General features: G+C 37.5%; 1 protein-coding gene and 1 long non-coding RNA gene across 14 annotated transcripts in view; one reads left to right on the forward strand and one right to left on the reverse strand.

Annotated features, from left to right (window-relative positions):
- Positions 1-22,113: 22,113 nt before the first annotated feature.
- TANK (TRAF family member associated NFKB activator) lies at positions 22,114-109,983 on the reverse strand. 13 transcript variants are annotated; one of them, XM_067741756.1, is made up of 10 exons: positions 76,070-76,203; positions 65,219-65,426; positions 59,413-59,530; positions 58,004-58,108; positions 54,783-54,891; positions 53,550-53,668; positions 33,187-33,263; positions 32,426-32,541; positions 26,357-26,937; positions 22,114-22,917 (listed from the first exon to the last, which is right to left on the reverse strand). In XM_067741756.1, the coding sequence occupies exons 4-10, from the start codon at positions 58,004-58,006 to the stop codon at positions 22,741-22,743; spliced, it is 1,182 nt and encodes a 393-aa protein (XP_067597857.1). In that variant the 5' UTR covers positions 58,007-58,108; positions 59,413-59,530; positions 65,219-65,426; positions 76,070-76,203; the 3' UTR covers positions 22,114-22,740. The 13 variants fall into 13 exon arrangements, 10 of the variants coding, with proteins under 10 accessions (XP_067597857.1, XP_067597852.1, XP_067597853.1 ...); XM_067741751.1 differs by having other exon boundaries at positions 54,783-54,894; XM_067741752.1 differs by having other exon boundaries at positions 54,783-54,894; positions 65,219-65,349; positions 76,070-76,200.
- Positions 109,984-143,716: 33,733 nt separating this feature from the next.
- LOC137225861 (uncharacterized) overlaps positions 143,717-144,179 on the forward strand; it is a 5,269-nt gene continuing 4,806 nt past the window's right edge. The window contains exons 1-2 of the long non-coding RNA XR_010944059.1: positions 143,717-143,871; positions 143,988-144,086. This is a non-coding gene — a long non-coding RNA (uncharacterized lncRNA). The remainder of the gene's footprint in view (positions 143,872-143,987; positions 144,087-144,179) is intronic.

Here is a 144,179-nt window from a genome sequence, read left to right on the forward strand (position 1 = left end):
TCTGTAGTGTTTCCTTGACCTAATAAACAATACTTCCTTATAAAAGTTACATAAAACTGTCTGTTTTAATAAACATCTTTTTCTTATTTAGACATGAAGAACCCCTGCTCAGCATCTTTTCTCTGAAAATAAATCTTACAGTTGAATACCAAGCAAGTCACACCTTAGCCTTTTAAGACTGACTAATGGCAATTCCTTAGCTTTCCTGAAGGACCTGAATTAGATCTTCAGCTATTTTTGTTGTTGTTATTCTTTCGACTCTCATAAATTTCCCCACATCCTTTAAAAATGTGATCGAGGGCTTCCCTGGTGGTGCAGTGGTTGAGAGTCCACCTGCCGATTCAGGGGACATGGGTTCGTGTCCCGGTCCGGGAAGATCCCACATGCCGCGGAGCGGTTGGGTCCGTGAGCCATGGCCGCTGAGCCTGCGCGTCCCGAGCCTGTGCTCCGCAACGGGAGAGGCCACAACAGTGAGAGGCCCGCGTACCACACACACACAAAAAAAATGTGATCTAAAACAGGAAGTAATTTTCAAACAAAAGTATAACTAATACTTGACAATAGGAGAAACTGTCCCTTGCCTATTTAAGATTATTTAGGAAATCATAAAAATTACGTTTGTTTTATCCCACATTGTTGACTATTTGTACTTTGTCGATTAACATTAAAGTTTTTTTTTCTGTCCTTTTTGCCTAGACACTGTTGTAAATCATATACTGCACTGAACATTTATGGCCATTTGCTTCTTCTGAGCATCATTTGTTATATGATTATTATCCTAAATTCAATTTTATTTTTTCAGGATACTAACCACCACAATTAATTTAATATCATTTGAAAATTTGTGCAGTATAGTTTTGACTTTTTAGAATAAACAGAAAATATGTTGATTATTATGGGTCCCAAGAATAACCCCTCAGCCCTCTCTTGGTAAGGACTTGAAACAACTTGCTCATCATTCTAAACGTAGCATGATTGAGAAGATATTTTCCTCAGTTATTAATGAGATGAATATATGTGATGGAATCAAAAGTCTGTTTATTCATTTGGAAAACAATGGTAGAGAATAGTCAAAAAAATCCTGTAAAAGAAAGAGTGATGAGATAGGAGCTATTATGCTTTTCCACATATTAAAGTATCTTGCAGAGCTATAGTAAGTATACTGTGAAGAAGCAGATATACATTTTTTGAATTAGCGATTGCCAGGTGCAATGTGTTTGACATTTATCATCTATATCATTGAATCTTCACATTAACCACATTTTAACAGTGAGGAACCAGAGACTTAAAAAACATAACTAGCCCAATCTGGTAGATAGTATCATTTGTTTACAAGTCATCAATTTCCCCCAAGTCCTTGAGCTGTGAAGGCAATATACTTTCCTTTTCTACTCACTTAGAGCTTGGCCAGGTGATTTTTCTCAGACCAATGGAGTGTGGATGGAAAAGAGAATGTGCTGAGTTGAGATTTAAGAAGTGTGGCTAAGTTTTCACCAGCCTTCTTGAACTCCTGCCACTTAATCATGAGAAGAAAATGTTCTAGTGAGCTGTTGTTACTTCAGCTCAAAAAAAGTGGCACGTGAATGTCATAAACCTGACCTGGAGCCAAGCAAAGTCCATTTGTGTCCAGCAGAACCCTGCAATGTCACAGTTGGCCCAGATACCCATGAGAGAGGAATAAATGTTTGTTGTAAGCCATAGAGATTTGGGGGAGTGTTTGTTACACAGCACTATTGCAGCAAAACCTGAACAACATTCTCAGAATCTCACTAATACAGACCATGCTAATACAGATGAATAAAACAGAAGATAAAATCTGGACCTAGATTACAATATATCCAAGAACTTCGTGGAGAAAATGTAGGTTGCTCAAAAATGGTGTGGAGGGCTTCCCTGGTGGCGCAGTGGTTAAGAATCCGCCTGCCAATGCAGGGGACACAGGTTCGAGCCCTGGTCCGGGAAGATCCCACATGCCGCGGAGCAACTAAGCCTGTGCGTCACAACTACTGAGCCTGCACTCTAGAGCCCATGAGCCACAACTACTGAAGCCTGTGTGCCACAACTACTGAAGCCCGCACGCCTAGAGCCTGTGCTCTGCAACAGGAGAAGCCACCACAATGAGAAGCCTGCGCCCCACAACAAGGAGTAGCCCCTGCTCACTGCAACTAGAGAAAGCCTGCGTGCAGCAGCGAAGACCCAATGCAGCCAAAAATTAAATAAATGAATAAATAAATAAATTTTAAAAAATGAGAGGTAAGAGAAATTATTTAAAAAATGGTGTGGAAATATTAACTAACCATTTGGGAAAAAATATGGTTAGATCTCTACTTACATCTTGGAGAAGAAAGTCTAGATATGTTAAAGATACAAGTGCAAAATATGAAAACATAAATACAGTTAGAGTAAAACACAGGAGAATTTTTTCTTACTAATGTTGTCATAGGAAATGTCTTTGATACCAAAGACATTGAATTCAGTGATACCTTGTAAATTTGATTACTTAAAAAAACTTCGACAAAAATGACACAAACAAGATAAAAAGACTAAAGACATACTGAAAGAAATACATATCACAAACAAAAGATTAATATTTTCATTCTTTAAGGAACTACTTACAGGTCAAAACAGTGAGATATGGGTTTCCCTGGTGGCGCAGTGGCTGAGAGTCCGCCTGCCGATGCAGGGGACACGGGTTCGTGCCCCGGTCTGGGAAAATCCCACATGCGGCGGAGCGGCTGGGCCCGTGAGCCATGGCCGCTGAGCCTGCGCGTCCGTAGCCTGTGCTCCGTAACGGGAGAGGCCACAACAGTAATAGGCCTGCGTACCTCAAACAAACAAACAAACAAAAAAAAAAAACAGTGAGATATATATACTCCAGAAGAAAAAGAGGAATCAGGATAGTTAATTCACAAATATAGAAATAATAATAGACCATAAAACATATGAAAACATGATAAAATAGACCATAAATATATGAGAAAATGATAAACCTCATTGCTAATCAAATTCTGGAAATTAAAAGAACAATGAAATACCATTCCCCAGCTATCAGATTATAAAAGATATTTTAAATAATATTAACACTCAGTATTGGGAAGGCTTGAGATAAAATCACTATGACTTTCTGGAGGAAACAGAGGCAGGATGAAATCAAAAGTCTTAAAATTATGCATACTCGTTGATCTAGCATTTCTGTTTCTTAAGGAAATAATGTGTCAAATGTAAAAAGATGTTTTAGAATGTTCATTGTAAAATACTGAAAACTAAACGTTGCTCAATAGAGGATTGATCAAGTAAATTATGGAACGTCATGAAATAAAATATACATTTCAATGGTAACCACTAAGAATTATGAAGATCTGCATTTATGGACATTAAAAGGCAGCAGTGATTATACATTAAAAGAAAAAAAGAGGCTATAATACAGTAGGTATAGTGTGGTCTCATTTATAAATATATGAAATATATATGAATAGAATTAAGTCTTGAAGAGTAGGCAAAATATATATATATTTTAATTAATTAATTAATTTTTGGCTGCATTGGGTCTTTGTTGCTGCGTGCAGGCTTTCTGTAGTTGCGGCGAGTGGGGGCTACTCTTCGTTGGGGTGCGCGGGCTTCTTATTGCGGTGGCCTCTCTTGTTGTGGAGCACAGACTCTAGAGCACAGCTTCAGTAGTTGTGGCACACAGGCCCAGTTGCTCCGAGGCATGTGGGATCTTCCCGGACCAGGGCTCGAACCCACATCCCCTGCGTTGGCAGGTGGATTCTTAACCACTGCGCCACCGGGGAAGTCCCTAGGGAAAATATTGACAGTAGTTTTTTTCTGGATGATAGGGTTATGGTTGATCTTCAAAAAAAGAAAGTATTTTTTCTATGATATTTGAATGCTTTTTACAATGAGAATATTAAATATTTATAGTTAGTAATAACGAATAAAATACTGTACTTTTGAAAAGAAAATATATGAAAAATAGCAGTATCTTCTACTACAAATAGGGCAAAAAGTCTACAGGACTCAAAATAGGTCATACCTATAGTTTCTTCCTTGTCTAGGTTCTCATAAATTATTCATAGAAATCCTATCTATACTCTAATAATCATTTTTGTTCATTACTTCTTTGCATTTCTTTTCAGAAAATGACAGGTATTATATTCTGCAGTCGTTTATATTTCAAGGGATTCTTCATAATTGGTATTTTCTCAAGCCATGTTTCTATGACTCAAAAAATCATATAAATGAAAACAATTATATTAAGTAAAATTAGAATATTTCTACCTAAACCAATAATTTTAGCCTGAACTTGAACTGACCCATTACTTTAGGATTATTTTTAAAGTCAAGAAAATTTAAAATCAACCATTTCTTTCATTTAAAGAAAAAACAATTAGAAAATAGTCTTCCATGAGACAAATTAACTTTACAAATAATGGCAATTATGCAATATTATTTATGAAACATATCTTTATATTTCTATATATCAATCAATAGTTATAGATACATAATTTACATATAGTTATAGATATATAACTAATAAACTACAGGGCTAAACTAATAAACTACAGGGCTTGTGTAGTACCCATCTGAAGAAAATTACAAAACTTTTACTGAGGAACATAAAATTTTTTGAAAAGTGTTCTTATATGGGAAAATGACGATATAAGGATGTCCCACTTCATTTATAAATTTAATGTATTATAATTCTGTTTAGAATTTCAGGTAAATTTTTGAATACAAACTGCTTAAAAAAGACTACTTTATAGTAAAAAACAAAAGTTCTGCTTTCCCACAATGTCCATTACCATTCGTCAAAGGTAATCACTGTTAACAATTTTTTTGTCTATTCTTCCAGAAATTTTGTACATATCTATAAGGCATGTACTCACATACACATGAGCATGCAGACACACTTCTATGCTCTTTCTTATTTTTTTTTTAATTCTAGGAGGGATAATACTATATACACTGTTTTACAACTTGCTTTTTTCACTTAATATATCCTGAGCATTTTTCCATAGCAAAACATATGTTCTCAAGTGAATTTTTAAACTTAATAAAGTAATTATGAAGGATATAAAGAATAAATAGGCAAGGATGACAAAGAAAACTTTCAGGAAAAAAAAAAACTACTTAAGAGGGACCTGCAATTCCAGATGTAAAAATGTATAAAATATTATGGGAATTCCCTGGCGGTCCAGTGGTTAAGGATCTGCGCTTTCACTGTCAGAGGCGTGGGTTCCATCCCTGGTCGGGGAACTAAGATCCCACAAGCTGCGCGGCTTGGCTAAAAAAAATAAAGAAAGAAAGAAACATACTATTAAATACATCCACAGCACAATGTGGTCCCTCAGATAAAATAATCAAACAATACATACACACACACACACACATACACAAACAGTATGGTAAATTAAAAAAATAAACAAAATAAAATATTGTGATAAAAGTGGAAGATAATCAGTGGAGCAGAAATTAATCTAAGGATTGGACCCTGGAACATAAAAGTTTTCATCTTGATTCAAAAAGTCTTTTTAAATCAGTAGGAAAGAAGTATTATTCAATAGATATCCAGAGACAATTGCTTAACAACTGGAAAAAATGATCAAATCCTAACTTTACATGATAAACTAAAATAAATTGCAGATTGATTAAAGCATTAAATGCATGAAATGAAAGCAAATAACAAAACATATGTAAAACAAAGTAATCAAATGTATCAGAGAAAAATATAAGTGAATAATCTTTGTGAGGAATATTATTTAAAGGTAATAAGCAAGGATAGAAATTTTAATAAAAACATTTGAATGAGAATTTTAAAATAAAGTCAGTAACAAAATATGATATTAGCTTAGAAAACTACTTGTAAAATGTATGGAACAGGGTCAGTGTATCCTTATTATATGAAGAACTATCATAAATTAATTTAAAAATATAAACATACCAAGAGAAAAAAAAATGGGTGAGGTTTAGGAAAAAGCAAGCCCTAATGAAACAATATAAATGGCAAATAAACATATGAAATATATTAAATTTTTCAAGTAACCAAAGTAACAAAAACTAAAAGAACAAAATGTTTTTCAAACATCGAATTAAAGAAGATTAAAAACCTGGTAACATTTAGTGTTGGTGAAGGTATGGATGAGTAGACACTCTCATACATTTCCATTTTGAAGGACACTTTGAACGTAAGTATCAAAACTTGTAAACAAAAACAACAACAACAAACTTTTAGACCCTGAAATTCTTCTTTAGGAAATTTATCTGTAGGAAATAATTATAGATGTATGCAAATATTGTCTACAGAGATGTTCATCATAGCATTGTTTATAATGCAGGAAAATTAGAAACCACCAAGTACAGTGTCTGAGAACTTAGATAAATTATGGTGCACTAGTTAGGCATGCAAAATAACTCTGTTGACAAATATTTAATGACGTGGGAAAATATTTATGATATATTTTAAGTGAAAAGTGTACCTCATGTACCCTAGTTATTTTAAACATATGTTAGTGCATAGGAAAATATGCTGTAAGGATATACTCTAAAAAGTTAACAGTGGTTCTCTCTCTAACTGGCTAAGTTATGGGTGATTTTCATTATATTAATTTTCCATAATTGCCAAAATAAACACTTACTAGTTTTATAATCAGAAGCAATGTTACACAAATAAGATACATTAAACAATTATTGAAGATGTAGACATTGAAATTTATGTTTTTCCTCAAGAGACTGGTGGTTTTGGGTTGCTTTGTGTTGTTTAGGCATGATCTGACGCCAGCTTCTAGGCATTTCATTGAAAAAAAATCAAATAAATCATTATAATAAAATTATATGCTGATTTTGTAAAAAATAGGAATCTTTTTTTCAGAGGTAAAATATATTTTCAAATTAGTATAATTAAAAGAATTCAATTAGCATTATATGCCTTTAAATAAAGATTAAATGGTTCTCCCTCAAATTATATTATGTAATTCAGCTTCATTTTTTAACTAATGAGAACACAAATAAGTATAATTTTATAATTTGACAGTAGCAGATCATTATTTAAATTAAAAATTTCTAAATATTTTTCCATTACTATCGCTAGAGAACAAGTCACACCATAAAATATGGCAAATAACTTCCAGGAAAAGTCTTCATTTGTTCTTTCTAGAAACTGCTGACAACTGATTTTGTGACAAGCATATGTACATATATTATACTGAAAATAAAATTAATGTAAACTTAATGAAATATTGAAATTATGAAGGGCAAAGCACTTGATAGTTAAAACTTCATAGTTAAAACGACCCATTCTTGCTCATATACACTTTCATTTTCTATTTATGTTAATAAAACAAACTTTGCACAATCCTCAAATGACAAATTAATATAGACTCCCAAATAGCAAATACTGTGCATGATCTTCTTTTAGGCTCTGATTTTTAGGTATGACTAATTTGGCTGGCAGTACGATAAGCAACAACCTGAATGACAGGTAAATAGGAGGGGGTAAATTCCAAGCACTGTCTGAATGAGAAGTGCAACTCATTTTCCATAACCCAGACGCCTTTTTAACACATCAATGCATTCTCCATCTGAAAACTGGTGTTGGTCCCAAAGGAGAAAACACTGCCCTCCAGTGGTCTTCACTGGAAAAATGGAAATAGTTTCAGGTACCATGACTGCAGCATGTATGTAAAACATTGTGAATATTTATCCAGTCTCATCTCTGGCTATATTTCTTAAGCTGAAGCCTATGTCTACAACCGAGCATAAGGACAAAACCTCCAAAGTAAATTCTAATATATAGGTAGTTACTGTAGTTAAATAGAAATAATAACTAGGATGAATGATTGTGGCATATGATCGCCAAAGCTGACCATTTATTTGACTATCACAATTGGATTATGTTAGCCACCTATAGCTTCTCACTTCCCAGATAAGGGAGAAGAGATTTCATCTCTATGTTTCCCTTGTTGGCCAATTTTTTAGCTAAAAGACATTTAAAATTGTACAGCAGGCAGAACCCCAGGGGACCGAACAGTGTTCCAACATCCTTAAAGGCTTCCCATCACTTGAAAAACCAAATTCTTCCTCCTGTTTCTTAAACTAACCAAAGTAGGCAAAAGCAATTTTAAAAAGTCTTTGTGTCTAGCATTGGAACTTTCTCGTATTTCACACCATTATATAAATGTCACTCTAACCTATATGTATCACAAATGCTACGCTAAATTAGGGCCAAATTTGCAACCTAGTTTAACTGGGTTTCCTCTTTTTGCAAATGCAGTTTTTGTGTCTGCATTTAGCAATGCATACAAAACTGTCCGTGTAGCTAACTGCTTCGAATTGCTAAATTTGAGGATGGATGTGTAGATCGCCTGAGTCTTTATGCATGTGCCAAAGCAATCCTGTTCCTAGTCATATAAAGACTTCCCAATCAGATGGACCTTGACTACACTGCTAAATTCTTGAACTACTTCATTGACTTTCTTTGATTTAGTAAAGGAAAAATGGAATTTTAAGAGGGGAGAGATGGTTTTCTACCCTCCATGCCTCTATCTTTCAGACATCAGAATGGAAGTGCCTTACATGATGAGAGTGCAGACTTGAGGGTTCCACGGCCATAGGGGCTCATCCACTACTAGCTATCTGATTTAAACTTAGTCTCATTTTCCTCATCAGTAAAATAATAATGCTTGTCTCATAAGGTGGTTATTATGATTGAATGAGGAAATGTATGTGAAGTACCTAGCACAGAGAACCAAGAAATTATTATTATTCTATCACCATAATTTCCTAGACTATTAATCCAATGGCCAAGTAGATTACCTAGAGGCATGATTTTCTAAAAATATTATTCTTTTAGCACATTGAGTAAAGTCTCCTCATTCAGTTTATTATATAGAGTCCTCCAGATAGATTCTTCAAAACAAATACCCTGTGCTAAGATAAAATATTTTAGCATCATAGTGTTCAAATATAGCACCTTTAAATATGAATCAAGTTTTTCTTCCTTTCACTCCCACAGAAGGTGGTGTCTCTTATATATTCACCCGGATTCACAAAGTGCTTTAGAGTTAAAAAAAAAGTCAAACATAAAACATAATTATTATGAAGGTGGTATAGGAATTAGACATATCTGGGTATATTGTAGTAAATTATAAAGTTTCTGGGCTTGAGAATATAGAATTCCACAACCATGCCCATTCTGGTTATTTAACTCAACTGAGAAAATATACACTTCAGAAAGAAATATTGCTTTCTTTCAGAGATTAATGCACTTTCCTTTAGGATGAAGAAAAACCTACAGACACATTTTAATAAGACTTCTCACTGGCTGTTGTGAAGAGTTTTTACTGAGCCGTGGTCCCACATCTCCATCTCCTCCCACTGTGCACACCTGAAGCATTAGAAAACAGGATTTCTATCTGGAGAAATTAATTGAGAGCTGTCTTCACTGTACATGACATCTCACCAATCATCTCATGATGCTCTGTCAACATAGAATTTTGATTAATAAATATAGCTCTTATAATGCAAATTGTTTATGATTTAAAATAGTAGGATATATTGAATGGAGAATACAGTGACTTAATAAGTATTTTATATTTATCAAACTCAGAAAATTTTGAGATGAAGTTTCGTTTAAAGATGCAGCAAAGTAAGTACAGCTAGATATTGCAATTGTGTATATGTGTTACACTGAAGCCCATATATAAGCTTGATCTGTATATCAATAAATGCAAAGAAAATAAACTTTGGTTAAAACAGTTATAGCTAATCTAAATTAATCTCAAAATTTGACAATGAAACATGAATTTGTGACAAACATCCTGAATTTTTAAAAATCCATCATATTTGTAACAGTATGAAAATAATCTAAAGTCAGAACACTTTTTCTGGGTATAATTATATAATTATTATAATTCTCTACCTTAACAGATGACAATTTTAGAAAACTCTAAGTACAGTTTCTAGTATATGTACTAAAATAAAATGTAACAGATAGACAACTCATCATAGTAAAAGTAACACATTCAAATTTAGTAATTTATTTTCCAGGTGGAAACCAGGCTTCTTGGAAGACTTCAAACTATGCCAAATGGTCTGATTTACCATAGAGGTACGCACTAGAGGACTAAATTTACTTCTGTGTAATTTTTGTTAACTACATTTTACATGCAAATGTCTATACAACCATGTTAATGAAGTTATGGAGAAGGAAAGAAAGTTGGCATTCCCATTGTTCTGTTTTATTCAAAAGCAACTTGTCAATTGACTATATATCATTTTAAACTAGTTTTCATTTAGTCATAAGAAAACAGAAAAGTCTAAGAATGCATTCTAATTGGATCACAAGTCAAGAAAAATAATACTTATGAATAGAATTTAGACTTGATAATTTTTCTCCTATACCTTATAATCTTCAGAACACAGGATACTTTTATTGGAATCAGACCAAAAAAGTTCTGTTAATCATGAACATTTAGAAAAGTGCAATCTACCGACCCAGAGGAAAGGAGTTGTGTGCTTCTTATTAAGGGCTAAAAATGTTCTGTACCCGAAATGGGATTGGTTGTTTAATTGACTGTTATCCAAAAATTGTATCCAAGTAGTATAAACAAACATATTTAAATTCCACATGAGTGAAGTTCCTATTAAAAATTTGATATTCACACTTCCAAGAGTTAATAATCCAAAACTTGCCTCAGATTATAAAAGAAGTGTTTCCAGGGTGTAAGAAAAAGAGTGTTTTTAAGCTAAAGGCACACTTGATTGGCAGTAAAACTGAAAGTACTAATGCCAGAAGCATAGGTGATAGGAGAAAAAGGCAGAAATAATGGTCGCAATTCTGCATTTATGGTACATGTTACAGTTAGGACTGTATCTCCAACTGAGACATCTTGAAAATAAAGCAAAATAAAACCTACTTCACCCTTACACACTGAAGGGAATCAGGATCCTGACCCAAATTTCAAACTCCCAGAACTTGGAAATATCGGTAAAACCCCCAACACCAACATTTCTGAAACCTGCCACATCCCAGAAAGAGGCAGATCTTCAACCATGGAAATATGACTATTAAGAATTCACAGATTATCTGAAACATTTGCTAATCACCCCACCCCCGTGCTAGAGAGAAAGGCTCAAAGCACTGGGAAAAGCCTGCTGTGAAAACGTCAGGCCCTTCTTGGGGTTTAGGTTGTCAACCTATTCCCAGCCACAGCTATTGTATGACTGTATCAGGGGAAACAGAGTACTTGTGTGTGAGAATTGGGGTGCAGTGGGGGGACCAGAATGTTAAGAAATTTAACAAATTCATACGATTTTTTTTTCTTTAAACATTTGAGAGTGTTGTGTTTATACATGCTGGGCAACATAAACCATAAATCTTGCTGGATTTCTGCAAACTGCTGCGTGAAGCCCACAAACGGCATTCCTGTCAATGGGAGGAAGAGACAGACAGAAATCAAGACACAGACAGGCAGCACCCCCAGGATGTGAAGCCTGCTCCTACTGCAAGCTGTAGTGGAAAGGGATGATGACATGCAGAACAAAATGTCTTTTCCACGAGGATGCTAAAGCTCTTGCTTTGTGTTCTCTGTGCAGAGAAAGAATGATCAGTGGAAAGGGCTTCCTTTCCACCCTTTTCTGGAATCACAATATAAGGGGTTTTAGTTATTTTTAAACTTCTTCCTTTAGAGTCTATTGTTATGTTCCATAAAACAGACAAAACTCAGCAAGACAACAAAGACTTGATCTGTAGGAGAAAAAGTAATACAGAGCAAGTCCTCTCCAGAGGGTAATTAAACCTTAGTCATTCATCCTAGAAGTCCCAGTTACAGTTAAGGTTAATGTTCAGGTAGCTTCTTTCCATTTTCTTAAAAAAATTTTTTTAAACATTTTTTTTTTTTTTTTTTTGCAGAATGTTATACTATTAATTGCCAATTTGCATATGTGTGCAGCTGCTGTTTTGGCTCTGAACTCAATCCGATAAGCTTGCTGGAGGTATCGCAGAGCACTTGGCAGCTTTCCTATTTGAAAAGAAAGCCTCTCTCCACTACAGAACAGCTGATCGTCTATCAGCGATAGACCCTGATGGCGTGAATTACAATTACACTACTTTTCACACTAAATCTGGGTGATAGCTACTTGGAAAGAAGTTTCATCATTTTTTACCACAAACTGGAAAAAGAATTACATGGTCATGCTGTGCTTTTAAAGGCAGTTTGGTTCACTTTTGTCTATTTAACACCTAATTCCAAGAAGTCCATAGGCATCCAGATATCTGAATGGCGCGTAATGAATTCACTGTTTAGATGGAAGATTTAAAAAATCTACCTCAAATTACATTTATTAACAGGGCGACCAGGAAGTGTTAAAGTTGTTAGACGCTTCATTTATTAAATAATTTGTGGGTATTTTCAGTTGTCATATCTAGAGTCATGGGGTTTGCTTATTTTTTTTTAATTAGCAATCCAAAACAATGCTACTGCAATTTAACAATTCATCACATAATCTTGGGCTCTTCAGTTCTGCTGTTAATGTTAGATAATTCAGATGGTTATTTTGATCTGTTTATAAATGATTTGGGTTGCACTGTGCTGTGAGGGGGCTGCAGCCAGGCAAGTCTTTCTCATCTTCCTTGCATTGCTCAGGGTAGCTGAGGGGCCTTCTCAAAATGCATTTGGGGAGTTTAGCGTCTAGCAGGAGGAAACCAGGAATGGGGGCAGAGGACACTAAAATAACTGGATTTATTATCATTACTAAACTTCTTTATTAATTTACATTCCCTGTCTGCCTGGAAAACTGAGGAAAGACCTCTTTGCCAAAGTGCGTCTTATCAGATGCAAAGTGCGTGTCTCTCGTTTTCCTGGGAGGTTAGAAAGTCCCTTCTTCCCTCTTGCCAGAAGAACCCAATCATCAGAAAATGTAAGAAGCCCCCAAACATCCCTCTTCTTCTCAGTCTCCCCTCAAATCTCTTCCCCTCCCATCTGACATTTAACTCCATTTGTTTAAAGCAAACGCCCGCCCGCCCCCCAAAAAATGGAGTTAAACCCACCTCAAGCAGCAGAAGTGGAACACACTCATCCTGACGTAGTGAACCTAAGAGAAAAATAGATTTTGTTTTCCTTTTCTAGTCGCTAGCTTTATTAGATTTCTCACTCTCACAGATTATCCGAAGACTACCCATTGATTGATCGCCCGTAGAGCTGCATTTGGTGTAAAGAAAAAACTCACAGCTTTATTGGCTCCCAGGAGACAAAACAAACAGAACAAGATATTCATATTAATGCAAACAATGCAACAAATGAGGGGAAGAAACGCCCGGCTGAAGCGAGGCGTCGAGCGGCCGACCGGGCCGGGAAGCGCGGGGCTGGGGGGCCGAGGGTTCCGGGCGCCCCCAGCCGTCGGTGCCCGCGTCGCCCGCCGCCCACAGGGGCCACGGGGCCAGGCGCCCGGCTCCAGGCCTCGCGGGCCCGGGCAGGCCCCGGGCGGCGAGAGAAGGCCTCCAGGCCGGGCCTCCGGAAGGGCCTGCTCGGGCCCTCACCGCTTCCCGGGGCGGGCCTGGAAGGACCTAGCGCTCCTGGCTCCTCTCCCTTCCCTTCTTCCCAACGCTTCTAGGGGCCCAATTCCCGAGTCTCAGTTTCCCTTGGCACCTGGGTCAGAGGTTGAAGTGAAGAATTCCCGCTGCGCCTCCTCGCCCACCTGGGCAGCCTGGAAGGAGAGGTTAGCAAGACTCCAGAGAACCCAGGAGTTAGGGAGGAAGCCAAGCAATACGCGCCCTCTCTCCCTTTGAAAAGCTCACATTATGCTGGAGGAGACTAGATCAACACACACGTTTCGACACAACGCAAAACATTGTATAATCAAAAGCGAGGAGAGCAGTGTGTACAGCAAAGCCTGAGAGCTATTTAAGAGGCACCGAGACTCTCCTTGTGGAATGAGAAAGGAAGAAAGAAAATTCCGGGCACAATAGGGGTATTTGCTCTACCCCTAATTCCCTACCCCCAACCATGCACAGAAAAGCGAAAAAGTACGGGAAAATCTGTTAGGTAAGACTTGACTTCACATCTTTTTAGTCAACAAGATATTACAAATAGGGGTGCATAGGGCATACTTACAGTAAAAAAATTATTTGTTGTTTATCTAAAATTCAGATTTAACTGGGCATCCTGTATTTTTATTTGCTAAACCGGGCAATCTTAACTAAGAATACTTTATTGAGGAAAACTGTATGAGAAGCAAGGCTCTTTCTCCGATGTATATTAATCAGGATATTCGGGACATTTTTAATGGGACTTTGCCTTGGAGAGGAAATGAGTCATCCCCACAGCACACTTTCCCAAGCACATGGTGGGGTGGAAGAGGATGAAATGACTGAAACACTTGGAAACGTCCTTATTTTTGGAGGAAGTGGCAGAGTTTTTTACTCTTGTTGACTCTTATCTGGACAATGGACCAGTGTCCTTTCCCTGAGGCTGGCTCCTTTCCAGGCCAGTCCAAGGTACCATAGCATCACCTAGAAGTGGAGTGTCACTTACAATGGCACTCCCATATTGGGATCGTGTATTTTTTTCTAACTCTTACTGGAGAGCCACATTACTCCTTGGTATTAATTGTACTTCGAAAGAAACTAAGTTGGGACTTGACAACTTTAAAGATGTGAGGGTGGAGCAAAATCTGCTTTGAAATTTATCAAGCATTCTAACCTACAAGTAGATCTTATCCAGGCCTTGCCCCGTAGATGCTGAAGGAAAAGACTTTCAAAATGCCAGTGGTAAAACCTCAGGATACTGGAGTGAGTGTGTGTGTGTGTGTGTGAGAGAGAGAGAGAGAGAGAGAGAAAGTGTGTGTTTAAGTGTGTCACAAAGCTGCTTAGCAGAGGAAGCCTGCTGCTTGCATTTCTTCCTCAGTCCTGGTTGGAGAGAGCTTTTTCAAGGAAGCTGTATCACCCTTACTGATACTTCGAATTCCTAGTGAGCTTGCCTTCCTTTCAAGCCAGTTGCTTGAAGTTGTATGAATACACCCACACAGGATGCCCCTTTCTTGCTAGCAATTAGTGCTATTTAACAACTGCAAACGGAGAAACTATTTGTCTAATGAGAGCTGTTTTCAGTGTTGATTCACCAACACTCTAGGGAAGACAGTGTAAAGCTGAGACCTCCTGGTGAGTCTCGGGTCCATCAAGACAAGTGAAGGCCACCTCTTGAAGAAAATGAAGTCTCTGCTTCAGAGAATGTTTTAGTTCCAGATTAATAGTTTTAGAAAATATATAGGCTCGCTTCCAGTTCATACTGGTTTATTTTTTTTTCTTTCCCATACAAACTATAACCTTTGATTTAGAATTTGGATTATTAAATGGTTAGCCTTGTGGTTTGGGTGTCACGGTGAGGTTTTAACCCCATGCTTTAGAGGTACAAATCCTTTTTACCTTCTCTCCTACCTCAGATTGTGTCTCACGCTGCAAAATACATTCCAACACTTGCTGTTTGTTCATTGGAGCAGGCATGAGGTATCTCAACACTCAGTTCGCTAAGATGCTTCTTCTCCCAGCAGACACGTTCTGGGGCCCTGCGTTAGGGTGATGATAAATTGATAATCCCCCTATAGTACACTCCATCCCATTGTCAGGGAACCTACTGTCTCTGTGGTTTAGCATAATGGGTAGTATCTTTGTGTACAAAAGATTCCAGATATAAGGTAATTTAAGCATCCTATGAAGTCAAGTACGAAGCCAATGAAAAAGTATATCTTTTTTGAGGTAAAGTATTATTATGGGAAAAAGTGGATTGAAATGCAGGAGAGCTTGAGCTGGGTTCTAGCTTTCTGAGTGGGTTTGAAGGACTCATTCATTCTCTCTAGACACAGCTTTGTTTTGCTGTTTTCTGGCTTGTTTTTTTTTCTTTTGGTCCACACAAAAAGAAAGTTGGATTAGGCAATCTATAAGATTTTATTTCTAAAATAATTATTCCTTGAATTAATAAGCAATAACTCATCTTTTGTACACTGTTTCCAAAAGATATAAGCAAGGTATTTTTAAAATTTATTCATGATATAGCCCTAAACAACAAAGAAAGCATGGGCAGACTCCAGGTTATCCGGGCATTCCAGATCCCAAGGGGATATTCAAATGAGGGAGACCAGTTCAACATCAAGGGCTTGCATAATCAGGTGCAAATACTCTGGAAAAGTGTGAGTGACTTAAAGACAAACAACCCTGTACAGACAGGACAAAGGGATAACATGTTTGAGAACTTATACTTCAGTCCTATTTGGGAACCTTGACCTCAGAAAGAAGAGAACTGCAATAAAGCAAAAGCTAAAGTTATTTAATAAATATACGCAGCATCCTCATTCCGAATATTCTAGTGCTCACTGCGCTTTAAGTGTATGAATTCACTCTGAGACAGGAGGAAATTAGCAGTCTAATTGTAACTGGTTCTAGAAATGACCTATAAGACTTGCTTCCTTATATATTATCAGTGTCATTAGGTGAAGTGTCTTTTAATTTGAGGCCCTCCTTGAACTGTAAGCTCCAACAAGCTTTCGCTAAACAGACTTCATTCACATTCTGAATCAGGTTTTTGTCTCACACATATTAACTTTTACAAAACAGAAAGAAACAATAGAGCTTATTAGGAAAAACTTGTTTTGAATAGTAAATTAAGCATAATGGAAATAGGCACATGTTTTAGCACGGTTCCCCCCCCTCCCTTTATACCAATTGAACATTTACATCTTTTTCAAAGTGCTGTGATTTTCCCCTTAAGTCTTAAGCTGGCATCACACACTTTCAATAAATGAAACTTAACATCACTTGTATTTACTGAGAGTAATCATACTGTGGATTCCAAATGCACAGCCTTCCCTAAAAAGAGTTTTAAGTAGTCACCCCTAAACTGTATTAATCAAGTCATTGTGGCATTCTAAGAATACAAAGAACTACCTAATTTCAAAGACAGTGTAAAATCAACTGTCAGTTTTGACTAGATTCAAATGATGCCCTGTTCTTGAGACTGGACACCTGTACATTCAGAGGTACACCTGACTACATGGTTTGTTATTGAGAGATATGTCCCAGGTGGAGGCACTTTCAAAGCCAATATATTTTCTTTATAACTGGTGTCAAATTGATGTATATATTAAAAAATCTTGGAAAATGATCTCAAAAAGGAAGTAACAGCCCAATGAGCCATATGTTCAGGGAACCTAACAGGTTTCCATTGGGACCAAATTTCACTTCACCTTTTTGTCCTTATGTGCAAATAAAAACTTATCTGTAAATACACCATTAAAACAATCATGCAAATTTGTGAAGTCTATAGACTGAGAAGAAATTACACTAAATCCATAATAACCAAGTTGTTGGAAGGTAAAGGATTTGATTATATATTAGAAATATATAACACAACATGGAATTGAACTAAATTTATTTGTACTTTATAGGTTTACCACATCAGAGAGAGACACTTTGCTTACACAGAATTGGTTAATGGAGAAAAGGCTGATGAATAGTTAATAAATTGCTTAATTTTGATGCTGATGGAGCATCTGAATCTCCAAGTTTACATTAAGAAATGTAAAGTTAATTTTTTTTTCTGTTAGATAGGTTGATATTTTAACAGACTGAGATGCCAGGGAATTTTCCAAATGCCAGCTAATACTCTAGCACTAAAAAGTCTGTGATGTACTAAGTGCAGAGAGGCCTACTTAGTGGTTTTCCCAAGAGTGGAAACCAAAAAGCATTAACATTTATTTACACACAATTCTTTATACAACACTTTTTAAGAATTTTCAGTTTTAAAACTTTTAAACATTCTGTATGATTTCAGTAGATCCTAACAATTTTGCATTCAGCTATTGTATTGGTATGCCTGGGCATATTCTAAAAGGAAAAATTATTCACTCTGTGTGTTTGTGTAGTTTTTCATAGGACTAGGTCAGGGATGAAGATAGAAAATACCAAAATTTACTCAGGTCATTTTATTTTTTGTGTTGTACTTTTGTTATGAAACATTTCAAACAGAGAAGGGTAGAGAGAGTAATATAAATGAAACCGTCATATATATATGACAGTTTTATCAAACTTTCACATTTTATATTGATTTTTTTAAAGAAACAATTGTGTGTGAAGTTATGCAATGGTAAAGGTCAGCAGAACAAAAATTATACTGCATGGATTACCTTTCAACTGCTTTCTTTTCCATGTCTGGCTTGAGGGAAGGAAGTTTTATTATGTTAATTTAGGCACCTGGTTAACTAAATAGTACGGAACAAGTTAGAAGAAATTACATTCTCCTTCAGTCCAAATTCCTACCAGTTCTCTGTAGCTGTGTTTCACTTAACCTACGTAAGCCATAAGAACGTCAATGTTTCAATGATTTTTATTCTCTAAGGGTAGTTTATGTAAATCTGTAGTAGTAAAAACGTACGAACAAAAGTGTATTTTAAGCAAAAGCTCAACAATCAGCTTTTAAATTCAAAAAGTAGACAGAACCTCAGGTTCTGGGCCTGCCTCAACAGGTATAAAGAGACCTTTTCCAGCAGAGACTCAGGTTCTGGTGGATTATCTGTACAGGGGCAGCCACGGCCCTGCGGTTTTGACCAGCTTTCCCAAGGCAAGAACGCGGAGCGGAACGTTCAGGCGGGGAGCTGGGCTGCCAGAGATGCCCCGGCCCGGTCCTGCCTCTGGTCACCGCGGCGGAGGGCGCGGGTGGCCGGTTTCTGAAAGGCTTTCTTTCCCCCGCAACGACTGAATGGTATGATCTCCGGGGGTCCGGAAGCCCCTTAGTCTAGTCTTAGGGTCAGGAGGTCAAGCCTTGGAAGCACAACGAACGCTCAGGCCCTGTATTTGTGTTCCTCTCGGTGCTTACTAAACCGTGTAAGTCCAGTTGGGGCCTGGCTGGCGAGGGGAGGTTGCTGGGGTCTGCGGGGCTCGACCCGGGAGACTCTGCCGGCGGTGACCTCGCCCGCGGCCGGCGACGCTGCTCGGGGCGGCGGCGGCGCTGGGGCTGAGTCGGGGGGCCTGCCGTCGGTCCGGGGGACCTTTTCCGCCTTCCTGGCTCCGACTCTCTTCCCACCCCTCGCCCTTCCTGACTTCGCCTGGCTTCCCAACTCGCTGCCCACCGCGTTCAATTCACCAGCTGAAAGCGGTGGGTGCGAGAATGCAGGCTCCCCGGCCTCTCCTCCAAGACCCACTCTCAAGAGGCGCGCGGGGAGCGGGCCGGCCCTCGGAGCACCGCGCGGGGCAGCGCTCGCCAGCGGCTCGCGAGCGGCCCGGACCCCGGAGGGCGCCCGCGGTGGGCAGCGCAGGGGCTCCCGGGCCGTGGTGGACGCGGTGGCCCGGCCCAGGTTCCACTTGCCAGCGGCGGGAAGGACGCGCGGGAAAGAGAGGGAGCAGGAAGCGGGTGGCGGCGGCGACGGCGGCGAGCCCGCTGGAAAGGAGGGAGCGCCGCAGGCGGGAGGGGGAGCGCGGAGGAGGGAGGCCGGGAGAAAGGAGGGAGCGCGGCAGGCAGGCGGAGGGAGGGCTGATTAGCATGCAGCAGCGCTCGCGCGCCCGGCTCCATTGTTTTAACACCTCCCCTCTCCTCCGCGCCAATCTGTCACCGTTCAGCAGGCGAACGCTGCTGCCTCAAATGCTGCTCTTCTCAAATGAGACGGATAATTAGTTGCCCCGCACGAATGCCGCACTCTTCTCACCCCTGATTGCTATCACCTTCTTGCTCCTGGCAGTTTTGACACCTCGTAATCAGCCTGCTGCTTTTCTCTTTTCTTCCCGACTTCTGCTTCCCTCCCCCCTTTCCGTCCTAGTTTATTTATTTATTTATTTATTTATTATTTTAAATGCAATCCTGGTTCCTATTTGGACGAGGCCTCTGCCGAGTTAACCTTCTGCGTATACATGTGTGCATATAGATGTATATATAAAATAGTGTGCGTGTGCGTGAGTCGGGGGCGGGCTTGCAGTTTTGCGGGAAACACTGCTTCCACGCGGAGAGAATTCTCTTCCCCTAAAGATATTTTTGGGAAGGGAGGAGTTGGGGAGAGGAGAGGGACGGGGGGGGGGAGAGTTAGGGAGACCTCAATTAATGCTTTAAAGATCTCTTAGAAATTAACAAACTGGGGAGTCTCGGAATCTGCTGTCATAAGCGTGTTTCCCCCCTCTCCTCTAACAAGCACTGACAGTCTAATTACTGTAGCTACAAGCAGCTGTCGAGGCAGCAGCCCGGGAGAAAAGGCGCCACCGGCTGAGCGCACCCGGCCTGCCCCTGCGCCCGGCGAAACCACCGAAACCCGGGCCGCCTCCGGGGAGGCTGGAGAGGAGGGCAAGGCCCCGCACCCGAGAGCCCCGCGAGCAGGAGGCGGGCCTGGGAGCCAGCGGACACGCTTATCGTTTCATATTTATAGTCTTTACTTTGAAGGTTAAAAGATGTGAAGAAAAAAGGAGGGGACGTGGGGGAGTGGGAAGAACATCTCCCGAGCTTCCATCCACCCCTTCTCTACCTCCTCGAGCTCTCCCTCCCCCCGTGTTGGTAAAATAACCACGCAACCCGGGGCTGAGGGGGCGGGGTGAGCCAGGCTGGAGAGTAAGAAAGCAGATGTCCCCGCTGGCAGCAGCCTCAGCCTCCGGGGAAAGCTGCTCCGGGGGGGCCCTCCCGAGGACATTCACCTCCCACTTCTCAGGCATCCCGCTCACAACTGCCTCGCCTCGGCGGGGGTGGTTTTTTCAGACTCAGCGTTTCGCGTGTGCAGCTTTTTTACCTGGAAACTGTTCTTACCCGGCCACGCGTAGCAGATGCCAAGATGCAGCCCCTACACGACTCGGAACTAAGAGCCAGAGGGGAGACCCAGCGGGTGCCCAACTCCACTTTCCAAGCTGCAGCCAGCACCACCTCTGCAGTGCGGGCCCGGAGCCTGTTCTCCAGGCTGCCTGTCCCTTGGCCCGAGAGGGCCTCTGTCCCTCGGAAGCCGGAGCTTGGGGTAGCACTGGAACCCAATAGAAAACAAGAGTTCCCCGCTTACTAAAAGTGGTGGAGGTGTCAAAAGGGTGGACTGGAGAAGAGGAGTCAGTGATCCACTTCGAGTCACTTTCTGGGCCACAACTTCCTTTGGTTGTCAGCAGGCTAGTAGATGTCAACTGTGTGAGAGGAACTCTTCCTCACCTAGAAAAGAGAAGGAAAAAGAATCCCCTTTCATGAGATAGGTACAGTGGTATATTCTGGCTGGAACACGCTGGGAAGTTTTTATGTTTAATTTTGCGTGTGTGTGGGAGGAGTGAGCGAGAGGGGAGGCTGGCTGGGCGGGAGGTAGGGGGGAAGGGAAGAGACTTGGATAATTGTCTAGGCATTTCCATTCAGCCCCAGCGGCAATGAAAGAAAGATGTACATGCCTCAGAACCCTTCACAGTGAATGCCTAATAATGGCTATGTCACCTTGGTGAGGAAGATGTCAGTGTGATGTGCTTGGCACCCTGAGAAGTCGAAGCACCACTCTCATTCTTCCACAAGTTAAGGCTCTTCACTGTGGCACAGGTGATACCTGAACAAATTGTTCCAATCCCTTACCTGAAACCCTCCAGCTTTCTACAACACTCGTTCCCAAGAAGGCTTAAATTTCTGTTTTGAGAGTTGCAAATCAGTGTTTACTTCATAAAATGGAAGCCATGCCTCGACCATTTTTAAAAATTAAGTGTGGGGTGGGGGAGGGAAGAGAAACCTAAAAGACAAGAATCATAGGGAAGAAAAATGAAAGGGAAGTCTCATTTTAAAATTCTGCAACCCTCTGAATTTGGTATCCTCTTTCTTAAATATCTTCCTCTCGTCATCAGGCAGGATGCTACCAATGAATTAACAAATTTCTCAAGAATGTGAACATTTCTAATATAAATTAATTAATATGGATAATCCTTACAGGGTTTTAGATTTGCTCCCATTAAAGACAAATGTGTTTCTTTAGTAAGTTTAGTTTGAAAAATAATTTTAAAATTCAAAGTGATCTACTAGTTATAATAAAATGTCACCAGATCTGGTATCACCCTTCTATCAGATTACTGGAAAGAAACATGAATTTTATGAATTTCCCCCAAATGTGATTTATTTATTTATTTAAGAACAAAGAACACATTAATTATCACAATATAAGTAACTCTTTTAATATTTAATTTCATCATGTTGCTATACGTATAGTAAAAATTAAAACCATGTCTATTATTTAAAAAAAATAATAAAGTGTTTAAATAATCCTACCAGTGATCTTATCACTGAGCAACAAATGTCTTAGGTTTGGTATTTACTCAGATGTTTATCTTGTCTGCTATTCTCTATTATTGGTTTATTCAAAAAGAACACCCACAGCATAAATAATCTAAACTTTTAAATGAAAACAAGTGAAAAAAACCCTATAAACATTTGACATCACCAAATTCAATAGATCTAACTAGAAATCCAAGCAATAAGCTTAGACATTTGAAAAAAACATAAATTATTGTTATACAATTCCATAAGTCACATACATAATTTTGAATTATGGCAATAAACACTGTAAACATGAATACAATGAATTACAGTTTTGTACAGAATGATCTTTTAAAAGGTAATAAAAGAAAGTTACAACATAAGTTTAGAAAAAAATTCAAATAGCTGTGACACTGGATTTTTCAATAAATGATTTTGAGCTAAGTTTGCAATCAAGTACATAATATTACAAACCCAGAATCATCACATAGAACTTGATATGTCTGTTTTCAAATGCGTCTTAAGTCTCCCCATTAAAGTGTGAATTAAGATGCCGGAGGAAATCCCCCCTGGATGTAATGGATGGTGGGAAAACTGCTTGACAGAATTCACATACTCGAGGTATATGCAGTTCTGAGCCTGTGCCACTTAGTACCGATAAGTCACTGTCTTGATTAGGAAAGGGCTTCCAAACGGGCTGCAGGAAACAAATAAAAACATCTTCTGTTATTTGTATTTAAAATCAACTTGCACTGAATTTCAAATTCAAATTTTTTGAACGGGTTATGTGCGTATATATGAAATTCCCTAATATGAAAGCGAATTACCTTTCCTTTAGAATTGGCATGAGGACATGACTCAATTCTCTTTTTCATAAAGGGCATAATTTAACTTTAGGAATCACTTAAAATACACATTCATGCACTTTATCTTCACACATTAAAACATCTTTCAGCTTTAACACCAGCATGTTTTAATACCCGTTATCCCAACGGGTTTTGGAGTTTTGGAACAATAGTCAATAATTGAGACTTTAAAAAAATTAAATTCTATCTCTTCTATTTTATATTGGAACTTTAAGTTATAGGACCTTTATTAATACACAGCATACTAGACATGATGTGTGTGTACATGCATTTTGATCAAGAGCAATGTAATTTCGCTACTATTTATAAGCAAATACACAATGAATAAATCATATAGAAATAAGTTCTAATTTTTGAAAATATTTTTTTTAAAGTATGAAACAAATTCTATTGATCAGTTGTTTTTTGAAACCTCAAATATTTAATCGTTCAACAAAGTCCAACGTTGGATGCATTCTTTTGACTTCTTATTTTGCTCCTGTTACAAGCGCATACTTTGGCCTTCTTACCCTTTCTTGTGGCTAACTAAAGTGAAGCCTGTCAACAGTTGCCAGTTAAAGGATTATGGGAAGCATAATTCTACAGAGCTACCTCCATTACTATAAGCAACACCTACATACTCTTAACTGTACTTATTAAAAAATATCTAGAAGGGCCAGAAAAAGCATTTAGTTCAAGAGTAGGTGCTCAATATATGTTTGTTGGCTGGAATATCTTATTTTCCTGAAATGTTGTAAACCAAATTACTTCTAAAATTTGCTTTCTTATCTTGACATATCTAAATTCTGGCACTTTGAGGAAAATCACCTCGAAATGCCAACTGAAAGAGACCCCTTTGTATTCCTGTTACTAATATGCTTTTAAAATAACAACCTAGTTCAACTCCTGACATAGTGTTAGTTTTCATTCCCTTAACCAATCTCTTTCATCCTAGTTAACCAATCATTACATAAACAGTATATTACTAATTGAAGCATTTGGGTTTCACTACATCACTGTCTTCTTATAAACATTTTAGTGGACAGCTGTGTACGGTTGATGTAAATATACAAAGTCTGTCTAAGCACCAAGATAACATTCAAATATCAGTACAGAGGGTGTATAATAACACTGACTCAAATACTTTTGTGAGAAGTGGCAATTTTATTACAAAAAACAGTAATATTAAAATACATATTTGAAATCTGGAGTAAAATAATTTCCTCTCTTCCATGATAAAAGAAAAGCAGTAATAATTATGAGTATATAACAGAGTTAACTAGATTTAAATTTTAGTGTTGGCAGTTTAAACAAAAAGTACAATTGATTAATAAGCACCACTCTAATGGGAAATTGATACGGATATAAATAAAAGATTGTTATGTTAAAGATACTTTAAATTAAGATCTATAAAATAGTAATAGACTCAGAAGCAATTTAGCTTCTAAATTGGATGAGCCAATCTTCTACTGCCAATTTATTTTCAAAGTCCATACTTATCCTTCTCTATTAGGAGCTATTAGTTCGGATTTGAGCTTTTCATAGAATTCAGTTGGGACCCCAATCACTGACTCAGCAAAAGTAGGAAAAAAAGAAAATCACATAGAGCAAAAATAAGCAGGTATATTTTAGACTTTATTATGATAGCTGAATGTATAAAAAAAGGTGCTAAGTAGTAATGATTGAGATAAAAGTAAAAATTTGAAATATGCAACCAAAATTTCACTTCCCTTTGTTATTACTGACAACTCAAGAATTTTGTATTTCTCATAGCTTTATTAAAACAAATAAAACAACAAAATGTTTTAAAAAACCCATTTTAAGAAATATCCTTTGAATCCTAAACTGTAACATGGCCTTCAAAACAAACAAATTTCTTTGCCTTTCTGCCAAAATATCAATTATCTAACCTTATGCCCCACGTCTTGTGACAGCTCAACACCAATTCTCCTGCATTTTTTAAGCTGAATACTTTTCCATCAAGTTGTAATCACATACCAGCTGTTTCCCTTGCTGTAGCCTAGAAAGCAAATGCACAATGCAGGGTGCCATCTACTGAAACATGAATGCACAGACTAGTAAAAGAACAAGCAAGAGATGTAATGGAGAAAAAAATAACAAGCATTAGAACTGATGCACTTCACAGCTCCACAGGAATTCTACTTGAAATAAATAAAATTGTTTAATCTGTTTCATTAAGTAGTAACTATAACTGTGACTATGATGTGAAATAAGGTACAATGTAGAACATAAGTGAGTTTACAATTAAAGCTTATTGTCAGAGATGCCTAGTTTTCTCCACTACTAAAATATACCACAGCTTGACTACTGCCTTCTTTGTATGCTGATTTAAAAGTCTATAACCTATAAAAGTACTTATAAAGCCAAAGGGTATTAATCAAGTTGTTGGTGTTTTTTGGTTTTTGGTAAATTAAGTATCTCAAGGCAAAGAGAAATCAAACAAATGTCTGCAAGTTATATTAGACACTTTTACCAATCTGCATTTTTATGAGCTTGTTTATTGTAACAATTACATATTTTCATTTGCCTTTAGGCATTAAACACCTTTTTTTTTTTAAACTTAAAGAATCATTTTGTAATAGAACCTGAATAAAAGGGAGGGTAGGAGTGGATTGGGGTGGGGGGCTGTAAGTAGTCTGCAAGCTTTAGAAACATGAAAGTATTTGATTAGAATCATACATATGTAGAGACTGTTTAAAAAATGTATTAGGCTGCAGATTAGAAACCAAAACCAAAACCAAACCCTACAGATCTACGTACTGTATAACTGAGAATGTAACAGAAGTATTATTTGAAAGACAGTTCGCTTATTTTCAGAAATAGAAACATACAATGTGATTATTTACTTATTAAAAAAATCATGCATTCTTGTAAAGATAAGTATGATACACACAAACTTTTTGATAAAAAAATGCCACCTGCTTCACAGAATGAAATTTAATAAAGAATCCTATTATAACAATGATCCCGAGTTAAAAGCTTTGAATAAGGGACTAAGTAAGAAAATGACACACACTAGATATGGATAAGGTTTACATGTATTTTAAAATGTGCCGTAAATTTTAAGGTACTTTATACTAGAGCTTCACCATATTCATCTTTTAAATTTCATGTCATTTATTACAGGACTTGGAGATTTTTATTAAAAGCTTAACTTCGGCTAGTCATTAGTTTAAAAAAGGTGTCTGATAATCTGAAAGCTACATATCTGTGCGTGCATGGCAAAATGTGTGTTCACACTTAATATATTTGTTAATGCAAAACAGTTACCTGCTGTGGTCCTCGGATAGCTTTTCCTGGGTAATCGAGTGAACGAAAAGGTGCATCAGATGGGTCCTGAAGTGGGAATGTATTTACATATAATGCATTATGGTCTCCAGGTGGCAAACACGGAGCTCTATCCAGAGTTGTCCTGATACAAGTATTTACAAGATTTGAGGGTTTTGTTTTGTCAGTTGTTTTAAGGTTTTGTATAGCTGAAGCTATGGGGTCAATTCCCTGAATTTCAAATAAAGTTTCTTCTGTTTTGACAAAGTTTCCCGGGTTGTCTCTGGGCTCCATATTAAATTTATCCTGGCACATAGCCTCACATGAGGCAGGACCAAGGACACTGGGTCTTTCTGGACTGCTATGTAAGAAAGTACAGTCACTGTCCGTAGGTGGAAACTTGACATTGAATTTAGAAAGTGATTCAAAAGAGGTGTCTTCCTCATCTTGGCCCAATCCTCTTGGTGCGACAGATGTGATGCATGGTGCACCTCTATTTATATCATCTTTTGCCTGAGGCTTAAATAGCACTTCTTGTTTATCTGTTTTATCCGTACACTGTATAGGCACAGAGCACTGTGTCTCTGCAGGGGAAAAAAAACAAAAGGAAAACAGTCGCGTTTCAATCCTTCTTAAAAATCTGAACGTTCAATTAGCTTTGGATAGATGAGTATTATTTTTTCTACTGGCTTTTACAGCAACTGAAGACAACTGGGATTTTTTTACATTTGCTACCACCTTACACAGAAATATTAGCAGTCTCCAGTGGGTGAATTGGAACGTAGCTTATTAGTCACAGTTTAACTACTTTGTCTTTTCCTAGGTCCTTGTGCTGTAAGCCTTGCATCTTGTTCACAGTTATACTGCTCTATACTTAAAAAACATTTGCTTGTAGTGTATACATCTAAACATTTTATCAGTAATGGAAGCTGCAACTGTGAGCTTGCTTAGACAAGTAAGTTATTAAAAGGAAAAACCCTTACCAGGCACATATATAGTATACAGGTTATGATTCTATATGAATTAGGTCATTTACTCCCCCTAATATCTCTGTGTGACAAAGTGTATCACCAATCAGCTTAGCCATTGTCTACTCTTAATACTATGTGAGGGCGTGGTGGTGGCGGGTGCTGGGAGAGAGAAGACTGGAGGCAAAAGAAGGATGAAATTTTAGGATGCATGTTCAGAAAGCTCTATGTGAATATATGATTTTCTCATCTTATTAGAAAAAGGCCTCTGTAGATAACAGGCAGATATCAGGTAGATACCAGGGCCTCTGTAGCTCATTTATCTAGAAGCCACTTATCCAACAAATTCAGCTCTCTAGGACATAGGCAAAAGCTAGAAAGTAAATAGTGCTTTTCAGGAGTCAGGCTAAGAGCCACAAGGCCCACAGATGAATTTTGCTCTTATTCTCATTTTAGATTTATTCTAACAAGCTTGATGATGTCTCCCTAGTTCATAGCTGGTAACAAGCAACAAACTACAAGGTATGGATATGAATTGTTGAAAGCAGATATAGATATCAGTAAGAGCTGAAAGCACGAGAGGAGACGAGAAACAAAAAAGCAGATATAAGAACTCAGAAAACACTACAGTCTAGTGTAGAGCGAACAAGGGCTACATTTTTCAATGCAAAAAAATCAATGATCAAAGCACTCTCCATGTTGATGATACCGAGACATTAGAAAAAGCTAGATTATATTCCACAATGTTACTTCAAGAAGACAGTGAGGGACTTCCCTGGTGTTGCAGTGGTTAAGAATCCACCTGCCAATGCAGGGGACATGGGTTCGAGCCCTGGTCCAGGAAGATCCCACATCTGTGGAGCAACTAAGCCCGTGCACCACAACTACTAAGCCTGTGCTCTAGAGCCCTCGAGCCACATCTACTGAGCCCGCGTGCCCTAGAGCCTGTGTGCTGCAACTACTGAAGCCCACGCACTCTAGGGCCCACGTGCCGCAATGACTGAGCCCGCGTGCCACAACTACTGAAGCCCACGTGCCTAGTGCTCTGCAACAAGAGAAGCCACTGCAATAAGAAGCCTGCGCACTGCAACAAAGGGTAGCCCCCTCTCACCGCAACTAGAGAAAGCCTGCAGGCAGCAACGAAGACCCAACACAGCCAAAAAAAAAGAAAAAAAAAAAAGAAGACAGGTTGGAGGTTGGTAATGTTTATATTTTCATTAAATGGACAAAGGGTAAACATTTTATTTTAAACTAGCACTTTAAAAAAGTAGTCATCAGTGAAGTTATACATTAACCAACGATGCCTATTTGAGCAGACGGGGTATACAGAGCACTGCGCACAGTGTCTGTCCAGATTCGTAGGCACTTAACAAATGTCAGTTCTTTTCCCTTCCTTTGGTCTTTGCAGACTTGTGACACTTTTCTCTCTTTTGCCACAGCACATTTCAACACAGATGTTTTCTGTTTGGACATGATTGTAGTACAATACTTCTTGGTTCACCCTGTTATATGCCTACTAACCTCTCTTTAGTATGTACCATCTTCTCTTACTGGATTACAGCAGCCTTTGAACCACTTCCTTGCCTCTAAATTTTTCTCATATCCACTCTATTGTTTACACTGCTTTCCCAACCCTCTCTTAGTTTTTCTAAAATACAAATCTGGTCATGTTACCTTCTTAATAAAACCTTTTCATGGTTCTCCAAGACCTTCAGCCCTAAAACTCACATAAAGCTGTGCATGATTGGCCCTTTGTCACCTCTCCATGCTGTCATCTTTCACCACATCTGCTCTACTCCGTACTCCAGCTATAATGAACTTTGGTACAGTTGTCCAAACAGCCATGCTCTCTTGTCTTTGGGCCTTTGCACATGCTGTGCAGACTGCCTGAACTTCCCCCTTCCATTACTCTTTGCCTGACTCTTATTTGTCCTTCATGTCTTGGCTTAGGCATTAATTTCTCTGGATGGTTCTCTCTGGTTTCCCAAGACTGGTTTAGTCATGACTCTTGGGTGCTCTGAGGACTACACACTGCATTGTATTTGCAAATATACCTCTTTCTCCCATTGAAGTAGGTTTCTTGAGGTCCTAAACTATGTTTTGTTTCCCACTTATCTCCAGTACCCTGCCCAGTGCCTGCACATAGTATGCCTTCAATAAATGCCTTCTGAATGAATCTGTGTTCTCTTTCCCACAGAGCCTAGCATAATAATGTACATTTACTAGATAATCTGTCTGTAACTAGGAGTGGTACAGTAATTGAGACCAAGCTCAATTGCTGTCATTTTTCCTGGTAGTAGACATAAGAGTGGCAGGAAATTCTAGGAAACAGTATTTTCTTTGTAGATTACAACACCTGAGAAGGAGGAAACACTTATCAAAATGTTCTTCAGTAGAACAGGAGAATAAAGAATCTGCTGCTGCTGCTAATGACAACTATTAACATATACAGTACTTCTATGTGCCACACACTTATAACCATTGTTTGTGCATTAATTTAGGGGTTACACAGGGCTACACAGCTAATGAATGAGTGACAGATCTGGAACTGGAACCCAGGCAGCCTAGAGCCTGTGCTCTGAACCATTATGATAAATTGAACATGCTGGTTTCTAAATTATAGAGAAGAGTCTCCAAAATGACAGAAATGTGCTTTGAATTTCTTTTCCAGTAGTAGATATCCCCTTTGTGAACAAAACATGGAAAACCCAAACAGGTGTAATTAAGCATATATTTTCTTTTAGTATAGCTAGCTGGCATACCTCAGCACATTAAAGTAATCTTTTGAATTAATCTGTTCAAGCAATGAGCGTTACTATTCACACACACAAAATTTTTTTTTAAACGTTAAGATTTCTAAGGTTACTAGAAATCCAAGCTTAGAAAACTTAAAAATCAAACAAGGTGCATGAAAGCACTTGTCATTCTGACACTATACTAAGAAACATGATCAGGTGAGCTAATTGTCTTTCTATTTTGTTTTGTTTTGTCAAGACGTGTATTCCTGCAAGGAAAAAAAAGTAAAATGAGAAAATTTTTTCGGTTTCTAAATTTTAAGTATAGGCTGTCCATTTGGATGACTTTTCAGTTTAATTACCTTGTATACTGACAAAAGAAAGAGATCTGAGGGTTGTTTTAACCTCTAGTCCTATATCCTTGTCTCCTGATCGCCACTGAAATATGATCCTACTTCATGCACCAAACAGTACTTTTTTTTGAAGCCACAATTACTTAAACATACATTTTACCTTTGTCCTTTCTCAAGGCTACTGTCATGTGGATGAGAAGCAAAAAAATAAAAAGTACAATTCTACTAACTCAGCAATTTATGAATTATATCTGTTTACTTAAAAGTAAAAATCAAATTTTAACAAAAAAATAACACAGGGGCCAATAATGTCAAATAAACTCTTTCCAGCTGTATTATGCAAATCACATTTAAAATAGTTCCTTTCCATTTGTATTCAATGCAGTGTTCACTCTTAAAAAACCTGAATAGGCATCTTTTTCCAAAACATTTCTTTTTCTTTCTTTCCCCCTTTGATCTACTACTGTCAGAAGCATAATATTTGATATTGTGGTTTGTTTGGAGCCAGCAAAACTCCACTGGAGTCTGTAGCACAAAAGACCTAAAACATTTCAAGAATAATGTTGTATTTATTATTTGTGACACAGTTAATATAAAACATAAGAATAATGTTAGGAAGCAGTTTTAGTGGGAAGGAAATTGAAGTTAAACACTCAGTATTCTAGTTGACAAATACATACTCAGATTTAGACTTGTGCAATTTAAAAATGGTCAAAGTATTAAGCCATTGATAACGGGGTAGGTTCTTTGTGTAACAATGAATACGTCACCATTACAATGTTTTGATACTACGCTGATGTTCAAAAAAGCATGATTAATTGTAGGTACTACATCTCTATAGCTAGTAGATTTTAAATAAAGATAATTCTTTTATTGGTACTTCAGAAGTACCTAGTGTCTTCAGTCTGCACAAAAGATCAAATTCTCAAGAAAATGACAAAAACTAAGGTGGAAACATTAGAGTTCCTTTTGGGGAAGCAGAGGGAAGGGAGGGGAAGAAGTAAATTATGTTTGTCTACAAAGATTGTTTTGCTTCTCCAACAGCATACTGTGTACCTTTTCTGAAAATAAAACAGTAGTAGTAAGCAAAAAGTGAATTTACCCTATAAAATGATTTTTTAAATAGCCTAGCTATAAGAGCTGTAAGAAATGGAAAGTGATCTTTAATTAAAGGAGTGTTAGCACTGCTGCAACATCTTTCAGAGTAAAAACTGTAAATCACAGCTCTTGGGAACTGTAGGTAGAATATCTCAAATCACAAGGGTAAAGGAGAATTTATCATTATAAACCATCAGTTTACCTTCCTTTTGTGTACAGGGGTACATGGTAGCCAGATTCAATCCCTGGTATTTTGCTATTCATATCGAACTACTGAGGCAAATACCAGGAAGCCGGTCTGGGGTTTTAGGGAAGGGTGGAGCTTCTAAAAAACACACTGCAATATATCTGTAAAACAGATATTCCTTTTAAGTTATATTTTATACTTAATTTGTACTTTGTACGTCCAACAGAACTGGGCTCATGAAATGTGAAATGTTTATTTCTTCAATCAAATTACAAGAATCTATCCATGGTGTCCAATTAACTTTTAAGCAGAAGTTAAAAACAAACCTAATACTATAATTTTACTTAGCTCATATGTGATAGTGTAGCTTCAAGGTTGCTTACTAATATATCAATTAATGTTTAATAAGACCCCTAAATAGCAACTGAAGACTTTGAGAGATATACTCTATATTTATTTTTCCAAGGTGGGACTTCTCATTAAGATGATTAGTAATTATGTCATTCAGTTCAATCTACATAGTGCCACATAAAATAGAGAGGGAAAAGGCCAATAATTATATAATGCAATACATTACAGAATTTAAACAGTACTTACCCATTATAAGTGGTGAGAAGCGCAAGTTATAGATCCTCAGCACTTAATAAGGATTTAGAAATATTTTCACAATCAAAAATAAATCAGTTTCAACCAATAAAATTAATATTACTGTACATTACATCAAACCTTACCAGTTACAGTGGCTGGTACATTAAGTTTGCTTAAGTGGTCTTTTTGTGCTTTGGCTAGCATGCATATTCTATGAAATTCTTCTTTCAGATCCCGGAAAGTCTTCTCTATATAACCTCTAAAAATAAATCAACATTTTAAAATGTAAGGCTATATCTTCAAATTTTAAAAATCATGATTGAATTTACATAGTACTTTTTAATGTACCACAAAATAATTACTGAAAGGTTAAAGTTAAAGAAAAATCATTTAAAATTCCTAGAAAATGTTTCCTAAAACAACTTTAATATTTGGAGAGCCAGGTACAAAGTAAGTGATAAATTAAAGTTCTAATACATAAATGTAGCAAAGACTAGCATACCTACTTATTCATATATCACACTTATGCTGGCTGTCTCATTCTTACATTAGAAATTTCAGTGTATTGACTTTTTGTCCTCTGTGAACATCTTAAATAGAAAAAATTAAATATTCCTCACTTTGATAAGGTTAACATTAAGAGCCATCCATATAAAACAATGTGGCCATAGTACTTGTTCTATTGAAATAGGAGAACTTCAGAGAATTCAGTTTTTAGACCCATCTTTGCTATTAACTGTATGACTTATTTAGGTCATTTTAACATGGAGGAGCCTTGAGTTGGTCTCTTCTAGTTTTGAAAGGCTGCTTTTTCTTACAATTGCTAAAAATTTAAAATATGTACATAAAAATATATTTCAATATTTATAATTTGTAGGGTTGGCAAAAAAGGATATAGAACTACCTTTCATGGAATAAAGGAATGCCAAGACTCCTTGGTGAAGTTTCTTTTCTTGGAGAAGAAAACTCTTGTCTTCTTACCTTAAAGATATAAAATGATTACCACTTTAAATTGCTTCTAAACTCAAATGAAAATGGGTTACCAGAAAACACAATAGAAAATTTATCTTCCTCAATGAAAAATAAGTTTTGTTAGCTTACAGATATATATATGTATGGTACAATAGATTTTTTTTTTCCAACGAGAACATTCAGGGAAAAAGGAAAATGAAAGTAGAAAAATAAGATGAAGACATGAAGTATTTCTGGTAACTTCTTCAATTACTATTTCCAGTATTGCTAATTCAAGAAATTTCCTCAAATTCATATCTTGATGAAATTGCTACTCTGATCACCAAGCATCTGACATGACTAGAAACTTTAAGAAAAAATATCCGTGTGAGTTTACTTTTTTTTCCATTGTTGGCCTATACATTTAAATCAATGTCTTTGTATTTTGTTATAGATTCTTTGCTGAGAAATGCGGCTGTATTAGAGGAATAAAGAAAACCCAGCTACAGCTCCTTAGCATTTAACAAACATTTTAAAGATAGTGCATTTATGTATTTAAGCTCCTTTAACACAAGTTCCTGCCACCACCCTGTGGCTTCTACTGGTATTACATTCATCATGACACAAAAGTCAACATTTAGATTTTTAAAAAATCTTCAGTCATACCTAGAGAACTTTGTGTACCTTTTAAAACTACAAATTGATAAATCCAAATATTTGAAGAAGTCCTAATATTATTCAATCATTTATAATTCGGCCAAAACTGTGTAGGGTCTTATTTAAGTTCAAATTCAAACCAGTGTTTTTTATATTAGGTGACTTTTTAGATTTTATTCAGTTAAGGTCATTAAGCTCTTACTAAAATGGATGATTTTACTTCATTGTTTCTTATCATCTGAGTACAACTCCCTTATAATCTTGCTTTTTAAAAGGTTCTTTCAATTTCTTAAGAGTCTTATTTGTTCTTTAGGGAAAAAACCTGATTCTAGTTTGTTTCTCTTAAAATTAGTATCTTCTCCAATTTCTTCAGTTTATTGCTCTACTTTTTCAGCTTTTTCTAAATGCTAGTGTTTGCTTACCATTTCTAAAATAGTGTATTACTTTACAGTAATTAGTAAAATATAATCTTAGCAACCCAAACAATTATTTTTATATATTATGTCATTAGACTTAGGTAAAATAAAGATCATTTGCTGCTGCATACTTTCTGTCTGACAAATATTTAAGCCATGTCTTCTTCTGGATTAAAAGAGCTTTATTGAGCTTTATAAAGCAGTCATATCAAAAGACATTTTCACATTCACAGTTTGTTTTTAAAAGTGGTAGACAAGGCTTTTCTTTAGCGTTATGTGCAATTAGAACACTCAATGGATTTTAGTGTGGACTAGGAAAAAAGGCAACATTTTAAAGCTAACCAATCATTCAGGATGCTACAAGTATAAAAACAAACTCTTAAAAGGTTATATTATATTAAATCTATAGCAACAAAATCAGAGAAGAAGTAATATTAAGAGAACAGAAACATTTGACAATTTAAGATATTAAATAAATAATAAAACAAGTGATTAATAGAGTAATTAATCTCCTTTTAAAATTTACTATTTGAAATTCTCAACATGAAATAAAAATATTCTATTAGGAGCTAGAAAGAACCAAAAAGAAGTGCTTCTGTAATTTTAGTCTGAAAATGAAGATAGTTACAGAAAACAGTAATGAAGACTACTCCGATTTTCAAAGTACTGATTTTGACATAAAGTAGGAATGATTGCTTCTGAAGTTAAAGAAGCCTAAAAACTAAGGGGTGGGGGGGGGTGGTGGGAAAGAGGTGAAGGAAAAGGCAGGAGAAGAATGATAACTTTTAGCTGGCTCGCCAAATAACGTATTGACTTACTTCTGCGATGTTAAGATTTGATAACCGGTGTGGGTGAATTTATCTGGAAAAGATTTCTTTCTTGTGTTGGCAGGGGGTAAAAGGAGGACTGACTTATTGAGGAATTTCTATGAAGTATCTAAACTAAGGACTTCAAGCTTCTTTGGGGTTAGGAACAGTTCTGCTTACTATCATTTTTGTTATCATTATTGAAGAGACATATTACTGATTGTACTGAGCAATGCATTGCACCTTCTATCATTTGCACCAAATAAGTCTATTGATATATTTCAAATGAAAGTTTTATGTCCCCACAACCTAAGAAAAAATTTCGAAAGAGATCATAACATGTTAGTTCAAGAAAAAGCAAAGCAGTTCTCTGACATTTTGAAGTAGGGTTTATCTAAAATGGGTATAGAATGTTAATATTATTTTCCACTGTAGCGATCGAACACAACTTTCTGAAAAAGATCATTTATTTTTTCAAAGGATTTAGGATTAGTATAGCTAACAGCAACTCCAACATTTTCCCCAGAAACTCAGACTTTCTTTTAAATGCTAAATGATCTTACCTAATGAAGACTACTCAGTTTGCTGAGCATCCCAGAGAGTAAGTAAACGTTAAAAGAGATAATTTGTATTTTTCTATTTTCAAATATTATCCAGGTGGACCCCGCACTGCAGGAAGTTGAAGTTATTACAACTTCAAATAAGAAAGCAAGAGAATTCTGAACATTATATTTTAGGAGATTTTAACATTAAATCATTCAACAAATGAATTTATTTTGAGGTACTAAAACTTAAAATACTTAACATTATAAACTGTTCCAAGTACTAGTTTGGAAATGGCGAACTTGTGGAATGAATACTGAAATAAGAGTTTTACACGTCGTACTTTTCATTTACACTTCCAGTATGGCACTGGATAAGTCATTCAACTAAATCATTAAGATAAACCCATTTGAAGCAGTTGGAAGACGTTGTGAAATGATTCCTTAAATTTCCTCTTATGTAAATTGGGAGAATTTGTTTTAGTGTAAATCAATTTAAGCTCCCCATAGATGTGTATTATATATAAAAAAGGTTCTGTTCAAGACTTAGTTGAATATGCAATGATATTTAAGAAGGAGAAAAAACAAAAAGTGGCTAATATTTAATTAGTCCAAAACCTTCTTATTCTTAATGCAGCGATAATGGGAAATGTTTTTGTGTTGGAATCCAAGATCTGTTAGATACCAACATTTCTAAGAAAGAAATGTATATTTCCCCCCAATGCCTGCCTTTTTAATATTTGGTACTAAAAGTGAAAGTTTTTTTTTTTTAAATAAATCAATGTGAAAAATACAGAGATGATTCACAATAGCCAAGATATGAATTCAATCTAAGGGTCAGTTGATGATGGATGAGTAGATAAAGAAAACGTGGTATATATACAATAGAATATTGTGTGTGTATACACACACACACACACACACACACACACACATATTTTAAGGCCGAACACATCAGCTTTAAAAAAGAAGGAAATCCTGTCATTCGAGACAATATGGATGAACCTGAAGGACATTATGTTATGTAAAATAAGATAAGGCAGGCACAGAAAAACAAATATAGCATGATCTCACTTATATGTGGAACCTAAAGAAGTCAAACTCATAGAAGCAAAGTAGAACGGTGGTTGCCAGGGTTTGGGGGGTAGGGCAAGTGGGAAGATGTTGAGTACAAAGTTTCAGTCATGCAGATGGATAAATTCTGGAGATCTAGTGCATAGCATGGCAACTACAGTTAATACTACTGTATTGTATACTTGAAATTTGCTAAGAGTATAAATCTTAAATGTTTTTACCACAATAAAAAAGAAAAATAACCATGTGAAGTGATGGATATGCTAATTAGATTGACTGTGGTAATCATTTCATAATGTATACATACATCAAAACATCATGCTATACATTGTAAATATATAATATTTTTATTTGTCAATTTATAGCTCCAAAAAGCTAGGGGAGAAGAAGAAATGCAATAAAAATTTTTAATCAGAATCATGTTTTTTCTTAAAAATTTTAAGCAACTAAAGTCAGCAAAATTAAATTGAGTTATGGAACTTTTAAAGATGATTCAATTCAAATTCATTAATACCTCTCATATGGAAGGAATCTAAACTTTATTTATTTATTTATTTTGACATTGTACCAATTTATTTGATTGCCTGAAGCCATATACTTCAAAAGGAAATTAAAAACAGAAACGTTCTCTTCTTTATGGTATATAAGATAAAACAACCTCTTAGTTATTTTTTCCATTTTTTTTTCCAGAATCTAAACTTTAAAAGGCTAATACTGAATAAAGGTGGTAAGTCTTCAATGATACATATTTAACCTATAGCAATGACTATCGCTTTATTCCAGGGTTCACATCAAAGATTCTCTCTAAAATTTAGTTGAGATCCTTTCATGCAAAAGGAATATTTATTTTCAGGTGGCTCAGGCAACTGAGTGTAGCCAATATTTGATTTCATTTCTGAGATTACGCTTTTAAAACAGAAAAGAGCTATGTTCTTACTTGGAACAATGTCAACCAAGAAGTTAGCCCAGGTGAGATGGCATGGATTAGTAAAGGTAATATAAACTGTGGAATAGTTATAAATACTAACTTAATAAAATTTATTACAGAAAAAGAAAAAATGAGTAGTGGAAAAAGAAAGTGAAAATAAGGTATCACTTAGATTTTTGAAACTAAGAATGAAATGTTAAAGGAGAAACTGAGGTTGAATTTACCAGTTTTAGATATATTGAAACAAAATGTTACAGTGAAGTCAAGCATTGAATATGGCTGAATTAGGGAGAAAGTGAAAAAAGGGCTGAGAAAGTGAAGAGCTTAAGGTAGAAAATAGGAACAGAAAAAAGTTACAAGAGATTTGATAAGAATATAAAAGCATATTAAAAAAGAAGTTTGAGGACAAAAGGTAATTTAAAAAAATACACAGAAATTGTATTTATACGAACTTATGGCCATGTGAAATCTGTGGTTCTGTCACCCTCAATAATATTACTGAAAATCTAGAAAAGCAAGAGGAACACAAATCCTAGGAGCCTTGTCTGTTCCGCATGACACAGTGTGCTAGGCAAATCCACTGCCAGTGCGGGAACAATTCCAGGGCAAAATGGGATCCATCCCAGAGTTCTGAAGGAAGAGGCAAGAAAATAAACAATATAAAAATAAAATTAAATATCCCAATTACTTCCAAGTTCTTTACAAGGTTTTGGTTTAACGTAAATCCCCCAAAACTTCTATCAATTCAATGTTACAATAAAACATTAAAAAAAAAGTTATCTTTCTGATTAATTTTCTTAATAGGAAGAAGTATCTAATTGTGGGAATGCCTTTTCATGCAAAATAGAGAAATAACGTGACTAATTTTAAAAAGTAAGGTTTCCCATACTTCCTTCACCCCTTCTCTGAACACTACTTTAAAATGAAATGATTTGGGAAAATCCTTTTCATTAACTACTACTTTTTTGTCATACCACTACCATGGTGAACAGAAAATATCTTCATGAAAATAGTTATTTAAGCAATTTGCACATATTAATTATTTAACTAAATCCACATAATCTTGTGAATTAAGTACTTTAATTTGATTTTAAAGTTCACTATAGTTACTAAGGGTCTGGAGAGATCAAATATTTGTCTACAGTCTAGTAGGTGGAGTAGCTGCCACTGGAACCCAAGCCTTACTGCCTCAGGCTCTTAACCTCTCAGTTTACAGGTCCCGACTGCTAGAGAAGTGAAGTAGTAGGGTTACCTAGCATGGTGAGGAAGATACAGAAGGGTAACATTTACACATTGCACCAATGCAAACTACTTTTAAGACTCTAAAACCTGTCTGTAATACAACAAATATATTTCTCAGTGAGGCATAGTTATAAGCCAAGTTTTGATGTTTAAATACTGCCTGGGGAATGGCCTTTGGTATGGCCCTTTTTGTGCTCAAGAATGTCCAAGAAGAAATTTACACCCCAAAATCACCCTAGATAGACTTACTCAAGTTCTGCCAAACCAGTTTACGTGTTAACAGAGGCAATTTGGCAATAGCTTCTTAACCAGAATTTCACAGTTTAAGTATTTCTCAGACTTGTCATTAAAAGTTAACCATTTGACAAAGCATGACAGTGGAGTACCTTACTGTTAATGCTATCCTCTCGAAACCTTAATTCTCTTCCTGCCTTCCTAACTACCTCCTAATAGATGACTGGGCATAGTTATAGTAGCTGACTTAAAATCTTTGTCTGATAATCTCAATAACTGCATCATCTCAGGGTTGGTATCTGTTCCCTTGAAACTGGGTCATATTTTCTTGACTCGCCATATGTTGAATAATTTTGGACTGTACCCAGAACATTGTGAATATTATGTTGGGGAGATATTCGGTTATATGGTGCCAAAGAGTGTTGATGTTTTTGTTTTTGCAGGAAATTAAGTTGGTTAGACTCAGACTCCAAACTGTCACTCCTCTGAAGAGCAGCAGCTCAGATCTCAGTTCATTCCTTTATGCTTCAGCTGCAAACTGCTTTCAGTTTGCCCACACATCCTTGGTTTTAGGGAGAACCAGAGATGGGCTGAGTTTAAACACAGAACTTCAGGTTTACTTTCTCTGGCTCTCTCCTTTATGGGGCTCCTTCCTTCTCTGGTGACTGTGGTTATTCTGGGACCATTTTCCTTTCTGCTTCTTCCAGCCAGAATGGTGGTGGGCTTTCAATTGGAATTTTAGCCACTGGAATTGTGGCCACCCTCAGGACAAAACCACAGAAAACTCGGAATCTCCCATTAGTGACAGTACTTCACAGTAGTGAGCAGCTCCTCCTTCTTGATACCTTTTTGGCTACCAGTATAATATTTAGGTTTTCTTTTTGAGTTTTGGTGTTTTCATTGGTCCCTGTTCTTCTTAGACTAAAAATGTAGGCATTCTCTAAGGTTCACACATGGGTACACTGTTCTTCCCTCATTATACACCTTTCTCTTATTGTTCATTCTCGTGTTAAGTCTATTGAGTATTCATTTCCTAAAGTCTGTATCTTCAGGCCCACCCTCTCTCTTGATAGCCACTCTCAATTCTCTTTCAATCCAATATATTTTCACTTGTTCTGCTGTCTATAGTAGAGCACCACATTTTAAAATATAACATAATCAGGGGCTTCCCGGGTGGTCCAGTGGTAAAGAATCCGCCTTACAATGCAGGGGACATGGGTTTGATCCCTGGTCAGGGAACTAAGATCCCACATGCCGCGGGGCAACTATCCCACGTACCACAACTACTAAGCTCATGCGCCTCAACTAGAGAGCCTGCGTGACGAAAACTATGGAGCCCATGCGCCCTGGAGCCTGCGTGCCACAACTACAGGGCCCACGCACCCTGGAACCTGCGCGCCACAACTAGACAGAAGCCCACGCGCCGCAACAAAGAGCCCGCGCCACAATGAAGACCCGATGCAGCCATAAATAAATAAATAAATAAAAATAAATATTAAAAAAAATTAAAAATAAACCCAATCACCTCTTCCTCAAATCTGGTTCACACTTCTAATCTTCATTTTCCTTTGTTAATGCAAGGCCATTCTCCTTAAAATAAAAAAATCTTAGGGAAAGATAAAACCTTCAAGAAACTGAGATTAAGCATTCCTAGAATAGCAAAATTCAAAACAAAACTAGGGGTCTGATAAAGGGCTACCAACTTTTTACTTTGCCAAGAAAAAACTTAGTAAAAACAACTAACTATAAAGATCTATTATCTTCTTCATGTAAAAGAGAAATGGACATTTATCAAAAAAGTAGAAGGGAGAGTTTTTGTTGTTTTTTTTTTTTGCGGTACGCGGGCCTCTCACTGTTGTGGCCTCTCCCGTTGCGGAGCACAGGCTCCGGACGCGCAGGCTCAGCGGCCATGGCTCACGGGCCCAGCCGCTCCACGGCATGTGGGATCTTCCCGGACCGGGGCACGAACCCGTGTCCCCTGCATCGGCAGGCGGACTCTCAACCACTGCGCCACCAGGGAAGTCCCGAAGGGAGAGTTTTAGATTCAGCTTTATTAAAAAGTTTTCACTCTGTCCTCAGGACAAGATGAGAAACAAGAGCCGGGGACAAGAACAGGGATTCTGTGGCTGCAGCATGGGGAAAGAGGAGGAAGAGAAAATGTTCAAATCAGCAGGAGCAAGAAGGAAAGCAACATTTACTGTGGCCACTGGCCATCCAGCAGGAATACATTCTAGGTGACACTTTCAGGGAATCTGGACAAGTCAGTGACCTCCTGCACATCATTATTTGGATGAAATGTAGAGGGAAACATGCTGCCTTAATGTTAAATAGTTAAGAGCAATTAGAGGTCGTAATAACGGTGGGTAAACCCATCCAATAAGGAATATAAAAATCACACCACTATTGATAAGCATAACAGGAGAGAGAAAATAAAAGATACCCATCTTGGAATTATTTGGTTTTCCAAAAGGAACTTACCAGAGAAGAAAAAAAAAATCATAGTTTAATGACTTACAGAATGCCTGGGAACTACTTTACAATAATTTTATCAGGATTCTAGGATCTATCTATTTATCTTAGAGCCGAGTATCAAGTGTATGGAAAGATGTCTAATTGGCAAAGCAAAAAAATCTTTCAGGTAAAAAAGCTTTCATAACATGGCAAGAGTGCCTTAAGGAAGCAACAAAGACACTGAAAGAACACAGCATATTACGTGCAAATGATAAATTAGGTGTGACCTCCCCATCTCTCCCCCATCAAATTCTAGCAATATCTTAAAGGGGACTACAAATTCAATAAGAGTTGTTAAAATACAATATTGGGAAAAGTGCTAGCTAGAGATTCTATGGTAAAATGAAGCTAAGTAGTTTTTTTTTTTTTTTTTCTTTTTGGCCACGTTACGTAGCTTGCGGTATCTTAGTTCCCCAACCAGGATTGAACCTGGGCCCTCAGCAGTGAAAGTGTGGAGTCCTAACCACTGGACCAGCAGGGAATTCCCGCTAAGTAGTTTTCTTACTGTTGATTTTGGATCCTATAATACATTCTTGTGCCTTTAAAAATTACCACGAAGAATACATACTATGCAACATTTCACAAGTCTAGGTTTCTGTGGAATAGCTCAAGAAATGCATCAGGCACCACACCAGCTTTTAACAGCATAATGCAACCCTTTGCATGCACAGGCATCCATTTGGGTCCACCCTGTGTCCCCCACCATGAGACCAATGCAAATATAATGCTCTAGCTGCTTGCTGTTCTATAAATAACAGAGATCTTTTTTACTCTGATCCAGGAGCCTCATGTCTTATTCCACCATCCATGAAGTTATAACTTATTAGCTTGTAGGTAGGGTAAAATCAAACCCCAGACCCTGAAACTCATGGGGTCAACAACGGTCACAGTAGTATTAAATATTATTTGCCTTTTTTTTTTTTTTTTACTGTGTTGGCATTTATACTGATGATACAAAAGCAATGGTGAGTAAAACTGCTGGTGCCTGAGTATGACCAAGGCCATGTTACCAAACTGTACTCATTGTATTCTTCAATGCCGTATACTCGATCAAAAAGGAAGCCAGTTTCACCTAAGAATATCCTTGATGATGACATAGTAAAAACTATTAACTTTATTGAATTTTGATCCCAAGCTAACATTTTTTAGTATTCTGTGTGACAAAATGTGAAATATACACAAAGGACTTCTATTTCATACTGAAGTACAGGGGGAAAAACACTTGTGCAAGTGTTCGAGCTGCAAGTTGAACTAGCCACTTTTTTAATGGAATGCCATTTTCACTTGAAAGCATGATTATCATGCAAGCTATGGTTATTCAGACATTTTCTCAAAAGCAAATGAAGCTAGCTTCCCACTTTAAGGAAAACAACTGAAAAGATTTGTTGTTTACGAAAAAATTTAAGTTTTCAAGTGCAAATTTTGGAAAACTTCTGTTATAATAATCTTGACAGCTGCCCAGTATAAAGACTTTTCTGATGAGATCAGTGATGATGTTAAATGTGAGTTAAAATATTATATCATGAAATAAGTCAATATTTGGAAGTTGTGCATAGCTCCCTGAACTGGTATTTTCCAAATGACCAATTCATGATGCTACAAAATCATACATAAGTAAAAGACACATTCGAAGTACAAGACAGACCAATGGCTTTTAATGTACCAGAAGAGTTCACTGGTTTCAGCTTTCATACTGCAGCTAACATTAAGAAATTACCACTTGCCAAGTTTTGGTATAGTATCAAAGGAAAATATCTACAATTTCTAAAAAGGTTATTAAAATACTCTTCCCTTTCCCAACTACGTATCTGTGTGAAGCTGGATTTTCTTCATGTAATTCCACCAACCAAACAAACAAAAAAAACCCCCCACAACCCGCCCCCCTCCAAACCACCCACCACAACATATCACAACAGATCAAATGCAAAAAGCATTTCTAACCAAAAAACAAATATCTTTTTTTTTTTTTGGCCACGCCATGCGGCATGTGGGATCTTAGTTTCCTGACCAGGGATCAAAACTTCACCCCCTGCATTGGAAGCGCAGAGTCTTAACCACTGGACCGCCAGGGAAGTATGAAGAAACAAATATCTTTAAAACAGATTTTGAGAACTTTTAGGATGACAGATTATAATATATTAATAAGAGAAACTAGATTGATTTGGAGGGCTAGCCCCAACCTACTGAGGTTGAAAAAACAGCCTTTCAGGCCTTGGTCAAGATAAATCACGGAAGAACAGAATACAGTAACTCTGTTTAGTGGGCTCTGGAGAAGAGTAGAAAAAAGAAAAATGGGAAATGTGAGAAAGGGTACAGAAAGGGGAAATAAGGGGAGAAATACCATATTAGAGCTATTTAAATCTTCTTAGAAGCCAGGGAAGAGGATTTAAAAAGTGATATGCCACTTCTCGTTTTCTTCTCCCCTCAAAAATTATTTCTAGTGTAATAACAAAGCAAAAAATAAAATTATGTATTAAATTAAAAAACAGAGACTCACCAAGATTAACATACAGAAATCTGTTGCATTTCTTTACACTAACAATGAAGTATCAGAAATGGAAAGTAAAAGAACAATCCCTTTTAAAATCCCATCAAGGGGACTTGCCTGGTGGCGCAGTGGTTAAGAATCTGCCTGCCAATGCAGGGGACACGGGTTCAAGCCCTGGTCCAGGAAGATCCCACATGCCATGGAGCAACTAAGCCCGTGTGCCACAATTACTGAGCCTGCGCTCTAGAGCCCACGAGCCACAACTACTGAGCCCGCGTGTCACAACTACTGCAGCCCGTGTGCCTAGAGACTGTGCTCTGCAGCAAAGAGAAGCCACTGAAATAAGAAGCCCACACACCGCAACAAAGAGTAGCCCCTGCTCGCCGCAACTAGAGAAAGCCCGCGCACAGCAACGAAGACCCAACACAGCCAATAAATAAATAAATTTATTAAAAAAAAAATTGCATCCAAAAATAAATAAAATACTTAGAAATAAATCTGAGCAAGGAGGTGAAAAGACTTATAGCTGAGAACTACAAAACACTGATAAAGGACACTGTAGATGATTCAAGGAAATGGAAGGATATTCCATGCTCTTGGATTAGAAAAATTAATATTGTTAAAGTGGCCATACTACTCAAAGCAATCTACAGATTTAATGTGATCCCTATCAAATTACCCACGATATTTTTCACAGAACTAGAACAAACAATCCTAAAATTTATATGGAAACATAAAAGACCCAAAATTGCCAACACTATCCTGAGGAAAAAGACCAAACCTGGAGGTATAACCCTCCCAGACTTCAGACAATACTACAAAGCTACAGTAATTAAAACAGCATGGTATTGGCACAAAAACAGACATATGGAACAGAATAGAGAGCCCATAAATAAACCCACACACTACGGTCAATTTATCTTTGACAAAGGAGGCAAGAATATAAAATGGAGAAGAGACAGTTTCTTCAGCAAGTGGTTCTGGGAAAGCTAGATAGAAATCAATGAAGTTAGAGCACACCCTCACACCATACACAAAAATAAACTCAAAATGGCTTAAAGACTTAAATATAAGACATGACACCATAAAACTCCTAGAAGAGAACATAGGTAAAACATTCTCCAACATAAATCATACCAATGTTTTCTTAGGTCAGTCTCCCAAGGAAATAGAAATAAGAGCAAAAATAAACAAATGGGGCCTAATCAAACTTATAAGCTTTTGCAAAGCAAAGGAAAGCATTAAAAAAATGAAAAGACAACCTACAGACTGGGAGAAAATCTTTGCAAATGATGCGACCAACAAGGGCTTAATTTCCAAAATATACGAATAGCTCATACAACTCAGTAACAGAAAAAAAAAAAAAACCCAATCAAAATATGGGCAGAAGACCTAAATAGACATTTAACCAAAGAAGAGGTAAGATGGCCACCAGGCACATGAAAAGATGCTCAACATTGCTAATTATTAGAGAAATGCAATTCAGAACTACAGTGAGGTACCACCTCAAACTGATAAGAATGGCCATCATTAAAAAGTCTACAAGTAACAAATGCTAGAGAGGGTGTGGAGAAAAGGGAACCCTTTTACACTGTTGGTGGGAATGTAAATTGCTGCAGCCACTACGGAAAACAGTATGGAGGTTACTTAAAAAGCTAAAAGAGAGAGAGATGCCATATGATCCAGCAATCCCACTCCTGGGCATATATCCAGAGAGAACCATAATTCAAAAAGATACATGCACCCCAAAGTTCACTGTGGCACTATTTACAATAGCCAAGACATGGAAGCAACCTAAATGTCCATCAACAGATGAATGGATAAAGAAAATGTGGTACATGTACATAATGGAATATTACTCAGCCATAAAAACGAATGAAATAATGTCATTTGCAGCAACATGGATGGACCTAGAGATTATCATACTAAGTGAAGTAAGTCTGAAAGAGAAAGACAAATACCATATAACATTTATATGTGGAATCTAAAATATGACACAAATGAATTTATTTATGAAACAGACTCACAGACATAGAAAACAAACTTATGGTTACCAAAGGGGAGAGGGGGTGGGGGAGGGATAAATTAGGTATTTGGGAATAACAGATACAAATTACTATATAAAAAATAGATAAATAACAAAGTTCTACTGTATAGGACAGGGAACTATATTCAAAATCCTGTAATAAACCATAATGGAAAAGAACATGAAAAAGAATATGTATATATACCTGAATCACTTTGCTATGCACCAGAAACTAACACAACATTGTAAATCAACAATACTTCAATAAAAAAAAAACAAAAACAAAACCAGAGACTCAAAATAGGAAAGAGTTAGGATGAATTAATAATTCAGATTTGGAAACAATTTCTACAACAGAAGCTTCAATGTAAACATTAAAATGATTTGGATATCAATTTTCTTAGAGTTTGTGATATATTTATTATGACACCTTGGGGAAAACTATGAATTTTAATGAATAAACTTGTTGAATAACTTTTTTCCTTCTAATTATTATTCTACTAGAGAGTCTATAAACAAAGACTAATCTCTAGAGAAAAGTAATATAGAAGTGTTACATATAAAAAGAAGGTATATTTGATCCAATCTCTAAAAACAAAACCAGGGGGAATGGGACATTTGCTCTGACCAAGAAGGTAAGTTGCTACATACACACGTTTTCTCCAATCCTCTGTAATCCCCAGGCTAGGCTGTCATGTGTCATTGTATAATGGGCATTTCTATCTAATAAGAGATGATGAAAAGAAAGAATCGAGCCTTAAAGGAATATAAGGATAAATTTTTTTTGTTGTTTTTTACAAAGGTGAGTAATACAAAGGTGAGAACATAAGCAGTCATATTTTTTTTAAAGTTCCTCTCTCAGGAAAGGTACTATGTGTTTTGGTAATGTAAACCATATTTTACCTTGCCAAGGAAATCACTTGATAGTTACATATCTTGACTAATAATATAATTTCTAACTTCTGTTCAAATAATAAAAACATATTTAAAAACAGGTGTTTTTATCATATACCTGTATACGATACTCTATTTTAAAGCATTTACAATGTATATAAAACCAGGTACCTGACAATAAACCTAACCTATAAATAAATATAGTTTAAGAGACTTGCAATAGAGAAAGTATCTAGATGTTGAAAGAAGCTATGGGGGCCTGAAACTCAGATGGCGATCCCCACCTAAGTGGGTGCTGCTCCTGAAGTCCAAAGTATATGAGATATGAACAGTTCATGGATGGAGATGTCATCCAAGACCTAGATTTGTGAGGCTAGGATTTTATAAGCTACAGAAGGCCAGACAGCAGAACAACTTAAAGTTCATACAGTGTCTGCCAAAACTGTCATATATAATAACTGGAGGAATACACCATGGGCAAATGCCTTTCACTGAAGAACCGTCTACAGAATAAAGAAACAAAAATAAAGAATAAGGAAACAAAAAGAAGCACTCTCTCCTCTGAAGTCATGATTATGTAATTTTAAAAAGTTATAGTAAATGAAATTGCTCTTTCAAAACCCTCAGTTTTATTCTTATTTTTTTGCCGTACACGGGCCTCTCACTGTTGTGGCCTCTCCCGTTGCGGAGCACAGGCTCCGGACGCGCAGGCTCAGCGGCTATGGCTCACGGGCCCAGCTGCCCCGTGGCATGTGGGATCTTCCCGGACCAGGGCACGAACCCGTGTCCCCTGCATTGGCAGGCGGACTCTCAACCACTGTGCCACCAGGGAAGCCCCCAAAACCCTCAGTTGTAGCTTTCAGTTTATTTAATGTTCTCCAAAGTAGCCTGGAATAATATGGGTTCTTGCCTAGAGATTATTCTTTTTCTATTAAAATGCTGCACAAAATTTAAGTTTACATATCTATGCACATACTACCACATAAGCAAGTTAAGAATTTGTTTTCTTTCCCCTACTTAAACTAAATGTTGAGTGCCTGATCAAGCCTACCTTCAGCTCACTGGGAATTTTTATTTTTAAATTAAGGTCCTATATGTTTTATCTGTACCATAAAATGATAATTAGGATTTCATTTTGTCAGTAATTAGGACTTCACATTGTCTTTTAATTTGCTTGCTAATTGCTTTGGGTCTCCAAATTTTGTTTCCCCAACCAGATTGTAGCTCCTTAAAGGGGAAAGATCTTACTCTTTTTTTTTTTTTTTTTTTTTGGTATTCCTATCAAGGACTAGCAAGACTGGGAAAATAGAAGGAGTTCAATAAATACTTCTTGTCCACTCAGCCATAAAAAGAAATGAAATTGAGTAATTTGTAATGAGGTGGATGGACCTAGAGTCTGTCATACAGAGTGAAGCCAGAAAAAGAAAAACAAATACCACATGCTAACACATATATATGGAATCTAAAAAAACAAACAAACAAAAAATGGTTCTGAAGAACCTAGGGGCAGGACAGGAATAAAGACGCAGATGTAGAGAATGGACTTGAGGACACGGGGAGCGGGAAAGGTAAGCTGGGACGAAGTGAGAGAGTGGCATGGACTTATATATACTACCAAATGTAAAACAGATAGCTAGTGGGAAGCAGCCGCATAGCACAGGGAGATCAGTTCTGTGTTTTGTGACCACCTAGAGGGGTGGGACAGGGAGGGTGGGAGGGAGGTGCAAGAGGGAGGGGATATGGGGATATATGTATATGCACAGCTGATTCACTTTGTTATAAAGCAGAAACTAACACACCATTGTAAAGCAGTTATACTCCAATAAAGATGTTAAAAAAAAACCCAAAAACTTCTTGTCTAACTGATTGACAAGCGAATTTTTAGACATCAGCTTTCTTCAAACATATCAGAGCTTCTATGTTTACTTGCAATTGACAGGTACAGCACATCCTACTTCCTTAATGTTAGCACTGATGGCAGCTCCACAGCTCCATTACTGTTTTACTATTCTAAACCTATAAAATCTTTCCTGCTCCTCAAAGCTACCATGTATCTGCTGATCTAATCACAATGATAGCTACATTAGAAATTTGCCAACTGTCTAACTGGCATCTTTCAGTAACAACTGCATTCTTTGTTTTTTTTTTTTTTTTTTTTTTGCGGTACGCGGGCCTCTCACTGTTGTGGCCTCTCCCATTGCGGAGCACAGGCTCCGGATGCGCAGGCTCAGCAACCATGGCTAACGGGCTCAGCCGCTCCGCGGCATGTGGGATCTTCCCGGACCAGGGCACGAACCTGTGTCCCCTGCATCGGCAGGCGGACTCTCAACCACTGTGCCACCAGGGAAGCCCCATTCTTTGTACTTTTAAACTTTTGTTTAAAGCGTATAACTCAGATGAAAAAAGATGTATAAAGAATAAATTATATATAGAAAATCAGAAATAAAGCATAAAAACATCTCTATACACATGAACACATGGTCTCTAAATAATTAAAAGTTCAAATAAACTCATATAATATATACTTTGTATCTCGGATCCTAGAATCTGAAAAAACTTTATAACATTCAATAACGTCTATATTGGTTATTAAATCAGAGGGCAGTTTAGAGTTATTGAATGAATGAGTGAAGAAAATTTACCAACATCACTAAATTCTTTTATGTATTCTACATTTTTGCTCTCTATATTTTCTTGTGTCAAAACACTCTAGGACTTTTGTATAACTTCCACACAAAAAAAGGGATAGAAAGATGACAAAATCTTTTGTCACACCCTACACACCTAGGGTAGCATTTAGTTTGCAACTGAAGTGGTTCCCAGAGCCGTATTATAAAAAAATCTCATTTCCAAGATCATAAAAATGATCCAGGGGAACTCCCTGGCGTTCCAGTGGTTAGGAGTCTGCGCTTCCACTGCAGGGGGGCCTGGGTTCGATCCCTTCTCAGAATTTGTATTTATATTAAAATATAAAATTTGCTAAATAATAACTGCTATCATGACATATGTTACTATGTCTGACAATGGTGTCCTGCAAACAAGATAGTAGTCTTTGCCAAGAATAAGTGTATGCATTTTTGTGTTATTTGATTTCTTACAATTTTTAACTTTTAAAGTAATAACATGCGACAGTTTCTTGGTGCTCTAAAGCACTGCTCAGCTAATCTCCTCTGGAAAGTCTATATTCATATTAGAATTTTTGAAATTATTCTCAAGATAATAAGCTATGATTATTTCTTTCCTCTGAGATGAATAACAATAGGATTCAGGTGAGTCAAATTCATTATTAAATTCTGCCAGGTTCCTTTAACTCTCATCAATATTTATCATATGGTAAATGATGTACTATGCTGCCCCCACGCACACCCTTGATCTTTTGGTACCCTCTTCTGTATACCACAATCAACAATCCCTGTGATGCTTTTATTTTTATTTTTAAAAATATTTATTTATTTAGGCTGTGCTGGGTCTTAGTTGTGGCATGCGGGCTCTTTTAGTTGTGGCATGTGGGATCTAGTTCCCTGATCAGGAATCAAACCCGGGCCCGCTGCATTGGGAGCACGGAGTCTTAACCACTGGACCACCAGGGAAGTCCCCCTGTGATGCTTTTAAATACAGTAGGTCTACAAAATCTTTGATAATCTTTTTTTTTTTTTTAAAGAAGAACTTATTTTATCTCTGGAGCACTTAGTGACTTGTTTCTAATGAACAGAATAAAGTGGAAGCAAAGGTGTGATTTTAGAGACTAGCTTGTAGAAAGCACTGTGGCTTCCTCCTTGCTCTCTTGGATCTCTTTCTTTGTTACTCTGAGGAAGATAGCTGGCACACTGTGATGAGAGGCCCATGTGGTGAGGTATCTTGCCAAAAGCCATCTTGGAGTAAGCCATCTTGGAAGTGGATCCTCCAACCACCGTTAAGCTTTCAGGTGACTGGAAGCCCTTGGCCACATTCTGACTTCAATCACATAAGATCCTGAATCAGAACTACCCAGCTAAGTCACTTCTGAATTTCTGACCCACAAAAAGTGATTAATAAATAGTTGTTGCTATATATTGGGGTAAATTTGGGGTACTTTGTTTTGTTTTTTTGTTTTTGCGGTATGCGGGCCTCTCACTGTTGTGGCCTCTCCCGTTGCGGAGCACAGGCTCCGGACGCGCAGGCTCAGCAGCCATGGCTCACGGGCCTAGCCGCTCTGCGGCATGTGGGATCTTCCCGGACCGGGGCACGAACCCGTTTCCCCTGCATCGGCAGGCGGACTCTCAGCTACTGCACCACCAGGGAAGCCCGGTACTTTGTTATATGATAGATAATACAATGAATCCTATCTCAACAAGAAATACTGTACAAACTACAGTGGTGTACAAGAGGTGAAACTCAAGTTTTCCATTAAACTGAGTACTTCTCCTCTAATGTCACTAAACTACAAGCAGAATACTAAGGGTCATCCAATGACACAGGTTCTGCGACCTTGACTTTTTTATGTCCTTTTAGAAATCAAAGGACTCTTGCATGCTCTTTGTGTAGGATTTCTATGAACAGACTAAACTATACGTTTCATGTTTCTCAAATACAATTTTCTAAAAGGTCCTCTTTTCCCTCAACATATTCCTTTCTCCTCCACTCTATGTGTCTCATTTTCCAAGGCAGCCATAGTTGCCATTTGCCATAATGTCTGGGGGTCTTTCCCTTTTCAAATAACCTATCCAAGTCCCAAACAAGGTAAACAGTCCTCAAACTACCCACCAAATAGGAGGAGGAAAGGACTGTGAGTGGTTAGCAGCAGCCTCCTTCTGTTGTTGGTTCAAAACGTTTCTATTAACTCACTAATTCATTACAGAGGCTAGGCCAACTGATTGGGAATGTAATTTCTAAAATCAGTTAAGTTTTTCATGACACAGAGAACTATATTCAGTATGATAAACCATAATGGAAAAGAATATATATATATGTATAACTGAGTCACTTTGCTGTACAGCAGAAATTAACATAATGTTGTAAATTAACTATACTTCAGTAAAAATAATAAAATCAATTCGTTTTTGAGAAGGCTAATAAAAGCATATTGAAAACAGAAAATTGTGCCATTATCTTAGCCATTTCTGCATACTACCTTCTAGGTTTTGTCTTGTGTATACATGCATACTTTGACAAAATTGCAAGCAACCAATATGGAATTTTTTCATTTTGGAAAAACCTTAATGATATCCATGCCAATCAAACTCCTTCAGGAAAGGATTTCAATTGTATTACCTAAAAGTGTATTTAATTATAACTTAATTAGCTCAGATCAACATATATGCCAATGGAAAAGATTTTAATTTCAATTGGCCAGTATTTTTCTAAATTAGGACTAATTTTTGTAACGCATATATAGCCAGCTCTTAAATACTCAATAAATCCAATTTATCCATTCTTTTAGAATATATTTCTTCCCTTTAATCCTTTATATGTTTAGTGCTCATTAGCACTTTGGCTCTAGATACATAAAGGAAGATTAGAAAACTGAAATATAAAACTGCTAATTTTTATTATAATACAAAAAGATTGAGTTGATGAGCTATTCAAAGAGTTAAATACGTAGCTGTCAAATAAATCTTTCCCCTGTTAGTAAAGATAATTAAGAGAACTCACTGAATTTAGATTTATTTCCTACTTGGAGCTTTATATTTTTCCCTCTTGTGGTCTGTCAACAAATAAGGTTATAATTGATGCAACATTATTAATTTTTTGGAAATAAGCTACCTTTGACATCATTTCTGTTACTTACACTTAATTTCAGCCCAGCTGTTCAGATATATATATATTTGAGACATAAAGACATCTTACAAAATTAAAACAAACATAATTTAAAAAAGAAATCTGTTTGAAGGTTCTCTTTGAACACTAACTGACAAACTCTAAAACTTTCATAATAACAAATTATCCAAATTCAAAATAAACTAAATTATTAATATATCTTAGAGCCTTTCACATTATCCCCTTTGTTCTAATCAAGACTGCTACTTTCAAAAATACTTTCTATGTACTTGAACTGCAGATATTTTATTATTTTCAGAGAAATGTTATAATTGGAATAAATATAAGAATTTTGACTAAAAATTGATGATAAATCATGACATTTAGAAGTCTCTGAAACAGGAAAATGGTCTGCAAATATTATTTACTTAAGCACTAAATTTATGTCAGCATTTTATAGTAGTTCAATGATTTTAAAATGTACTATAACAGGCTCTATCACAAAATTGTATTCTAAAGCTCAGAATCACTGTTTCTGAATTTTGTCTTTTGCAAAATAAACCTGAACATGTTCCAGTGGCACAGTTTCTTGTGTTTACTAGCAGTTTTAGATAAACGGAAATTGGAGTGGGGGTGAAGAGAGCTGAATGATTCTCCACCATTCCTGCCCATCCCAAATGTGACAGAATACTGACTAAATAATTCAAGAAGCCCGATTTCTCATTTATTTCCTTTAGGGAATAAACTGGCAGCGCAGTCTACCTTTGATTCTTTTTCTTTTGGTATTCGTGATTTTACATTATCATGTGGCTGATCCAGAGTGAAATTATTCCTCCTTGCTTCACTGTCTTCAAGCAGGGGAACACAGCCATAACTGTTATCTGTAAGACAAAAACCTCTTAGACATAAGTGGGAAATCCTTGTTTTTGGTACCACCTGGAAAAGTAAAAAGAATACAAACCCAAATCCCTAATTTTAAAGAGTAGAGATTTTAAACTATGAATTTAAAAAATTCTTTAGATAATAGCTACTTTGACAATTTGCCCATTTAGATTTTGGCATATTTGATTCATATTTTTTTACTTTCATTCCCACTAAACGCACAAAACCCCTACTCTTCCAATATCAGTAGTATATAAAATATGTAGAATTTAGAAAACTAGAAGTATGTTCTTTGTATCTTATCATCAGCAATGTAATTAAACTTTTATTTAAGTCATATTTTCAGGTATGCATTTCTTGTTTATGATAATTATTTGCATAATACTCTATGCTTATTATTAAAAAATGAGAAAATGCAGACATGCTGAAAAGAATAAAAAAAATAAAAGCTACCCACAGTTTTTATTATCTGTGAATTATTCCTATTAACATTTTGGTTTATATTTTATCAGAATTTTTCTTTTCCAATACATATAAATTCACAAAAGAATCTTTTTTTTTTGCATAGATAAAATTACATTTATTTTTTATCTTGCTTTGCTCAGTTTGCCATATGTCATGAATATGTCTCATGTTTGTAACTGAACACCTATTATCACTTTTCTTGGCTACATAGCTGTTCACTACACAAATGACTGTAATTTAACTGCTGAACATTTATTTCTAGTTTTCCATTATTAGAAATTATACTGTGATGAGCATCCTTGCATATATACCTTGAGTACTTAAAGAAATATCTTCTTATGATATATTCTTAGGACTTGAATTTTTGGTTTAAAAGGCACAGACATTTTAAAAGCTTTTGCTATTTATTGACAAATTGTCTTCTAGGAAGTTTTATCAACTTAAGAGTTCCACCAGATAATATATGTGAATGTCCATTTTCCCATTTCCTGCAACTGTTCATTTCTTAAATAAATGTAACTGTACCACAGTTATTAAAATATCAGAACTACTGTAAAACAATGGAGAAATAAAATAGAAAAACTTAACTTCCATCTTTCTTTTCTCCCAGAGGTTTAAGAAATAAATAAAAATTTAACATGAACATACCTCGACTGGAATTCACAAGAAGTAACTGTGATTTTAGCTTGTCAATAATAGTTTGTTGAAGTGACAGCTGTTCCTGTTGCTCACGTATTCTCTGCTCATAGTTCTCAGTCTGCTGACATAAAAACCAGTTAGCCTGATATTTACTGACAGACATGTACATACATTTACTGCCCCTTAATAATTACATATAGATATGAGTTACCCATATTGCCATTTCCCAGGTACTGGAGCATTTATTTATGAGCTAAAAATAGGATCCAATAATGCATTTATAATCATTACACATAAGTGATTTAAAATGCTTTAAACACTGTAAAATTTTAAAAATCTTCTTAAAGAAATTTCAGTTAGGAGTTCAACGTATAGTTTCTTGGATAAAAATTATAATTTAGAATTTAATCCTTAATAATAACAAAAAAAGCATGAATGACAAAATGGATATTAAAGTTATTCTATAAAAATACCCACTAACTTTAAAAAGTGAAGATTTCATGTCTTTTAAATAAACACACTTTTGAATTTACTTTTAGAGTACAAAAACACAAAGGAAGTAGCTATAGCTAAAACACTATGAAAATCAAAGGGACATGTACAAATTATAAAATATATTGATCAGAAACTTCTAAGATTAAGTTTTAAGAAGTCAAGAGAACACATGGTTAATCTCTAGTGGATATCTTAAATACCACAATTTCCCTTATATTTTTAATCCATTCACCTTACTATTTCATTGCAGTGGCTGTGAGAATTAAGCAATGAAAGAAGAACAGGAGTTTGCATTAGAGAATACAAATGTTGCAAACCCGAAATTTGAAAACGTTCCATTACAATTATCAAATTAACACGAAGTCTGAAAAATATATGACCAAAGAATAATAGAGAATTCTTTAACAATTTCTATCACTAGAAGAACATATAAATGACTAAATTGTAAATTCCTTGAAATATGAAATGGGGTTCTAATAATCTTGGACTGTCCTTCAATAGATACTAAATATACTATTTTGAATTGATACTTAATCAAAGTTCAAAATTAATGAAGCTCTATTATTTTCAGAGATCTATAAACCTAAAGTTCTTTATATACACAGCTGTTCCTAGATTCCCAAAGTAAATTAGCTTAAGAAATGAAAGCAAAATACCACATTTTCCCAAATAAAAGGTGAAATTTTATAAGTATTACACTTCACACATGAGTAACTGACAAAGCTGGTAAATAACCCAACTGGTGTGTTGTCTTTGCATGTTGCCTGAGGGTGGTATCATATAACTTGATACTCCCATAGAACTCTGCAAAGTAACTTACACATAGGAGGAATTCAGTACATGCTTATTGAAAAAATAAAATAAAAGAAATAAAGAATCCAATTAAAAGAAAATCCAAGTAAATTTTATTATAATGAATAAAAGAATGAGTCTTTTGAATCTGTCTGAACCATATGTCCTATGACTAGGAGTCTGAGAACAGAACCTTGGATACCAAATTCCAGTCGAGGGCCAGGCTTCCCCAAATAAGACTTCTTATTCCTACATAAACTTACATCCAAGCCCCTAGGAAGAGTGGGTAGGTTGACTGTAAGAAGGGTTTCAACCTCTAATGCAAATTCTGTAATACTTTAAATTTACCTGGCTACACAGAGCCACCAGGGCTGAGGAATCAGCAAACACGCTGATATTACAGTCTGTACTACCTACTTCTGTGTATTTAGAACTTTCTCTAAAGAACTCAAAACTTTTCATAATTATCAACGAAAAATTACCCATTCTTTCACTATTCTTTGAGAGCTATATATATTCTACTATCCAGCATTAAGTAACCAGTACAAAAAACTTAGTAAGTTAGAGACGGGCCCAGAATAAATGTATAAGTAATTCAAGCCTCAGTCCATTCTCCATGTACTATATATTTTCCCCCAACCTTAATGAAAAAACAAATGACTTGTATTTTCTTTTGGAACCAACTCAGAAAGCCTCTGCCAGGTAATTTTCATCTTCTAGTTTCTGGCTTAAAAATATACTTTAGCACATCTGCATATAACATATTACAATAAATGAATAATGCTGAAAATGTTTTCATTAGCTGGAAAAAAAATCTATAGATCAACAATAATTTCAAGTTGAAGTTTCGAACTATTTCTTAAACAACTTAACAAAGTACTTTATAAACTTAAGCAAATTCTGTAATAATTTAAAAACCAATACTCTGGAAGTATAGCAGGGGAAATAGAACAGCAATGACCCATGTTCTTTTACTGTTCTTTCCACATACTTACATTATATCAATTACAGTAGTCTAGCCTAAATGTTTATATGTATGATTTCCCTTTAGACTATGACCTCCTCAAGGGCAGAGACTATTTTCTCCTGAGTACCCCATCTCCAGAGTACAGCAGAGTACCTAGCACACACTGAGATGCTCAATAAATATTAGTCGAATAAATAAACTAAGTTTTATAAGGAAATATAAGAGAAATAGATATGCCTTCAGAAGTAACCTGAAGGAATGGAGATAAGGTTTTGCTTACATTTCTATAAGGAAAATAGGAAAAATAGAGACAGTAGGTCAGTAGGTAAATAAGACAAAAGGAAATTAAGTTTCAGAAGATGGATGCAAAAAAATAGGCCATGTCTGAAGATTTTCTTTTTCTGGAAAGAAAGGGAAGCTTATACTATCAGAAAAAAACGTACTAATTTGAGAAGAGAAAATACATATTTAGAAAATAGTATAAAGCTTCTGACCACAAGGCTATGAGAGGGGAAGTCCAGAAGAGGATACTGTATCAAACTGGGAAATAACCAGCAGAATTCAGTTTACTTGCTATGTTTGGAAACTAACAGGAACAAGAAGTTTGGTTTTTTTTTCTTTTTAGTAAATGCTTTTGTTCACTGAACAGATGTTAACAAACTTACTATCTGAAAAGTCTTTTTAAAAGGTCAGATAATTGTTGCACTGTCACAGTATTTTTTTTAAAAAAACAGTACAATTAAAAAGCAAGTACATTCCAGCACTACCAAAGACCCAACAAAACAGAAAAATCACTAACAACCACATTGAAAACGTACAACAGCAATGTCTTGTCAACACTTCTGTACAGAGCACAGACATGACAGCTAAAACAGACAGAAGAGAAGATGCTTTTGACAGCCAGTGTGTGTGAATGATTCTTTGAGTCAGATGGCAGCAACAAGTTACCAACTAGGAGATCTGCATGACAACTAACCATCCATCTGTATCAAACACCATCTGGCCGAGATGACTCTGGCTTCTGTGTATTTGACACTCCTTCCAGTTCCAAAGACTAGCAAAACAAGTGGTCTATCAGCATCTAAAGAGGTAAACAGGTACTTAGGTACTTGGTGCCAGAATGTACTTTGTATTCTTTCTCAGTGTTCAAAAGCAAAACTTAAAACAATGGTGATTAAATACAGTACACATCTTGAATTTACTAAAAATGGTTGTCCATACATACTCTCGACTATCATAAATAAAGCAAAAAGCTTATCTTAAGAAATGTCCCTTTATCCAGGCAAAATTTCAATCCATCTTCAAAACTAAGGCAGCATATTCTCTATAATTTTGGACATACAGCTGCTCAAGTTTTCATGGGTTTCATAAATATTAATATAGAGTTCTATAAATTGAATTTTTTCCTACTGCTGATACTGAAAATTCTCATTTTTCATAGTTTCCAAAGCACGTATTTCCTAAATGGGAAAAAAAGTTCAAGTGTCCTTAAGTCATCCATAATTCTCTAAATAGGTCAAACATTATCTCTTCTCATCCTCAAGAACTAATCCCAATATTCTGAGACATACCATTCTTTTCCTCTAAGTATAGAAAGAATAAAAATTTTAGTAAATATTGAATGGATTAAAAGAAAAAGCCTTGGTTTAAAAACCTTTCAAACTGTTCCAAGATTAACAAAGAGGACAAAAGCTTTATTGAAGGATTTGCTTGGCTACCACAAAAGCTCTCAATAGGGAGCTCCACAGTTCATGAAGGAAGATAATTAAATATTAATTATTCCAATACATAACACTTCAGACACAAACTAATTGTCTTATCTTGAAACTTTGGTAAACTAAAAACCAACTTCAATTTTAGGTTAAAAAAAAAAGAGACGGTATAGGATTAAAAACTCGGAGATATGGTTTACACGGCTCATTGCTAAACCATTCTCTGCTATATTCTCCTATAACTAAGAAGTTATAAACCCTGCCCTCTCCCACCTTCCTGATACCAAGACTCACCTGGGAGATCTGCAATTTGACAGATCAGATTATCAATCTGATTATCTACTATTAAGTGACAGTGCTGTCACCAATTTCTCTGCATGCCAAATGGTAAACTATTTTTATTTTACAATATTGCATTTTGGTCCTGATTAATTTATTCAGCTTCTTTGAGCCTTGGTTTCTTTCACTTTGAAATGAAAATAATATTTACTTACAGGATTGAAGGAGATTGCTTATTATGGTACATAATAAGCTCTTTGCAAACATTAGTTACTTTCCTGTAATAATGAACAACGTTTCCACATAATATCTATTACTATAGCATGTAGTGCATATGTCCATTAACTAAAGCTCTGATTATCACCGTACATAGGCAATTTGTCACCAGACTTACCACACAACCACCCCATGCTCTAAGCCAGTTTCTCAGTCCTTCTAGTTCACTGTAATCTAGGACTCAGAAGCTTCTCTTCAAGAAATCAGTGTGGTATCTCCATTGAATCAAAAACATTCTGTCAAGCAAAAAAACAAACTCTGGTTGTTCAAAGTTTACAAAGAGACAAAATAGGCTCAGAAATGATTAAGAAACAAAATTGTCGTTAAAAACTACAAAAGTAGCACGTTTGTTGAAAACAATGCAAAAAACAACAAAATGTCCACCATTACCACCATAACAAAACCCCAGATACATACAAAGTAAAAGTGACAGTCTCTTCCTTTACTTTGCTCTCCTTTCCTCCTCAGAGGTAATTACTACTGACACTTGGGCATTTGCCCTTTCAAAACTTCTGTGTACATGTGTATGTATCTTTTTTTAAAAATGTGAACTGTTTTGCAACCAAATTTTTCATCAACACATCATCATCATATGATCATTTCACTGACTACTATGCTCCAGAAATTAGAGAGCTTTATTTTCTCTATCTCACTTAATCCTTAAACTAACCTTCTGAGATTATTTCCCACATGTTATAGATGAGAAAACTGAGGCACAAAGAGTTACAAAATAACCTGCTCAAGGTTTCTCAGTAGGTAGTAGAGCTGGGATTTGAATACAGGTTTGCCTGACCACAATGCCCAAGACCCTAAATAAGCACCATGGCTAGACTCATGTGAGTCTATCTAGCTCTACCAAGGTCCTCTTTTTGCTATATATTCTCCCTTCGGGCAATCTCATTCCCAGTGGTTGGTTATTTCCCAGACTTTCAAATTCTCCTTCTAGCAGAACCCTCCTTTGAACTCTATATCTATGTGGTCAAGTGCTCCTGAAAAAGCATTTCAAATTTTACTTACTCAAATCCGATGATCTCCTCCCTCCAACTAACAAACCCCTCAAACCCCCCGCAACCCCACCAAATCGGTCCTTTTCTAGCATTCCTTCTCTCAATACATGGCACCGCTATTTATCCAGAAAGCTACAACCATCCTTGACCTTTCCTCGTTCTATTGCCAATCCACCACCAAGTGTCAATTTTAATCTTAAATACTCTCAAATCTATCCACTTGTTCATTTCCAATGTAGACATAACAGTTCAAGCATCCAACATTAATGAACTACTGCAACAGCCTAACTGCTCTTCTTAAATCTATCAGCCAATCCACTCTCTACACTGTAGCCATAGTGTTCTTTGCAAAATGTAAATCTAATCATAAGACCCACTCTTTCCTCCTCCCACCCCTCCCCCCAAAAAACCTTAAATGGCTCCCTACTGATTATAGAATAAAAACCCAAAAATCTTCAATATGGCCTCTAAAACTCTACAAAGTCTTGCCCTTGACTCTTCTCATTGCATTATTTCCCTTATACTTTCAGTTCTTTAGGCCAATGGGGCTTGTACCTGGAAAGCCCCCCAACCTTGTCCTTCCACAATCACTTCATAAAAATTGTCTTCTCTAAATTAGGTCAAATCCCTAACAGACATTTTAAAAGCAGTTTACTTTTCTTCCTAATACTTATCAGAGTTTGAAACTTTACATTCACAGGATTGTTTGACTAGTCTCTGCTTAACTAGTCTGTGCCACCATTTCATGAAGCAGGGAGCATTTCTGCTGCTCATTGTAGACCCAGTAACTTAGAGCAGTTCCTGATACAATACATTGAGTAGGTGCTCAAAATAATCTTTGAATGGGTATCATAATTTAAATATTCCTAATTATTAATGAATCTTCTTGAATATATATCCTAGCATACCTGCCTAAAAGTTTTAACAAGACATATTTCTGAAAATTAAGGCCTGGAACAAAGGATACAAACATTTTAAATTCTAATAGGTGGAAAACAAGTTTATGGCAAAGTACTCACAATGTACAATAGAAGAAATAAGGCTTCGATCAGAAAGAGCCAGAAGCACCTTTATTCTAATACCAGTAGCTTCAGTAGAAAAAAAAAAAAGAGTGAACTACTTTATTCCTACCGACACTTTACACCAAGATAAATGTTTTGAGGAGCAAAGAAAGGTAAAAAGGAAGAGTAGTAAACAATAATGAGGCCATTCACATCTTAAGTGAAAGTAAAGGCATTTTAAAATAAAGTAGTACATAAAATAAAGGCATGTTACGCCTTTATGCATTCCTTTAAAACATGTTTTACAAGCTTTTATGGGTAACATAAGCCTTGAGAGTTTACATTTCACATGGGTCAAGACTAGCTCTAGAATAAAGCAATCTGACAGCATAATCCTTATGGCTTTACATTTATTGTCAGAAAAACATTTAGAACTGTAATTTATGATAAAAAGACAGCATAAATTTAGTCTTATTTGAGGTTTTCACCTTATACCCACTGGTTAGTCAATAAGGCTCTTTGCTTAGCACACAGGATGATTTGAAATATTTTATATCCTTCAACTTACTTATCAGTACAAAGAAAAAGCAGTTTATAGCACAGCATCTGAACTATTTTAGAATTAAGAAAATTTCATCCTTTGTATACAAGTTATTGTAGATATTTCTCTTTTAATCAAGAACTGGGCAAGAAGAGACAAATACTTCTTTTCTCAACAAGAAGATATTTTCTGATTACATAATACAAAGGCTCTGGGGACAAGCAGATCAAACGCAGGAAGTTTTCTGTAACTTAATCATTTATGAATATGGTAATCTGACTTTCAAATTGGCAATCAGTTTTTAAATTTTCAGATGTTTTTATTACTTTATTAAGATTCTTCTCTTGGTCAAAGAAACAATAGAGGGTACTTACGTCTTTTAAAAATATATTTGGTTTCTCCCACAGGACAGTGGCAGAAATGAGTGATAAGCAACTTGGTATAATAAAACTGATTTAATATTTAATTCCACACTGTGGAATCTTGTGATATTTGACACTCCCTAGGCAACTTAACTAGTCAGTCACAAGATATGGCAAAGACTGCTAATTATTACCACATACGCATTCTCATTCTTTCTTTTAGTAATATAGACTTTTTTTGTGTGGCTTCTCCCGTTGCAGAGCACAGGCTACAGACGCACAGGCTCAGCAGCCATGGCTCATGGGCCCAGCCGCTCTGCGGTATGTGGGATCTTCCCGGACTGGGGCACGAACCTGTGTCCCCTGCATCGGCCGGCGGACTCTCAACCACTGTGCCACCAGGGAAGCCCAGTAATATAGACCTTTAAGTGGGCACATGATCATCCAGCTAGAGAATATATTTACTGGCCTTCCCCACTACTAGGTGTGACCATGTAACTAAGTTCTGGCTAACGGGGTATGAACAGAAGTGACCTGTCCAAATTCTGGACTACATCATTAAAAGGAAGTTGTTTGCTCTTCCCCACTTCTCTCTCTTCTTACTGGCAGGGAAATGATAACAAGTAGAGCAGCCACTGTGACTCCAGAGAGGGAAACTGTAATTTAGGGGTGAATGAGCTGCCTAACTAGCCCTGGCTACTCACTTCTGGACTGTTACATGGGAGAGAAATAAACTTCTACCTTATTTAAGCATGGTATTTCCTGATCTCTTTGTAACAATAGCTTATTCTATCTGCACAAAATTCAGAGGCCAAGCCAACTCTATCACTGCCTTATATAATAATCTCTTCTCTTATCCTTCAAGCACATTAAAAGTTGTTTATGTCAGGGGCTACCGTGATTAAAATATTCCTCTACTTTGCAACAGTCAGAAGACCTTTTAGTCTGGGTATACCTAAGTGCTTATACAAAGCAAGAAACAGAATAAGCCATATTAGACTGTGAATCCTTTAAAAGGTACATTTTATGTTTTATGTATCTTTGAATCCCTAGCATTTATTATGTTCCTGGAACATCATAAATTATTTGTAGGATGAATAAAAGAAATATGAATGGCAAACTTTATACTCTAGGCTCTCTTAGTAAGAGATGTATAAATCACAAAGTAAGGATTTATCCAAGGATAGGGAAGATTATATTTGGTTATTTATAGCAATGGGAAGAAAACGGTTTGAAAACCTGGAATGGGCTGTGATTTAACTAGGTTAGTATAATGAATATGGACTTTTGAGTCAGATAAACTGTTTCAGTATAGATTCTGCCACTTATGTTAAAAAATTAACTTATTTCTGAGAGTGTCAGTTTCTTCATTTGAAAACGGGGCTAACAATGCCAACTTTGTAGGGCTGGGAGTATTTACATATAAAGTATGTGACTCTTGTAAAATATACTCATTCATAAAAAGTTAATTCTCCTTTCTGCTTTCTGAAGTAATATGAATTTAAGGATTGAAGGAGGGAAAAGGATAAAATTGGTTCAGTATTTTCTGGGATTACCTGCCATTTTAATATGGTCTAGAATAAAGGCTAAACTGTAAGGAAGAGCTAAAAATAGTCATGTTTTCTTACAGACTAGAGGTTCTAAGACAAACAATTTAATGTCATGGTGGTAGGAGTGCCTAGATGTAACAATGGAAAATTTGGTATAGAGAAGAACACCTCTTAGGGGCCAGGGAAAGTAAATATACTTGACGATCAATAGTAGGATATTAGTAGCCGTATGAAGGATCATCCTTTGAAATTTAACTGAGGTAACTTAGGATAAATAAAAGGCAGTATTATTCCACACGGTACCTTATAAAACTCATTACTCTATTAATATGGTATAGGTGGGAAAAAAATAGTGGATATATAAGTTCAGGTCTGACATTCAGTTTAACGTGCCTTCCAAGTGACAATAAGATATATGAGTCTAGGGCTTCCCTGGTGGCGCAGTGGTTGAGGGTCCGCCTGCCGATGCGGGGGACGCGGGTTCGTGCCCCGGTCCGGGAGGATCCCACATGCCGCGGAGCGGCTGGGCCCGTGAGCCATGGCCGCTGAGCCTGCGCGTCCGGAGCCTGTGCTCCGCAACGGGAGAGGCCACAACGGTGAGAGGCCCGCGTACCACAAAAAAAAAAAAAGATATATGAGTCTAGAGCTCAGAGAGTAAATCTGGAGTAGGGAGATAAATTTAAGAGTAACTGTCATAGGTATTTGAAGCCATAGGAGAAGATGAAATAGCTCATACAAGAATATAAAGATGCAAAGAAGGCCTTGAATAAGTCTAATGTTTAGTGACCTGGTAGTAGAGAATAAACCTACAGAGAAGAATGAGGAAATGCAACCCAAAAAGGAATGAGAAAAATCAAATATGGTATCTGAAATGTTAAAGAAAAATAGTGCTTTCAGTAAGAGGTAGTACAAGAAAGATGATCAGTTATTAGATGGAATGAGGTAGTTCTGTATGTGTGAACTTGAAAGACTATGGATGATTTTAGGCAAAGAAGTCATAGACATGAAATCTGTGGTCAAGCAATTTTTTTTTTCAAATCATAGTTCTACTACTTATTAGTGATGTGGTTGTGGGCAAGTTTTTTCACCCTTTTTGTACTTCAGTTTCCTCATATGAAAGATAATTCTTCCTCATAAGAGCTGTAAAATGATTAAATCAGATGACTGTGAAGCACTTTGGCAAACGTAAGCCTCAATAAATCTTAGTGATGATGATGGTGAAGATAAAGATATTTAAAAAAATTTAAAACCTTTTTCAAATTAGCATAACTCCATTTTTGAAAAAACATGATTCACATATTTTGGAAGGATATACATATATTACTAACAATGATTACCTCTGGGAAGTGAGGGAGAGGACCATCACTTTATATTCTGTGTACCTTGGATTATTTGCATTTTTTTCAATAAGCATGTGCTGCTTTTGTAATTTTGGCCAATAGCATTTTAAAAAAATCACTTACCTGCCTTATTTGTCTTTGTCTCCTTTATTGATTTGGAATGCTCAGATGTCTTTGCTTGACAGAATGTTCTTAAATGGATGTAGCACACTGACTTTTCAAAGAGGAGCTTCTGAGTCTTAAACTGCAGTGAACTAGAAGAAATGCTGTGAGAAGAACTGACTTGGAGTATGGACAGCTAAGTGGTAAAAGGCAGGCGAGTCTGTACAAACTGATGAATGACAGGTGAACAGCAATAAAACATAGATAGCAGGAGAATCTAGGCTACACTGATTTTTGTTTTTTGGTAATAGATTTTTTGAAAGTTGTGGTAAAATATATGTAACATAAAATTTGCTATTTTAACCATTTTTAAGTGTACAGTTCTGCGGCATTAAGTACACTTACATTGTTGTGCAACCATCACCACCATCCACCTCCAGAACTTTTTCATCTTCCCCAACTGAAAATCTGTCCTTTGAAACACTAATTCCCCACTCCTTTCCCCCAGCCTCTAGGAACCACCCTACTACTTTCTGTCTCTCTGAATCCAACTAGTCTATCCATTGTATGTATATACCACATTTTGTTTATCTATTCATCCATTGAGGGGCACTTGGGTTGCTTCCACCTTTTGGCCACTAAATAAGGCTGCTATGAACAAGGGCATACAAATATCTCTTTGAATCCCTGCTTTCAGTTCATTTGGGTATGTACCCAGAAGTGGAATTGCTAGATTATATGGTAATCCTATGTTTTGTTTTGAAGAAACATCATTTATTTTCCACAGTGGATACACTATTTTACATTCCCATCAGCAATGTACAAGAGTTCTAATTTCCCCACATCCTCACCAACACTGATTTTTTTTTTTTTTTTTTTTTTTTTGCGGTATGCGGGCCTCTCACTGTTGTGGCCTCTCCCGTTGCGGAGCACAGGTTCCGGACACACAGGCCCAGCGGCCATGACTCACGGGCCCAGCCGCTCCGCGGCACGCGGGATCCTCCCGGACCGGGGCATGAACCCGCGTCCCCTGCATCGGCAGGCGGACTCTCAACCACTGCGCCACCAGGGAAGCCCCTTAATTTAATTTTCTGTAATAGCCATCCCAATGGGTACAAAGTGGTGTCTTACTGTGGTTTTAACTTGCATTTCCCTAATGATGTCGAGCATCTTTTCATGTGCTTATTGGTCATTTGTGTAACTTCTTTGGAGAATGTCTATTCAAGTCCTTTCCCTATTTTTTTATCAAGTTGTTTTTTGTTGTTGAGAGTAGGAGCTCTTTATATATTCTAAATATCAATCCTTTATCAGATAAATGATTTGCAATTATCTTCGCTCATTCCTTGGGTTGCCTTTCACTCTGTTGATAGCGTCCTTTGATGCACAAAAGTTTTAATTTTGATAAGTCCAACTTACCTAATTTTTCTTTTGTTGTCTGTGTTTTTGGTGTCATATCTAAGAAGTCATTGCCAAACCCAATGTCATGAAGCTCTCCCTCTATGATTTCTTCTAAGAGTTTTATAGTAGCTCTCGCATTTAGGTCTTTGATCAGGTTTAAGTTAATCTGTATATGGTGAAAGGTAAGGGTCCAACCCAAGAACACAGACTTTCCCCCATATGTTTCTTCTTTTAATTTTTTTTTCTTCTGGCTGCTCTGTGCAGCTTGCAGGATCTCAGTTCCCCGACCAGGGATTGAACTGGGCCACGGCAGTGAAAGCCTGGAATCCTAACCACTAAGCCACCAGGGAACTCCCTATTCTTTTAATTTCTTTCAGCAACATTTTGTAGTTTTCAGTGTGTAAGTCTGTCGCCTACTTGGTTAAATTTATTGTTAAGTATATTATTCATTTTGATACTATTGTAAATTGAATTTTCTTAATTTCCTTTTCAGTTTGTTTAATGTTAATGATTTCTGAGTGTTGACTTTGTACCCTACAACTTTGCTGAATTTGTTTATTAGTTCTAATAGTTTATTTGATGGAATCTTTCGGGTTTTCTACACACAGGATCAAGTAATCTGGAAACAAATGGAAATAATTTTTCTTCTCCCTTTCCAATTTGGATATTGCTTTTCTTGCCTAATTACTTTGGGTAGGACTTACAGTGCTATGTTGAATAGAAGTAGTGAAAGTGGACATCCTTGTCTTGTTCCTGATCTCAGAGAAAAAGCTTTCAGTCTTTTGCCATGGAGTATTATGTTAGCTGTGGGTTTTTCGTATATGGCCTTTATTATGTTGCAATAATTTCCTTCTAGTCCTAGTTTGTTGAGCGCTTTTATTAAAAAAAAAGGTGTTATTTTATCAACTCTTCTGCATCAATTGAGATGATCCTGTGGTTTTTGTCCCCCTCTTCATTCTGTTAAAGTGGTGTATTACCTTGACTGATTTTTTTTTTTTTTTTTTTTGCGGCACGCGGGCCTCTCACTGCTGTGGCCTCTCCCGTTGTGGAGCACAGGCTCTGGACGTACAGGCTCAGCAGCCATGGCTCAGGGGCCCAGCCACTCCACAGCACGTGGGATCCTCCCGGGCCGGGGCACGAACCCATGTCCCCTGCATCGGCAGGAGGACTCTCAACCACTGTGCCACCAGGGAAGCCCACATTGACTAATTTTGATTACACTGATTGACTTGACCATCCTTGCACTGCAGGAATAAATCGCACTTGGTCAAAGTGTATAATCCTTTTAAAATGCTGTTGAATTTCGTTTGCTAGTATTTTGTTGAGGATTTTTGTATTAATATTCATAAGACATATCAGCCTGTAGTTTTCTTGTAGTGCCTTTGTCTGGCTTTGGGATTAGGGTTGCTGGCTTCATAGAACTGAGTTAGGAAAGTGTTCCATCTTGATCAATATTTTGGAAGAGTGTGGGAAGGACTGGTGTTAATTCTTCTTTGAATGTTTGGTAGAAATCACCAGGGAAGACATTAAGTTCTGGGCTTTCTTTGTTGTAAATTTTTGGTTACTGTTTCAACCTCTTTACTAGATATAGGTCTATTCAGATTTTCTATTTCTCCATGTTCCAGTCTTGGTAGGTTGTGTGTTTCTAGGAATTTGTCGATTTTATCTAGGTTATCCAATTTGGTAGTATTGTCCCCTCTTTCATTTCTGATTTTAGTTATTTGAGTCTTCTTTTTCTTAATCAATTTGGCTAAAGATTTGTCAAGTTTGTTGATCTTTTAGAAGAACCAATTCTTGGTTTCATTGGCTTTATTAGTTTCTAGTCTCTATTTTGTTTATCATTGCTCTAATCTTCACTATTTCCTTCTTTCTGGTAGCTCTGGGTTTATTTTGTTCTTTTTTTAATTTCTTAAGGTGTAAAGTTAGGTTACCGATTTGTGATCTTTCTTCACCCTTTCAGCACGCTTTCACTGCATCCCATAAGTTTTGGTATGTTGTGCTTTCATTTTCATTTGTCTCCAAGATATTTTCTAATTTCCCTTATGATTTTTTTTCTGACCCATTGGTTATTTAAGAGTGTGTTATTTAATTTCCACATACTTGTGAATTTCTTAGTTTTCCTTCTGCCATTGATTTCTAGTTTCATTCCACTGTGATTAGAAAAGACACTTTGTATGATTTCAATCTTTTTAAATTTATGGTGCCTTTTTAATGGCTTAAAATATGGTCTTAGAGAATGTTTCATGTAAACTTGAAAAACATGTGAATTCTGCTACTGCTGGGTGGACTATTCTGTATATGTCTGCTATTTCCAATTGGTCCATGATGTTGCTCAAGTCTTCTATTTCCTTATTGATCATCTTTGTCTGGTTGTTCTATCCATTAATGGAAGTGTTGAAAGTGAGATATTGAAGCTGCCTACTGTTACTGTAGAGTCATCTATTTCTTCCCTTAAATACTATAAATGTTTGCTTCGTATATTTTTGAGTTTTGATGTTCAGTGCATATATATTTATAACTGTCATATCTTCTTGATACCGTCCTTTTATCACTATGTAATGTCCCTCCTTTTTTTTGTAACAATTTTTGACATAAAGTCTACTTTGTCTGATATTAGTATAGCCACACTTGCTCTCTTTTGGTTACTATTTGCACGGAGTCTTTTCCCATCCTTTCATTTTCAATCTATGCATGTTTTAAAATCTAAAGTGAGTCTTATAGACAGCACATAGTGGAATCCAGTTTTTTTATCCATTATGCTAATCTATGTCTTTTGAGTAGGGTGGGACCATTTATACTTAAAGTAATTACCCATAGGGAAGTACTTACTTTTGTCATTTTGTTCTTTATTTTTTGTATGTCTTATAGCATTTTGTTCCTCATTTATTCTGCTACTGCCTTCCTCTGTATTTAGTTGGTTTTTTGTAGTGACACACTTTGATTCTCTTCTCCTTTCCTTTTGTGAATATTTTATATTTTCTTTGTGGTTATCACTGAGATTACATATAATATCCTGAAGTTATGACAATCTATCTCAAATCGACAACAACTTAACTTCAGCTGCATACAAAAACCTTATGCCTTTATAGCTCTGCCCCCCACTTTGCTATTAATGTCACAAATTTTACCTTTATATACTGTGTACCCATTAATATAGACTTAAAATTATTTTTTATACATTTGTCTTTTAAATCCTGTAGAAAATAAAAATCAGAGTTACAAACCAAAATTATAATAATACTGATTTTTATATTTGTCTATGTATTTACCTTTCCCAGAGGACTTTATATTTTTACTTGGCTTCAAGTTACTCTCTAGCACTCTTTCACTTCAACTTGGACATTCCTTAGCAGTTCTTGTAAGTCAGGTCTAGGGGTAATGAACTCCTTCCACTTTTGTGTGTCTGGGAATATTTTAATTTCTCCCTCATTTCTGAAGGACAGTTTTGCCAGATATAAAATTCTTGGTTAACAGTTTTTTTTCTTCAATACTTTAAATACATCATCCCATTGTCTTCTGGTCTGCAAGGTTTTTGCTGAGAAATCCACTGACAGCCTAATTGTGGCTCCCTTGTACATGATGAGTCACTTTCCTCCTGCTGCTTTCCAGATTCTACCTTTGTGTTTCAACAGTTTGATTATAATTTGTCTTGATGTACGACTCTTGGATTTATCCTACATGAAGTGTGTTGAGCTTCCTGGATTTGTATATCCATGTTATTCCTCAAACTTGAGAAGTTTTATTATTTATTCAAATAATCTATTTCTTCAAAAGAATTTCTCTCTTCTCCTTCTCCCTTGATGCATATATTGCTGCACTTGATAGTGTCCTATAAGTCCCTTAGGTTCTGTTAACTTTTCTTTCATTTTTCTTTTTGTACCTCAGGCTCCATTTTTTCAAATGACCTGTCTTTAAGTTCACTGATTATGTACTCTGCCTGTTCAAGTGTATTCTTGAACCCCTCTAGTAAAATTTTTATTTTGTTCATATTATTGCTTTCCCGATTTCCTTTAGTTCTTTGAGTCTGGCTTCATTTAGCTCTTTGAGCATATTTACAACAGTTATTTTAAAGTCTTTGTCTATTAAGTCTGATGCATGTTTTCTTCAGGAGCTGTTTCTGGAAATTTATTTTGTTCTTTTGAAAGGGCCATGTTACTTCCCTGGTGGTCCAGTGGTTAAGAATGTGCATTTCAGCAAGCCTGGCATCTCACATTAAAATGGGAATAATTATGTTGTCTCTTGAGGATACAGATGCCTCTGTAACCCCCTCATATGAAGCTGTCTAGTGTCATATCAAACCACAGGGGTTGGGTGATGGAGTTAGATGTGGGAGAACAAAAAGATAAGTATGATCTTGCTTCATTACTGCCACTTCTGGGCCATTACTCATTTAAACTTAAGCAAAAGACCATTCACAAGGCATTCAATTATACCAGTCTCTCCTCAAAACAGTTATCTTCCAAGATACTAGTCATTTCCTCACATTCAAGAATTTTTGCTCTTCCTTTCACAACAGTCTCTCTAAATGCTCCTAAAACTACCACCATTCTAGGAGAATTGCTCTAGTCTTAGAGTTTCTTGAATTCCTCAATCTCATTCCAGCTACCCACTTTTATGACTCATTATGAAGACAGAAGATCCTAAACATTAATATTTACTCATTGACAATAACCTATCCTTTGAACTCTCACATTCTTCTACTCCCTCTATATCTGTTCTCTCACTTCATGAACACTTCAGCCATAAACCCTCTTTTTGTTCTTAGTCTGTTAGATTCCTCCTAGATTAGCTTTTTTCTGATTTTAGCTTATATCGCAAAGCACGTAATTTCAATTGCTTTAGTATGCACTTTCTGGCCACCTAACCAGAAATTCTTCTACTCTTAACTCTACAATCTCTTAATCCTGGATTTGGCCACCCACTTGTTCTACTTCTATATCAAGAAACTTGATGAAAAAATAACCAGCAAACATGGATTGACACCACCAAAAATTCATGGTGAAGGCTGGATGCAAAATTTTTCTTCTTTCTTTTCTTAACTGAAGCTTTCAAGTCTTTATTACCACTTTCAGAATATTCTAAAATCATTTCACTCAGTAGATGACCTTATCTTGTATTTCACAGGGAAAAAATGGACTCTCATATGATAACCCTACTATTTTTTGTTTATTTGATTTTTTTAAATTGAATGAATTTGACATGTAACATTTTGTAAGTTTAAGGTGTACAGTGTGTTACTTTGATACATTTATATATTGTAATAGGATTGTTGTAGTCATATTTATCACATTAAATAATTATAGTACAATATTATTATCTATATTTGTCATACCGTACATTGGATCTCTAGCTTTACTACTTGTTACAAATTTAAACACCGTCAGTCTTATCTGCCCCCCTCCAATTCCTTAGTAACCACCATTTTACTCTCTGTTTTTTACAGGTTTGACTTTTTTTGGATTCCAGATATAAGTGATTCATGATAACCCTTTTAACTTCCTGCCACCTCCACCCCTTATCTGCAAACTTATTTTCACTTGCAGCTATTTCTCTCTCTTGTTCCCTCCAATTCTTAGAGGAATGGGCGTTTCTCCTCTGTTCATAGTAAATTCCTTAACCTATTTCTGAATCTCCAGCAACCAACTGGTTTTCCTTATTTTCTCCCTCTTACCCTCCTGTCCTTCATATATTCCTTCACCCCATACATATAACTCAGAAATGTTATAAACATTCAAGGCTATGATGAAATCTGTTGTTCTACAACCTATATCTAGAAACTCCAATTCAGAACTCTACCTAGGCTTTTAGGTCCATATTTGCAACCATCCATTGGACATTTTCACCTGCATGTCCCATAGGTAACCAAACCTAATAACTAAAATCTAATTATACATCTTATTTCCCAACCCCTTAAATCTGAACCTTCTTCTCCATTCTTGGTTTCAGTTCATCAGCACCACTATTAATCCAGTCTTCTCTTCCAGATACATGGGTATCATCTTAGAATCTAAGCCATCACCCTCAGAAGTGGCCTACATTCATATGCCACCTGCTTTTCATTCTATCTCCTAAATAAATCTTAGATTTATTCCCAAATTTATTCCCAATGCTTAATTTAAGTCCTCATTTTGATCGCTTGAAATGATTGCATTCATTCTTTCTTTTGTAAATTGAAGCATATGTACATATGTATTTAATATATGTATATTAATAGAAATATATATATATATATTAAAATGCAACTTGATTTGCCACTTATTTTTATATTCCTGGATCTTAGACCATTGCTTAGCATCAATGTATGTTTGTTGAGTGAATTCTCTATCCTATTTATCCCCTATCCCACTGTCAGGAAGACCCTTCTAAAGCATATATTAAATCCTTCAATAAATTTTGAATGAATAAGAATACGTACAAACTACATAATCATAATCATAGAGATAGGGCTCTAATCTACCTTCACAGCTTCTTTTCCTATACTGCCCTATAGTTCCTTCTGGAGCCATAGGATCTCCTTATGGTACATAAAACATACCATACATTCCTCATTTCCAAGATTTTATTATATAATATTCTCTCTCTGCTTGCAGGATCCGTCTTCCCTAATTTACCCAACTCCTCCTAATCTTAGCTAAAGGGTTGGGCTTAGTAGTGGGCTTATGACCTGATCCTTCCAGACGGAGATAGATGCCTCTTCTCTGTGCTCACATATTATCCTGTACAGATCTCTACTGTAGCACTTAGTATGCTATGGTAATAACTTGATCTTCCTTTTTTACTTATTGAAAGTTCCTTAAGGACATAAACTATATTTTATTTCAGTATTCTTAGAACCTCATTAAGGACCCAGTACACAGCAGACACTCAATAATGTTTCTTAAATAAATCAAAATATTTAGAGTTTAACATATAAGAATATATAGTATATATTTTTTCTTCCCCTGTTCTTGAGAAATGTAAAAAAATATTTCCCTTTCCCCTCTTTAAGATAATTGCTGCTGTGAGTGAAAGTTTCTTCCATGGCAGATAAGAGATTAAATTACAAAAGTTTTCAATTGCTTACCACTGGCCGGTGCAGAAAGAAGAGGAGACAGAGAAATTCCTGTGTCTGCCTTAACCCAAGAATATCTCAATATTCCTTTTCCCTAATTCTGTGTTTCCTAACTTTCCTAGAGCAAGTACAGTATTGCTGAAGTTTCTTAATGAACCTAATGGGAAAATAAGAAGAATAAAAGCTGGGAGTTTTTGTTTTGTTTTTTAAAAAGTGATTATGCCTTATACATAAACTGGAAAGGAAAAGAAATCCAAACTTCATTTCAATAATTGAGAAAGGGCTTCCCTGGTGGCGCAGTGGTTGAGAGTCTGCCTGCTGATGAAGGTAACACGGGTTCTTGCCCCGGTCTGGGAAGATCCCACATGCCGCGGAGCGGCTGGGTCTGTGAGCCATGGCTGCTGAGCCTGCGCGTCCGGAGCCTGTGCTCCGCAACGGGAGAGGCCACAACAGTGAGAGGCCCGCGTACCGCAAAAAAAAAAAAAATTGAGAAAGTGCCTGTCATTATCCCATCTCTGTTTCTCTTGTGCACCCCTAATGAAGACATCTAGCCCATTAAGTTTACCTATATAACTGTGAGTATTCTTTAGTAAATCAAAAGGAGAATCACAAAGAATAATGATAATTTCTGAGGAATGCAGTGAAGTATGTATAACAGCTAGTTTTATAGTAGATGTATCAAATGGAAAGGAGGAAGGGAATTGTGTAGTTCCTATATTTATGGAAGAAACTAAGAACCGCATGGCTAGCATATTTCTTAGACTTCAGAATTCCACAGGCTAGTAAATTTTTTTTTTTAATTGAGGGAACCAACATAAGATCCTCCACTTTCAACTGCCCGTGCAGGAATAATTTAACATAGCAGGCCTTAGGCTGTTTATCTTCAGAAAGGCCTATTTGCAAGGCTGGCCCTTCACAGCATCTGGGAACTTGATTTTTGAAAACGTTTAAGTGATAAGATTCTAAATGCTGTGCCAGCCTACTTAGACTGTACCATGAGATTTATGGTGAATAACTACTTTCCTTCTGAGAATCTGAAATTTTGGTTGACAGAGGGTGCCTATGTAACCAGCCCTTAAAAAAAACCCAAGCTCTTGAGTCTCAAATGGAGTTCCCCATGCCAAAACACTGCAAGTGTGTTGAGTGAATTTTTGAAGCTGGAGACGGTGCACTCTGTGTGACCTCTCACAGGAGGGAAAGAGCGTAGGAAGCCTGCACACAGATTCCTCTAGACTCCACCTGATGTCTTTTTCCATTAGTGATCTGGCTGTGTATCTTTACAATGTCTCTGTAATAAACCTTAGCTCTGAGTATGACAGTATACTAAGTCCTGTGAGTCCTTCTAGAGAATCGCAGAATGTGTGGGTGGCATTGGGGACCCCCAAAACACTAAGTAATGATATTAAACAAGCAAACAAAAAACTCTATGATCATCATTCAATGAATATATATGTTAATAAAATTTTGCTCTTTATTCTGACAGTACAGAAACATGGAAACAATATCAGAATAAAGGACAGAGTTTTAAACGGAATAAATTTAGCATTGTAAGAAGTTCATTACATTATTCTCATTTTGCTGTAGACCAGTGAAAACCTTATAATGGACAAATAACAGACATGTGCCTGGCAACTACCAGACCAAGTAATTTTTGCCTGGGTATACCTTTCTTCCAATTTACTTTCTTTTGAAACTGAAAGCACTAAACAGAAGTTTTATGTGTACAGGAGTAATTTTAAAAAGCTGAACATTCTGGTAAGTCACTAAAGATTTCACTGAAATAGTTGATTTTTAACTGTTACATTTAAAGAATGGAAGACTATTATAAATTAATAACAAATTTAGTTCCAGGATATTTTAAGATTTGTACAGTCCTCGCACCAGCCAAATAACCATGTAAAAAAAAAACACAAAAAGGGCTTCCCTGGTGGCGCAGTGGTTGAGAGTCGGCCTGCCGATGCAGGGGACACGAGTTCGTGCCCTGGTCCGGGAAGATCCCACATGCCATGGAGCGGCTGGGCCCGTGTGCCATGGCTGCTGAGCCTGCGCGTCCGGAGCCTGTGCTCCACAACGGGAGAGGCCACAACAGTGAGAGGCCCGCGTATCGAAAAAAAAAACACAAAAAAATAAAACTAGCTGAGATAATAATACTTCTGACTTTCAGTTTGTCATTTTATTTAAAAATTATTTATGGAAGATAACATTCTTATCTTTCCTCAATACAATCACCTTAAAATGAATTCTTCCCACAGGTCACAATGTTTTTAAAAAAGATAACAAATAAAAATCTCAAATTTCATCCATTAATATATCACTGTGTTTTAGTTCTTCAAGGCACTTTCTAACAATATAATATTTTCCATTGCACAAGACTCAAATTCCATTTACCAGGGTAAATAACTTTCAAAACCAAAACCACATACCTTTTGCTGTAGTTCTTTTACTGCTGAATCTCTATCCATGCATGCCTGTCGAAAGGCTTCATAAGCTTTATTGAGTTGCTCGCCAATGTTTTTATCCATTCCTCTCTGTCCTGTAGCATCACTATAAATGATGGAGTAAATGACAGGTCTGGAAAATAATTGAAAAATTTAGATAGCTATTAAGTTATATAAATCTCACTTTAAAAATGTACCTCAGGGCTTCCCTGGTGGAGCAGTGGTTGAGAGTCCGCCTGCCGATGCAGGGGACACGGGTTCGTGCCCCGGTCCGGGAAGATCCCACATGCCGCGGAGCGGCTGGGCCCGTGAGCCATGGCCGCTGAGCCTGCGTGTCCAGAGCCTGTGCTCCGCAAAGGGAGAGGCCACAACAGTGAGAGGCCCGTGTACCGAAAAAAAAAAAAAATGTACCTCAAAGACAGTTCTATATGGTTTATCATGAACATTATAGCACCAAGTACTATCAAGTTTTATAAAGGCAAAAAAGCCTCATTTAAAATCCTGATCAGATATATTGTGAAACCTTAACTTCTACAATTTTTAAATATTTTTTACTAATGTTTAAGGAGCAATTAGGGTTCCAGTTCATAAAGATCCTACTTTGCACATGGTATTCTAGAAATGCAAGCTAAAAATGGAAAAATATAAAAGGCCATTTGTTATTACTCTTTATTACAGAAATGCACAACAGGATTAGCAATGTGAGAAGGGATTTCTTTTTACTAAATGGACAGTTATTCCCACTTACAAGGTAAATGCTTGCTACACTGAAATTAGAGCAAAATTAAGTAGATAAATGTTTGTGGATGGAGTTCACACTGTTGTTATCACAGAGCAATTAAAATGTGTGAAAATGCTCTTATTTTAGCACAAAATCTAGGGAGAGCTGCCATTGGACTCTACATTAAAAAAGAAAAATCACATCCCATCAGTCCTACCCCTATGCTCTATCAGTTTGCCAACTTTTTTGCTATTTCTGAACTACAGGTGATTTACTCAGTGGAGGTAATTTATTTTTATCATCTCAACTTGCATAACATCTCTAACGACATTCCCTGACTCTGAGCAGAGGGTCATCTAATGACTGATTCTTCCTGTCAAGCTGTAAAAACCACACCACAGAGCCTTTCTCTTAATCCTCTGAAAGCCAGAGTAGACAAAGTTCTCTATCAGTCATAGGGGATTTTGGGGGTACCAAATTATTTCACTCCCTTATGATTAGAAATCCTTCATAACCGTCTCTAACCTTTTATAACACCTTTATTTTATTGTCAGGTATACATGCTTTAAAAAACTTTCAGTATTTTACATTAAGATGTTCATATAACATAAACTCACCATTCTAAAGTATACACTTTTGTGGTTTTCAGTATATTCACAATGTTGTGTAACCATCACCAATATCTAATCACAGAACATTTTTATCACCTCAGAAAGAAAGCCTGTACCTATCAGCAGTTAGTCCCAATTCACATCTCCCCTCTATCCCCTGACAACCACTAATCTACTTTCTGACTCTATGGATTTGCCTACTTTGGACGTTTGGAGTCATAAAATACATGGCCTTTGTCTCTGGCTTTTTTCATGTAGCATAAAATTTCCAACCTTTATCCATGTTGTAGCATGTAACAGTACTTCATTGCTTTTTATGTCTGAATAATATTTCATTTTACGAATATACTACATTTTGTTTATTCATTTCTCAGTTAATGGACATTTGGGTTGTTTCCACTTTTTGGTTATTTTGAATAAAGCTACAATTTGTGTATACATATCTGTGTGAACATATGTTTTTAATCTCTTAGATATGTGCTTGGGAGCAGAATTCCTGGGTCAGATAACAATTATGTTTAACTTTTTGAGGAACTGCCACAAAAGTTCCAGACGTTTCCACAGAAGCTGTACCATTTTATATTTCCACTAGCAACGTACAAGAGTTCCAATTTCTCCACATCTTCACCAATAATTGTTGTCCATTTTAAAATTATATGCTAGGATCCTAGTGGGTATGAAGTGATACCTCATCACAGTTTTGATGTTGAGCATCTTTACAGTGCTTATTGGCCATTTGTATATCTTCTTTGGAGAAATCTCTAGTCAAGTCCTTTGCCCACTTTTCATATATACATACATATATATATAATTTGTAATATTTTCTCCCATTCTATAGATTATCTTTTCATTTCTTTGATAGTGCCCTTTGACGAAGTTTTTAGTTTGACGAAGTCCAATTTATCTATTTTTTTTTGTTCTTGTGCTTTTCATATCATATCTAAGAAACCACTGCCTAACCCAAGATTACATGGATTTTCACCTGCATTTCCTTTTAGAAATTTTATAATTTTAGCTTTTACAGTTAGATCTTTGATCCATATTGAGTTAATTTGTATAATATGGTATGAGGTAGGGCTCCACATTCATTCCTCTGCATGTGGCTAGCCAGTTGTCCTGGTATCATTTGTTGAAAAGGCTTTTCTTTTCCCACTGAATGCCCTTGGCAGCCTTGTTGAAAATCAGTTTACCATAAATCACAATGCCCTTTTAAATACCTAGGTAATATTTCAATCCCATCAGCCAGTCTTTCTTTTTTTTTTTTTAATTTATTTATTTATTTATCCATTTTTGGCTGTGTTGGGTCTTCGTTTCTGCGCGAGGGCTTTCTCTAGTTGTGGCAAGCGGAGGCCACCCTTCATCGCGGTGCACGGGCCTCTCACTATCGTGGCCTCTCCTGCTGCGGAGCACAGGCTCCAGACGCGCAGGCTCAGCAGCTGTGGCCCACGGGCCCAGCTGCCCCGTGGCATGTGGGATCCTCCCAGACCAGGGCTCGAACCCGCGTCCCCCGCACCAGCAGGCGGACTCTCAACCACTGCGCCACCAGGGAAGCCCAGTCTTTCATTTTAAGATACTAAATACACTCCTAAGTTATTTTCTAGGCTTGATAAAAACTATTTCAAGGATTTTATTATGGGGATTACAGTGTCTTTACCTTGTGAAGCAATGAAAGAATGATATATTTTTTAGGCACTCCACTTGAAATTTGTTTTTACTGCTACTTCTGATAGATGGAAAAGATGAAATACTGTTAGGATAATTAACATTGCCAGGATCTCTGACATACCGTAGACACTACGGAAACATGAGTAATTAGCATGAACACAAAGCATCACTTCGAGTATTTATTTAGATATTATCATTCAAAAAATTGATTTAGGGTGGCTTAAAAAAAACACAAGATTAAAAATAAGTATATAAGCAGGAAAAGAAAAATAAGGGTAGGTAGCTAAAGGGACTATAGTATACTGTAATATGCTCATGCAGAAATTAGATGATTTAAGTAGCTAAGTGGCTAGTTGTCTATCACTGTCTTAATAAGCTGCAGATGTCATAACAAATTGTCAATGTAAACCACACCTATATTTATCTGGGACAAACAAGAGGCCTGAATTGGGAACCCATCTAGTTTCTTGTTTTGTTCTATCACTGGCTGACCCTGTGAGCTTAGTTCAGGGCCACTAAATCTTTTGGGACTCAAGTTTCTACCTCTTCAAAACAAAAAGAGATGTCTGGATTCAATTTCTAAGAAACTTCTTTGTTCTACGGTTCTTGAGTCTGTGAATCTAAAAATGCATGTCTGTTCCATCAAGAAGGTGCATTCTTGCTTTTAAAAATGTAAATACAGTACTAAAAACAGCTGCATCATATGCAAGTAAATCATGTGCAGCCTTCATTTCAGTTCCTTGAATTAGATCACACAAATGTCACTAGGAAGAGTTACTGAGTAAATTCCACATGGATGCATCCGATTTCCTGAAATAAGAATGTATGCTGGGGAGATATGATTCAGGTCAATACAACTAAATAAATGATGCATTTAATTCCTTTCTCACAACAAAGAAGAAAATTGGATGTTAGATCAGTGACACTGACCAGAGAAAAAGGAAACAGTCTCTGGGACGCAGTTAATTAAATTGGACAGATTTCAAATATTAACACTCTGAACTTTAAAGCCACTTGTTCCTCTATTTTTTAAAGCATTTGTTAAGTGTAAAATTAATTTCACAATTTAAGAGGCAGTCACAATTCAATTACATTTTGGTATGTCTTCTGCAAAACTTGCCAGGCTCCAGGGAAATGGTTTTATTTACAATAAACATGCTCAAACTCAAATCAAATGGCCACTCTCATCCCCTAAACCCAGGAGGTCCAAGCTAGAGCCAGCTCTGCCTTGGAAACATTCTTCTAGTTATGGCTTCACTCTTTTAAATGTATTTTAAGGAAAGCCTTCCGTGGTAATTTCTTTATTTCTGGTTTGGTTTACTAGTTTCCTCATACCACACAAGGAAAAACTTAACTCACTGATGCCCAAGACAGTATAGCTGGGTGGGCAGAATACAAAGCATCCCACCCCCAGGGTAATCCTGGCTTCAGGATAGTCCTGTCACACCTACCTCTATTCCTCTGACAGAAGTCCCTTTTTTCCTTTGGGTTGTTCCTGTAAGATGGAAAATGGAGGGTGGCAAGTTCCTATTCTGCCTCCCAGGTCCAGCATGTGCTTGCACAGGAAGAAGTACTAAGAAAATCCCTGGGCATCAGGCTGCTTCCTCTTTCATTGATCCTTGGTTCATAACGAAACTGTTCTAGGATAGGAGAATCAGCCTGCATGAGGGCCAATAATTTTATTTTCCCTTGGTAAAATTTCCCAGCTCCAACAAAGCTGTGTCAACTACTAGGGCCAAACTTTGATTTCAATAAAATATATACCATTATGATTCAATTAAATTAGAAAAACTGAAGTAGTTGTTTGCTTAATACATGTAAGGCACTATGTGGGATGCAGCAAGGGGCTTTAGGGATAGTGCCACCTTAATGTTGTGTTCCTTTTACAAAGTTTTTCACCAGCTCTTCATTTCCTGTTACTCGTATTCCAATCTGACTGATAAGGCTCAGAGGAGTTAAATGACCTGCATACAGCTACAAAGCTATAAGCAAGTGACTGGGACTAAATCTTTGAAACTCTTAGTTCAAGGATTGTTTATTAAAGCCAGCTGCAAAGTATTCTCCTAAAATGCCATGATGGATATTTCATTCCATAAAACATTTACTGAGTGCCAACAAAAAACAAAGCCTGGGCTGGCCGCCACTGATGTAGTGAAAACAAAACAGACATGAAACCTATCCTGACGACGGCACCATTAGCTGTAACTTAAAGAATATATATGAGTACCTGGAGATATTTAAAGGCTAGAGTTTGGAAAGGAAAGTGCTCACATCAATTTACAAGGTTTAGGAAAGGCTTTGAGAGGTAGATGGCATTTGACTTGGGTTTTGAATTATGGGTAGGAATGACCTCACCCATTCCTTTTATTTGACTGTCAAATAGCAGTCATCCTTTCTAAAACAGGTTCCTGACAATTATAAAGATGTTTTTTTTGTGCTAGATAATATCCATTCTTCACTAAAACAGCCCAGGATTACACACATTTCTTATGCATTGTTCAGTTTGAATTTCCAGATCAGGACAACTCTGCAAACCTGAGACAATTCTTAAGTATAACAATTATGGTTACTTATAGAAGTGATTAATTAGGCTAGTCCTTGTCCATGATGCTTGAAAAGAAGCAAGGGTAGTAATGGAATACAGGACAAGTCCTATATCTGCTCTGGACCTCGATTTTCCTTGCTTTTAAAGTGAAGGGGTTACAAGACAATCTCCTTCAACTTTATGACTAGACAGCATTTCTAAACAAATACAGAGTATAGAAGCTTTTGCTTGGCAAATATAGTGATTTTTCCTCATAAATGATATCATAGATTTAAAAGTTACAAGCCAGTTGATATGGTAATTCATTTAAAGATAATGAGAAGTATGGAATAAAGTTATGTGGGATGTCCTAGAAGAGACATGATACTGTGAAAATATGTGATATGAAAATACATGATGTAACACTGTGAAAATTAATGACTTTCTTTATTTCATAACAATCATATAGTCCCTCCTAACACTTTACTAGGTAGAATGAAAAAAAAGTACAGGCTTTGAATTCAGATCTCAGATCTGCAGTTTTCTAGCCATTTACTTAGCTTTTCTGAGCATTAGTTTTCTTATACATAGTTTGTAGGTTTATTGTGAAGACTGAGATCATATATGAAGCAATATCTGTTAACTGTTCCTCAATATCCATTCTCTCCTCTTCTAGTATTCCTGATTTTTAGCTGATGTGGTCATGTGACTGTGTTCTGGTCATCGGCAAGTAAGTATAACTTCCAAGACAAGCTCTCTTCTTTTTCCCTTTCCCAGTTGGATGGAATATTGTGGTTAGTCACCCGAAACACTGTGGTGAGGGCAACACTTCCAGGATGGTGGAACAAGGAGATGTGGAACAACAAGAATGACAGGTCCTTGACACTGTGGAACTGCCAGATCAGCTCTGGACATCTTATACTTTGAATTGTAATACGTGAGAGAAATAAAATATCTGTCTTATTTGTTTAAGCCAGTGTCTTTGGGGGTCTCTTAAGAGAGGAGCTGAGCTGTATCCTAACTGGTACAATATTCAAGACTGGTTCAGTGCTGAACACACAGTAGGTTCTCCTTTTTCCATGGGAAAGAGACAAACTCATAGTCTTTGCCTTATAAGCTCTAATTAGAGCTTATAATTTAGTAAGGCAGAAACACATGGAAATGATTAACCATATTAACAGATCAATTATAAATGTGTAAAAATGTATAAGCGTATCTTGATAGGTATCTGGGAAACATAGGTAGAAGCATTTGTAGGAACTGACCCAAAGGCTCACTCAAGATTTGTACATTTCATTGTATTTAAGTTTTATCTCAAAAGAAGAAGAAAAGAAAGAACTGTTAAATAAAGAGTATGAGCAGGAAAAAGGCTCAATAGAAGGAACAATTAACATGAGAGGAACTGTGGAAGGCTTCACAGAGGATCTGACGCTTATACTGGGACCTGAAATATGAGAAGGATTTCAACAAGTAGAGAATGAGAGGGGAAAGAACATTCACTCTGAAGGAGCTGAGGCTCTGAGAAATCACTAGTATAGTGCATTTAGGGACTGGTGGTGAGTATTGTATTTATGAAAGTAAGGTGTATGTACAGACAGGATGGAGAGGTCAGGGTGCTAAGACAGGTGCATAGTCAGGGCCACCATGTGTGATTGTGCTGCACTGAAAGATCCCTATAGGTACCGTTCATGTAGACCATAATTGGAAAGAGTTACACCCTAGAGTTACAGAGTGCACTAACTACATAAACTATACTACACAGCAGATTAGATACGGCCAGATTGCAGTAGACCTTGAATGTCACTCTTAAGAAATTTAGACTTTAACTTGCTAACATTAAGGAATAATGGAGGATTGTCAAGCAGGAGATGGATATGTTTTTAGAAAGATTAACTGGATATCAGCAGGGAATATAAACAAATGAGGGAGACAAAGTGAAGATATCCATAAGAACCTACTGCTGTATTCTGAGTGAAAGATGAGGGCTTAAACTAGAGTAGGGAAAATGAAAGATGAATGAATTCAAGAGACATTTTAAAGGTAGAATCAATAGGATTTGTTGGCCAACTGGATCTGTACAACAGACAAGAAGGAAGCGTTCAGGGCCCAGCAATTCTGAATCAGTTGGCCTGGGAAGGAGTCCTATAATCTATATTTTAATAAGTAAAGTAATCAGGTTATTTTCTTAAAGATAGTTCACCAGCCATATTCTTCAAAAATTAGGCAAACAGTGATACTAGTCAGCCACAGAGAAACAGGAAGAAATACTGAGGGGGAGAGGAGAGGATATTGAATTCAATTTTGAACAAAAGTGCTAACAGAGACATAATTAACAACAGTCAGGAAAAATGTACCAATTGAGTGATAATGAAATCTAAAGGAAGAAATGATGGCTAAGTATGCCTTCCCTCCTGCTTATATTCTTAAAGTTTTTAATGTCCTCTGATACTGGTTGACAGTCAACCAGGCCAAAATCTTTTTACCAAAAAAGAAACAAACAAACAAACCCCTTACATTTTTTAAAAGAAAACAGTGGAGGGAGAAAGAAGCAATACTTGTTATCGTACCACTTTGTGTCACAAGATGCACACTTTTTTTCTCCCAAATATAAACCAAAAAAGAGGATAGGCCCACTGGACAACGTCAGAAGGAAAACTAGGATATGCATAAAATAGTAAGGCATTTTAGTATAAGTCTGTTACCTTATATGAAGAGATTATTAGCCAAACAGGAATGTTATCTAACGTTCTGTTCTGTTAACATTTATACAGTGTTAAATAACAAGAAAAATAACTTTCTGGTAGAGTGAATGTGTTATTTTTCTTAAGTCTCTCTCTTCTACTCTACCAAATTTATGATAATGAAATAGTATTATTAATGATCTTTCACAAGAGTAGAACATTTGTACCTATCTTCTGGTTTTAATTTAAAAAGTGTGAAAAAATATTTTCAGTAATCTTAAAAAGGTCCCGCCAACCAGAAGAGATGACACAGGTTGCACCAGATTCATAAAGGGCAAAGTTGTTTTTGAAAAAGAAGTAGTTAAAATCTCATGAGTTAACAGATTAGGGGCCCCTCCAGCATCTCTGAGTCATTTACTAAATCATAACCACTACGAAAGGAGAGAGCTCTTCTATGAAAAGAGAATGAAACTTCAGGAGACAGAGGACCTTTTCACAAAAAGGTCTATTTTCTCTTAAATCGCAGTTGAAATCGCTGAACAGTCATTTAGCCTTGAGAATATTGCCAATGATAAATGGGAACAGGCAAAAGCCTACATAATTATAAGCTGTACTCTGTGCTCTTAATTACCAGCACAGAACTCTACGGCTCTTCATACCGCTGCTTTTAATTTCCCTGAGGACACCTAGAGGCTGCTGGGCAAATGTTTGCAAGTCACAACTTGTCTTATTAGAAGTAACTGAGAGAACTCCAGTGAGAAAATAAATAAGGTTTCAGAGATATCCAGATCTCCATTCCTAGTCATTCCCAAGATGTTTAGGTTGTGACTTTAAATGTATAATATGATAGAAGTTTAAAACCAGATACAGTATTTTTATACCATGCAACACACTTTCTTACTCCTACTGTTGAATACTCCTGAAGACAGGACTAAAAATCCCTGGGTAGCCTGACAAACCAACTTCTCAAACCTGCCTCTGTGCCAAAATTACCCAAATCTCTACTCTTTTCAGGGCCACTCCAGTTTTCCTCAAACGTGAATATTCAGATCTAGTTAAGTCCCAGATCCCAAATGTGAATATTCAGATCTAGTTAAGTCTAGCTTGTTATGCTACCCTACTGTGGAGGAGCAAGAGTTTATTAAAAAATTTGATTCTGTTTCATTTCCTTTTGCATCTGGAAAAAATTAAAAAGATGCTATAAAATAAGATTCCAAATCTTATTTTTAACTGAGACCACATCTTGTGTAAAATGTGTTAATTTCTCTCTTAATACAAGTTAGAGAATCAAAATTAAAAAGCCTAGTCAACCAAAGATAGAATCAGAGTTGAAGTGCAGAAAACATGTCCAGTCTAGATATGCTTGTTGATGGGTGAGAGTAAATAAGCTGTAGCCTTTCTGTGGACCTCAGTTCCCTCATCTGTCCCAGTTTAGAATGTCTGGGGTACAGCATGCTGTAGGACATGGGCTCCCAACCTGTCAGTACATTAGAATAATCCAGGGCAGTTTCAAAAAACAGATCAGCCACCCCTGTCCAAGACTTCTTGGATCATAATTTTTTTTGGTGGAGAGGGGGCGGTGAGGGGAGGAAGAGGGAGAAGCAAGTGTGAAAGATTTAGAATCACTGCCATAGGGGATCAAGTCATAACTGGGAAAGCACTGTACTCTGTAAAACACTACACAAATAGGCACCAAGGCGGGGAAATAGGCTTTCATAAAGTGTCCTTCTGTTCCACAGTGATCTGCTTTATGAACTGTTCCAAAAGAAGTGTATAGAATTGAGAAACAAAAATAGCAGTTGCTAAGGTAGATGTTCTTAAAAAAAAAAAAAAGGTATTTTGATACTTTGGCAGATGGTCCAGAGCAACAGCACTCTTGTTGATCTTGGTTCCATGAAATTCCCACAGTTCATCAGTCTATGTGACAACTGTTTTCTCTATTAATGGAAGAGACACCATTAATGGCATTTGCACTGAAGTTCATGCTGAAAGAGAAATCTGAGTGTGACCAGAGTTCTCCCACCAAGCAGTCCTTATAACTTGATTCTACCCCTACCAATACTCTAAATCATCTCAATTCTATTTAAATTCTCTAACTATCTACAGATAGTTTAGAAAGGGCATAGATCCCAGTGCCATGCCTTCAATCTGAATAGGCACACAGCTATGAACCAGAAGGACAATCTTAGTCTTATAATTGAATGGGAAGCTTCCCAACAGTGGTGGTGGTTCCCTATTTCCTCCTGGGAAACCTTAGGGACGGGGTAGAGACTGACACCTGCTGAGGTAAAAACTGCTTGCTACTTTACATAAACTACCTTATTTTAATGTTCCCTTTCCAGATAAGGAAACTGAGCTTCAAAAGGTTAAATACGTTGCCTGAGTTCAACGAATGAGAAAATGGAAGACCCAGATAAATCCAGGTCTCTTTGATGTGAAAGTCCAACATCCTAGCTCTTTTCACCCTAATTTAGTTTTTATTTTATTTTTAATCAAAGCATAACACATCTACATTTTAATGAGTAAAATAACTTTATAAGGTTTAAGAAAAACAGTAGTACCTTACTCTCCTCCCTTCCCATTTCCTGCTTCACCTTGGCAACAATTTTCAGCTCTTTTGGTTGATTCCTCTTTTTTTTTTTTTATAAATTTATTTTTATTTTATTTTTAATTTTTGGCTGTGTCAGCTCTTCGTTGCTGCACACGGGCTTTCTCTAGTTGCAGCGAGCAGGGGCTACTCTTCGTTGTGGTGAACAGGCTTCTCATTGCAGTGGCTTCTCTTGTTGTGGAGCACGGGCTCTAGGAGTGTGGGCTTCAGTAGTTGTGGCACGTGGGCTTCAGTAGTTGTGGCACGTGGGCTCAGTAGTTGTGGCACGCGGGCTCTAGAGTGCAGGCTCAGTAGTTGTGGTGCACGGGCTTAGTTGCTCCGCGGCATGTGGGATCTTCCCTGACCAGGGCTCGAACCCGTGTCCCCTGCATTGGGAGGTGGATTCTTAACCACTGCGCCACCAGTGAAGTCCCTTTTGGTTGATTCTTTTTGGTATTATCTCTGTATCTCTAAATAACATGTTAATATTGCCACTACTGAGTTTTCAGTTTTACTTGTCTTCCCACTATGCAAAATAAGGATTCAGCTCTCTTTAAAATCTCCCCTCCCTTTATATTCTCTCCATTCTCCTCATATAGTTATATCCTATTTTTTGGTTAGATTTGCATTCTACTTTAACTTTCTTATGACTACGTAATGCTATTCACTGCTGAGCCATATAATATACTATGGCTCCTTTTCCTTTCCTGAAAAACATTTTTCCTGAAAAAATTTCTTGTTTGTTTCATTTCTTATTATCATTACTACAACTCCTCAATCCACTGAGACACTTCAATTATTCTATCAATTTCATCTTCCTAGAAGAATCTCTCCTTGACCTTTCTGACTTGCTCAAGTCTAGATTTGTTGATTTCTATGCCTAGAGGAAAGCCTTCATCTTGAGACTTTCTTTCAACTTGAATTTGATGATTCCCTTTATTCACCTCTCTCTCTAGCTGAATCCCTCATTTTCAGTATCCCAAATCTTCATCCTTCTTGTTTTACTCCCCAATTTGGTGGAGTAAGCCCTCTAGTAGCTTCCTGATAAAGTGCCTGCAAAGTAAATTTTTTGAGACCCTTCATAATGGAAAATATCTTTACCCTCAGATTTAAAGGACAGTTTGCCAGGTTAAAAGTTCTAGGTTGGAAGTAATTTTTCCTCAGAGTTTTGTAAGTTTTACTATGCTCCCTTTTGTTTTTGTTGAAGTCCAGAGCCATTTTGATTTCTGATCTTGTACTTAACCCACGTGGAAGTTCACCCTTCAGTTCTCGCAAATTTTCTTGAATAACTTTTTGAGCAATTTCATTCCTTCTGTGTCCCTTTCTATGACTCCTACTATCTGGATGTTAAATTTTCTCAAGTGGTACTCTAACTCCTCCCACCCTCCTTCTTCTTGTTTGTTTATTTATTTATTTTTAGCTGCATTGGGTCTTCGTTGCTGCGCGCAGGCTTTCTCTAGCTGTGGCGAGCGGGGGCTACTCTTTGTTGAGGTGCACAGGCTTCTCATTGTGGTGGCTTCTCTTGTTGTGGAGCATGGGCTCTAGGTACCCGGGCTTCAGTAGTTGTGGCATGCGGGCTCAGTAGTTGTGGCTCGTGAGCTCTAGAGCACAGGCTCAGTAGTTGTGGCACATGGGCTTAGTTGCTCTGTGGCATGTGGGATTTTCCCGGACCAGGGCTTGAACCCATGTCCCCTGCATTGGCAGGCGGATTCTTAAGCACTGTGCCACCAGGGAAGTCCCCCTCCTTCTTTTTAAACAAACATTTCTTCCCTTATTTTATAGATAAAAATATCTTAAGCCTGTTGTCTTTGACAACCAGCATTATGATACCAAATGATATCTAACCAATCCTGAATAAAAAGTAATAATCAAAGAAAGTAGTGGTGCTTTTGGAGCTCCATTGAGGCTGCAGGTGTATGAGCCAAACAATGGTCTACCACCAATTGCCCAGTTCAACCAGAGCAGCTCAACTGTGATTAGTTATATACATTGGGATTTCAAGTTTGAAAAGAATCACAGGCCTAAAGGTAGATTTCCACCACCTCCACCCCTAAAATGATTTATAAATCTTTAACAAGTCTACTTTTTGTGGACAAGTAGAGACAAGTGTGGGTGATTTAGTAAGTAGAAAAAGGTCCTCTGCTGGGTTTCCCCCACTGCTGAGACTATTCTGCTTCTGGGTAAGTATTCTACCAGGGTTCACACTTGTGGTAAGATGCCAGTTCAAATCTACAGAAGCTTCAGGATGGGGGAAGGATCACATAGAGTAAATATGACGTCTTCCACTCTGCCCTAGAAAAGAAAGTCACCTGCTTTTCCCAACCCCTCGGGGTATGAATAATAATAAGAGTTCATATTCTATCTCAGAAAAGTTGCCATCTTAGCAAACGAAGAGGTGAATAAGTGAGATACATCCTGTCTTTTCTCTATCTTAGCTCTATGTTTGCCTCCTCACTCACACAAAGCAACAGAAGCAAAAAGCAGAAAATAAGTCAACAATGTAGTATATACACATAAATAAAATAACATCCTCTGTCTTAGATGGTTAAGGTAAACCTTTAAAGACACTTAAAAAGTATGTATGTTTTCCTTGCCTGAAGAGAGGAAATGGAAGAGAACTGTCACTCCTGACATTTACTTACGATCATTTCCCACTTTTAAGAAAGTTCCATAACACAAGCAGCCAATTCCCCAAAATGACAGCTTGCATTTCTGTTCTCACTTTCCAGGTTGTAAACTTCGGTTATGGATATACCCATAGCACACTGCACTACACTGTTACTATGTTCCAATCAGGCAGCTAAAGTAATAGAAACTTAAATATCATAGATCCAGTAGTGTCAGAATTTGGATATCGTATTTTTTTCATAAGCTGGATTGCTAAATGCATCAGGATAAACAAGGTAAGACAATCCCACTGATCAAACCAAAAGCTCCCCAGACCAGGTTCTCCACTTTGCTGGATGTTAAAACTTGGTGAAACTTTTTGTGCTATCTTCTAAGAGTTAAAAGAAGACGTTATAGCCAAAGACCACACCCATGAGTCTCAGCTTTGCCTCATTTCCTTTTTTATCTCCAGTAGGACCTCTCTCAAACTGTTTATCAAATTCTATGGGTTGAAGTGCAAAACTAAATAGTATTAACACCAAAAAGGAAATTAGGCATGTGATGTTCTACCCATCTAAGGTAAACATAAACACTGCATTGCTCAGTTGTGGTTGGTTGAATCCCTGGATGTGGAACTGCCAGTATGGTGGAACCACAGATACGGAGGAACCTTAGATACAGAAGGCTGACTGTAAAATATATGCAGATTTTCAGCTGAGCAGAGGGTTGGCATGCCTAACCCCTGTGTTGTTCAAGGATCAACTGTAGTTAGAATAGTGAAGTTTTACATCAACAGGCTATCTATTTTTCACCATTTCCTTACAGATAATAGGTATGCTTTTAAAAAACATGCAAGTCTTTATTTATTTAGGGCATGCCCCCCAAATTATGCCAATAATTACCTGTTCTAGATTAATAGATGATAATTTAAGATACTCAAATATCCAAGCATTGACATAATGCCTGTATTCTTCTGTAAATAACACTTACGAGTGTCTTGAAGTCTCCTCCACAGTTCACAGATGTAAACTGCTAAACTCCATTATCTAAGGTAATAGTCTTGAAAGTAATCAAAAAATATTTAAAATAATCATTTATAAAAGTTAGTAACTCTACCAAAGATTACATAATACAATACTATCCACATATTAACAGTAAACCATTAGCTGAGTAAAACGGTGGGCTCTGGTTGGATGGTTTGTATTCCTTAGAAGCCAGCCCTGTTCTTACGTGTGTGCAGAGGCCATGTACATACCTAGACGGTGCTACTGATTTTCACTTCAAATTAAATAAGTAAAAGCATGCTGAGCTTGCATATGTTCTCAACCACTCCTTTTGAAACTCCCCTATGGGATTTGGCTAGAGTAGAATGTCAGCTTGGTTACTACCTCTAAAGCAAGAAATTTCCTGGCAAAATTGGGAAGCTGATGACAACAAAGTGAAACTGATGCTTTCTCAGTTGAGTATCCCTCCTGGTTTCTTTCAGGGCATAGAAGAGCTTGCCCATGTAGAAGCAACACTCCTTCCTTCATAAACTGGAGTAGAGAAGAGAAAAAACAGTAAAACACTTTATTATCAGCCTCAGTCTACCTACAGCATTTTCCCAGAACGGGGGGTGGGGGGGAAGGTGGGGGACAAAAATAACCAGGATCAGTACAGCAGTTCTTCTTTCTTGACATTATTGGTGTTTCACACCCTTTCTTTTACAAGGATTTACTCTAAGGAGTTTTTGTTTGTTCGCCTTTTAAAGTTCTGGACCTTTTAAAGTTCTGGACCTTTTTGCTGAATATTATTGCTGTTTTTAAGAACAATGTACAATTGACCCTTGAACAACATGGGTTTTAACTGCATGGATACACTTACAGGTGAATTTTTTTCCCACTAAATATATACTACAGTACTATACTATCTGAAGTTGGTTGAATCTGAGGATGCAGAACCTCAGACACGGAGGGCTGACTATAAATTACATGCAGATTTTCAACTGCTGGTAGGCTTGGCACCCCTAACCCCCAAGTGTTATTCAAGGGTCCACTGTACTTTCAGATGGGTTCATGAGTGAATTCTTTCAGACCTTCAAATAGAGAGCTCTTAAGCTGTATTTAAACTACCTCAGAGCAGAGAAAGAAGGAACTCTTCTCAATTCTTTTTAGAAAATCAGCATAGCCTTGCTATCAAACTCTGCCAAAGATAACAGTAAAAAGATAACTATAGATGAAACTCAATTACTGATTTTAAATAAAAATGTGACCGAAAAGAAACCTATATGCTTAAATATTACACAATGACCAAGTGTAAGGTTGGTTCAAAAAGTAGAAATCAAGGGTAAAAATGAACTTATTTACAAAACAGAAGTAGAGTCACAGATGCAGAAAACAAACTTATGGCTACCAAGGGGGAAAGGGGGGGAGGGATAAATTGGGAGATTGGGATTCACATATACACACTACTATATATAAAATAGATAACTAATAAGAACTTGCTGTATAGCACAGGGAACTCTACTCAATACTCTGTAATGGCCCATATGGGAAAAGAATCTAAAAAAAAAAAAGTGGATATATGTATATGTATAACTGATTCACTTTGCTGTACACCTGAAGCTAACATAACATTGTAAATCAACTATACTCTAATAAAAATTAAAAAACAAACAAACAAAACAACAACAACAAAACCCCAAAAAATCTACTAAAACAATTTTCCATTCTAATAGGTCAAGGAAGAAAAGCACATGATAGGCCATGATAGATGCCAAAATGCCGTATGACAAAACTCAACTTCTACTCCTGATAAAAATGTTTAGTAAGTAGTAATGAAAAGACATCATCTTGACAACAAGAAATATACAGACCAAATGAACATTCAACATCTGTTAGTTAAAACTGTTCTCCAAGTGCTAGCCAATGCAAACAGACCAAAAGAAAAAATAAAAACAAAAAAACCCAACTTCAGACACAATCCAAAATCCATTCCCTGCAAAAATCCCAGTAGCTAGAAATATTAAAGACACTTCCTTGATAAATAAAATTATTTGAAATTTACTCTAAAATTCATATTTAATGATGACACAGTAAAAACATCCACAAACTAAGAAATATGATAAGGATGGCCTGAATCAATGTTATTATACACCACTGTTCTGGAGAAGCTAGAAATTTATTAAACCAAAGAAAGAAAGAAGTATAAGGAAGGAGATAAGATTATATTTAGATGACTGTTTCCCTAAAATTCAAGAGAAAAAATTTATTACAATAAGTTTAGAAAGTTGGCCAGATATATAAATTATCTACATACCAGTCACAAAATATTACTGGATGGCTAAAATCCCCCCCAAAAGTTACGTTTTAATGAAACATAAACAGTTTACTTTAAATTTTACCTGAGAAGAGAACGCAATCACCAAGGATATTTTGAAAAAGGCAAATGAAGAGGGACTTGCTTTATGAATTACTAAAAAGTGCCTAATCAAAGAGATTGGTATTTGTATAGGAAGAGGCAAATAGAACACAGCAACAGAAGAATCCAAAAAAAAAAAAGACTCATGTACAGGTGGAAATTTACTATATTAAGGTAGTATTTCTAGTCAGTTGGGAAAGAATTGATTTCAGCAAATGATTTCAGGGCAAATGGCTAAACCCTATCTTATACAATGTACAAAAATAATTTTCATATGTTTTAATGAGTAAAGCATACAAAACTATAAAAAGAATTAACAGACAATACAGGAAAATATTTTAATAATTTTTGAGTAAGGACAGCATTCTTAAGCGATACAAAACCTGGGCATTTAAACCAAAGACTGATAGTTCTTGAAAATATTTGCCATATAATTCACAGAGGATTAATATATCTGTATCCTAATGAAATACAGATAATTTTGTAGAACAAGAGCAAAATATATAGACAGGCAATATCAAGAAATGGTTAACTACATATGGTACATCCAGGCAAAGGAATACCATGCTGACATTAAGATAAAGTAGAGCTACATGTGGTAAGATTTCCACTATATATTTTTCATCTGAAAAACCAGATAATAGAACTGTATGCATACATAATCTCATTTTCATAAGAAAGCGAAACAACATGTTTACATACACATGAGAGATGTGGAAGACGTTGGAGTACCTGTGGTTGGGGAGAGGGCTGTGAAGGAGTTACATTTTCTGCTTTATGCATGACTATCACTTTAGGGTTCTCCTCCCCTCCCTAATGAGAGGGGCAAAATAATTTTTCAGCAGAATACAGAGCTTGCTTCTCTGCTACCTATCGTTTGAAATGTGTATTCCAACCGTGGTAGGGAAGCAGATCACGTTATTTTCCTTCACTTTCATGTCATTTCACTTCCTTTACTACCGGTTTCTCTCTTAAGATATAACTTGTCAAATGAATCTGTGAGATAAATGACACTTGACATAGCAAAGGCTGCTCTACTTCTGCTTGTTACAGCATAATAAGAGACACAAAGACTCTTTGGTTTGAGTGTCTTCCCCCTTCTTTCTTCACTTCGTGACAAGCACAGCTTGTGACACCCGTAACTCGTCGCTAGTCAGTTTACGCCGCGCTGGGGATTCCACCTAACGCCCGGTTCCCACTGGGGGCAGGGTTTGCTTCTGCTCTTTCCGCCTCAGCCATCTATTCTCTCCGTGACCCTCCGGGAAGTTACCCAACTTCTCATTGACAAGGCTATGATAACACCCCACAGGAAAGCTGAGAGCAAAACTGTGCAATAATCTTGGGGGAAAAACAACAGAAAGAACCGACGAAGTTTTCGGAAGAGTAACAACGATAGTACTAGCTTCTGCAAGGCTGCCCGCGTCCTCAAAGGAGGCTGGGACCTCCAGGCGGGGTCCACTGCTCACCCTGATATCGCAAACCCTGCCTCCCCGGTGGCTAGCCAAGAAGTCAAGTCACCGAGAGCAGCCGACGCGGAGTCGGGCAGGATCCCTCCCCTGCTGCCGTCGCAGCGGGGTCCGTCGTTGCTGCGCTGACGTCGCGGGCCCGGAAAGCCCCTCCCTGGTCCGCTCGGGGATGGGGACCCAGGTGGTTTCTCTCGCACTAAGTCCCTCCCCACTCTGAGAACTGGTTATCTCTGCAGCTCCTCGGCTTCTCTCCCTGCGGCGCCCATACGGCCAGCGTCGCTCACACACACAAGTTCTCTGTCGCCGTGCCCGACGGCTTCGGACACACCAACTAGCTCACGAAGTTTCTTACTCACAGTTCAGGGCTTCCGCGCCGCTCTCTCACACCGCGGGTCGCCGGCGCCCGGCAGAGTAACTCCAACCGGAAGTTGTTTTCCGTTCCAGTTCAGAGGGCAGCGCCTGCGCGCGGAGCATTAACCCCTCACCCTCTACCTCTCCAGGCCTGGCCTCTCCGGCCCCGCCCCTCCCCGCCCCGCCCACTCTCGCCCCTCATCCAAGCCAAGCCCCGCTCATCCAAGCCCCGCCCAGCGCAGCCCCGCCCCTCCTCGCAGGGAAAACCACAGCCACGGAAAGGCATACAATGTCAAGTTTAAAGGTCACCTGAGTGTGTTGGCTAGCTTTTTGCCAAACAACAAATAACAGGGTCTAGCATCACCCAGTGTGTGAGCTGAGAATCACCTGAGAATTACGCAAGAATCACCTGAGAGGCTTGTTAAAGATGTAGATTCACCCCTAGAGATTCCCAGAGTTCAGAGCAACTGGGGTGAAGCCCAGGAACCCGAATTTTCAACATATCCCTATATGAATGTGATTAAGGTGATTAAGCTCCACACTCTGAGAAAAATTACACACACACACACACACACACATTTGGTTTTCCCCCAACTAGTAACACCTTTCATTAAAAGTACTTGTTAAAGTTGAATGATTGCTACATGCAAGTAGACCTTTAACATTTCCCATGACTTACGATTCCCCATTATTCCGTTTCCTAACCATGCTTGAATATTCTCCAAGATAGAAAGTTTAGACAGATAACTCAAGAAAAGTTTTAGCTCGAATACCTACTACCTCAGGCAAGTTGCTTAACCTATTGAACATTGATACTCTAAAATCTGACAAATGACAATGATAACCTACATCACTGGATGGATGGTTGCAGAATCAATCCATAATGTAAGCAAAAGTCGTGGTAAAGTTCAGAATGCTCTGTAAATGAAAGGTGTTGTCTGGAATCACTCATGTCATGCTGGCTCCTTCCCACCACCAAGGTCATCCCGAGGACTCCTTTCAGGAAAAGAGCAGTCAAATCCACAGCACATGTGGAAGCTTCCTGAGAGCACTGAAGGCTGGGACTCTCTACATGGACTGGAGCATAACTGTTCTGGGTGAATGCATGTAGCACTTTCAGAAGCTTCCATGGTGATGACCTACTATTTATTTAATTAAACATTATTTTTAAAACTCACTATTTTTGCATATATCTGACAAGGGTTAATGGTGTTTGAAAAAGACTTTATCACCAAGCACAAGCATACTAAGGGTGCTGAAATAGTGATTTCATAGTAAAGATTAAAATGACCATGAGTGCTGTATATTGTTGTCAGGCAGAGCCTGCTCTAGAGCATAGCTCTATATCCATAGACTTGATGAAATTTCCAAAGTTGAGAACACTCCTGAACACTCCTGTAACACTCCTGTCCTAGTGGTCTTGGCTAAGCCATACCTTGACAGGTCTTCAGTCCATCCAAGAATCTTTATTCATCCTGAAAGTTGCAAGGCTAGCCCTGGAATCTTGAGCTCCTTTTTTCTAGTCATGCTGTCCCATATAACTTAGAAGCTACTATCTTCCCAGGGAGGTCCAGGATCTTGCTCCTCCTAGGATAGTATCTTTTCTCTGTTAGAGCAGAAGGATGGGGTTCTGACTGCCTCAGTTTCTCCCTACATTTCTGAATCATGGATGTTTATACTTCTTTCCTTAGGCCAGTAAGTCCAAGAATTTAAAAACTTGCCAAATTGCAGTGTATTCTACTTGGTTAACTTGAATATTGGGCTTATTTTTTAAAGTCAAAGCCAAAACATAATTTAAAAACCTTTTTTAAAAAAAACAACAGAAACTTCTTGTGTATAGCATTATGACCAGTGAACAGTTTTCTTGTAATAAGTAATTGAGTTAAACATGACAGTACAGCACATTTTAAAAAAGAATTTTTAAGAGTAACTTTAAGTTCACGGTAAATGTGAGAGGAAGATACAGAGATTTACCACATACTCCCTACCCTGAAACATGCATAAGACTGTTTCATCATCAACACTTCCCATCAGGGTGATACGTTTGTCACAATTGATGAACCTACATTGACATACTATTATCATTCAAAGTCCATAGTTTCCATTAGGGTTCACTCTTGGTGTTGTACATTTGATGGGTGTGGACAGAAGCATAATGCCATGTATCTATCATTATAGTATTATACTACAGTATACTGGAGGATACTAGTATACTCTATACACTCTGACATGTATCCATCATTATACTATCATACTATACAAGAATAATTTCATTGCCCTAAAAATCCTCTATGATCCACCTATTCATCTCTCCCTCTCCCTAATCTCTGACAACCACTGATCTTTTTACTGTCTCCATAGTTTTGCCTTTTCCAGATTGTCATATTGTTGGAATCATACAGTAGGTAGCCTTTTCAGATTGGCTTCTTTCACTTAGTAATATGCATTTGAGTTTCTTCCATGCCTTTTCATGGCTTGATAGATCATTTCTTGCTAGCACTGAATAATATTCCATTGTCTGGATGTACCACAGTTTATTTATCCATTTGCCTACTGAAGGACACCTTGGTTGCTTCAACTTTTGGCAAGTTGAATAAAGCTGCTATAAACATTAGTGCACAGGTTTTTGTGTGCACATATTTTCAACTACTTTGGGTAAATACCAAGGAGCGTGATTGTTGGGCTGTAGAGCAAGAGTATATTTAGTTTTGTAACAAGCTGCCAAAGTGTCTTCCAAAGTGGCTGTACCATTTTGCATTCCCACCAGCAATGAATGGGAGTTCCTTTTGCTCCACATCCTCATCAGCATTTGGTGTTGTCAGTGTTCTGGCTTTTGACCATTCAAATAGGAGTGGAGTGGTATCTCATTGTGTTTTAATTTTCATTTCCCTGATGACATATAATGTGGAGCATCTATTCACATGGTTATTTGCAATCTGTATATCTTCTTTTGTGAATTATCTGTTAAGGTATTTGGCCTATTTTAAAATTGGGTTGTTTGTTTTCTTATTGTTGAATTTTAAGAGTTCTTTTTATGTTTTGTATAACAGGCCTTTATCAGATGTATCTTTTGAAAATATTTTCTCCCAGTCTGTGGCTTGTCTTTTCATTCTTTTTACAGTGTCTTTTGCAGAGCAGAAAAATTTAATTTTAACAAAGTCTAACTTATCCAGCACTGCTTTTGAGCAAATTGAAGGAGCTACTTTGACTATTTCTAATTTAAATAGTAGAATTTAATAATACACTCAGAATCTAAAACTGAATTCATGAGCATTTTGAAATATGAAAGTGCTAAACACTTTAAATAAGGAAAGAAAAAATTAAACACACATTTCTTAACTATATATTTTTATCTCTTTCCACTCCCATGATGTTGAAGTGGCTGCATACTGCTCCAATGTCTGAAACATGCATAAATGCTGGGGTAAGTGGATGAGTTTGTGCTAAAACAGTGTCAAACATTTTCCTTTTTTATAATGATGATGAATTTTTTAGAAATGACATACAATATGTTTTATTAAGGTTAGGAATTGAGTTGGGATATTCATTTGAGGAATAATTCTTTAAAACTGACATAATTTCACTCTAATTTTCCTTATATTATTATATACGTCAGGTTAACAAGTAGTACTGGAGGGTAGGGTGGAATGAAAATGAGAACTGCAGCTTTATTAAAACTATTTCAGGACCTGTTTTCAAAACTGCTTAATATTTTATTGAGAGTTCTGAATATAAATCTAGAAACAAGGAAAGCTGCCAGTATAAACACTTACCACAACTAACTTGGAATGCCAGGTATGCATCAATGGTCTTAGTCAAATCTTTGATGCGAAATATCACTATTAATAGAATCTGGTTGACTTCTGATTTAGGATGACATCTGGACTAGCTATTTTTGTCTCAGAGTCTCTGAATTAAATGCCTAATGAAAAATCAGAAAAATATGAGAACTCATAATAGCATCAAAAGGCAGGATTGATGACCAGACCCAGCGCATATGGCTGAGAGGCTGTGCCCTGTACAGGGCACTCGGCTGAAATAGGTGCTCACTCACTTGCCAAGCCTTGCTACCTTGGGCTTGAGTCTTCCAGAGTTGCTATAACCCTGCTGATAAGCATCCTACTGACAGAATTTGACAAGATTTTCCACCACTTGCAAGAACTGTAGGGCTGAAATGGACATGAACTTTGTTGTTTGAAGGTGAGCAAACCTGTGACCCTGAAGGATAGTAAGAAAGCTATCTGCTTCATGTCACCTACTAGTGAATTGGACAGTAACCCCACTACTATGTGTTACCTTCAAGTACTATTTTACAACTTGTTGCCTCATTGTCCCCCATTAGTACATGTTTTTATTATCTATTGATATTTTTGAGTTCTGGTTTGGAGTATATCAACATGATCCCAATGGGAGTGGACAGATGTGATACTCTGTATCTAAGGATATGTGAAGCAAATAATGGAAGGGCCTGGGCAGATAGAGCTGTGTGTTTGACTCTCTGGGAGTTTAGTTTTTCATACATGGCTCGTATCAAGGAAAAGACCAATGATTTTTTCCTGATTAACCAGGAATTCTCTTCTTCATATTAAAACAACTAGGCAATAAGGGTGAGGGATCTCTGCCTCAGGCCAGTATTCATAGTGACAAAGTTGGTAAATGTTAGCTTTAGGTCCAAAAGTTAGCTGTGAACTATGCATGTCTTTATGTCTCCCAGCTCAAGATCTGTGCTGAGGAGCTAGTAGAAATCAGGAAGATAATGAGAAGAATCAAATAAAATCCACACTTCTGGTTAGTAAGGGCTACACAAACCTTGGAATAGTTTAATACAAGATATAATATACTTGTATTAATGAGTGTAATACAAGATAAAGCATCCGTTTGAAAAGACTGTGCTGCACAAAGGAAGAAGAGCAAAGTCCCCCCAAATCCTGAGAAAATGAACACTCTAGAAAATGGTTTGCCAGAAGCATAAGTAAGTGGAAAGAATCCAATTTGTATTTTCTGTGATACAAGAGTTGAAATCTAAGGCATGATATTGAGCTAAGACAAGAAGGGAGAAATAAAAACAAAGTTGGGTAAGTTAAGGCTGTAAGGACACAGAACATGCAACATCAAAATTCAAACATTATTTGAACATAATAAAAAATGGAATCCATACTGCAGAATGTTAAATCAATGATTAGAGAAAAAGCTTGAAAAACTCTCTCAAAATGTGAATGGAAAGGAGAAATAGATGAAAACCATTAAATGTAATAGTGGAAAGATAGTGCTCCAACTTCTGAAAAAGAGATCCGAGTAAATGGAACAGAAATAGCAACTAAAGATATATCAGAATATATCCGAAGTAATACTTTGATATAAGACAATCAGAGATGAAAAGAACTCAGTGAGTCTTGAAATGTATTAATGAAAAGAGCCCAACATTTTGACCTATCCTGATAAAGATTGTAATGTTAAATTATGTATCCATTCATTTATTCAGGAACCATTTTGTGAGTGCTTGCTATATGCTAAAAGTTAGGGCTACAAAGATTACCAAGTCACAGTTCTACCTTAAAAGAACTTAGTGTCTATTGTGGATGATATGCATACAAGAAACAGGCAATTGCTATACAATGTGGTATTACACCATAACAATAAGGGTAAGAATAGGGTACTCAAAAAACACATTGGAGAGGCCTTAGTCTAGTCATCAGGGGGTGAGAGAAAGCTTTCTGAATCTAAAGTATGGAAAAAATTCAATAAGAATACAGATTAAAAAATGAAACTATTTTCAAAGGAAGAAAAAAAATGAAAAATAGACTTAACTTCAACATTAAACTTCAGAAGCTGAATAGAATAACACGTACAGCAGCCTGAGAAAGATTTGACTTACAAAATCTATACCCACTCGAATTATCATTTTCATAGGAAAAGAAAACTAAGATATTCTTAGATACCTTATAGTTCAGAGATATTTCACCTATGTCCTGAAATAACTGGACATACACTTCAGTTAGTCAGAAGGGAATCAAAGTGCAAAAACTAAGAAAGGTGAAATTCTGATATAAAAGAAATATCTGTAAATATTTGAAATAATTTAAATATTGGATTAGGTAAAAACTTGTTGCAAATATAATGAGAATATTAAAAATAATCTTTAAGATATAAGGTCCAAGTATAAATAAATAGTTTAGTAATAATTTGTTCTAAACTTCCTGATTATAGCAACAAAAACTCAAGTGGGTAGAAGAGAGGTGGCAGGAAGGAGAAAGTTCTAATTTATTCATTTTCTTATCTTCTATATGTGAAAACAAGGAAATGATAGGCTCTCATTCTAACAATGATATTATAATTGAACATATATTATTTTAGATTTTTAAAAAAATATAAAGGTAAATAACTACAAGTAGAATTAAAAGCAATTATACTCCAATAAAGCCATTAAAAATTATATGCTTATTGTTTATGTTTATGTTTTTGGCCGCACCTCATGGCTTGTGGGATCTTAGTTCCCCCACCAGGGATTGAACCCTGGCCCTTGGCAGTGAGAGCGAGGAGTCCTAACCATTGGACCACCATAGAATTCTCCATTTTTTCATGCTCCTCAATAGAGGAGAAAGAAAGGAAAACATTGCTCATGTAATGAAGATGTAAAACTCATCCAATAAGGTAACTCTTGTGAGCACTCCTCTGCAACATTGTTTTTGCATGCATATACTCTGTTCTCATTGTCAACTCTGTCCTCACTGTCACACTCTGACTCTACTGACACCCCTTGTTCAGACCATCATCAAATTCATATTTACTACACAATCTCCTAACTATTCTCCTAACTTTTTCTCTTGTCAAATTCTAAATTTTATTATGTTCCTTTAGCACCTAAAGTCACTTTCTATTAACCTTAGAATAAAATCCAAACTCTAAACATAGTATAAGGTTTCTTCTTACTTCTCCAGACTCATATCCTGCCTCTTCTTCTGGCTTCTTTCAACACCTCAAATGCTCCGTGTTCTGTCTTTTTCAGGTGTTTGCTAGTGTGTTTTCCTCATACTAGAACATGTTTCCCTCACATTTTGCTTGGTCTATTAAGGCCTCAGCTGAATGGTCTGATTCAAAGCAGGGCCTCACTTGACTTCTCTTCCAGGTTAGAACTATGGGCTCCTATTTCACCCTGTCCTTTCCCCTTTATGACATGCCTCACACTTGAAATTCCAAGACACATATTTGTGTGTTTCTGAAGTTAGGATGGCTATTACAACTAATATTAAAGAAACTTGTAACACAGTCTGAGGCCTAGATGATCATTGCCCTCACAAAGGCAAACTCAAGCTGACATAGGCTAATGCAAGCAGGCTATAAATGAGAGTTCTCATTAGAATTGCCCCAGTCATATGTTGGTATTGTCATTTACTAACCATATGACCAACACCGAGCTTCAGTTTCTTCTCCTGTCAAGTATAGATTATAATAATACTGGCCTCAAAAGTTGTGTGTGGGGCTTTCCTGGTGGCGCAGTGGTTGAGAGCCCGCCTGCCGGTGCAGGGGACACGGGTTTGTGCCCCGGTCTGGGAGGGTCCCACATGCCGCGGAGCGGTTGGGCCCATGAGCCATGGCCGGTGGGCCTGCGCGTCTGGAGCCTGTGCTTCGCAACGGGAGAGGCCACAATAGTGAGAGGCCCGTGTACCACAAAAGAAAAAAAAAAAGTTGTGTGTGTATGTGTATGTGTACAGTGAGATAATATATGAACAGGGCCTGGATTATAGGAGGAACTCAATAAATATTAGCTAATACAGTTGACATTTGAACAATGAGAGGGTTGGGGCACCAACCCCCTATGCAGTTGAAAATCCACATATAATGTTACAGTCAGCCCTCCATATCCATGGTTCTGTAACTGCAGATTCAACCAACTGCAGATCGTGTAGTACATGTTTATTGAAAAGAATCCACGTATTAGTGGACCCATGCAGTTCAAACCCATGTTGTATAGATAATATCTGTAACTTAAGTAGGTCATTCTACATGCAGTTGATTTTTAATTTAAGTAAGTAGTCAGAATTATCATTTAAAATGTCTTTAAAAGTTCACCCTAAGGAAGTGTAGAGATTGTACTTACTAGGAAAATCTCTTACTTTAAATCAATTGTCTTACATATGCCCAAAAAGCCAAAGGAAACTGTAGACCAAAAAACCAAAGGAAATCAGAAAATGTTGTATGAACAAGACAACATTATCAATAAAGAGATAGAAATTGTAAAAAGGAACCAAATAGAAACTCTGGAGCTGAATAGTACAATAAGTGAAATGAAAAATTCACTAGAGGGGCAACAGATTTGAGCAGGCAGAAGACGTCAGTGAATGTGATTATAAGACAATTGAAACTATCTAGATAGAGGAACAGAAAGGAAAAAAGAATAAAGAAAAGTGCATAGAGCCTAAGAGGCCTATGAAACATCATCTTGTAAGCCAAAATATGCATTATGGAAGTTCTGAAGGAGAGGTGAGAGAAAAGGAGCAGAAAATATATTTAAAGAAATAATGGTTGAAAACTTCCCAATTTGATGAAAGACTGAATCTGTACATTCAAGAAGTTCAGTGAACTCAAGTAGACTAAACTCAGATTCACACTGAGACACATTATAATCAAACTGTTGAAAGCCAAATACAATGAGAGAATCTTGAAAGCAGCGAGAGAGAAGCAACTCTTTATTTACAAGGGATCCTCTGTAAGATTAACAGCCAATTTCACTTTGGAATCATGGAGGCCAGAAGGCAGTGGGATGACATATTTAAAATGCTGGGGAAAAAAAAGAAATAGGTGCCAACCAAGAATTCTATATCCGGCAAAACCATTCTTCAAAAATGAAGGAGAAATTAAGACATTCTGAATTTATGAAAAACCCACAGCTAACATCATACTCAATGATGAAAGACTGAAAGATTTGTCCCTAAGATCAGGAACAAAACAAGGGTGATTTTTTTCACTACTGCTATTCAACATTGTCATGGTAGTTCTAGCAAGAGCAATTAAACAAGAAAAAGAAAAGGCATCTAAATTAAAAAGGAAGAAGTAAAACTATATCTGCAAATGACATTATCCTACATGTAGAAAATCCCAAACAATCCACAGGAAAGCTACTAGAGCTAATAAATAAATTTAGCAAAGTTGCAGGATACAAGATCAACACTCAGAAATCAGTTGGTTTCAATATGTTATCAATGAACAATTCAAAAAGAAAATTAAGGAAACAACTTAATTTATAATAGCATCCAAAAGAATGAAATATCTAGGAATAAATTTAACCAAAGAGGCAAATGACTTGTACACTGAAAACTACAAAATATTGCTGAAAAAAATGAAAGAAGACCTAAATAAATGGGAAGACATCCTGTGTTCATGAATTGGAAGAGTTAAAATTGTTAAAATGGCAATACTCCCCAAATGATCTACAGATTTAATGTAATCTGTATCAAAATTCCAATGACTTTTTTCAGAAATGAAAAAGCCAATCTTCAGTTTCATGTAGAATTGCAAGGAGCCCTAAATAACCAAGGAATATTGAAAAAATTAAAAGAGTTGGAGGACTCACACTTCCCCATTTCAAAACTCATTACAAAGCTACAGTAATCAAAACAGTGTGATAAGAGCATAAAGATAGACATATAGACCACAGGAATAGAATGGAGAGTCCAGAAATAAACCCTTACATCTATGGCCAATTGATTTTGAGCAGAGTACAAAGACCATTTAATGGAGAAAGAATAGTCTTTTCAACAAATGATGTTGGAGCAACTGATATCCATAATGAAAATAACAAAACTGGACCCCTATCTCACATTATATACAAAAACTAACTCAAAGTGAAAAAGTAATCTAAATACAAGAGCTAAAACTATACAACTTAGAAAAGACGTAAATCATTGTGACCTTGAATTTGGCAATGGATTCTTAGGTATGATACCAAAATCATAAACAAAAAAATACAATCAAGAAAAAAATAAATTGGACTCTAAAAATTTTTGAAAATAAACTTTTGTGCATTGAAAGACATTATCAAAAGGCAATCTGTAGAATGGGAGAAAATGTTTGCAAATTATGTATTTCATAAGAGTCGTGTATCCAGAATATATAAAGAACTCTTTTATTATATTAGCCTAACAACAGAAGGACAACTCAATTAAAAAATGGGTAAAGGACTTGAAGACATTTTTCCAAGGAGACTATACAGTTGGCTAAAAAGCACATGAAAGGATGTTTGACATCATTAGTCATTAGGGTAATGCAAATCAAAACCGCAATGAGATATCATGTAACATCCATTAGGATGACTATAATAATAATAACTTAAAAAACATAAAGGAGACTTCCCTGGTTAAGAATCCGCCTGCCAATGCAGGGAACGTGGGTTTGATCCTTGGTCTGGGAAGATCCCACATGCTGTGGAGCAACTAAGCCTGTGCGCCACAACTACTGAGCTTGCGCTCTACAACCTGCGAGCCACAACTACTGAGCCCATGCATTCAACTACTAAAGCCTGCACGCTCTAGGGCCCACCTGCCACAACTACTGAGCCTGTGTGCTGCAACTACTGAGCCCGCATGCTGCAACTACTGAAGCCCACACGCCTAGAGCCTGTGCTCCGTAGCAAGAGAAGCCACCACAATGAGAAGCCTGTGCACTGCAACGAAGAGTAACCCCTGCTTGCCACAACTAGAGAAAAGCCTGCACATAGCAACGAAGACCCAACGTAGCCAAAAACAGAAAACAAAAAACAAAACAAAACAAAAAACCCAGAAAATTACAAGTGTTGGCAAGAATGTGGAGAAACTGGAACTTTCATGCATTGCTGGTGGGAATGTAAAATGGTTCAGTCATTGTGGAAAACAATTTGGCAGTTACTTAAAAAGTTAAACATAGGACTTCCCTGGTGGCGCAGTGGTTGAGAGTCCGCCTGCCGTTGCAGGGGACATGGGTTCGTGCCCCGGTCTGGGAAGATCCCACATGCCGCGGAGCAGCTGGGCCCGTGAGCCATGGCCGCTGAGCCTGCGCGTCCGGAGCCTGTGCTCCGCAACGGGAGAGGCCAAAACAGTGAGAGGCCCGCGTACCACAAAAAAAAAAAAAAAAGAAAAGGAAAAAAAAAAGTTAAACATAGAATTAGCCCACAATGTGACCCCACAATTCCACCGTGAGGTATATACTTAAAAGAATTGAAAATAGGTAATCATACAATGTAAATGCATGGTCATAGCAGCACTGTTTACAATAGACAAAAAGTGAAAACAGCCCAACTATCCTGTCCATCAATAGATGAATGGATAAATAAATGGTGTATACATAGACAACAGAATATTACTTGGCCATAAAAGAAATGAAGTACTGACATATGCTACAACATGGATATATCTTGAAAATACTATGCTAAGTGAAAAAAAGCCAGACAGAAAAAGTCACAGGTTATATGATTTCACTTATGTGAAATACCCAGAATAGGTATATTCATATAGACAGGACACAGATTGGTGGTTGCCAGGGATTGAGGAGAGCAGGAAATGCAGAGCAACTGCTTAATGGGTAAAGGGTTTCCTTTTGGGGTGGTAAAAATGTTTTGAAGCTAGATAGAAGTGGTGGTTGCACAACACTGTGAGTGGACTAAATACCACTAAATTGTTCACTTTATAATGTTTAACTTTGTTATGTGAATTTTACCTCAATTTTTGTAAAAGGAAAAAATAAGGAAATTTGAATAAACTATAAACTGAGTTAATAAAAATGTATCAATATTGTTCCTCTATTGTCACAAATGTACCATACACTAATACGTTAATTACAGGGGAAAGTATGTTGGGGAGCAGGGGTGCGGGGGAAGAGGCAGGGTGGTACATGGGAACTCTCTGTAGTGTTTACTCTTTTTTTCTCTAAATCTAAAACTGTTCGAAAAAAATAAAGTCTGTTAGGTAAAAAAAATCCAAAAAACAAGAAAAACCTTTATTGTTCTAAATAACTCTTGGATCAGAGAGGAAATAAAACTGCAGTTAGAAAAACATAAAATAATAATGAAATAATGTGAAAATGATATAAATGTGTAAGAACAGTTAAAATGGTACTCAGAAAATTCCTAGCCTTAAATACTTTCATTACAAAATAAGAAAGAAAAAAAATAAATGAACTAAGCAACCAAATCTAAAACTGAGGAAGGGAAAAGTAAAATAATCTAAAAGGAAGGAAAGGCAGTAAGAAAATAGTAATAAAGATAAAAGCAAAAACTATTTATTTAAAAAAGAGCTAACCATAAATGAGATACATCCAAGAGACTAACCCTTTGACATGTTCAATCAGGAAAAAAAGAGAGAGAAAACATAACGAAAAGGGATATCCATATGGTTATGGAGATGGTAAAAATTACAATACCATGTATACCAATACATTTGAAAATTTTGATAAAATTTTATTTGTAAACAACAAATAACCTAAACTGTGCGAAAAAATGGCATAAAACCTGAATAGATCAATAACAATAGAAAACGTTGAAAAGCTTTTAAAGAATTACTTCCAAAAGTGCGTGTCAGGGACAGAGTGCTAAGATATGCTCTTTAAACATTTCAAGGAGCCGATAAGTCCCACGAAATTTTTTTAGAACATGGAGAGTTTTGTATTTTTATCAGAAAATTAAAATACAGATGAATTTCACTTATGAATAGGAATGCAAAAATTCTCATTAATTCTTTTTCAGTATGTATTTTCTTAATATAAATTGGTGTAAGATAAATCAATTTGGACACACATTTTGCACACCACTGTTGGTTGTAACTGAATTGTGGTCTGCAGCTAGCAGTGTTAAAATAGGGAGAAAGCTTTTTGCACAATGTGTAGGAACAGCTGCTTTGTCTGAGTGTTGGTTGCTCTGCCTTGATAGGGTTCCTTGGCTATGCCACATTGTTTTCATTCTTTTCTGTTAATCTGAGTTGTGAACTGAATTGTGAAGCCAAAATAATAGGGGAGAGGCGTTTAAGCATGTGGATTGAAGAGAAAATGAGGAAATGTGTGGGTTTGGTTTGCTTTGATCAACCAATTTATTATCTTAACCAGGGCAATAACAAAATATACTTCATAATTATAAACCTACTTTTATTACCGAGGGATGATTTTTAACAACACGTAATTTTTAAAAAATACAATTACTCTATTGTGTAACAACAGGGCACTATATAGTTTAAAGTAGAAAAACCATACAGCTGTCTCTGATGATATCAAAAAGACAATGAATATAGTTTACCATGAAGTCTTGATACACTTTTAGCAAACTAGGGTTAGAAGCATATTTGGTAGTTATTTGGTCTTTATGATTAATGTGTTTATCTCAAACCAACAGCCTACGTCATTCTTAATGTTAACCACTAGGGAAATTCCCACTGAGATGAGAACATGATGAGGTTGGCTGCAATCTCCTCTGTTATTAAACACTGTTCTAGAAGTTCTGGCCAATGTCACCACCAGAAGAAAAAAGAAGACAAAAGTAAATTCTTCCTATCTAGGCTTTGCATGTGAATTACCTAAAATAATTTAGAATAATTTAGAAATAAATAAAATATCAATATAATGACTGGATGCAAGATAAAATTATGTTTTCAAGAACTTTCCTAAATGTCAGCAGTAATTAGTTAGAAAATATAGTGGAAATAATACCCCTATCAAGATAGCATCCCTATGACACACATGAAGAAGATAAAATATATTGGAATACATTTTATAATAAACAACCAACCTATGTTTCCTGAGGCCTTAACACATGGAGAGAAAGAATGTTTGCAGACAGTAAGGTTCTCTCCTGTAAGGATAATTATTTTCTTCAAATTAGTGCGTAAGTTTCATGAAGTTCCAACCAGCTCTTTTGGGGAGGAATTTAACATATTTATTTTAAATCTTCCAGTTGGCCATCTCTCTCATTGTCATAAGTGTTTAAGAGAAATAATTGGATGTTGCTCTAGTTGGCTGCTAGCAGGAACTTCAGTCAGGTTAGACCTGGTATACAGCCATAGGTCCCCCCTTCTGCATGGAGGCAGACTAATGTGTGCACCTGTGCCCAGGTGGAAGTGAGCCCTGGAGGGAGTGAGGAGATGGGGTGGGCAAGTGAGGACAAGGAAGACCTAGGAATGAATTCTAAGCTTCTATGAATGACTTGGCTTCTCTGTGATCTTGACCAAGTATTGTCATTTTCCCCCCATCCGTTTGCAGTTTAGATAAGATAACTCAAAACACTTTTTCAGTATTGTAAGAAGGCAGGGCAGTGGTAAGAGAGAGCCATGGAAAAAGAAATGATGTGGATTTATGGTTAAGCTCTGGCTCTACCACTTACTAGCTGGGAGATCCTGTGACCATTTCCCTGTAGCAGACACTCAATAATGGCAGCTATTAATATAACAATAGTAATGATCCTTGAGGTTTAATCTTTTTGAACTATCTACTTATTCTTGAGAATATACTATACTATCTTTAATATTCATTTTTTGTGAAAATAAAGGCCAATTGATAATAGAATAAGACTGGATTGCTATTATTGTGTAAATTTAAATGTTCGAAGGTAGGAAATGCCAAGTTTTCTATAAGGTTAATACTTTACTGTAAAGAAATATTCATAAACATGTGTTTCTTAGAAGATAGAAAAATAGTAAATGTGAGTTAATGTTTGAATGAACACACTGGATCAGGCCAGAATTGACCTTTAAAAATTTAACCAAAAAAAGTATGAATATATACAGTATTTACTTTTCAACCTAGTAAGCGGTATACAACTTAACTTATGCTAAATATATATCTTTTAAGTCTTATGTTATAAAAACCACTCACTGGAGAAAGCTATATTCCAGATATAAACTTAAAAAAAATCATTTCAAATAAAGACATAAATTCTACCTTAAAAGTTGAGAAGAATGCAAAAAGATCACAGTTTAAAAAGTTTTCCTTTAGCCTTGGCTAGGGACTCCATTTTCAAAAGGCTGAATTTCCAACTGTGGCAATGAATAAAAGGCATTACTGAATCATGTCATAAATTACTCACTTAGCAGAAGGAATTGTAGAGCAAATCTGCAACACTTCAGTTTAAGACATCCAGGCCACCTTGCTAGCTTGAGAATTGGTAGGAACTACTAAAGTTTTGATTACCTCTTCTCCAGGTTACAAGGCTTCCTTCATAGACTATTGCTTTTAAAAAAGTAGGCAGTTACAGGGTCTGGAAGTTTTACCTCGAGTCTCTAGCAGTGCCGCCCCAACTGTCCTGAGATCTCCCTTGAGTTAAACTGGGAACTTCCACTGAGAAATCCCCCGCCTTGAAGACTTCCTTTTTTGTAACTTTCAACAGCCAATCATGGCAAGATATTGAAACAAAGCAAAGACTACCAGAAAATGTTCTGTAAACCACCGTGGCTGTAACTTTGACTTCCTTTTGAAGCAAAGATACTTTACTTGAAGAGCTAGGACGTTTTAACAAAAATCCAGAAATTGTAAACCCCAAATTATATTTGGATTAAGCACATTTTCATGTAGCAAAATTTTAAAGTAAGCTTATTTGATAAATGGCTTTTTTTAGGTTTTAAGAAGTCACTTTTTGACCTGAGCAGTATATTTATAAACAGTAGGTGAAGACTAGATTTGAGTATAGTTGTCTTTGCTTCATGGCCTACAGAGGTCACTAGGATGAAGCCTAGTAATATTAAAGTTTATGCTGGATTCCAGAGCCTGACCTCATGTACTTAGAAGAGAGGTGAAACATAAAAGGCTCGTAAGAGCTTTTCTCCCTGGGACCTCAGATTCTCTCTTCATGTGGATAAGCATATATGCCAGCACACTGGGGAAATGCTTTACAAATACATATATTCTTCTCAGGCTACTTGGAGCAAAACATCAAGTTCTACATGCAGATGGAAGGCGGCATATGCACCCCAGACATTTTTCTTTGTTATAAAATTTTAGAGCTGGAAATGTCGTTAGACACCATCTGTTCCATTTCCTTTTTATTACAGATGAGGAAACAGGAGAGGGTAAATGCTCAAAGTCACCAAGAAAGTTAGAGGCAGCATTCAGATTAAAATCTGTCTTTTGAATGAGTGTATTTTTCTCAGTGTAGCAAGTTATTGAACAGGAAAAGGACTATAGCGATTGAGCAGTCTCTTTGTTCAACTCCTGCATTTTATAGATGAAGAGTTTGAGACCTTACCCAAAAGTTCACAGTTAGCAAAAGAACTACAATTTAGAACTTTGGATTCTTGGTCTAGTTTCTTTTCCACTTTAAAACGCCACCTCTCTTAAATTAGATGTTAAATAAACCTGAGTTATTTCTATTCCTGAAGAAATTATTCTATAAAAGGGAAATAATTCTGAATTAATCTAAAGTGATGAATAAGCTTATGATTAAAAACATTCCATTTATTCATCTAACATATCATGAAGTATTAATTTCCTTTAGCACCTTACATTTTATAATGAACTTACTGATATCAAACATTAAACTTTTTCGTGTGTAATGGGAAAATAAAACCTATCTAATACTGTGAATACAGCAAATCAAACAAAAAAGTGAGATAGCCATTGGTGGAAAGAAAAGTTTTTTGTCAAGAATTTACACTTTTGAATTGGATTTTAAAAACATAGGTTTTTAAAAAAATTTTTAATTTTTATTATTACTTTTTAAAGCAGTGCTGATGTCTTAACTGGGAAATGCCCCTTTGATCTCTTTATTCTGTGCCCCCTCCCTCTTCTATTTACTTTGGCATGTGAGCTTGGCATGAGCCCAAGCCCCAGGAGAACTGGCTAATCCAGGGTAATTGGTCTCAACCTGGCGGGGCACTGTTTGCAAGAAGATCCTGAGGCCAAGACAGAGAAGCTATAGTTAGAAACGCTTGTGGAGGAAATTTTGGCTGCGTGCATGGAATTTAGAACCTCTGTCACGGACTGGTTCTGGCTCCAGGCAAAACATGTGAGGCGGATGGAAGTTTTTATCTTTGTTGTCTCTAGTGGTTCCTTTTCCTATTCCCTCCCCCTCTTTTTTTCCTCTCAGAGTCATAAACCATGTGACTGGAGCAGATAGAAATGCAGAGATTCCTGCAGGGGAGGAAGGAGCAAATTGGTACTGAGGGATTGGCAAGGATTAGGGTCCAATGATTAGAAGAAGGGGGGGGATTCAGGGGGTGGGGAGCTCCCATCCCAAATGAGACAATGGGAGGCACAAGTCAGGTTCCCATTCAGGCAGAGGTGAATGGCCAAGGGTTTGCTAATCAAAGAATGAAGAAATCACCACCAAGGGACAACAAGGTTCTCTAGGCAGGTCTGGGTGAAAGACGTCCCGAAGAAGAATCCCTGGAAAGCAGAGTCTTCCCTGGGGATAGCGGAGGGCGCAGAAGCCTGTGCTCTTCATTGCTGACTGGGATTCAGAGATAGACTTCCTCCTTCAGGATGGGACCCAGGTGCCTGTAACTCTGGCCAAGAAGTTAGTTAGGCAGCTGGGCTGCATGCGGTAGGTGTTTAATTGGAAAACTTCGTTCAGACTCTTTCAAGGACACCTGCAGTATAAATCTATGTTCCAGGCATGGTATTTGTGGGAGGAACAGACTTTTCTAGCCTCTACTTGCTGGTGAGCTGATGCTACAGGATTTCATTGGCCCATGGCCGCAGCAGGGCTGGGATCTGCAGGGATGATGGATACTCTCTTTTGCTACCACCTCAGTCTCTATAAAGTGCACTGTGGGGAGTAGTTGATATCACTACTTTGCAACTTAACATAAATTTATTCCAAAGTGTTGCTCCAGTGGGGATACTTATATTTTCTCTCTTAGAGACTTGTAGAATTAAAATGTCCTTATTTAACTGAATTTCTGGTCATAGTGAACAGGGGAAGGGGATTTGGTGCAAGTAGGGAGGAGGTAGGGAAGGGGAAATGTCCTTACTTCTTACAATTCCTCTACTTAAGCTGTAACCTAAATTAATGACGGACCTCGTATCAGTAGGTACATACATTTAGCATGCTTACTCAATAAACATGTATTATCTATTATGTGTTAGGTTCCGTGCTGGGTGTAGGAATTATTAAAATGCTTTTTCTTGCCTTGGAGGAGCTCATGATCTTAAGAAAGAGACAGACAGGCAAACAACATTTTCCTCTGCCTATCGCCAAAATGAGAGCAGAGATACGTACAAAGTGCCGTGTGGGCAGAGAGGCAGTTCTCAGAGCTAGAGCAACTCATAAAGAGATGCCTAGACATCCAGGAACTGAGCAAGCAGAAGATCAAGGGTTAAAAATCAATATTATACCTTTCTGCATATTCTCAGTAAATTCATTCTTTTAGGCTAACCTTGTGGCTTTTTGCTCATTTCCATAGCTTTATAAGTAAACATTTTCTAAAATATTAATTTTTTTTTTTTTTTTGCTGTACGCGGGCCTCTCACTGCTGTGGCCTCTCCCATTGCGGAGCGCAGGCTCCGGACGCGCAGGCTCAGCGGCCATGGCTCACGGGCCCAGCCGCTCCACGGCGTGTGGGATCCTCCCGGACCGGGGCACGAACCCATGTCCCCTGCATCAGCAGGTGGACTCTCAACCACTGCGCCACCAGGGAAGCCCTTAATTTGGTTTTTAACATTCTAGAGGATTATTTACAGTCTTGATGATAGGTAGATACCATTTTAGTGTTTTGGGTAACTCTCGTTACAAAACAAAGCTGCGAAGTACACAGATGGCCTGAGCAGTTAAGAAGTATGTTAGGCCTGTTAGTTTTGAGACTAGGAATAAAAATACGACCCTGGTTTCCACAGTACTCTGTCATCCTCATTGTATGATGGCTACATACTTTTGACTATCAAAGGAAGAGGACACTTTGTGATGTATGATGAAATGAAGGTTGATAAAACTAAAATCCAAAAATATCTTGACAAACTCATGTTGTAGGCTGCTGCCACATGAACTATAACAGGAGTAATCACTACTCTCACTTACAGACTACATCACCCTACAACCATCCACCATCCTACAAACAAACAAAAAACACGAAAAAATTGCATAAGGCCAGAAAGGGATGGTGAGATGCAATTTGTAGCAGTCATACAAAAATGACTTAAGAGTTTCATCTGAGGTGGTAATACAGGGATGCTAAAAAAATTCCAAAATGAACAGGACCGTTGAATTCCCTCTAGAATGAGGGAAGCACTAGTTCTGCTTTCAGACACATCTTTCCAGGTACCACGCTTTAAAAAGACCACAAACGATTTATTAAATACTCATCCATATTACATATGTATGATTGCAGGAATGGAAGATATTTAGCTTAAAGAAAATGAGAAGGAAATAATAGTATTTATACCTGAATTAAATTCTTCTATAGAGCTCCAAGGTGAACCTCAGACCAGTAAGTAGGAGCTAAAAGGAAAACAAATTTTGGTTCACTGTAGAAAGATCAACATTACAATAGTAAGAACAATAGTAAGTTACCCTGGGAGATAATGAGTTCCATGTTCTGGGGAAAAATCAAGCATGGGATAAATGACCGCTGCTTGGGAATATTGAAAGGTTATTAAAATCTCAGATGAGATAATAATGAGTAATACCTATATAGCATTTCCTGTGGTCCTGGCACAATTCTAAGTGCTTTACACGTATCACCTCATTTAATCCTTAGAAGTATCCTATGAGGAAGGTGCTCTTTTATAGATACAAAAACTGAGGCATAAAGGAAGTTAACTAATTTATCCAAGTGCATGTAGCTATTAAGTGGAAACCCAGACATCTGTCTCCAAAGTCCATGCTCTTAACAAATTCACTATAGTGCAGCTGGGATGTACATTATAATGCACTTTATTGAATACAAATTCCTTCATTTACTGAGGGCACAACATTTTAGAGGCAGTGAGAAGAAATTCAGGTGTTTTCTCTGTCACTTTTTATTCCTTCTTATGTCCAGTTTTGAAAGCTTCCAGCCTGCCAAGAAGTTAATGAACTGAGCATATGCCACCTCCAATCCCCTGCCCAACACCTACCAGTTTGGCCTTAGGATGGGCATGTAAGAATGGTATAATTGGAGACAGCAAGGTGATGGGAAAGGAAAAGGAGGGTGGGGCAGAAGTTGGGCTCCTGTGGAGAAGTGGAGGAGGTATTAGACGTGCTGCCTTTTCTCAAGTGTCAATTTAGAAAAAAAGGGCAACCTTGGAACAGATTCAATGCCATTAGTTAAGGAAGATGACAGTGCACATTTTGTTTCTGCAGATTTACTTAGCCTTCAATTTTTTTGCTTTCTCATCTGTTATGGATTGCTAAGTAAATCTCATAAAATAAAAATTCATCATACTTTCTACAGGATACAAGGTGAACTATCTAGGTCTCCATAAAAAAATCTCTATAAATTGACAGAATTTCATCAGGGAATGAAGGTACCTCACCACGGAAAGGTTTGTTTCAGGTATTATACATTCTACTTTCTCTTTTAGTGGCCAAGGTAGCAATAGTTCATTGCCAAATGGCCCTTTCATTTTGATCTATGTACTGGGATTTCTCTTGTCTGAGGTTAATGAGAATCACCAACCAAAAGAATGAGTCTCATAGGCACTTTCTTTCTAAGCTGAGAAACCCAGAAAATGATTTAGCTATTAGAATAGAGAAAATAGAAGTTACCTGGATCCTTCACAAAGGTCCAGAATTTATGAATGGTGCTTTTGCATTACCTGAAACACATTTATTTTGGATTTATAAATTTATGAAATTGAAATTGCTGTGAGGTGCTTAAGGTCATCAATAATTTTCTATGCGAGCACACAGTACAGTAATTTAGTCCTGATATAGTTTCTAACATTAGCAGGATTAATAGTTCCAACTTGTAATTCTATATAAATAAGGAGATAAAAAACATGTTAGCCCATCCATAGCCTCTATGACACAACACAGTGAGAGAAGAGAAAAGAGGGAGAGACAGGAAGGATAATCCTTAAACTCTGGGTTTTTCTATGGCTTTAATAAAATTAGTCAGGCTTTCAAAGATCTGACCTTTGAAAACGATTAGCTTGACTCCAAGGGGATGTTGGGAGGATTAACCAGCTGAATCTTGCAGAGAGATTTCAAGATTTCTCATGTGTTATTTATTCTTTGGTTTACCAGTTACGTTCCTTTTTAGTTTGATCATATTTGGAGGGATGCCAGAGGCATGATGAAAGATTTAATAAACATGGGTTCCAAATAAAATCACAAGCTATTGTTTGAGGGGGAAAAATTGAGGTAGTGCTAGAAGTGTAGGAGTAATTGTGTGTGTGTGTGTGTGTACATGCTGTTCTTTAGATAACCTTGTTGTATTCCTTTACTTCACAGGGGAAGAATCTGAGACTCAGATTGATTTTCTCGATTAACGGTGTTGACAGCTTTCTAATCTTTGGAATTAGAGATCGTAGATCCAAGATCATCTCTGACTTTACAATCTGAGGATGCTCTTAAGGTTTGGAAGCTGAGTGGAATGTGACTGGAGAACTTCAGATTACTCTGTTGGTGAATGGCCTATGTGCTTTGTCTCTTGTCATTGGGTTTCAGGTTTTAAAACATTGTCTGAATGGAAAAAAAAAAATCTTTCTAGAACACCTCCTTCCCAAGTCATTCATTTACTCATTAGTCCTTCATTCATCAATTGCTCTGTGCTGATCACCCCTGGACAGAGGGCACCATAGAACCAAGCTCCACAACATTTCTGTAGCACACCAGAGGAATTAAGTATCACCGCTTTGTTGAGAGACAGTCTAACAGAAGGGTTAGGCACACAGTTTCTGGAGCCTTATTGTCTAAGTTTCAAATCCTGATTCCATTCTTGGATAGCTCCTTGCTTAAATCTTGTGGTAGTTTTGAGGATTGAATGAATGAGTATATCTAAAGCATTTAAAACACTGAGCACATGATGAGGCTATGTGAGATTGCTGTTGTTGTTTATTCTTTGTTATATTTGTATTCACTATCTCTATAAAATCATAATGTGAATTTATACAAGCTTTACAGGAAAAATAGACAAGGGAAATTAAATTATTTAAGCAAGATCTTTTTATTTTTCTATGCAACATCCATATAGCTTTTTCCTTTTCCCCCTTACAGCCTATGTGCAGTTTGGGAAAACACCCCTGATTTCACGGGTAAGCTAGGATTGGCTTAAGCCAGTCAGCACATTACATTTCTCTGAACTTTGCTATTGGGGTGAGCATGTGACCTAAGCCAATCTAATCTGAGTGAATTTCAGGACTCTGCTTTGGAATACATAGCTCACTTTCCCTTTACCTCTTGACTTTCCTATTATGTAGTCCCCAAAGCACTTTTTTGATTGTTGAAGTGAATTTGGGTTGGGTTTTCTGTTACTAGCAACTGAAATCTTCTTGCTATAATACTCAATATAATAAAAAAGAAGTCATGAATAACAGCAATAACCACAAAAAATAGACTTTTGGAGAAGTTGCTATGCGGCAAGCACTGTCCTAGGTACTGATCTTTATAATAACTCCATGAGACAGGTATTATGATTCTCATTCTCTGTGAGTCAAAGAGTGAAACTATGAACACCATGTGCAAAGTATCATGACTGCAGACCTTATACTTCCAGCAGGTCCTGTTTGTGGCATATTTTTGTGCCAATATTTTCACAGAAAACAAATGTAAATGTCTAATTATTCAGGCATCCTCTTCCTTGATCCCCCAGATAATTTTTTAAACTAAATATAGAAGATAATCATTTGGGCACAGCAATACTGAAACTTGACAATTAAGGCCCTTGTGTATTGAGGTTTGAATTTTTAATTTTGTTTGTTCATTTTGCTTTATTTTATTGCAGGTTTAATATGAAAATCCTTTTTTTCTAAAATTTGAATGTTCACTGCCGTTTTATCTATCTCATTTATTGTAATCAAGATATTGGGCTCACTTGCAATAGATTACTCCGACAGAAAGTCAAACTATCTTTCTGGTTCTTTGCATTCTTTGGGTTTTTAAACAAAGGCTTTGAAGGTTTATTCCTCAGGAATGAAGATCTTTTCTCCCCTCTATTATATCAATGAGAAGCCAATCAGGAAACAGACACCCTAGAGTAATTTAAACAGGGAAAGTTTTATATCAAGAATAATTAACTGTAACATATGGTGATCTATGAAGGGTAAAGATAACTCAAAAGAATACTCTAGGGCTCAGGAGGGTACCCAAAGAGGGAACAAATATGGAAAAGATCTCTCTTCCCTAAGGCTGAGATTAAGGAAGGCCACATTGGAAAAGGTGTGGCTGCGGACCCCTGGATTGCAGAGAATTTTGCAATCCAGTTGCCCAGACTAGGACTTATCCATAGATACTGGACAAGCAGGAACCACTCCTCCAAAGTGCAGGTGGGCCAAGGCTGGGAAACTGGCTTCTGGGATACCTGTGAGACTCATTGGGAAGCTGTCAATCAAGACGCTACTGAAACTTGATGAGAAGCTGTCTGCACATGTGCCACAGAAACTTGATGAGGGTGAGTGCCACTGGAAGAAATGCAAGCATGAAGCTGGCAGCCGTGAGATAGGAACAAGAAGCAAATGGAAGATACCAGAACCAGTAGGAGAAGTCCTGTTCCTCTTGTAGTGTCTCTCCAGTTCTCTTACTGACAAAGTTTAACATCGTGCTCATTGCAAAGAAGAAATATTCCAACATTCCATCTCCATTTTTTTAGGGCAGACAACAAAGGTGGCTTTGGAACTAGGAAGCAATACAGTTTTAGCTGGAACACTTTTGAAGGTAGGGGATTCGTTTTCATTTTACCCTGTTATGTCAGTATTCAATGGTAGCTTTTATTTAAGTATATCCTCTATATTACTTGAAGGTAGGTAAAACAGGTCTCTTATAAAATGTCTCTTCAGGTCCTCACCAAAGTCTTGAGGCTCCCCAAATCCTCCTTGACTAAGGTCCAAAATAGGTTGACTTTTATTTGTAATATAAGACTTTGACCCCAATTAAAATGTAACTACCTCATGAAAGAAAACTGTTATACTGTTATGGGCCGTTAAACCTTAGGGTGACTGAAGACTCTAATGATAACCATTGATAAGGGAAATGAGAAATTTTTGAGGAACTAGGATGGGGTGGTCACTGAAGGGGAACATGGGCTAAGAATGAAGAGGCTAGGAGTACAAAAGACAGTTTTGTCCATTTCCCAGTTTTGTCTAAACCGATCACATAGAGAAAAGGCAGGGAATAAGACCCTTAAGGATAAGGGAGATATAGCAGTAAATACAGTTACTGGGAACTTTGTATATGATAGGATGGCTTAGATATTTTTGAAGTGAAATAATGAATAACTAAACAGTAGTAGAAGATAGAAGTCCTCAACTGCATACAGTGGATGAAGGGGAGGGTAGTCTATGATGTCTAAGATGCCATCTGGCTCCAACATGTCAATAATTTGTCATTCTATTCCTTGGCATGATCGAATTTCTAACACAGAGCTTGTTTATGAGGGGACAGGACACAGGAGGAAACTGAGAAGAAAAGAAGGTGGAGTGGAGGTAAAGGTGGGGAGTGAAAGTGTGTGCCAGGATGGTTGCAGGTAGGTGGGCTGCAGAGATGACTTGCCCAGTGTGCAAGGCTGAAGGTGGGGTTCTTGAGAAGAAAAATGAAACTATCCAACTTGGAACAAATATAGTGAATTTAGTATTTGATGGTACATTCATTGTGGACATTCTGTTCTTGAATTAGAAGTCTTTTTTTTTTTGACCCTAAGCTGAAACTTTCCCCTATCATTAGGGAAACTTTCCTGTCTCTTCTGAACTTCTCTAAGCAACAAGATTCTGAAACACACAGTTTAGCTATATCTTACATATTCCTTCATTGTTGTAGAATTATTCCACGTATTTTGAAAGCAGAGGCCATGACTTGCACATAATTTATACTCTCACGGCACCTAGAAGTGCTATGAGGTTAATGATATGTTTAAGTTTTGATATATTATGAGTTAATGATATAATCAAAGGAAGAATTTCCTATTTGGCATTACATGTTAAGAAAAACTTCCTATAGCAACAAGACTCTTATTCACAGAAACAAAAGGCTAAAGGTTTTGGGCATTCACTCTTTTCTTGAATTGAGCCCCACCCAGAAACTTAAGGAAACCACCCAATTGAATACCTTGGTCCTGCCCATTTATAAGAATTATGGTCCAAATAAAACAAATAAACTTTATGACAGTGCTCAGTACGAGCTAAAGTCATGACTGGCAGGACTCCAAGCTTTTTTCCAAGATTCTCAAAATAATTCAAGGTGTAAGACGAGAGAGCCAAAAATAAATATTAATAAAAAAGATAAAGAAACATATTTATTAAGTCACTTCATTGTGCCAGGTGCCATAGTATCTTAATGACTCATCTCAACCACACTATTAAGCAGATTTTGTTCTCACTCTGCAGATGAGAAAACAGAGGTGGCAGGGTCACACAGTCACTGATGTGGAACCAGGATTTGGATTGAGGCCTGTCTAACTCTGGAGCCCAGGCTCTTTCTACCACATGACATAGTCTCTCTTGAGAAGAGAATCTATAATCATCAGAATGAGTGGCAAATTCACTTACTTAGATTAGGTGCATGACCTGGGTCTCCTCTAAAAGCAGAGAACATTTCCTTGAGGATTGGGTTTGTAGCTTTGAATGAAATTGGCTAGAATGAAGTGGGGCTTGTCAGGGAAGTGGCCTAGACAAGAACCACAGTTTTAATCCAATTGGTGGCCCAGCAGGGCAGGCGTGTGACGGGGAAGATTTTTTTCCAGCTGCCGAAACGAGGGGGCATGATCTGGAAACAGGTAGTACCACAGATGGGATAGCTTTGGAGCCTTGTAAATTTTTGAAGCTAAAAGTACCTGAAATATTTATTCGTTGGGATTTCCCATTACACTTTTAAAATTTCTGTCATCTAGAGGAGACAGCTTTTGTGTACACACATTCTCTTTCTGAGGAAAGGGTTATTTAATAACTGAAAGCTCTGAGTAGAATAAATTACTTGTACTAATATATGGGATACAGAGAGGTATAAAACATTATAATCTAATCTAATGAAGAGAAGAGAGATTAGAGGCGGGGAGATCAGTTAGGAATGATTATTAGACTGTACAATTGGCAGAATACGGGGACTGAATAAATGTGGGCAACCAAGGAAAGGCAGTTGTTGAGGATGCTACTGGGTTTCTAAGTGGATGACTGGAAAGTTGGTAATGCCAGTACCTGAGTGCTGAATGCTGTGTCAGACACCATTCCAGATGCTGCACGCAAATATCTCATTTCATTGAATCTTCGTAATCACGCTAGAACCTAGACGAAGGATGTAGAGAGAACAGGACCATGGTGGTGGAGAAGATTTGTTCACTTTTATGGAAATTGATATTCAGGAGGCAATCGGGCATTCATGTGGAGATATCTTAGCCAGGATTTATATTCATTCATAAAGTATTAAGGTGGTAAATCCTACAAGAGTCTGAGGAGACTGGAATTGAAGTTCTGTATCTCAATCATTATTCCCCCTTTCCCCACAATTTTACTGAGAAATAATTGACATACACCACTGTTTAAGTTTAAGGTGTATGGCATGATGGTTTGATTTACAAACATTGTGAAATAATTACCAGACTAGGTTTAATTAACAGCCATCATTTCTTAAAGATAAAACAAAAATAAAAGGAAAAAAAAAAACTCCTTGTGATGAGAACTCTTAGGATCTACTCTCTTAACTGTCCTACCTATCATGTAGCAGTGTTAACTATAGTCATCATGTTGTACATTATATCCCTCTTACTTATTTATAACTGGAAGTTTGTGTCTTTTGACCACCTTCCTTCCTCCTTCCCCTCCCCCTCTGCCTCTGGTAACCACAAATCTGATCTCTTTTTCAACGAGTTTGGTGTATTTATTTGTTTGTGTGGATTTTTATTAGATTCTACCTATAAGTAAGATCTTATTCCTTCTTTGTCTTACTTATTTCAGTTAGCATAATTCCTCCAAGGTCCATCCATGCTGTCACAAACGGTAGGATTTCCTCGTGTTTTTGTATGGGTGAATAATATAATATGTATATATCTCACAACTTCTTTATCCATTCATCCACTGATGGACACTTAGGTTGCTTTCATGTCTTGGCTATTGTAAATAATGCTGCTATGAATATGGGGAGGCAGATATCTTTTCGAGTTAGTGTTTTCATTTCCTTTAGATATATTTCCAGAAGTGGAATTGCTGGATCATACAGTAGTTCTAGTTTTGATTTTTTGAGGAAGCTCCATACTGTTTTCCATGGTGGCTGTACCAATTTACAGTCTCACTAACAGTGCACAAGTGTTCCCTTTTCTCTACATCCACGCCAGCATGTATCTTTTGTCTTTTTGTTACCATTCCCTTTTGAAACTTCTTGACAAATAATTACTCTCTCTGAACAATTCCTGTCCCCAAACCCCCCAACCCAAACTCCACCCCCTGGGCCAGCTATAATCTTGTCAGGATGCATCACCTTGCCTCTTTTTATTTTTGGGGTTGAGTTTCTGGGTTAGCTTTTTTGGTGACCCCTGAGCAGATGTACAGATAATGTGGGCTCTTAACACTGTTCTCTGCTCTTGGGCTTCAGAGAGGGTACGGAGAAAATGGAACCCTCCTACACTGTTGGTGGGAGTGTAAACTGGTGCAGCCACTATGTAGAACAGTATGGAGGTTTCTTAAGAAACTAAAAATAGAGCTACCATATGACCCAGCAATCCCACTCCTGGGCATATACCCAGAGAAGAACATGGTTTGAAATGATACATGTACCCCAATGTTCATTGCAGTGCTGTTTACAATAGTCAAGGCATGGAAGCAAGCTAAAAGTCCATCAACAGATGAATGGATAAAGAAGATTTGGTACATATATGCAATGCAACAGAATATTACTCAGCCAATAAAAAGAATAAAATAATGCCATTTGCAGCAACATGGATGGACATGGAGATTATCACACTAAGTGAAGTAAGTCAGACAAAGACAAGTATCATATGCTATTGCTTATATGCAGAACCTAAAAAAAATGATACAAGTGAACTTATTTACAAAACAGAAACAGACTCACAGATTTTGGGAACGAAATTTGGGGTACCGGGGTTGGGAATGGGGGAGGGATAGATTGGGAGTTTAGGATTGACATGTACACACTGCTGTATTTAAAATAGATAATCAACAAGGACCTACTGTATAGCACAGGGAATGCTGCTCAGTATTCTGTAATAACCTAAATGGGAAAAGAATTTGAAAAAGAATAGATACATGTATATGTATAACTGAATCACATTCTTGTACACTTGAAATGAACACAACATTGTTAATCGACGATGGCTCCAATATAAAATAAAAATTTTAAAAAAACATGAAAAAAAAAGAAAATCAGAGGCAACAGGAACAAGTCTACTTATACTGCTACACACATCAGTAACTTTACTATTGAGACAATTTAAACACAAAGTGTAGATTTGGGCTATATCTTTCAACAAGACAGTGGCTTAATTTATAGACTTATTTGAAGTACTGCTTCAGTCAATATGGTTGAACCCGGTTTGGTGCGTAGAATTAGCCTCAGAGACTTTCATCACTCTTTCAGGGTGGTTCCCACAGACGGGTAATGAATAGACTGGGCAAATGAGAATAATTTTGTTAGGCTAGAGCCAACAGAGGAGCAGATTTCCAAAACGTCTATTTAAGGTCTTTTAGGCCTTCTTTCCCAGAAAGCCTGAATCAAGGGGCTTCACTTAGTATCCATCTACCTCTGGTCTTTTACATTCCTGATCCTCAAATTATGATGCAAATCTGATCTATTGTGTTCCTAATTTCGGCATGATCAACAGACTCAAACAGCCTGTGGCCTGTGCTACTTCTAAACTTTACTCTTGATTTCAATAATCATATTTCCAATCTTGAAATTACAATCTTGGCCTGATTCCTGCTTCTCCCTTGCTAGAGTTCTGGTTTCCGTGGCCTTGAATTTGCTTGAGTATGAATCATCCCATTGTTGTGACTCATCAGGAAAGATCCTGCCACTGCTTTCACAGCTTGCCTGCTAGTAAAGATTTAAGAAGTTACCATATCTCAAATCCCCCAAATCTTTTCTTTGATTTCATCTTTACTGTCATTGAGGTCAGTTTAAGACAGGGAGAAAACATAATTGCTTTGCCTTCTCTTCAAAGCCAACATAACTTCTTAAAAGTAATGACAGAATTAAAACCTGACAGAGACTTGGAGACCTGTTCCTCTTCTAAGTACTTACACTGTGTGGGCTGCCTCATAAATGGGCTCATAAATGCAGCCCACACAGTGTAAAACAGTCTGTGGCAACTTGATAGAAATCAGAGATTCACATTCTGGAATAAAAGAAGACTGGAAAAGATTGTTTTGTCTATAACCTGGCGTTTCCTCAGTAGATAGGAGAGAGGATTGCCATACTTAGACATGATAGAACCTATCAATATGGACAAGCAGGTGAGGGAAAGAAGCTGAGATGGGAAAGATGGATACAGAACTGCCCTTCCAGGGATAGCTGGGTGTCCTCCACGCAGAGCACAACAAGCATGATTTGTACAGGGCTGGTTTTGGCGGGTACTGATTTTCTAGCCTGGTTCAAAAAGAGCCAATTCATTCCCTGAGCAAAGGAAGACCCTAGTCCTTGCTGTTGATGAGGAAAACATTACCTGCTGCCCAGAGTTCAGTTACTTAAGCCTGTAGTACCCAAAGGACAGTATATGGACTGTTGTCTATTATCAGACCACGTGAAATGAGGAGGATAATGTAGTGGTTTTTCCTCTAAAGCTAAATTTAGTCACTTTAAAGAATTGCTTTTTAGTCTGTGATTTGTTCCCTCCTATTTTATTTTTTTTGGTATTAATATGTGCTTTTAAAAAATAAAACAACAGTGTTAGTGGATGGTCATTATTGGTTTTTATATCTTTGCTTAGCAAATTAAAGATGAACAACCTTATATTAGTCTCCAAAATATTTTTTGAAAATATTACTAGTTCATAAAATCCAAACATTTTGGAAGTTCTGATCTAAGCCACACACTCTCCAGCTATATACCAACGGACAAGGAAACAGGAAACCTAATCAGGGAGAGACCATGTTTTTTGCATGGTAGCAAACGGAGTGTGGAACAAAAGTGGCATCGAATTCCAGACCCAATTCTCTAAGTCAGCAGTAGCAGCTGCTGACCATCCTAAATGTCATCTATGGGTTTTCTATCAAAGCTATTTTTTTTTTTTTTTTTTTGTGGTACGCGGGCCTCTCACTGTTGTGGCCTCTCCCGTTGCGGAGCACAGGCTCCAGACGCGCAGGCTCAGCGGCCATGGCTCACGGGCCCAGCCGCCCCGCGGCATGTGGGATCTTCCCGGACCGGGGAACGAACCCGTGTCCCCTGCATCAGCAGGCGGACTCTCAACCACTGCGCCACCAGGGAAGCCCTATCAAAGCTATTTTTGAGTACCATTTGAAATTATTGTTGTTGTTTGGTTATTATTGATAGTAAATCAGGAAGATGAAAATCAAGGATTTCATGAGAAGTATTGATAAAGCACAAACTATAATTACATAGTTACAGATAAAATGAATGTAATGTTATCTTAAGTGACCATTTAAACATACTAGTTTATTATTCACTGTCAGGTTGGTGTCACAAAGAGATGCTGTTAAATTGTCTGGCCAGGCTGAATCAAAATCCACTCCCTTTGGGAAATGCTCCTCTTGGAATTGATTGTTTCTTTGTCTAAACTCTCATCATATCCATGTCAGGGATGCAAATGCTGGACATTGGGTTAGGTTGCTGTGTTGGGAAGGATTCTAAGGCTAAATATGTGCTCAAAGAGAAAGAATGTTATCAATGGTCATTGATATCTTCCAAAGGCTCCAGAGGCAAGGTAGTGGGACATATGTGTGGTGGCTGTGTATTTACCAACTTGGATTGATACCCTCACTTGATATGTAGCATATACTGCTCTAAATCGTAGCTATCAGTTAATTTATACAGAGACACTCTTTCTTGTCACCATGGTGCTTCCTGTGAACTGAATATAAAAGTGGGTTTTCATAAAACGGATTGTGCTTTTCCATAGGAGCAATGCTTTAATTGTGGGATATATTTCTACCCACAGACTCAACATCAAATATACCAGAAATAGCAAACAAAGAATGTCCCACAAAAGAAAAAAGGCCTTGAAACAAGAGCATTGCTTTCTTCCTTAGAATTTAGAGATAAAAAAGACCATCCATGTCCTTGCTACCTACGTGTGGTTGACAGATCGGCGGCATCAGCACCGTTAGACTATTAGAAATGCAAAATTTTAGGGCCTTGCCTCTGCCTTTTGACAAGATCCCCAGGTGATTCTTGCTCTGTCAAGGAAACCAGGGCCTGGCAGAGTAGCGAACCGAACAAAGTCTCTCATGACCACAGGATGAGGGCATTCTTAGCACAAGTTTAAAAGAGGAGCCCAGGGCATCGGGGACACAGGACCAGGCCAAGTCATCAGGAGGGCTGAAAGGAAGAGCTGCGTCATAGGAAATGCTGCTGGGCTGTGCCTGGAAAGTCAGTGCAAACTCACCGGGCTCCTTCCTGGGAAGAGATGATGTGGCCCTTCTAAAATCCCAACGAGTGCCTTGGCTGGAGTTGGGACTCAGAGATTAATCAGTGGGGAGAGGTATAATAAACAAAAGGGGAGAGGACTAGTCATGTCTTTTCCATCCTACTTCCCTCAGGCGGCTCATTAAAATCATCTGGGGAACCTTAGAAACCCTCTAGCGCCTGGGTACCACCCCAAGAGATTCTGACTTAATTGGTCTCAGGTCTATCCCAAGTGTCAGTATTTTAAAAATTTCCCCAATTGATTGTTTTGTGCAAACAGCATTGCAAAGTCTGTGATATTTTATTTCTTTAAAGACCTTTAAAATAAAGACCTTCAGGGAAAAAAAGTAATAAGTGTTTATACTCCATAAAAGAGCAGCTCTCCTATAGCATAAATACATGCTCACAGAAATTAATAAAAAATTAGATAAGCATTTAATTAGAAATATCTTTTTATTGTGTTAGAACCTAGAAGGATGGGGGTTAGGGGCATGAATTTGAAGAGCTAAATATTTTTCCAAAACTACAAATAAAGTCTGTACTTTAAATCTCCTGTCGCAAACAGATACTCAGAAGTTTAAATTGGGATTAAGAATCGGGAGGCCTGGATCTGATATGTGACCTCCTGCTGGTGATTAACCATGTTGACACTGATGAAAGCGTGGGTGAAGGTGAAGAGTGGCTGTTAATTAGACTGCCTTGAAGTGGAGCAGCTCCACAAAAGGCTAATCCTGGAAATGCAGAGATTCTTTTTATTACCTTAACACCTAGTTGGAAAATTCCTATGAAGGAAAGCAGCAAGAAGCTCATGTTTATCGGGAGCCTATTCTGTGCTGGGCTAGGCTTTCTCATTGCATTTTCACAACTACCTTGTGAATTAGATACTTTTCAGAGGATGAAGTAGGCTCCCAGAGACTAAGTAACTTGGACATAGTAAATGGCAGATCAGGATTCGAATTCAGGTATGTCTGTCTCTAGGGCCTGTGGTCTTTGTATAGCACACATGCTGTGTTCCCCAGAGGGCAGAAGGGCCTGTTAGATCGTGTTTTTTTGATATCCGTAAAGATATTTCCCACACACAATAGATGGCTGACAAGTATTTCTTTAAGAGTCCACAGCCAAGTGGCATGTGAAACGCATATTAAGTAGATGTGTCCAGCTGTGTTTTACATTGTGGTAATGGACTGTGGTCTGGCTCCTCTCACTTCCCATCACATCCCATCATTCTCTTTCTGGTAAATCTTCAACTATTCCCATCCTATGGTACACTCCTTCTCTCCCTGTGGAGCTGAAGAGCCGAATGCTGGACTAACTCCCAGACTCTCTATAAATCCTATAACTGATGATTCTGGCCTGACAGTCTTTGCCAGTTTAGGTGGAGGGTCAGATTGGACCAAGCCTGGAGACACCCAAGAGAATTCAACGAGTTGCATGGTGCTTGAGCCCTGATTTGACTTCGATCCAGGTGGAACTGGGATAGAATCATAACTTCAAATACTCTAATTCAGAGATTCGTTCAGGCTTAACACTCAATAGTTAACATTATGGTTTCCTAAGACTATATTTCTGAATTATGGATGGAACTGAATAAAACTATTGTCAAAGGTAATTCTGGAGCTGGCTCTTCTGTATAATTTGATGTACTCAAGACTGCTCGAATCACTAGGGTGAGCTCATGGGAAAAGTTTTTTGATAGCAACTCTGCAAAATGGACACTAAATATTAAACATCTAACATAAAAGCTGTAGTTTTCATTAGATTTGAATGAGAGAAAGTGTTAAAAATAAGCAATTCTATAAAAAAAGTACCGGTGGTTAAAGAATTGGTAACAGTTGTAAGATTGGTTTGGCAGCAGAAGCAGTCTTGTGGTGGTTTGGGACAGCTGTAAGGGCACATGACTGTCACAAGTTATGGTTTCAATCCTAAGCATGGTGTGAACATTCACTAATCTGGGTAAGAGTTAGCTAAGTGGAAAATACAGTTTTGGGACTAGTCTGAAACTTACCCAGTGCCTTACTTTGGGATCTCCCCACCTCCAACTTAGTGTTTGACTGATTTCCTCTTTACTCAAAGTTTAGATGAGAGAGACGACAATGATGAGAATATTTGTGATTCACTAGGTACACAATGGTTCTAGGTTTTGTGTTAGGCACTTGTATGCACACATTAGCTCTGAAGTTAAAGCTCATAAATAGAAAGGACTTATTTCTTTATTTAAAAAGTTTTCTTCCAGTTTTATTCAGATATAATTGACATACAGCACTGTATAAGTTTAAGGTATACAGCATAATAATTTAATTTACCTACATCATGAAGTGATTACCATAATAAATTTAGTGAACGTTCACCAACTCACACAGGTACAAAATTAAAGAGATACAAAAAAACATTTTTTTTCTTGTGATGAGAACTCAGGATTTACTCTTAAAAACGTTCATATATAACACACAGCAGCGTTAATTACATTTGTCATGTTGTACATTACATCCCAAGTACTTGTTTATCTTATAACTGGAAGTTTGTATCTTTTGATAGAAAGGACTTATTGTAGATACAGAGTGCCAGCTTCTATCTTGTTCTCCATATTCGGAAGGAGCTATAGCATCTTCAGGGACACTAGCAACATTATTATTGAGCTGTCCTGGAACTGTGCTTGGGTGGGACAGGTGCTAGAGTTAAGTCAGGGAAACAGAAGTCATGCTCTGTTCAGGAGTCTGTATTCCCTGAAGAAACTGAATATCAGGAGTAGTCTTGGCAGGGTCTGATCCAGTCCCTTTGTTTCCCAGTATAGTTAAAAGTACAGGGGGGAAAAAGCATGAAGAAAGGGAACAAGTCTGTATTCACATGTTGTCTGCTATATTGAAGACTTTCTTGGGCAGGCTTTTTTTTTTTTTTTTTTTTTTTGCTGTACGCGGGCCTCTCACTGCTGTGGCCTCTCCCGTTGCAGAGCACAGGCTCCGGACGCGCAGGCTTAGTGGCCATGGCTCACGGGCCCAGCCGCCCCGCGGCATGTGGGATCCTCCCGGACCGGGGCACGAACCCGTGTCCCCTGCATCGGCAGGCGGACTCTCAACCACTGTGCCACCAGGGAAGCCCCTGGGCAGGCATTTTTGATGCAGTGAAAATCATGCAATCAAGGAGCTTTAAAAATAGACAAACATAGCAGACTTCTCCCAGTGGAGAATGTACACTCCCTTCCAGGTGTTACATCAACAAAAGAACAGACGTAGTGAGCAGAGTTCTGACTCGATGTTGGCCGCCACTTAATGTCTTGCCTGAGCTCTTGTGTAGTGTACCTCCTGAATAACCATTCATGGCATCCCTGACACAAGATTTTATTTTATTTATATTAGTTTACCGCTTATAAGATAAGGGGATGGTTGAAGAAAAGTATTTCATCTTCAGAGTCTCAGTATCATATGTTTTCAACTTGTATGTAGTGGGAAAAATTTCTCCCCTCCTAAGTTGAAACTCTAAGAAGAACAAAACAACAAAAAACCCAAATATGTCCAATTTTCATAGGTCAGTCAGCTTTTGTACTGCAGAGAAAAATTTATTGTGGATTCTACTGTGGGTTTCCAGAGAGGGGAAATGTAGGTACTTTCTGGAGGGTGGATCTTGGTGCTACCCCTTGAGAGACAGTGAACAGATGTAGGAACTTGAAGCCATTCAGGGAGGGAGGAGAAGAAGGAGAGTATTGGGTTTCTAGTTTGAGAAGTGAGTTAGAAGTCCTGATGATAAGCGTTTGGATATTAGTGGGAAGATTATGGGAATGAAAAGACCCCGTAATATGTTCATGTGAAATCTAGGCCCCATCAGAAATCAAGGTTAACAGAATTAGTCACTTTCACTTATTCTCGTGTCATAATACTTACAAAATAGCATTGTTAATCTACTTGATAGAATTGTCAGAGGCTGCAATTTGGATTCCCAAACTCTATCACAATCTTCTTTAGCTTAAATTGTAGAAAAAATACATTAAATATATTTTTGAAAAAAAATGGAGTGGTGTATTCATCCGTAATCTTATAACTCTGACCTTTTCTCTCTTAGACTTTCCTAAACACATACATATATTTAGTTGTAGTAATTATGTACATGCAGTTTTGTGCTCTACATTTTGATGTATTTTCTCATAGATATTTTTATATTGCTTAATAGTTTTCATAATGATCATTTGTAACAACTGCAAAATATTCCATTGAGTGGATGTACTATAGTTAACTCTTTTCCTATTGTTGGATATTTAATCCTTTTAGACTCTTTGCTTTTTAATAAAGGTAATCAGGCTATTTACACATACTATATATATATCTATATATACACATAAAATTGAGATATACTTGGTCTTTAGAAATCATTCTATTTAATTAAAAAACATTGCTTGTCTCTTGCTTGACCTATGCTCCTGTCTTGTATTCTGTAATTTAGAAGATGAATGTAATTACTAAAATTCTATTGGTGATTATTTTAAAGGATTGGTTCTCAAACTTTAGTGACTGTCAGAATCACTTGTGGGACTTATTAAAAAGCACATTTCTGGCTCTATCCTTAGATGTATTGATTAACTAGATCTAGAGTGTGGACCTAGACTTTCTTGTGTAGGTGTTACAGAGCACATTCGATAAGTAAACACTGTTTTCAGGAAAATTTAGGACATCTTTTAACACAATTGCTGTTAGAATTAACCATGGAATGCTTAGGTTCTATATTTGAGCTTAAGTAAACTTTTAAATATAGTCTGTATAACCTAGTGATTCTTATACCTATAAGCATAAAATCTAGTTTTGACTTTATGCCATCACTCACCAGACAGTAGAGAGGAAGTGAGACTGAGGGAATGAGGAGGAGATCGGTTACCCTTGAGCTGGAAGACAGACAGGAAGGCAGTCCTGCCCACTGTGCATGTGCCATGATGTGGGGTGTGGGGAAGATGTTGTAAGGAGGACCCAGGGATCCCTGAGCTACAAAGTGATGTGATAAAGAGACAGCACACCTATTGGATTTCTTAAGAAATCTAAACAGTGCTTGAAATAAAAACAGAATATTTAAATACATGTAATCAGCTTTACAGTTTGATGAGATTAATGGCTTAAATTCATGTTCAGCATTAAAAAATTAATATCTCCATGTTCTCAGAATGAAATATCCATATGTTTATCATACTTCCTTCAAAGGCATCAGAGAATAAAATCGTGATGAGAACCCAGTATGTTTTTATATGGTGTTCTTCTATTTTAGTGTGTCCATCATGAAACTCAACACATTTGTCAGACTATTCTTTTTCCTTTATTTCTCAAAATAAGCAGTGAGTGGGCAGATATCTTTCCTACTTTATAATCACAGGAAGAGAAGCACTGGAAAATGAAATTTTTTGCTTCAAATCCCATACCAGCTAATTGATCTCTTTTCCTGGATTATCTGAGGGTTGAGGCCTTTATAAATGCTACAGTAGACTTAGCACTGTTTTCTGTGTGTCTCTCACATTTCTGCATGAGCAGAGACACAGTCTGCCCTTTGCTATGGAAAGTCTTTTCAAGAAGGTTTATATAGCAAATAGCCTTTGAAGACAGAGAGAGTGTTTCCCACCAGAACAAAGCGCAGGCATGCTTGCTGTCCAGTATAAAAGATCTAAGTTTCCTAAGTTCAAAGATCCTTTTCTGAAATGCAACCCACTGCATGTGCCGGCACCCATCTGGACCCATCTGCGTTGTCTCCCTGGGATTTGAAGACAAGGAAGAACTGACAGAAATATGCTATCCATGCTACCTGCTGCTGTGCCGTGAGTAATAAGTCCTACATCTCTGACCCAAGAATCTCATGTCATCAGCCATCATTCATGAAACTATGGCAGGCTAACTTGTTATCTAATCAATAGGATACAATCTCACAGCCTTCACAATTCTTGACAACCACAAAATGGCATTCAGTTAAAGACTGTGGAATAGAATCAAGGCCCAGATAATAGACTCTGGGTCTTCTGATTATAAATTCATGGTCCATGGAGAAGTTGGCACTGCCCCACAAAGTATGGCCAAAGAAGAAATAACGGCAAGCACACATCCCCTGGGAGAAAAAGACACCTACGTAGAATGCACTGCTAACAAATATGCTTAATCTATCTCATTTGTACTTGAAACTGTCGAATTTGGAATCACAAATATGTATGACCAAGAAATGTTGTGTTACTTTATTTTCTGCAAGTTACTAAGCAGGTAAAAAAAAAAAAAATTGTCATCATTGTGCTCCTTTTCCTTCCTTCCAGAGGTTTAAATTTTGCCCAGAAAATAGAGGCAGAGCCAGTATGGTCACCACTGAAATGCACTTTGTCTAAACCAGTGAGGTTCCCCTTGAATCAGCAGCTGACCCTGCTGCTTCTGTGACACCTGGCTCTCAGCATCATCTCTCCTGAAGCTCTACGTTGGGAGGGAAGTGCAGGTCACAGGCTCCTCCAATCTCTTTCCAGATGAGAGGAAACCTCCTCTCTCTGTCAGGCCAACTTCTTTCTCATCATCCTCATAATATAATACCATAATGTTTACCTTCAAGGAGCTCTCAAGTATTGGAAGACAAAGTCAGGAAGGTAACATTGGGACTTCCCTGGTGGCGCAGCGGTTAAGAATCTGCCTGCCAATGCAGGGGACATGGGTTTGAGCCCTGGTCTGGGAAGATCCCACATGCCGCAGAGCAACTAAGCCTGTGTGTCACAACTACTGAGCCTGCGCTCTAGAGCCCACGAGCCACAACTACTGAGCCCGTGCGCCTAGAGCCTGTGCTCCGCAACAAGAGAAGCCACCGCAGTGAGAAGCCCGCGCACCGCAACTAAGAGTAGCCCCCGCTCGCCGCAACTAGAGAAAGCCCGGGCACAGCAACGAAGACCCAACGCAGACAAAAATAAATAAATAAATAAATAAATAAATAAATTTATTAAAAAAAAAAATCATTGGGCTCCTGGAGCAAAGGAATCCAAAGGGCATGGCTTTTTTCTGGAAAAGGGCTTAAGAGGGAAGTGTAATTTGAGAATACAGCATGATGTAATATCTCAGTAAATTATCCTGCCACACTATGTTTTATATTTTTTCTTTCTTTACATTCTCCTTGGATCCTTTCCTTTAATGAAAGTGGATGATTAGGTGGTAGTGATGGGATGAATTGGGAGATTGGGATTGACATATATATACTAATATGTATAAAGTAGGTAATAATAACCTGCTGTATAAAAATGTAAATAAATAAAATGAAAAATAAAACTGGATCACAACTTTCTGTAGAAACATAGGTTAAAAAAAAAAAGTGGATGACAAGTTTTAAAGTGTTGCATGGACCATTTTAAGGGTGTAAGTTCCAGAACAGTAGCCTGGGCATGGGAGCTGGGTTTAACGAAAGAGGCAGCACCTACAGAGAACAAGCAAAATGAATAGGAAACCTGTGGGTTGGTGCCTTTGGCTCTAGTCCTCTTTGTTCTCTTCAACTAGTAACCCTTCCTCCCTCTATCAGGCTATCAAGGTAAAACCGACTAGCAGGATGCCTGCTTAGCCAACCCTTCTACATTTGAAGACTATGTAAATGACAATAAAACACTGGCAGTATGTGCAGATTCTCTTGCATACTAGATTCAGAAAGGAAAATATGGTCTGTCTTGACTCTCACTGCTGTCAAGTGTTTAAATTGTCCTTCCAGCATATATTTAAAACACATTGTCATTGCAATGTTACCAAACAGTGAACAAGTCAATGTATCTGAGACCACGCAGTGATTGACACTCTCTAAGTCAAACAGAGCGACATGGAACCTCAGCCTGGGACTGTCGTTTCCAGCTCTGAGGATGGCTGACGCTGTTTCTGACAGTGTGGAGAGATGTGTTGTGTTGGTTCACAACCACAAGCTGTAGAGTCAGAAGGTAGCTTCCACTCCTTGGTCGCTTGGCACACTTGCTTCCCTGAGTGGGAAAGAACCGAGGCAAATTGCAGTGATGTCACAAACACATTTTCAAGCAGTTGTTCTTTTTAATGTGAATCTTTGGGGGATGGTTCCTTCTTTTGTTGATTTTGGTCTTTTATTGTATTTGGTTTGGAGAAGAGGAGCATATCTGGGTTACATGCTCATGTAGGATCACTTATGGGATCATCGAGCAAGCCTTCTGTGTTGCACGGTCACACGTGGGTGAGCAAGGTCCTCGTCCTCAATTTAAATCATTTGCTACGTTGCTCACTAATCATCACAAGAACTCATCTAAGCTTCAACTTTAAAAACTGGAATTGGATTTCCCTGGTGGTGCAGTGGTTGAGAGTCCGCCTGCCGATTCGGGGACAAGGGTTCGTGCCCCGGTCCGGGAAGATCCCACATGCCGCAGAGCGGCTGGGCCCGTGAGCCATGGCTGCTGAGCCTGCGCATCCGGAGCCTGTGCTCCACAACGGGAGAGGCCACAACAGTGAGAGGCCCGCGTACAAAAAAGAAAAAAAAAGGAATTTGCACCTGGAATGAAAGGTCCAACTAATCTTCTCAGTTAGAATGAAGTTCTAAGCAGCTGCCCGCACCACCCTTTCAACAGAGTTAGGATGAAACATTTTTTCACTCCTAGAGTATGTGCCATTGTGGAAGGCAGAAAATGCATTTTTCATCCTTGTATTCTGAAGTGTGTCTCAGTGCCTGGCACAAAATACACGTTTGATAAATTTTTGTCAAATGAGTAAAGGAATGAATGCCGACAATTAAATAACCATGCAAATAAAAAAAGAGCCTTGGGCTTCCCTGGTGGCGCAGTGGTCAAGAATCCTCCTGCCAATGCAGGGGACACGGGTTCGAGCCCTGGTCCAGGAATATGTCACATGCTGCGGAACAACTAAGCCCGTGCATCACAGCTACTGAGCCTGTGAGCCACAACTACTGAGCCCGTGTGCCACAACTACTGAAGCCCGTGTGCCACAACTACTGAAGCCCATGTGCCTAAAGCCCATGCTCTGCAACAAGAGAAGCCACTGTAATGAGAAGCACACCACAAGGAAGAGTAACCCCCGCTCGCCGCAACTAGAGAAAGCCCATGCGCAGCAACGAAGATCCAATGCAGCTATAAATAAATAAATAAATAAATAAATATTTTTTTAAAAAGAGCATTTCGGGTCTCCTGGGTCTTGTTTTCAGAGGTTACTCTTTTTAGGCCATTTTTTTTCAGCTCTAATGACTACATCTCCTTTTATTACATCTTTCATTTTTTTCTAATTAAGCTTACCATGGTTCATAAACCCTGAGAAAGTAGCAAGGTTATCCACTAAAGAGTGTTTTTTGACCTACATTCTCTTAGTAAGCATCCCTGGCAATGTTTTTGACTTCCCCAAAGAGTTGTTACATAGATTTTATATTATTTAGATGGAGAAAGAAGAGAACAACATGATCAATGAAATTAAGGCTTTTGCATAATTAGGGAAAAAACACCCTTTGCCTGGCACAATTTCAATCTTTTTCACCAGCTGCTAAGTCATTTTCATATCCCTAGCTGCTTCCTCCAAGTGCAAACACACCTGTTCTCCCAGTCAGTACCCATTTTATGCTGGCTTCTTGTGAGCAGGAGATATGAGTATTTTGACTTGCATCAGAGAGCAGAATAATCATCTCTTTATTCTGGGATGACAATAGCTGTCTTTGGCAGAGGTAGGCAGCTGTGTAGTGGTCAAACTCAGAGTCATCCTCCTGAGACTCTGAGTAGGACAGTTCACTTAGTAAACCGTTTTAGGTAAAGCTACAAGCTTGGATTTTTCTCTCTGGTCAACTTGTTGCGCTAGCATTCTGTGAAAGCCCATCTGACCTGGCTGTGCTTTATGCAATGCCCAGTGCTTCATGTCTGGTGGCCAGTCCAGAGACAACCAATCCTGTGCTTCCGTGTTTACTGCAGATGAAGTCCCCAACAGACTGGGTGACTGGCAGCCTAAGTGGCTCCTCTTTCTTTGGCACTCGAGGAAGGAACTTGAACTAAAGCATAAAGCCTGCATAGCTTATGTGTGAATGGGAACAAAGCAAAAGCAAGTGTCAGAGATAAGATTAAGTGAGGTCAAAGGCGGAGCAATTAGTGTGCTGACTGGCAGTGATATTTGACAAAAGTAGGGGCTATTCCCACCTCTGCTGTTCCTATTATACTCCCATCAGGTACAGATGAATTATATGGAAGTCAGAGTTTCAGTTCTCAGTATCCTTAATGCTTTTTAGCTCAGAATGTTCAAGAGTAACTGGCTCATTTTTTATTGGGAATTGCTTATAGGTCCCCAACCCCCATCTGATTTATAATAGTTTCCAAAATAATGGTGTCATTCTGAGGATTTCTTTCCATTGTTCCACTCTGTATTCCTTCCATCTGGTTATACAGCACTCATCTTAATTAGTGAAATGCCATCCTGTCCCTTTCTCCTTTGCCAGCAAGTCATTCAGTTCCCAGATCACTTCTTCACCTCTATCCCATAGTTTAGTATTTTGCAGCAGAAAAACTGTAACATACCACATTCTTCTCCCTGTTAGGGAAAAGTGAAATCCGCTACAGCAGTGCTAATTAAGCCGAGTTTAACCTTAGCTTTAATTTAAAGCGGCCTTCCCGAGACTTCCTAGCATACACTCAGGGTGTCATCAAATACGAAGCCACACTCCCTCTCCATAAGCGTCCATTTATTTGGGATCGACACCAAGCAGCAATAAACAGGCACAACATGTTCCTTTCTCTCCTATGCTGTCGGGCAGCAGCCTGCTCACTGGAGACTTGCTGTAGCAACAGTTGCAGCAGCAGAAGCAGCATCCTTTAGGTGCCTGGGTTAAAGCAAATTGGGGCCAAATAAAGTATCTTGCTAGGCATCTCTCTCTCTCTAATCTTAGGTGTGTTTTATAGTTTAAAGTGCATCATGGCAGTGAGTTAACTGTTGAAATAACTTGTATTAAAAGGAAGGCTCGATCACACTCAAAATGGAATTGGTTTGGCCAGAGGTGATTTTCGGCAGAAAGCAAACAGGCAGTGGAGGCTGCTGGGCATGATACTGTGATTATGATAGGTCTATGAATCAAGTTGCTTTTTAAAAACCTTTTGTATACCTGTTGTCACACCTCCACCAGCCAGATTTAACCCTCCACCCCCTTCTCCTGTCTCCTGGCAGCCAGTGCCCTCATTACCGGGTTTTCCTGATCCCCTTCCTTCATGGAACTGTAAATGTTCAGTATATCTCTGGCCAGTAGTTAATGCTACTCTATTAGTTTAGTCTAAAGTGTTTATGTTCGACCTTCCAGATAAGCATTTTTAGTACAGGTAGGGTTTAACAATTTTTTTCAATTTTTATTTTGTAAACATCAAACACCTAAAAAGGAGGTTTTAAAAGAAGAGAAAGAAATCCTAGCACATCAGTAACCTCTTAATCCAGTTGTATCAATTGTTCCTGCTGGTAAGACCTCAATGCGTTTAAAAATGCAGAGGAGTAATACATTTTAAACTGTCTGGATAAGGCGATCTTCACAAATTCAGCCCGAACACAGAAGCCTTCTGTTTTCTTCTTGTCATGTAGATCAGAGCTAGAATTTTAATAAATAATAAATAAGAGAGGTCGGAAGAAGAAAAATCCAAGGGAAATATCAATAATATCAAACATCTTCTAAGTCCCATCTGTTGCATCATCCATTAGCCGAGAAATTGCAGAGAGCCCTAATAATAGTACTTGTGATTTAAATAGCACCTTTCAAACAAAGAGCTTTGCTATCTCTAATCTCATCTTTTACAACTTCCTTATAGGAGCACCTGGGACAGGAAGTATTTTCTATGTCTTACAAATAGAAACACCATGGCACAGGGGTTAGTGATTTAAACAAGGTCATGCTGTTTGCCGGAGCAGAGAGAGGATGTGGACCATATGGCGTGACTATGGTACATCTCTGTAGCAGCTACATTGTTTAGATCTATGCAGACCCAGACCCAGATGTAATATAATGACCTGAACAGCATTGTGCCTAAGCTAATTGTGGGCAAAGATCAGATCCTCTGCTTAAGGGGATGATGGTTGCATGCATAGTAATACTTGTTCTTTGTAAATGCATAATAAATGTCCTTTGCCCTGGGTGAAAACACTTAAAGGACTGTCTCTTAACTGCCTTTCTCTAGCACAGATTTATTGTTTTGATGGTAATGTATGTTTATCATAGCCTGAGTTCAGTTCTTTCTGTGTGTGTGTTTAGGTATGGAATTTTTGATATGCTGGTCAAATCTGAGCTACTGCTATTATAACAAATTTAGACAAAAAGTAACAGTAAATCTGATAAGAGATAAATATGTAATAAAGTTCTGTCAGTCTTAGATGCACTCCAGCAGATTTCCCTGGGATATGCAGTTGCGAGTCATCTTCCACTGATGGAAAATATTCCTAGTTGGAGGTCCACGTCTCCTTGGCTGTGGGCAAGACCATAATGCTTCCCAAGAAAAACTATAGGGAGAACAGTAGCTCCTTTTATTTAAGAAACATTGGCCCACCCCTTCGTTGTAGTGAGACAAACCTTCTGGGGCCTGGCTGCGATCCCTGGCTTAGCAGTGGCTCTGCTACAGTCTGTTCACCCACGATCTTACTGAACTGCCCATGAGCTGGACAGCCAACACCTTGAACAATCTTCTGTGACCACCCAGTCATGTGCTGGCCCTGGGGAAGAAAGTGCTCTCCCAGGCCCTTCTGGTCAGGCGCCTCGTTTTAGTCACTCCTGTATTGCTCAGGGTCCATGTGACAGTGGGGTTTCTCTGAGAGACTTATAGCTGGCCCAGGAGAAATATATCTCTCTATACGTGTATATGATAGATATATATATGGTATTAGTATAGGGATACATAACATTTTGAGGACGTTTCCTGATCCTAAAAATCAACAGTGAAAATTAATAAAATTTGAAGAGTAAAATAAAATGAACTATGGGGTTCATACCTGTAAAAAATTTACAATCTGCTAACAATTTTATAGCAGAGTTCTAGTAAAACGTCCTAAATAACAAGGAATTATGTAGGAAGAAGGAGTCATTCCATATCTAATTTCATTCCCATATATTTTAATAGAGTGGGGGCCACTGTTTTCACTGTCAATTTTTCCTTGTCTCAATTTAATGATCCAGGGGCCTAATTACTTAGGGCATTAAGATCTTGATATTTAAGAGACATTCTTCCTCATTTTACCATGACTTAACTTTGCATGCTGACCCAAATATGGTGGAATAAAATAAGGCATTATGTACATGTTTTCAAAGTTATTTGTTTACCGAGTCGAGTATCTGTCTTGGACTTTTTTTAATATAAAAATTTATTTAATCTATTTATTTTGGCTGCTTTTGTTCTTTGTTGTGGTGCACGGGCTTCTCATTGAGGCGACTTCTCTTGTTGTGGAGCACGGGCTGTAGGCACGCGGGCTTCAGTAGTTGTGGCTCGCGGGGTTCGTTGCCCCGTGGCATGTGGGATCTTCCCAGAGCAGGGCTCGAACCCGTGTCCCCTGCATTGGCAGGCAGATTCTTAACCACTGCGCCACCAGGGAAGCCCCCTGTCTTGGACTTTACTTCCACCTCCCATCATGGTTGACCATCAGCATTGTAGTGGCTGAGGTTCATAGAGCCCTTTCAGCTGCACTTCACATGTTCTTTCCCCAAATGCTACTGTGTCTCGATATTTTTCAGCCAGTATTTACCTAGCAGGGAAATATGTCTCATCTCTTCTCTGTGACTGTCTAAAGGGCTGCACATCTATAAAGTGGCCTCACTCTTCTGTTCTCTGCCCTACATCTGTGCCTTTGACAGCTGGCTCCTTAAGGGCCTGGGAATTGGGTGCATATGATTATGCCACCAGCAGCACCTTAGGGCTCAGGTTTGAAAACTGACATGTAACCTAAGCAGTCAGAGATAGATGCTAACATTTTCTTTCTTTACTGCATTTTTTCCCTGTTCGGTTACGTGTTTTCCATAATCATGATTAGGTTTATGTTGATTTTTTTTTGTTTCTTTTTTTTTTTAGCTTCCTTTTGTAATCTAAGAACCTGAAATTCCCCAGAACTTGACCATGTCCTCAGAGGTGGGGAATCTGGGACTTGTGCAGGCTCTAATCCTAATTGAGTAAATGTGGGTAAATCATTTGACAGAAGTCTCTGTTCCTTCATCTATCGTATGGATTTAAGGATTTCTTTAAAGTTTTGAAGAGATTATTTGTGAGCATGTGCTTTGAAAGGTATAAAGTGCTGTACAGTTTGACTTGATATTATAATATTATATATATATATATATTTTTAAGTATCTATTTATTTATATATTATTTATTTTGGCTGTGCCGTGTCTTAGTTGGGGCACGTGGGATCTTTGTTGTAGCACGTGGGATCTTTTCATTGAAGCATGCGGACTTCTTAGTTGCGGCATGCATGTGGGATCTAGTTCCCCGACCTGGGATGGAACCTGGGTCCCCTGCATTGGGAGGGTGGAGTCTTACCCACTGGACCACCAGAGAAGTCCCCTATAACAATGTATTTTTGACATACGTCTATCAAATTTCTGTACGAAATCACATGGATGAATTTTTGTTGTATTATAATAGCCAGCTATTTCACCTAATTCAGCCAAACATCTGGTCAAATCCATTGTAATGTTATTTTGACTGAATTGATTAATAGGCATGAGAAGAATCTCCCCAACCCCTGTAGAGAAAGTCCAAAATAGCCTGGAAATTTAACTTTGCTATTTAATAAAGAAGTTTCCTGTTTATCTCATTAACGGCACCTATATGACTCACTTCGGAGCCAGATGTTGTACTTCACCATTTCATAACGTGTCATTTCTGCACACCGCATTTCTTTTCATAGTTTCTGAAGCAAAATCTATTTCATCCCATCACCAGGGTATTGTTGGTGACAGCTGTAACACCTGAATAGGTAGCTTCAGCTTTCATATGGACATAGAGGTGGAACATGTTCTCAGAACGGAGCCAGCAGGGGATGAAACATATGGCAGGAAGTGGAAGAAGTGAAGACTAGTTTCTGTAACAAACTCCTGTGAGTTTTGACAAGGCTGTCTGATATACTGTCAAACCACCCCAGAGAGGCAGGTAAAGCTTCTCTATCTCTAGTCTGAACACTAAGATTTGTCTGAGGAAAGAACTTGCTTACATTGTTATCCAAAAAACTGTTGGGAGGCAGTGAGTTCTTCATTACTGGGTATAGTAAAGAAATGGTTTGTAACCTTCACAGCTCATCAGATTCACCTGTGTAGATGTTTCAACCATCTCCACCCACCAACCCCCATCCCACCTCTACCCTTAGATATTTAATTCAGTAGATCAGGGATGGCGTTCAGGCACCTATACTTGTAAGAAGTCCTTCTGATGTTTCTGATGTGCCAAAAGCTAGGCAGAAATGTATTAGATAATCTAATTACCTAATGGATGACTGTTCTCCGAGATGGACTTTAAGGCTGGTGCTAATGCTGAGTTTACGTGAAAGTATGAAGATAAATCTTCATTTGAAGGGGTCAAAATCTGAAATGTATACAGGGACGAATAGATAAAGTGGATTGTGAAGCGCTTCTGTGAAATATAATGTGTAGCGGTGGGGTTGTGGCATATTGAAGAGTGATGCTCTGTGGAAAGGCACTCCAGTTATCAAAACACATCTGTGGACAGATTTGGCCCCCTTCGGTCTCCACTTTGACCTGAGTATAAAGTCTTCTGGGGGTTGAGGTGTTGGGGAGATCCTTCTCATGCCTGGAGTTTTCTTCAGCTTTTCCAGTGTGGAATAGTCAGTACTATTTTCTTTTTCAGGTTTTTAAAACAATGTTAAAACATTAAATGTAAGAGGTATATCTTGTAGATTGTCTTTTATAAAGATGGAGGATAAGACTATGATTAAAATGGATCCATTTCCTTCTCTCGTTTTATCCCCCGGCTTATCCCATCTGATGACATGTTTGAAGCTAGTTTGACTTAGATCTGGATAAGCAGAGTATGGGGAGCTTGATCTTCAGTTTACCTAGATTCCTTTTGCTCCTGCATCCAGTCCCTAATTCTGTAGGACACTGGTAAGAAAACGTTAATAAACTAAGAGAAATATAAATGAATAGCAAGCACTTCAAGAAGATTTAAAGAACTATTTTAAAGTTAGAAGTATTTTAGGGGCATCTGCTGAAAATGTTGCCTAACTGTGGTATTCATTTTTTTCACTTTGGGGCAATGAAATTTTATGAGTCACTAAATACGTATTTTGACATCTGGCTTCACTGCTTTTTTTTTTCTTGAATGCTATAAATTCTCATCATAAGAGTTTCCTTCTTGTCAGTCTTTTTTTTTTTTTTTTTCTTGTCAGTCTTTTGATACTACACTTTCAATCATTTTCTGGGTGATTTACAGATGGTTGTACCTAATTGCTTTAGGTCTTAGTCTCTTGTGAATTCTCTAGGCTAAGGTAAGGTGTTAGGGCAAGGAATGGATATGTTCAATTTTATGTGAGGACAAGCTAAGTTTTGGCCTTCCTTAACTGTGTCATTTTTATCCTTGTGCCTGTTTCATTTGCTAATGTAAATTCTTATATCTAGCATTATTTAGGCATTTCTTTCAGATTTTAAGATTCTCTTGCCTTAAAATTGCTTTCTGACACCTCTAGTCTTAATTACAGCTACCAGTTTTGGAACTCTGATCCATGTGAGATTCTCAGATATTTTAATTTTGAATTTGTCTGCTGATTTTGTTTTGTAGAGAAATTAATTTTACATTGTTATAATGTGATGAAGGCTCTTTTTATGAGTAAATTAAAAAAATTCTAAATAGGACGTTTATGACCAGAAGAGAGTTTTAATTTCTATAACTGAGGAAGTATGTCTGTGCTGTTTGATATATGGAGTCCTGGTTCTGCATTTGTGGATTCATGCTTTGATGTATGAACTTTTATATCAAGAGCTAGATGATAAATTGAAAACGACTATTGACAATACTACCTCAAAACTGGTTGCCTAGAAAAAGTGTATTTTTTTCCCTCTTATCTCCCAGTTCTCAAATTTTATAGATTCCTCTAGTGGTGTTTGTAAAAGTTTCATTAAAACCTGATCATCCTCATGGGGAGAAGTACCTGTGAAGAGGTAATCAATCATATTCTCCATTAGACAATTTTGTGAGGAAGCACACCAGGAAGGTGCTGGGGTGAGTTTGCAATCACATGTGCTGGGATATTTAAGATAAAGTGAAGTCCAGACTCTCTAATAACCACCTTGATTAGTGAATCTGTGAAAATGTGAGGGAAACCCTGCTTATGTGTGTATACTTTTAGGAAATTAGCTCAGAATCCCTCAGGAAACCTTAACATCTGAGATATCAACATCAAGCCCTGCTGATCACATTAATTCCTTAACTGGTATTGCCTCATCTTAGACATTGCTGCCAGCATGTGAAAGAATGTGTTTCGAGTGGGTTGCTCTTTGCAGTTGCCAGCAATACTCTTTGGGGTGTCTAGAGGCACAGAGTTAACTGCTGAAGCAAACTACAGGAACTCTGAGCGTTCTTCGGACTGCAGTGAGAAGCTTGGAATGGGGCATCACCCTGAATTGCTAACATTTCCCAGTAACTCTGATTTCTAGTTGAGAACAACTTGGCATTTATTTTACCATCAGTGGAATGGCTTTCACTTTCTGTCTTGTTTTGGCTTACTTTCACTTTTTTTTTTTTTTTTTTTTTAGCTGCACTGCAAGGCTTGCCAGGATCTTACTTCCCCCAACCAGGGCTCCATCCTGGGCCCTCAGAGGCGAAAGCGCGGAGGCCGAACCAGTGGACTTCCGGTGAGTTCCCATGGTTTGCTTTCACTTTTGACCATGGAATTGGTGAGGAAGGTTTTGCCAGCCCAGTGGCCTGGACCTCCTTGTTAGCTCCTT

The sequence above is a fragment of the Pseudorca crassidens genome, chromosome 6 (genome assembly GCF_039906515.1).
Source record: "Pseudorca crassidens isolate mPseCra1 chromosome 6, mPseCra1.hap1, whole genome shotgun sequence".
Classification (NCBI taxonomy): Eukaryota; Metazoa; Chordata; class Mammalia; order Artiodactyla; family Delphinidae; genus Pseudorca; species Pseudorca crassidens.

Bases quoted from the DNA above. Each gene is read 5' to 3' on its own strand.
- TANK (XM_067741746.1), bottom strand. From the start codon at position 76,168: ATGGATAAAAACATTGGCGAGCAACTCAATAAAGCTTATGAAGCCTTT. The intron at 53,669-54,782 runs GTATGTTCATGT...TTTGTCTTACAG, and splicing joins TCTTGTGAATTCCAGTCGAG to ATAACAGTTATGGCTGTGTT. The intron at 22,918-26,356 runs GTAACTGTTTTG...TGTTTCCTGCAG, and splicing joins CTATCCGAGGACCACAGCAG to CCCGTTTGGAAGCCCTTTCC.